The 144,179-nt window shown below is 38.6% G+C and overlaps 1 protein-coding gene and 1 long non-coding RNA gene across 3 annotated transcripts; one reads left to right on the top strand and one right to left on the bottom strand.

Moving 5' to 3' along the window:
* The first annotated feature begins 23,844 nt into the window (after window positions 1–23,844).
* LOC137173418 (uncharacterized) lies at window positions 23,845–140,633 on the top strand. 2 transcript variants are annotated; one of them, XR_010925185.1, is made up of 4 exons: window positions 23,845–24,259; window positions 49,441–49,605; window positions 108,291–108,396; window positions 140,452–140,633. It is a non-coding gene; the product is annotated as an uncharacterized lncRNA (long non-coding RNA). The 2 variants fall into 2 exon arrangements; XR_010925184.1 differs by lacking the exons at window positions 108,291–108,396; window positions 140,452–140,633 and adding an exon at window positions 50,999–51,142.
* Window positions 36,372–121,789, bottom strand: vstm2a (V-set and transmembrane domain containing 2A). Its single transcript, XM_067578232.1, has 5 exons — window positions 119,288–121,789; window positions 117,828–117,994; window positions 57,450–57,500; window positions 54,864–55,197; window positions 36,372–37,739 (listed from the first exon to the last, which is right to left on the bottom strand). The coding sequence occupies exons 1-5, from the start codon at window positions 119,364–119,366 to the stop codon at window positions 37,663–37,665; spliced, it is 708 nt and encodes a 235-aa protein (XP_067434333.1). The 5' UTR covers window positions 119,367–121,789; the 3' UTR covers window positions 36,372–37,662.
* Window positions 140,634–144,179: the final 3,546 nt, after the last annotated feature.

Genomic DNA, 144,179 nt, shown 5'->3' with positions numbered 1-144,179 from the left:
TTTATCCCATTCTGTTGTCACATAAAAAGAAAAGTCGGTGAGAAAGCTAGACATTAAAAGGCAGCAGATTAATTTTTCACTCTGTTCATCTATATCCCATTGTGCTTTTCGTCCTTGTGCATTGACAGATAAACACTGTATGTGTACGTGCAAGCACACAAGCAAATCCATATGCACACACTGAAACACAGGATATAACATTGTCTCCAGGCGCTTTAGGTGTTAGAGAATATCAGAGCATCAGAACAGCACGCTCTCCCTCTTCTCTTTCTGATCTTCTCTTCAGACCTCCTGTCTCTTGATGGTTCACAAGTTCTCTCATGCCTGTCTGCTCTTCTTGTGACCTTTTCAAAGTTATACATACAAAATGAGTTTAAATGAGATTCTTTCCCTTCAGGAATGTACCATTTGAGAGCGATCCCATAACTTAGAAGACACTTTCCAGCACTGCCAGGATTTTCAAATGCCCATTGAGATATACTGTGCATGATTTCTTTCTTTTTTTCCCCCCCCTATTCTTCTGCCTCACTGTTTTTTCATAGTCATTCCAGACTTCAGCTCTCACTCTACATCTAATATTGGGCCAAGATTTCAATTTGTTGTTTGACCTTTTCTCGGCTACATTATTTGGAAAGTGCAAATAGCATTGTGCTCCCAGGACTATAACAGTGGGCACTGAGCTTCGCTGAAGGAAAGGTCCATCTCAATTCTTCAAACTAATATATCCTATCAATAGTGTAATATTTTTTGATGACCTGGGAATATAGCCATTATTTACAGGTATTAGATACTTGCCTACACAACATAAGGTTTGGAGCGATATAATGTATCTCTGCTGCCGCCTCACCCAGACCTGTAATGTTACTCTGACTGTTTTACATGACAAATGGCATTTTCATTGTGCAAATGTTGCTCGGATCATAAATATGCTTGTTAATTTTTGCCCTGCTGTTTGTGATGACAAATCGCCCGCCGTGTAAACATTGTCAACAGATGGCAAAATTACTCAAGCGAGGTGTGCCTGATACTTCTGGGAGGTGTAATGGCGGAGCTGTGTCTGGCAATGGGATGCTAAGTGATGCAGGGCTCCATTCTTCTTAGCTCAGCCTCGGCAAACAGCTTCATACATCATATCAACGCCCCTCTTCAGACAGATGTGTGTGGGGGGAAAGACGGAACACATGGTACTATTACCTCAGACGGATCTCGCTGAAACAAAGCGCAGGATGGATATTCCACAGTCCTCGAGCTTGACAGGCCTCTGCAATAACTGTGCCCACCATGAATACAATGTGTGTGTGTGTAAATGTGAGTGAGAGGGTGTGTATGCCTCCCGTCTTTGCCTTATGCTCTCAGATTTATCAAATTCCATTCATTTACTATGAATAACTATTAGACTTTCCATAAAGTCATCATTTGCAATTATCCACTTTTGTTATGAAATGACAGTCACACAACACAGTTCACAGTCAACAGGGTCATACTTGTTTGCACCAATTTCTTCCCATCCACTCTGCTCTACATTTCCTCCTCCGCCTGTTCGAAGGAAAGAGATAAAAAGAGACGAATTACCTGATACTCAGACCTTGTGAATATGGCTTTCAGCATGAATGAGAGCATTGTGTCTGTTGAGATGCAATTACACTGCCTTCTGCTCTCGCTCATGCCTTACCTTGTTTCCCTGCCAGCTGAACAATGATGTTGTGATAGTTGGGGGGTTAGAGGTTATAAGGGGCAGGCTAGAGTGGTCTCTGTTCTAACTGGAAAAATGTGGTAAAAGTGAATCAGTTACACTGCTGCTTCCCCGACGACGCAAAATAGGAAATTGTGATGTTCAAATGCAGTGTATGGGCTTATGATTTGGGGTGAAACTTCCAGATGTTCAGACAGTTGTTTAGACATATATTTTCATAAAACTCTTTTTTCAGCAGCATTTAAAGGCCTTTATTACAATGTGTTAAAGACCAGGAATTTTTCTGGCATGCTTTGGGTCCACTTGACCCCTTAGAGGGAAGGGTCACTGCAAATCAATACAAAGTTGTTCTGAGTCATCACCTTTATCCTATGATGAAACATTTCTATCCTGATGGGAATGGTCTCTTCCAGGATAACAATACCCCAATTCACAGGGCATGAGGGGTCACTGATGGTTTGATGAGTATGAAAATGATGTGAATCATATGCTATGGCCTTCACAGTCACCAAATCTCAACCCAATTGAACACCTATGGGAGATTTTGGACTGTCATGTTAGATAGCACTCTCCACCACCATCATCAAAACACCAAATGAGAGAATATCTTTTTGAAGAATGGTGTTTATCCCTCCAGTAGAGTTCAGAGACTTGTAGAATCAATGCCAAGGCTGAGGAACACCAAAACATTTGAACTACTTTCTACCAAGCAAACAGTCGGTAGCAGATTATCCTGAGTAACAGGTACATTGTTTTTAGAAACAGTTTCAGCTATGCTAACTCCAGGGACGGCATTGTCAATCTTTTTGTTGGTCCACCACTTTAGTATAGACTGAAATATCTCAACAACTATTGGATGGATTGTTGTAAAATTTTGTACATATACTCATGCTTCCAGTAGGATAAATCCTACTGACTTGGGTAATCCCTGATTCTTCATCTAGCGCCGCCAGCATTTCAAAGTTTTCACTTATCCTTTGAAATATCTCAACAACTACTGTATGGATTGACATAACATGGTACAGATATCCATGGTTCCCAGACTATGTATTCTTCTGAGGTTGACATTTGTGGTTTTGGGCAAATTCCACAATTACTGGATGAATTGACATGGAATTCTGTACAGACATTTATGTTTCCCTCAGGATGAACTGTAATAACTTTGGGGACTAACTGAATTTTCATGTAGCATCACCATTAGTTCAAAATAATATTTAAATTCATCATGTCAGCTGGGATAAGCTCTAGCCCCCGCAATCGTCCAAAGGACAGGCAGCTAAAGATGATCATTTTCTAACTTGACTATACTATTGTTGTGTACTGATATTGCAAAAACACTTAAATCCACTGTCAATTAGATTTGCATGTGATTATGGCGTGCTTTTAATTATTCTGATTGTATACCAAATTGGCCAACGTACAGGTTAAGAGTAATTTTAAGACACTCCTCCTCCACCTGATTAGATAAAGAAGCAAAAAGCTAATGCTAGATGATAAACACTCTAAATAAGCAAATGTAGGCAAATACACTGAATTTCATGTCTGACAAAAGTATTTTCACATTGAAATATAGTTACAGTTAATCAATAAAATTGAAATATCCAACATCAAACATGGCAAGCTGATACTATTACTGAAGGCACCCAGAACTGCCCAATATCAACTTTCTGTTCTGTGATAGCGTTGAGCATACACACTTCAATGCATATCTCCTATGTTGCAAAATTTACACATTAATGACTTGTTTACCATAGGCAGCTACAAGCAGCTATGATAATGTACAGTATGTGGAGGGTAAATCAGACTAATCAATGACACGTATGGCTTAAAAGTGCAGATGGCTTTGAAGTTGCTGGTCCTGCCTCTTCATCTTGATTATCTCATCATTTTCTATCCTTACAATCCCAAAGGATAGTGGAAGTCCACAAGTCTCAAGCAGCAATAGAGCCCTTACTAACATTCATTTTAGGTTAATATCTTGATACATCGTGGATAGATAATGCTGCTTTCAGTTGTGTGCAGAATTTTAACATCTCAGCATAAATGCTAAGCAAACCTTTGATTTGAAACAAAGTGAAGGCAGGAGGTGGAGTACTCAGACACACAGCCAGTGACTGAGCATTATATTAACACTATGCTAATCCTTTCAGTAACACAGCAGGAGTCCAAGTTAGAAGGAGAGCTAAAGCTTAGTTCTCAGGTTCAGGTTATTTTAAGACATAAGAGACCTTGCTTTTCAAAGGAAGTATAAAATAAGAGGGAAAAGGTTGGATCCTGGAATGAAGGATAATTAGCTATTCTCTGCAACAGTAATTAACCTTGTTGTTTTTGACAGCAGTAGTGTCTTGTCTTGTCTTGCTTTGCTTCCATCTACTTGCAGGTGTGCATCTGTTCTCATCTTGCTCATGCAAACATTTTTTTTTCTTTCCTAGTGGAGCTTTGCCATATTTCTTTATTTCATCATTCTGTGAAAAGTGGTAAACACCACAGCATGATTGATGATCAAATATCTGCAGAGGAGCTGCTGCGTCCTCTCAGTCATCTGCACATAACATCAGATTATGAACTATAAGCTTAGACAGAAAACAGTTAAAAACCCTATGGCTTAATAAATATCCTAAGATTTAAGACACCAGATTATACAAGAGATCAATAACAATCAATATCTCCCTATATTTTAGCTAATTTGTCTCTTTATTTTGTCCTCACAGGTAGATGTCATGAACAGATGCCAACAGAAAGCAATTTTGAAACAGGCTCTCTGGAGAACTTAAAAATTCTAGTCTGAGTCTGCCAGAGTCACCTATCAACTAGCATCTGTGAGAATGACTGTGAATTGAAGCCATGAATAGAGTGAGCAGTCTTGGTTTCAGTATGTAACACTAAATATGTATTGTGCTGACTGATTGTAGTATTTCACTACTTTTTGTATCAAAATCTTGCAGACGTTAAGATAGAGGCACTGCCCTTCCACTGAGGGGAAATATGTTTAATTAATCAGTTTTAATCAGTCACACAACCAAGAATTGGAATTCTTCACGATACATTGACCTCTGTCTTCTGCTTCCAAAGACAACTACTTACTGATAAATGAGGACATTTATTAATAGCTAAATGCCTAAAGAATACATGATGAATAAAATAATCATACAAAGGACTAAAAGATATTTAAATGATAAATGAACCTCAACTCAGTGGCTGATAGTGAAGTGGAGTATTTGTCTCAGAATTGTCAAAGAAAATGGCGGGATGCTAGAGAAAATAATCAAGTTCTACATCAACTCTTATTCACAGAAAGCTGTAGCTTTTGTCTACCTGTTGAAACGTTGCAGAGAGGAAACAGTTTCAGCTGACTTCCCAAAGTGGTTTCAGTGTTGAGTCAACAGCAAGGTGAAGAGATGAATCCGTTTCAGCTGGTTCTGAAGTTGGTTTGCAGACTTGTGTGGGGCTACACCGTGCCGGCTATGCTCCCAGGTGACTCCGCAGAATGTGGCTAGTTGCTGAGCGAAGAGGGCCCAACTGCTGGGTCTACCAGCTGGTCCAGCGGTCCCACTATTGGGTCAATGGAGCAGATGTCCAGGTCTATCAGGCTGTCCTGGTTCTTGGAGTCAGTCAGACGTGACTGGTGAGTCCTCGTGATTCTGTGAGTGTCAAATCAAATTAATCTGACTGCACTACTTCTTTAGTTAGGCTTGAGTAATTACATTGGCCAGATGGCAACTTCAAGAAAATACAGTAAAAAATACAGTAAAAAAAAAGAAAACACGAGGCTTAGTGGTCCAAAGTGGTACAAAAATATAAAAAGACAAAATAAGACATTTCTTCAGTTGATACTGAGGTAGTTTGAGGTTTGTTTCAGAAAAAGGTTTAAATTGCAAGTCTTCTCTCGGCCAGGAAACAAGAAGAAAAAGGAAGACATCTAGAGAAAAAGAGAAACTTAAACCACAGTCGGTCAGACTCTTTAATCAACTTAGCCAGAGCAGGCAGAGTTTTGGGCGTGGGGAAGGCGTTTCGTGTCACAACCTTTAATGCATATTAATTCTTTTGTTCCAAAAGGTGCAACGTGGTTTGAAGCAAAGATGGCGGTTTCTTCTCTGTGTCTGAAATGGTGACTCATCTCCTCTGTGCTTAAAATTTTAACATAAGTTTTATGTGCAAAAAGAAAAAGGAAAGTCAAAGCTTTAAACATCACTATTGTCAATTAATCGTGATAAAATTCGTATAGTGATCATATAGAACATTCAGAAACACATAGTTTAGCAGCATTTCTTATTTTAGCATAATTCAATCATTCACATGAAATTCATGAATTTGGTGACTAATTAATTGTTGAGATGATCTCCAATGCTGCTCTCATAGATGCACAGAGTTAGACAACAGTAAATTGATTACACAATAAAAAGAAAAGAAAAGTTGCAGTCTTACACCACATATTTTTAAAATACAATATTGGTAGTTTTCAGACAATATCAACAAATCTAAACTCCATTTCAGAGTTCAGATTCTCTGTTCGCTTCGATGTGGCTGCACTGGCAGGAGGTCCAGGCCATTTGTGTGTGTGTGTGTGTGTGTGTGTGTGTGTTTGTATAAGAGAGAGAGAGGAGAGAAAGAGACGAGGGGGAAGGAGGGAAGAGATGTGTGTTTATTCCGTCTCTTCTCTTGATCTCCAGCTAAAATAATCAAAGGAGTCATTTCATTGTCTTCACATTTTGCTGTCACTTTCTTTATCTTGCCAGCCATCTGTTTTTCAAAAGTTTTGAGAGCACTAGCGTTCAGTCTGTTGAGTGTCGCTCGTCACCCCCACTGGGATGATGAAAGGGCTGATTCTGTGAGACACTCGCCTCCGTGTCTCTGTGGAATTCAAGAAAGGCTTTGTCCAGCGGAACTGAAAAAAAAAGAAAAACAAGGCTGTAGTCCTACAGGATGGACTGGACTATTTGCTGGAGAATACAGATAAAGAAGGAAAACAGTACCAAGTATATATATGTATATATATATATATATATATATATATATATATATATATATATACTTGGGCCCATGTGGACCCAACCCATGTAGCTAGATGCTATAGTGCTATGAGCAGGGTCCTGGATACTTTTAATTGTAAAAATCAAAGATTAGAGAAAAAGTCCAAAATGTGAAAACATTCTTCTTTCTTCTCCTCACATGATATCATATATAATAATATATCAGTCAGAGGGACCAAACCACTTTTTTATTGCAATACTTTAACTACATCAAGCTCATAATACCTCTGTACTTTTACTGTAGGATTTTTCATGCAGGACTTTTACTTGTAATGGAGTATGTTTACATTGCTGTATTGGTACTTTTACTTAAGTAAAGAATCTGAATACTTCTTCAACCACTGCCTATAATGCAACACTCTGTAGGCGCAAGCACTCTGATGTTGTGAATATATAAATGTATGGTCCTTGAATATTATAAATCTGCAATTTTTTTTTTGTTAATTATAATTAATTAATTATTTTAACGCTCCACCCTGCAGCATTACCTGTAACCCCCAACCCTCTATCTTAACAATGACGGCTGATAGGGCTGGAAGTTTGTGACAACCACTTAAAGAATTGTCAAGATAGACAATGTTAAGTTTTCTAGAGTTAGACTGAAAGATAACCACAGACCATTGTTGTGCTTTTGCCACCAATTAGCATTTCTATGAATTTGTCTAAACAACATAAGACATCAATCCTGCAGATTTTTTAAACATTTCTTGTTTTAAAGTCTGTAGAATTGCTGAAATGACTAAAATGAACTTAACATTTTAAAAAACATAAAACAGAAAATGATTTACTTATTCGTATTTATTCAGTTCTTTTTTTTCTGTGTACAGCTGAAACCTTGCACTGGGCTACATGCTGTATGTGTCTGTGTGCAGACATTATCACACACAGTGGGTTGGCAATAGATTGCCATGATGATTCTTTACATGTGCAAATTCAAAAGCCTAAATATGTTTGAAATGGGAACAAACACAATGATTCCAAATGAACAGCAAAGTGCTTCAGCAGCTTTTAGGCAACCATGCCTAGAGGATATCTTGTGGTTTTTGCTGTTTGAATACCTATTACATGTCTGAAGAGAAAAAAAATCCACCCAGTCTCCTTGGCTGTGAGTGCTTTCTTTCTTTCTATTTCATAACTGTAGCAGAGTACAGGACACTTCCCCAGTGGAATGGCTGCCACCGCCCCCTGGGATCCCTGCGCATACGTATCAAGGCCTTACTGAGCCTTTTTAATGTGGTCCTGAGTTTGCTTATGACCCTTTTCTTTATGTCCTTAGAGACCTCATCCTTCTTCTTCTTTTATATAACTAAATGTATTTGGTATAGAGGAAGAAACCCAGCTGAACTATGATGCAGACGTGAAAATAAATAATTGAATACAAATGTAAAAAACATAAAATACAATGCTTGAGTTTTGTCTATTAACAACAGGAAATGAACATTTGAGTGCTGAATTTTTCCAACAACTGCAGAGTATACTAATGAGCAGTTACAACATGTGTTGAATGTGTATCAAATTTTGCACATAATAGTAGTTGCATAGCATCCCTGAAATCACTGCCTCGGGCATTCTGTATGGGGAAATGACACCGGCTTGTTTTCAGCACTTCTCGTCACAGTTTAAGAATGTAGGACAGAATGAATAAGAGGCGTATGAAGAAGAGAAAATAGCACGTTGTCTCACTCTGCCATTGTAAACACATCTTTATTGGGCGGATTACATTCTTTTTGTCGGCACGAGGAGGTGATCCGTTCATTGTGTGTGTCAGAAGAGGCGGCTGGAGTTGGAGGACTTTGTTTAGGAGCTATGTATCATCATCACTTTTCACTGTGGCCTCATATCTGAGTATATGTAATTGACATCTCATGAAAGTGGAAAGAAACAGATAACAAAATCTGTTTTTTTAAACAATTACCCCACCAGAGGGCTGTGGTGATTTTTGGAGGCTTTTTTTAATAGCACAGAATGGAAACTGTGACTTCAAACTGTGCAGTCATTTTCTGCATGTTGCTTTTTGTGTTATTTAAAGCTTCCTTTTAGAACATCATGGGATGGGCATGTAATTAATTTAATTTTTCAAGTGGCAATGAAAATGCTCTCTATTAAAATCTGGAAATCATGGTGAGGAATGCAACTCATAACTGGTGTTTGAAGATTAAAACACAGTCAGTGTACTAATTCCTCTCACTTATTTTAAAGTGAAATTGATTTTTTCACCCAGAAATCTGTATATACTGTATATCCTTGCCTTTTATTTTGAAATTAATTTTACTGCATTGACTGCACTCCCCATATAAGTGGGGTTTTTTTCTTTTTTTGGTACCGGCTGACAATGTTGGTACTATAATTTCATTGATGCAGTATTTGTGTGGGTGCGCATGGAGAATAGCTCATTATCACATCAATTCCAACGACCACACGCACAGTTAACCAGCATGGGACCAACATTGTTACCCATTGGTCCCATCTGGGATTTGAGCACTCCATACTTTACTCTGTATTGAGATTTCAATCACAGGGTACAAATGTTTGTTGCAAGCAAACAGAAACACAGCAGACTGCATTGTATTTGTCTTAAGTTACAGCAAGGTTAAGTTAAAGGTGCAGTGTGTTGAATTTAGTGGCATCAAGTGGAACGGACTTGGCAGAAATAGAATATAATATTCATAAATATGTTTGAAGTAGTGTATAATCACCTGAAAATAATAATCACTATGTTTTTGTTACCTTAGAATGAGCCCTTTATATCTACATAGAGAGAGGGTCCTATTTCATGGAGGCTCTAGATGTTGAATATTGTAAAGGGACGGATATCTTAAATATCACTTATGTTTGATAGCCAACACCACGTTACCTAGTTGTCATTCTCAGCTTGTCAAATATTCTCCAGTCAGTAGCGCACCACAGATGTTGTACGTTGTCAAATTTCAGTCAACTGCTGACATTGGAAATGCCCATCCAGAAACTTGAACCTTAGAAGCCTTTTCTATTTCTTTATACAAGCTTACACTCCTGTATTGTTATTCAGGTCTTTGACTGTACTTTTGCAGTTTGTTCTCTGTTATCTACCACTGCTGTCTCTGCCATGAACCTGCTCTCAGCTGTGCAGTTTGAGCAAGTATGACTGACCGCTCCTTGAACCAAAGCCAAGATCAGGAATTATTCATCTTCCAGCTGCCCTCTCTGCTCCCTCAGACCATCACTGCAGTGCCCGACTGCTGCTGCTGAAAGCCTGGCACTATGGTGAGACACATGAGGGGTCGTCTTTTCAACTCAAGTGTCCCAACTGACCTGAATAAATAGTACTAGTGATGGGCAGCGAAAATGTTTCTAACCATGGCAGTGACATTTCTACCAGATTCTATATCCACAGAATTGACATTTCCACAAGTGGTGATGATGTTTCCACACATGGCAGCGCTCTATTTACACACAGCACTGCTGTATTTACCTACAGATGTCGTTTGTGACCCCAGCAATGTGATACTCATCTTTTATATTGTACTTTTCCTGTGTTTGGACACTGGCAGCTTCTGTTTTTGTTCAGTTCATTTAATATCAGCTCAAGAATGTCACTGAAACCGGTCTGTTATTTAATTTGCTCGATAGTTGTTGTTTTTTTTTTTTCTTGGTTTTTTAATTTCTAAGAATAAATGATGAGCCAATATCTTCAGGGGCTGGAAACAGTCATGTGCAAGTTTCTTGTGCCAGAAGCTGTTTCTTTATTTTGAGGATGTGAGCGAACAGTCATCAGTGCTTTTTCACTGACCAACTGAAGGCAAACTGGTTCACACTGGTAATAATTGGTCTTTTGAAGTTTGCATTTGCTGTTCCACCTTTTGTATTGCTGGAGCGTTAACAAGCACAAACATGCCAACCAATGCTTTCCTCAGTGATTGACACAGCCCAATCTCTTTTAAACAAGTAGTGTCAGTTGCATGTACATTTCTTAACATAATTAAAAACACATTAAACACTGTCATAGAAGTTGAGCACATAGAGCAGATAACAAGGAAAAGATGTAGAAGTACATACAATAAAAATATTTAAAAAAAAAAATACATAAGAACATTAAAAACACATCATACAAAGAAGAATAAAAAGCAAAACACCAATGAGAAAAAAACATTATATGAACTGGGGAAAAAACAGAAAGAAAAAAAGAAAAAAAGGGTCAGCATTTTCTTCGCAGTAAATGTTTTGAAACACAAGTCAGGGACCTCCTAGAGTGTTTAAAGAAAGGGCAAATGTTCTGGCTTTTAGTTTAAAGCTATTTACGGAAATCTCTGCACTAATATCTTTTATGTTGTTTTTTTTAGCACTTTACGTCATCATCCTGCTGTGTATGTTGATGTTAATTTGTGTATCATATAGTAATGGTGCTGCCAGTTTGTCAAAGACTCTCTGCACAAAGAGATTTCAAAGAGTCTTTGCTGGTTATATAAAGGCCAAATACAGAAATAAAAGCATCTTCTACTGAAGATAATAGGCTTGTGACATATTTGCTTTTTATCATTACATAGATCAAACAATGGGCTGCCATGTGATGCATTGTTCATATACTTGACTGCATACTTTCTACAGACCTGGAAGATAACTAATTTCTGAGAACACACACAACCAACACTCTGCAGAATACATGTAGTTGCCAGTTAGTTCAAAGCAAGCCATATCAGCACTACTGTTTTCTTTATCAGCTAGAGGATAAGTCAGAGAATCACTCAAGTCAGTATGGTCCATCCTCTGGGGACCATGAATGTCTGTCCAACACACCATATCAATCCAGCAAGTACTTGTTAAGATATTTCAGTGATAGAAAGTGATGGACTGGCCGACAGACCAACACACAACACATCCCTAGAGCAATGCTGCTAGCATTTCTAAAAACTAACATTTGCAAATACAGTATGGTTGCTTCAACACATACTGTAGGCCTATATGCATTTGTCCAGTTTACTTTTCTGAATTCTCACCCAAATCTGCAACCTTAATCAGTCAATGCTTTTCAGTGGCAACAAACTGAGGTACTAAACAGATATTGTTTATGTTCAGGTTGTTAGTTGTCGTTGGTATTGTGGCCATTCACCTTGAGGGGGCACACAGAATTGTCACAAATTGTGATTGTGTTTACCATAGTGTGATGTATGAATAACAAATCTCAGCTCATGCCGTGAAACAATGTGACTTTTAACATTAGCTTGTTGATCTTTGTTATCATTAGCAGCTAAATTATTGTTTTTCAAATTTGTAGCACTGAAATGTTTCCTACAAAACATGGAATGGACATAGTGAGATTTTTTACAAAGAGTCTAGGGCTAAATAGTGTCAGTTAAAACAGCAACTACATGTTTGTGAGCTTTCTTTACCTCGCGTTAAATAATCAACAGTGCTAGCTAACCAGCTAATGTTAGACCTGAGTTTAAAGCCTTTTTGCTAACATTTTCTGGATCAATATTACTATTAAATGCAAAATGGTGTTAATGAGTGTAATTCAATTATAGTTATTGATGGTTACTGATAGGGTATTGGTTTGATAAGCATATAAGTCAAACAGATAATTACTGTTAACAACTTGACTTGGAGTGAACATTAACAAATACATTGAAACCTAAAAAAAAGACTGACTACATGACGCCCCTGTTCACCATTGTGATATGGACCATGTTGATGGAAAAAAGGCATCTTCTGCTCCAATAGCAGTAAGCAAAAAATAGAAAATAAATAGAGTTTTTGGTTTTAAAGCATTTCGATGTAAATGTGATGAGTTGCTACACTATAAGATAAAATGCAACTCCTGAATTGTGCTAGAAAAGGGCCATTTATGTCGAGTAACCTGTTTTGTTAGTCAGATTTGAAGTACATTGATTCCTCTGGTGTATGGCTTGCATGTTTTTCTTTGTTTGAATTTATTTCCTTATTGAGTCAAAGGGTGTGGCAGTGTCATCAGCCTAAAGGTACAGTCACATTACACTCGCATCCAATCAAACTGCCCCATACACAGCCTTGAAAACACGATGATGTCATGATGTTACGTCTCTGATGTGCAGGTAATACAATTATAAATTGAGCAGACCAATCACAAATTGTTAAGAGTATGAGAGTGACGCTAGCATTTGTAATGGGGTAGCGTGAAACGTGATGATGATACCACATCTGCTCGGTCAGAGTTGAACAAAGGTGAAGTCCAACTGAGCCAGCTTGAATATGCATGCTTTAATATGTCCATTAGCAAAGTGAATGGGAGACAGAGTGAATATTTGTAGGACAGAAGCGTAACGTGACTGTACCTTAACCTGCAATGTGAGGCAGCTGCTGCGCATTGGACTCAGGTGGGCTGAACTGGGTGTTTGTGTAAATGTTTTCTTTTCATTGTGGTCTCTTCGGCCATTAGTGTTAGAGTTTGTTAGGTAATGGTCTGTGAAGTTTCTAGAAGAAATGTAATCAGAGACAGGAGTAATTAAGTTAGGCTGTTCTTGAAATGATCATTTGCACCCCCCTTTTGTTGACTGAATCTTCCATGTAGCTGAGGTTAATGGTATATTTCAAGCAGTATGGTATTTAAGCTCAGGGTTTAGATGAGCACAGAATCAAATGGTTTTGCCTAGCTCTTGTTTTAATGAAACTGGTTGTTTTTACAGGCCTGAAATATCTGTAAATGAGTATTTTGGAATGCATTTGAAACTAAAAAGGGTGTGCTTCCTCTGACACATCGGCACTCCTAGAAAAGCAAAACTGATTCAAATATAAAATTTCATTTTGAAACTTGGAAAGCAGGTCTTACAAATGGGAACTTTATTGTTGTTAAGTAACTTGAAACCCACAAAATGAATCTTTTATATCTTTCACACACAATAACACTGATAGAATCTCTCCATTTCAAGGACACATAATGACCATCAGTACAACCCTTATTTTGACATAAGTCCAAAAAAACATCTTTTTATCCATTCACATACAACCCTTGATGTCTCCTTTTGATGCAGAATTGAATAATTATTATGAGATCTTTCTTTACTGATGCAAGCTTCTATTTATGTGAATGCTGAGATGCTGATGTGTAAAGCATGTTTAGCACTGATAAAGAAGACTAAAGAAGAACTTTCAGTTTGCCATCCTGAGTTTAGTACAGTTGAAGGAGCAATAGCTTCAGGTTGACAGATGTTCTCTAGGACACTCCCGGCAGTATTTTCTAACATCACCCAGTGTTGTGAGCAGGGTTTGGTTTTAATTCTCATGCTTGAGTGTCATCTCCAGAAGGTGAGATGGAGCTGGGAGAAAAAACTTAAGAGATTACATACACTATTGGTCAAAAGTTTTCGAACACCCCCATTTTCCCAGTTTGTATTGAAATTTAAGCAGTTCAAGTCCAGCAAATAACTTTACATGGTACAATTGTTAGTGGTAAACTGCCAGAGGTAAAAAACAAAACAAAAACAAACAAAAAGTAAATTTCATGGTTATAAAAAGCCTTTGTTAGGGATCAAGAGTTAACAACTCACAGCTTTTTTGCAGCATTTGCAAATTACTTACAAACCCTCTGTCTGTATAAAAGCATGGATGAGGAAGCGTGATGGTCTGGGGCTGTTTTGCTGGATCCAGAGTTAGTAACTTGCACAGAGTGACTGGCACCCTGGACCAAAAGGGCGACCACAGCATTTTGCAGAGCCATGCAATACCCTCTCTACACCTAGTTTGTCAGGGTTTCATCCTACAGCATGAACTATTTTAGAAGAAAAGAACAAGACGGTAGGCTTCAAATCATTGAACCAGCACAGTCACCACGTTGATTTGGGATAAACTGGACAGAAGGGGTGAGAGCAAAGCAACCTGCAAGTGCAACACATTTGTGGGGACTTCCACCTCAATGTTGGGAAGAACCATGGCCTGTATATAAAGAAGGACATAAAAAGGTGTGACATCCCCAACTGGTTTGCACTGGAACCAGTTGGAAGCCCAGAGTGGCAGTTTATGGTCGGCACCATCTTTTCCGTTTGGAGCCAGGACCTTCCAAATAAGGAGTTTGGAGTGTTGTCTTTCACACTCTGGGAACACGCCCCACTTCTTCTGACTCAAGCTAACGCTAGCTTACTGTGCTAACGTTAGGTATTTTAGCTAAATTGTGCTTACAGGACAGGTATTGTAATCAAGTAACATTAAACTTAGCGAAATATTGCGATAGTCCGACTCAGTCCCGGAGTCAGGGAGAGCAGCAGGTGAGCCAACTGTCAACCACAGCTTTTAATCAATGCCCACACAGCAGACATCAAAACTACTATAGGTGTTCAAATCCTATTAATGGAGCAATAATTTACAAAATGACCACCAGCACACTTATTACAGGGCCCAAATTTAGAGATTGAGACCATAATGACTTGTTAAAAAATATTGATTTGGTATTTCTAAAGAGAAGTTGAGACTATTTGAATGGGAGTCTATTGGGATCAGGGACTTTTTGGGCCTAGCATCTAGCAGCCATTGGTGACATCGCATTTTAAGGTACTTCTGGACTGGCTTTGGCTTCAAGCTTGCCACTTGGGAAGAACCTTCTGAACAATATTTGATTTCCATTGTAGAAAGAATGTCAAGAGTGTGTTTAGCTGTTTACGGCTACTTCGATGAGTTAAAAATTTTGATTAAATTTTGTTAAACAAAAATATTCCATTGTTTCTTTTTTCATCTCCAATTGTTTATTTGTTCAATGCTTTAATTTCATAGTATATTGATACACGATTATTATTGCCCAACAAAATGGCACTGAAGAGGCTGTAGCAAATACTGTAGGAAAAGTGGGAAAAAAAGAGATAGGGGGGTCGTGAAAAAAGCTACTTAACTGAATTATGCATCATGCCAACCATACAAAATATAATAGATACTCAAAAACATGGTAGACACACAAATATGGTCTGGCTACAAAAGGAATAAAAATAAATAAAATATTGCAAAACCATAACCACAAAAAACCCGAAAAAACCTTCAGCTTGGTTTCACTGACTGACACTGAATTTGAGCTCACCTTGCAACCTGTATGTTTTCATCTCTCTAAATTTAGAGATACAGTAGTCTTATCAATCTGGTTGGCACAGTGGCTCAGCACTGTCATATTACTGCACGACGATCTTGGGTTTGAATCTGGCTGGGTTCTCTCTGTATGGATTTTGCATGTGTCTGAATGTCTCAGTTATATTGGAAACTGCCTGTGTGAATGGTTCTCTGTCTAAATATGTTATCCCAGTGACAGACCGGTGATCTTTGCAGGGTCAGGCACAGGATAAGCAAGTGTAGATGGGTGGATCAATCTGTGATAAATGATTTATTAACCTTTAATAATAAAGTCACTTGTAAACTGATCATCAGTCTGCTTGTAAAGCGTTACCCTGCATTTCAAATGTGCTTTTAACATGACTATGTAAATGTTCATGTACTGATTTTACTGTATCAGGCTGAGCTAATATCTCAAAGCCTCGGTAATCCACAGCATCACTATCTATAAGGATGGATAGAGAGAAAATGAGTTTTATTGTGTTCACGGGTGAACTGTGCCTTTAATGATAATTACAGCAAATGTTAAGGATTTAAGGATTAAGCATCATATATCAAACAGTGGCAGCAAGGCTGTTTGTAAAGCATACACTGACTCCATCTTCTGCACTTTCAGAATAAATAATGTAATCTATGTTTCAGCTACAAAATGTTATCATCAAATTCAGTCCTGAGAACAAAAAAATAACAGTCATAAGCTCCATACAGTCATCTCTTAAGCCTGTCACTCTCCTGGGCTGCTGTCACCTTTCGTCAGTCTCCATGTCAGACTGTTACACAACAGCAAATATTTTCATATAGAACTCTCTTATGTTGCTCATATGGCTGCGCTTGACATGTCTCATATTTACTGCAGGTGGCTTAAATCATCATTTTGTACTGATAACAACTCAAAAACTTGTGTTGACTGTTACTATCTGAAATATTTCTGTTTAAAGCAGCAACACACCAAATTTAATCCATCACGATCTCTTCATTATTCTGGAAGATGACATTTTTGCAGGTAGCACGTCGGAGGGCAGCAGTAGAGAGGCTGACACCGAATGTAATGAGTCTGTCCCAGACATGGCTCTGAGGATGGCCCCGAATTAACAATATTTTGTGTTAATTAAAATGTTAATTAGACTATCCCTGTAGCCAGACCCAGACTCGCAGTGTTCTGTTTTTTCAGGTCACTCCATCTAACCTCCCTTGGACACCACAAATGTCATGCAACAGCAGGGAGGCATCTTTGAAATCTTCATACATCTCAAATTTGAGTAGTTAAACAGAAACATGGGAGTGTATGGCTGAAATAATTTTCACCATCATTTGATGAGTGATATGGGTGGGGCAGAGTGATGTGTCTTCATAAAAATAAATGTACATATTGTCAGTCTCTGTTCTGATTAGGGATATCATCATCGATTGCACACTTTTCATCAAGTTCTTTGCTTGTTTCTTCTCGTCTGTACATTTAAAGAACTATGGTTATAAAGCCTCAGAATAAGCACAGCTTTTTTTGCTCAAGTTGGAACCTTTTCCGTTCAGTTTGTACCGCCTTGGGAAAACTCACAACTGTTCGAGTTTACTGACCTTTTTACATTGACTTTATGTCATTGCTCTGCCACTAAAATTTGCACACTGTCTGATCATACTAGCTTGAAAGTTTTTTTCAGTTCAAGTTCATTACCTAATATTAGAGGTCTGATATCATCTAAGTTTGACATTTGTGGGGCAATTTAGAATTGAACAGGCATGAATACAGCAACAAAATTTTAAAAAATCACAGTGTTTACTTTGTGACAAATGCTGTAAACTAAATTGATGGAAAATGTAAACAATGAGCAAACACTTGAACGCTGGAATTATCCCCACTTATGTTCCCATGGTATCAACCGTCTGTTTTGCTAAATTATCAGTCTGCCTCAAGTCCCTGGTGATATCAACATGTAACATCAACACAGTCAATCATAGTCAGACACAGCGACACACATCTGCTCACACTCACACAGAAATACACATACTTATTAATTTACTAGATGTAAAGAAACTGTTACTTTCATCATTATTACTCATGAGCTTGAACCGGCCCATTCCAGTCATGTGCAGATTGCTAATATCTGTCATGGATGTTGTTATATGCGGTATTTCAAAGCCGCACTCAAAGTTAACTGGGGAGGGCGTCAGGCTAAATAGCCTCATAATATACACTGTAACTCAGCCTCTGCACAGGGACAGAAACATATTACTGTTCTTTTCAGCTAGAGCTATTCAGCCTGTCCTCCATCCTGGTATATGACATCTATTACAATGCTAGTCAATGAGATTCACAGAATGGCAATGAAAGGTTCTCCCAATGTCAGCCCTTCTATCTTTGAAATGAAGTCAATGATTAGAAGGAATAAAGACAGGGAGCAATAGGCTGTACTCAAGGAAATAGACAGGCAGCCAGAAAGTGAGAGGGAGTTCTTCAAGTAGCCATTTGCTGTACAGCCACAAAATGACGGTCCCAATTATGTCTTTACTGTCAGTGTGTGCAGAGGCAGCTGAGCAAAGCAGGAGAAAAATGAACCCGACTCACTCTGTTGTAATTAAGTATTACAAACAAAGTATGAGATCTTTGAATAGCTCTCACATGCATTACTAGATAAATCTGTAAAAGGCTGCTGCTCATCTGTGTTCGCTTTTAAATAATGACACAGCCCTTATTTCCACATGAAAACATTGGCTTTTTGTCTTTTCAAATCCAGTTTATTCACAGTGGAATCTGTAGTTTGTAAAAGCTTTAAAAGGCATGCTTATAGTTTGAGGCCTTAGCGTGTGTCAGATGAAGTAGGTCGTACCATATTCGTCAAACCACGTCTAAAGCAAAAGTGTTTTCACTTGTCCTGAATGGTCAATAGCCTTATCCATCCCACTGCCAAAACAACGCTGGGATAATTTTAAGTTGTCTCGCCTCAAAAGGATTCATTGAGTTGCACAGTTGCAGTGTAAAGTGAGTATTTGTAAAGTTAAAAAAAACAAAAAATTGAACCAGCACCTTGATTCCACCATCAGAAAGGAGTGTCGGACGTTTCAGGCATCATCAGCAATGCAGACAGCTGTTGATGGTGAGAGCAAGGGTCAATGATAAGAGACTGAAAAAGGTGGAGTTTATGATGAGATGTATGTACAAGCTGAATATCAGTGACTGATATTACAGTTTCACATAAATGTTTTTTTTTCAGTTCACCATTGATCTCATCAGCCACCAGACAGATGAATCACATTTATCCATAAAGCTCTGGACTGAAGGAAATCAGTCTTCAAAACTTTGAATACTTCTAATTCAAAGTGGGTTATTAAAGAAGTCTATTTCCTTATGCTTTGATAACAAAGTGTGGGTTTTGTTACAGATTGATTATTTTTCTGTCATAATGGAAGCAGTGTGTTAAATTCAGCAGAACTGAATGTGGAGGGGCTATACCCAGTCTGTGAGATGATTTCATAAGGCCCCCCATTTCGATTTTTCCCCTAGTTTTTTGTTTTGTTTTGTTTTGCTTTAAAATCACCATTTATTTTTCTAGCAAGACTTCATAACTGAAGCATAGAAATTGGCTTTTTAATTTGCTTGTAGCTTTTAGCATGATGAAGGGTTCATTATTGAAGGAGAAAGAAAGAGAAATGTTCTCCAGGAATAAAATCTAAAGCATTGTATCTCAAAGTGAATGTAATTAATATTTACTGATTTTTTTGTCCACCAAGTCTTCAAGTGGCTCCTCTTGGAGCTGGTCAGTTACTCACTAAAATCCCTTTAAACAGTATCCTCTTACTGTCAAGCCATCATGATCCAAACAGAACAAACAGAGGAGCTGGTAAAAATGTTAAGTTCATCTGAGTACCCTTAAGTTATGAACTCGCAGCAATCTGCCCTGTGTTCCCTGGATCTCGCCCCTCAGGCTACATACAGCCTGTCCTAGCTTATTGGTGGAGGTTTTTGGGGTTGAGAGGAAGACCCAAGGTAACACTCAGGACTGAAAAAGAAACTTTAACCCATTTGCATGTTCTTGGGGGTAAAAAAAAGAACCCAAAAACAAAATAGGACAGCAATCTTTGTAGTAAAGATGAGACGCAATATTGCAGTATTGTCTCTATCAATGAAACTAGGGAAGGGAAGTACAATTTACTAAAGTTTTAGGTTTAGTACATTAATGATGCAGTGATTTATACTGTATTTTTTTTGCTTTGGCTTTTTATGTGATTGAAAAGCACAATAACCCCTTTGACTTAAATGTGTCCCCCTGCTCCTGGGACATTCCTGAGAAAAAGAGAAAACAAATTTACATACAGTATTTTATATGACTTCACATTAGAAATTTGGACATGGCGTTCACTGAGCTGAGGATACATAAAAGCATCTCTTTATTGGACACACCCACCACTTTATTGTAAATCTGTTGATTGGATATTGCAGCTGATTTTCAGGCTGCATTGAAACTGCAGCATAACAATGCAGTTAGAGCAAATACCAACCTGGACAGACAACAACACCAACTTAGGTGTAATATCATTTTTAAATGTTATTTGCGCTCTTATTCTTTGTCTAATTAAAATGATTGGATCTGTGCTAAATGCAGGTCTGAGTGACTGTAAAACCACCATGTTTGGTTCCACAGAACCATAAATCCCCCTGTTTCCCACACTCTTAGTATTCCTTCAGGAAAAAAAAAAAGAAACTTCTTTTCTTTCTCTTATCTCTTATTTTCCTTTTTAACATGCATCTTGGCTCACAGTCAGTCAGCTACAGGAGGAAGAGAAGTGATACATTTCTTCTTCCCGCAGGCTGGGGTGTTGGGTTTAATTTTTATTTTGGGCTATTTTTCTTTTGACTGCTTATCGTAGTAAAAAGTTCACCTTTATAACAAACTAATTAGCCTGGGTACGATATTTAGAATATTTTATATGTTCTCTTTGCTCAGTCATGTCAGGTACTTAAGCAATAAACACATTTGATTGATGAATAATACATTTGGTGTATCTGTGCCATACTTCATTCTGGCAGATGTAAAGCAATTAATCACAGTATGTAGGGCTGTAAAAGCTAAAGGACTAATAATTAACACTTGTCAGGAAATTATTTTCGCTACCTTTGTTGTCACTAGAGACATCATTCTCCAATTTATAGCCTATACAGATTTTATAGTCATATAATTTTTCCCATATTTTTTTGTATTTTTTCTCCAATTATCATCTTAACCTGCAGCAAAGAGCTGTACCAGCAAATGTCAGTAACAATTTAATGCATTCAAATGGGCAAATTGTTGATGAATTTCCCTTTAACAATTGTAAGGAAATGATTTGTACTACCTTTGTTGTCACTAGAGACATAATTCTGCACATCATTTTTTTTTCATCTGAGCAAATTTTTTTTTAACTTTTTTATATTTTTCCTCCTATTTATCATGTGAAACTGCATCAATGAGCTGTACCCACAAATGTCACACTTTAATGCATTCAAATAGGCAGATTGTTGATGAATGGCTAGCACCCAGAGTGAAACATCACAGTGATGTGAGCGTGTGAAATGTACTCAGAAATTGAGTTATTATGGTTTAACTGATCTTTCAATGCTATAAAAAGAGGTTTGTTTATGTGTGAATATCTGGGAAAACTGCTCGTCAAACTGTTGATCTTAAGGAACAATATGAGCAAGCTGGTATTTTACCCTTACCATTTGGCCAGTACACTGCATTATCTGTGCAAACTCTACAGCAATAAGCTGCATCAGAGCAGTCAAGGCCCATTGGCAGGTGATCCAGCTGCTTCAGATGACATTTGACAGGGTGCTAAGAAACGAGATTGAGTGACTGATGTGAGGGCAAAAGAGGTATTAATAGTTCAAAAATGTACGCTGAATCAGACTGTTGACTGATTTTTAGGTGATAAATAACGTATGAAAATATGAGTTATCTCAGAAGCTAGTGTAAGAAGGGCCTAAAACAGTGGATGTGGGCTCTCCTATCATGTTTTTAGTGCCGTTGATCAGTTTGGATTAGAGAAATACATTGGTGGTTCTCTTTGGCTTGCAAGATGATTCACTCTCCATCAGCTGCCCCGTCCATAAGTGAGTAAGCTGAGAGCTGCAAAAAGCTCCAGACTTGTCTGTTGATTGTCAGTGGGATTTGCACTACAATAAACCCTTTTACATTACAGAGAAACATTTGAACAATAGTTTCTTTTTGTTGTTGTTGTTTTTTAAATGCTGATATTCAGTCAAAGGAAGTGTAACATTTGGGATAGTTACACAGACAAGGATTATGCATAGTTCTAAACTGAAATGGTCCTTTTTAAATCTGTTTTTTCAGGCACTGTTTTGGATTTGTCCTCAGTTTAACTTAGTCTTCAATTAAAAGGCCTTAAAGCCCATATTTAAAACTCCAAAGAGGAAAGTTCAATGTCATATTCATGTTGTGTGTCAGTGGGGATACATGGATCATTTGGTTGTCAGTGGGGACCAACCAGCAACCAACTCTGTAATAATAATAATAAGAAGAAGAAGATACAGAATATTATTTGGGGGCTATGAAATGAAATTAGTTTCCTCAGTGTATTAAGGATGAAGCAAACACTATCCTGTTCTTGAATAGAATGATGGTATCTTGATATGTCTTTTGTGTTTAACCTTTTATTCACTGATATTTGCATCTTAAACTAGTGTCACATACCTGCTGTCTTTTTTTCAGTTATCTACTTTTAGTGCTTATTTTGTAATATTTCCTCTTGCCAGACAGTTAACATCTGTCTCCATCTTGTTAAATGGTTGATGGACTGTGAAATAAGTCCAGGACTTAATCGTTCTAAACCTAGACCTCAATAATACTGAAATTATGAAAATTTTTTAACTGATTAAAAAAAAAAATGCAGTGATCACTTCAGTTCAGTTCAGAGTTTCAGAATTTCCATTTTCTCTGTGTTTATCCAACTTCTCATTAAAATTATGTTTCTGTGAAACTATTTTGCATAAACAAAGTACGTTTGTGAAAAGACATATTTTTATTTTTATATCACTGAAACATAATAGATGTTTTTATTGAATATATCTTCAAAATGTTGTCAGCGAACAGATTTTTACATTCAAATATACTCTGGAGGATTCTGTCAGATGAAACTAATATAAGTCCCAGCGGTGTGGTGTGAGTTCTCCACTAGGTGGGACTACGGTCCTAGGTAGCACTGTGTATTTTGGCCGTGAGCATGCACCATACAGCACAGCTAGGCTGCTGGTGGCTAGTGTAATGGGTTGGAAATGCTGTTTTATGTAAACAGACATCCCCTAATTTTTTGTTAATTATTTGAACTAATCTTACTCTGTTTATACAGTTTTGACATCAGGTCAATACCCAAAGGTGTCAGTAGACGGTGCTCTAAAGCCACTGTGGATACATGAGGGAGATCACTCGTACCTGCTCTGCTCACGCAGCTCAATATTAAATGACTTTGGCTAGAGCAAGACGCTAACTTTGGCTCTCTCCCTTATTAATCCACAGCAGTGGAGGCTGGGCCATAGAGGCAGAGGAGGTTGCTCCTCTATTTTTTGAGAGGCAAGAGGGAGATCAAAATATAAAAAAGAATATTTGGTTGAAATAAACCATTACCAAATCTCAGTATCATTTATAAAATATTTTTTCATCTCAATTCTCTCCACTGTAAGGCAGAGTAGCAGCAGTAGATAACGAGCATAGACTGTATATAAGGATGGACTCATGACAGCTCCCCAAAAGTGAAGCCAAAATATCTCGATCGCCCCCTGGTGGCTGGCTGCAGTTTAGGTCATAAATCCCTCCCCCTCCATGTTAGTGGATGGGACATGAGCCAAACTAAAAAATCAAAGTACACGTCAAATAAATTTTTTCATTTTTCTTATAAGTTTGTTTTTAATTACTTATTTGACGATATAGAGGGGGGGGGGGGGGGGGGGGGGGGGGTGTCTGACATCATGATTGACCGCTGTGACAGCCACTCACAAACCTCCGTCAGGCCGCGGAACGGCTGAGGGGGCGTGTTCCACGGGCAGTCATCCCGCCGCCCGACCCTACTGCGCAGACTCTGGCTCCAAATGACGCCATACAAGCAAGATGGCAGCTCCCGGAAAGGGGATATTTTGGCGTCACTTTTGCATAGCGGTAGGAAGTGGAGACGCGTCGTTCACATTTATATACAGTCTATGATAACGAGCAGTAGATAGCTGCTTGCGTTAGCCAACAGTTAGCTTCTTGTAGCAGCCCTGAAGTACTCTTTATACATCCATGGAAGGACTGAGGTCTGTTTTTAAGCTAACTGGAGAGAGAAGCAACCGGAGAAACAACCAGGAGAGTTAGCTTGTTTGTCATTGTTGCTAATGATATTGGACTGGTTAAGCAGCAGCCACAAAGTTCTGCTAACTAACAAACAAGAGGACCAACAGCCACAAATGCAGTGAGACGTCATTACATGAATACTTCATCTCCATGAAGGAAAGAAGAAGACGCCGGATAACGTGAGTCAGATACAGCTTCTCTCTCTCTCTCTCTTTGGTCGCTAATTTGATCTCTGATGGTTAAATGTCTCTGTGCTTGTTGTGTGAATTTATCTCCTTAACAAGAATGCAGCAGAGAGATATATATATAATGTGCTGTGGGTAGTTTGCTTGTTGAAGTTACAGTGAGCTGTCTGGACTCACTCATTCATTTGGAATTGATCCCGTTTTTAATTGAGTGGTTGTTCAGTCACCTGTTGATGTTGTGTGATTAGTGAATGAGTGTGCAGGAGGTCTGGCTGCTTGTTGTGACAGTTTCTTCAGTTGGTTTTTAAGCTGAGTCGTATATTGAGTAATAACCTTAAAGTAACAAGAATAACAAATGTTAACATGTCAGCTTTGTAGACTATATTTTTTACATAGATAAGAGTGTGTAAGTCATGTATTTGATACATGCACTAATACTTTTTTAGATCTGTGAATGTTTTTAGTGTTCAGTCTTTCTAGTGTTCAGCACTGATCTGAACCTGTATCAAATTATAAGCTTTGTGGTACTTTATATATTTTTGTATACTAAGAAAATACATTGTTTAGAAACAATATGTACATACTAGCCTAAATTAAGAAGGCGCCTTTTCACCACTCAGGGGTTTTTGTTTTTGAAAGCAAATTTTTTTATTGGCACATAAAATTGCCCCCCACCCCTCTGATTTCATCGGGTGGGGAACAATGATATAGTATGATGCAGTTTGTTGTAAGATTCCATGTTGGTTTTCCTCCTGTCCGCCCCAATTTTTTGAGTCACCAGCCGCCACTGATCCACAGTTAAAACTTGCTTTTCTATGATTAGCTGTTTAATATCTAATGTCAATGCATTGCAAATCGTTCTGTGAAGTTGTGACATGGTTCAGAGATGTATTTGGAGCGTATTTTTGTCGCTGTGTGTCTTTGTGGGCGCCGACATTGAGAATGTTTACGTCCGTGAATTTCATTGCAAGGTACAGGCATTTGCATGTGGTGCATGTGGTTGTTTTAGAGTACAAGCCAGTCATCCATGAGTCAGTTGTTCAGAGAGATGCTATATTCACATCGGTTACACTTCCGGTCGCTCGTTAACAGGGCTAGTCGCGCCATTTTGTTAAAGAGGTTAAGTGCAAGTCTCTGAGTGTTATGCTGATGTTTCTGTGTATGTTATATCAGTGTAGGATGAGTGTAACTGTGGTGTATGTGTTGAAATAGGAGTGATTGTAGTAATGTGAGTAAAGTAAATGTGTGTTTTGAGTAATATAATTGTTGTACTGTTATATTATATTATATTATATTATATTATATTATATTATATTATATTATATATATATATATATATATATATATATATATATGTGTGTGTGTGTGTATATATATATATATATGTATATATTTTAGATTATATTTTACATACATAGTATATTATATTTTAGTTAAGCCTGTTCTTATTTATTTAGGAATGTAAGTCACATTTTATAATTCATGTTGTTATTTTTCTTTAGACAGAATGTTTTTTATTATTTATTGTCAATTTGGTTTCAACATTTATTTTTTTTCTGTAAGATATGTTTTGGTGTGAATGTGAAACATGAACTTTGAAGCAGCAGGTTTCAGAAAACTGACGTATCTGAGAAATATGTACAGTGTTATACTGTTGTGTTAAATATTAAATGAGCATCGGCTAGAGCAAGAGGCTAACTTTGGCTCTCTCCCTTATTAATCCACAGACTATGTTTTTTTGGGCTACACAGTGCACCCTTGCCTGTGTAACCTTTGCTGCTGGTCCACATTTTCCCCCTGGTCTAACAATAGTAACACTAGCGGCTAGGCTAGTAGTTTCTAAAAGTTTAAAAAAAGCATCTTTTGGTAGCCACTTGCAACTGCTTTCACTTTACAATCATCAACACAGACTACAACGATACATGTATGTTTTGCCTGCCTTCAGTCACTACTGTATACCCCCCCCCCCATAACATACCATACATACAATACATCCCCCCATATCAATGACATTGTTGATGCCATGTGTGTGTGTGTAAACAATGTTAATTGATACCAGCAACATGTTAACCTGTTATAGGTGGGAAGATTCAAACACCCCTGTGAGAAATGTGGTTGGAGGGTTTGTTTAAGAGAAGAGCTTTTGGTTTAGAAGGAGAGCAGAAAGGAAAGAGGATGACTGTGTAGCTGTGTGCACGTGTGCAAGTTTGAGTTAAACCAGATTAAGCCATGTTTGTTTTGTTTGTTTTTGAGACACATGTTTAGTCAACAAAGGCTTAGTCTAGAACATATGCAACAATACATCATTCAATACTGCAATAAAACTTTGGCAATAAAAACAAATTGCAGTGCTGTGTTATCACATACAAAACAATATAAACCAATAATAATCAATATTCAACAATTGGATTTTTTTAATGAGAGGTTCATTTTCTTTGATAAATTTTGGCAGGTTTCTTTATATTAAGGATATGGCTCACTTATAGCCGAACTTGCTTCAAGGATGTGAATCTGTCTATGACCTTGGCGTTAAAACTATGTCTTTCTTTTCAATTGACAGCATGGCGAGCGCATCAAGACGTTTGTTGGACATAAGAGTTTCAAAAAGAAATGTTTTTATCCGATCCAAGGTAGAGAAACATCTCTCAGCCTCTGATGTTGTCATGGGGATTGTGATCTGAATGTGAAGGAGCTTGACTGTCTCTGAGAGGGTTAGCTGGAGGTTTGCTTTCCACTATGAGGTTGAGTAGGGCCACAGCGCCACTGCAGGCACTGAACTCCTCTCTCTAATAGATAAGAGACAGCTCAGTGTGCAGTTTCACCTTGTTTATCATGGGGTATGCATCGGCTGTGCGGTTGAGGGCTGCGTGGGGGAAGTGCTGTGCTGAAAAACTCACTCTGCAACAATGTGGCACTTTGAAGATGTCCCATGATCCCAAATTGCTCCTTCACATGGGCTGTAACAATGTAGCACACCTCAGTGGCTATTTAGGGGTAGGTTTCCAGGTCAAGCCATCTGTGTGACGAGGACGCCACTTGAAGAGATGCTGAACGCTTTTGGCACAGGGCAGGAACAGATTCCTCACGCACCCTCTGTATTTTAGCGCATCTTGGGTGTAAACTGTGTCAATGTCTCTTTTCTGCAGCTGGCTGAACAGCACATCAACAGAGTGAAACAAAGCCAAGAAGTTAAACTCTCAGTCTTCTAAGAGTCACAGTTATCCATTTGCCTCCCGCTCAGTAGTCGAATCGAACTCGCTGCTGCCCAGGATTCGTTGAAAGCGCTTGATCAAATCTTGTTTGTGCTCTTGAACAACGTTGACAGCCTGCGACTGGAAGTTCCAGTGAGTTGGAGCTGCTCGTGGAAGTCTGCGGCGCGCCACATCATCCAGCACAGTTGTCTTCTTCGGGGAGTGAGAGAAAAAGGCAGAGAACCCACTCAAGTTGGAGAAGAAAAGGCACACTCTTCAGCGCATGAATAGATTTAGTCGGTGCGTGTAACAACATACATAGTGGGCAAATTCATACATGTCTTGTATCCTCTTACACTCACCACTGGATTCTCTCCACATCACACTTGCGCAATCGTGTGTCTGGGCTATTTTATATTGGCTGCACTATTAAACACAGTGGCCGTTTCCAAATGGTGTTTCAACACACCTGTCCAATACAGCTGCAAATTCCACCAGTCCATTAAAAATCTCATGGTTCGCCATGTAACAACTCTCATCGTGGCCACGTAATGCAAGTTCATATGCACCACAATATGACACAGTTAATAATCTTTGAAAGAACAGCTCTGTTCCTATCAACCTCTTCATTGTGCTTAGCAATACCAACCCTATAGCTGTCGCTAAGCTGGCTAGCAATGTTTGCTCTTCCAAATATGGCGAGTTTCTCTGAGTTATCCATATGAGTTTTGCTTTTTTCATGCTTTTTTCATTCTACTTTTTTTTGGAAGGATGTTTCATATCTGTTACTCCCATCAGATGTGGATGCCTGAAACAGCAGGCATGGGAACAAAAAAGAGCATGACTTTCAGTACATCCAGAAAGCCATTGATACTACTCGCTAGCAAAACTGCAAATGTTGCACTTCCCTTAATAACATCCAGAAGGCTGTTAAATATTTAAATTCTTTGGCCGGACTGGTCCCAGATTTTTTACTGTGAACTTTTCTGATAATGTCCTCTGGTAGAATGGATTTTTAAGCAATGAATTAATACTATTTTCAGCATATTGTTTGTCTATATTAGCCATCGTTGCTAGTAGCTGGTCTGACCAGCTAGAAGCAGGCAGGCGTGTCTGGTTGACCAGCCAGGTCAACTTGAGCAGTGTTGCCAGATCGGTTCAAAAACGTCATTATTAGCCAGAAAGGAATATGAATATTGAAAAAAAAAAAATCAAATCTATTAAAGCGAGAGAAGGAAGCGGAAAATCGTGCATTGGCAACATTTCTTATGCATAAAATTTTCCACACCAGATCCAGTTATTTTCAGCGTGCCGTGTCAACCAATCAGGAGCCACCAGGAAAAACTGAAGGAATTACACACATCCCACCGTCTGGCAGAGAATAGTATGCCCTTTGGCACACAGACGAGATTGCAGGCAGCGTTTTTTCATTCAGTCATCGCACATTTCTTTAATTATGTATGATTTATGTCAGACTAAAAACTGAAATGTATACACACTTACAACACAACAATAACAAAAATGTTTTTTTCATTAAAATATGTATTTTACAATAGGAACTGCAGGAAAGACAGTGCCCCAGCGCCCTTAATGGACTACATTCCCCTGATACAACAGTAAACAACATATATTCCAAAATGAGTAGCCTATACCTTAATTGGGATGTCCTTAGTGACAGAAATGTATGTTAACATTTGTCATAAAATCTGAGACAGTCAATGCAGTCATGTAAATCCAACTGAAACAATACATTTATGTTCACTAAGCAATCACACTGTCTGCAGGTAAATGACCTGTCTTGTATTTTCATATTCATGTCACCGATTTGCTTTGAGATGCTATAAAACAACCTTGAATTGATTAGACTGCAGGCTGTCACTCTCATGTTTTCCTGTGTATGCACTTGACTTCCTTCACTCAGGCCCCTCTGGCCCCCTTTTGAAGGAGAAAGGAGGATGTTGCTGGAAGGGTCTTCCATATTGCATGGCACTTTGTTTCAGAGCTGCAGCACAGCATTGCCTTGGCATGCTAGATACGAGGACTTAATAACGTACTGCAGACCCCAACAAACACACACATATCTTTTAGCAGGTATGATTAACAGTGAGTTGGAACTAATTTGTTTGTTTACATGTAAGAGAAGTGCTCTGGAGAACAATACATTCCTGTCCCTGCTTCTATATTTTAATGAGGAAGGCTTCACATTCCGTCAACACTCAATTCTCCTGGGCTCTCTTTTTTAATCAACACACCCACTCACTTATAGCATGCAGCGTATTTTCTATAACTGCTTTCATACTGTTTCATCTGTCTCTCACGCTGGGTTAACTCAGAGCTTTGTATTTACACACTTTGAGGTGACATGGCCATTGTTGCCATACTCAGTCATTGACAGCCATCCTAAGCCTGCTGCAGTATATTTTTGGCTGATATGCCAATATGATTTTCTTCCAAAGCCTTTGGGGTTCTTAAATCCCAAAGCATTGAGGGATGCTTAGCAATGATGGGTCCGCACAAACACATTTCCATTCCTTTGGGCGTTTTCGTTGAACAAAACAATCAAGCGGGGTTGGAAAGTCACACGGTACATTACAGTGACAGCTTCTTGAAAGCCCAATAAAGACCCTTACATCAATGCCAGTTTCAATTGATTACTTTTAATGACTGCAAATAAATAATGCAGGGCGTTCACACACACACTCACACACACACGCTGACGCACGCACACACTGGCAAGCAAGAGAAACTTTAGTGATGTTGAATGCCCTTCAGTTGCTTTGCCTTTGTTAAAATGTCTTTGAGCAGAATTGCTCGTTAGCACTTTGCCCGCCACCAGATCCCAAAAGCACCGATAAGATGGTGTCAGAGGACCCTTCATCTTGCTAAGTCAGAGATGCTGGTCAGCATTTGTAAAAGCACATGGGATTTGTATTAATTTCTAGGATATCCAGTTTAACCCAAATAGTACAACTTTTCCATGCATTGCCAAGAGCAGATCATGGATTTTATTTTATCCGTTTGCAGAGTAGGTTTGTTCTTGCTTCTCTTTGCGGAAAAGTGCTACAAAACTACAATAGAGACACATTCACACCTGTTTGTTTACTAGTAGAATTAGAATTTTTGCCTCACTACAGATTTGTCATTTGGCTGTAAAATTCATCTCTACCACACTTTGGTCCAGGGCAATTTATCTCAACAGCCACTGGTTAGATTCCCATGGAATCTTTTATGGATATTCATGGTGAAGAGAAGAGGGTTTAGTATTATTTAGTGGTATTATTTAGTACCTACACCTTTTTAAAGTGTTTTTCTTAATGGTTCTTAATGGTTTTGATATTGGCAGGTCCGCTGCTTCACACTCAACAAATCTGGACAGAATCCTCAGTGAGATTTTCCCTTTACATAAACTGCTAAACACCGACTGTTATTATATTCACATTCAATCCTCAACTGAAGAATTTCATATTGTAGATGGACATCTATTACTTTAGCAGATTATCATAAATCCATGTTATTAAGCCTTTAGCTCTGTTATTCTGTGTATACATTATACCTCACTACATAAAGTCATTAATAGGACAACAAAACTGAAAATAAGTATGTCATCAAAGTAAAAATTGTACATAGCCTATTATTATCATAATTATTGTTTTTTATTATTAATAATAATATTTAGTATTATTTTCTTTTACATCTTCATTTCTATATTGCTGTGGATTATGGATCATTTTCCAAGTGAAGCCTGGGGGAATTGTGGGTTTGGACAACCCTCAGCACTTGCAGACTCTGCAGGGACGCACCTGTTAAGTCTGCGAGTCTGCAAGTGCTGTGTAGTCTGGACATTTGGATTCAGCCACTGTATCTTAATAATTAATGGCTGAAATCCATAGCGTTAGTTCAGGAAGAGCGCTGAGGTCATGCTTACATTAGCCCACAATCACTGGCTCATTCAGCCATCAGCTGACTAACGTCTAGTCATGTTCTTGCTCTGCTAATACCTTCACCAACATTGTTTGCTATCGCTGCTCAGATTCTTTGAGAGCTGGATGTGTCTCTGACTGAAAATGTGTTATGGATTCATGTAGTCCCCAGAGGATGAACTCTACTGATCAGAGAATGTCCCTTCCAGGAAAATGACAGCATTGATTGTTTAAAACATCTTCGCTGTCTTACTTTATAAGGACTGTTTGTCGCCATGCAAATAATGACCACTGTCTCTTAGAAGCAAAGACTGAAGTAGAATCATTGCTATAGTACTCTAAGCCCTTGTAGGGAGGAGGTTCACATGACTTATTTTTGGTAAAGATCATTTGTAACAGGTTTGGAATTGCTGGTTTACCAACTGGGCCTCAAAAGCCCTGTGCTAATTGTTTGGTTTGTGGTAATTTGATTCATTGTCATTTTATTTTGGATTGAATATGGGAATGTGTGCTACTAAAGCATAATATAATGTGACATGGTAAAGGTTTTCAGATGGGTGATCTTGAGGCCCTCTTTTGAAAAGAGGCTACTTGTGTCAAAATCTTTTAAGACCTTCATAATTTCAGCCGATACTATGCTTACATGATGCATATCCCTAAATTAATTTGTGTTTAATTATACTACCGTGCAGCAAAGGGTCATGTAATATGCTGACAAAGGAATACAATTCAGAGTGGGAGAAAAGTGGGAGTTAATAGGGTCCAGAGGCTCATTTTTGCCCTGGGTCCCTCAGGCAATTTAATCCGGCAATGGCACTGACAAATGTATTTCATCCTGGTGATGGGGGCACCAGATCTGAAGAAGCTCATAAGGAATTACCAAATGTTCTATTTTGTCATTTAGGTTGGAAGTCTTGTTTATTGATTTTTGGTCATCCAATGGCTCCAGCAGCAAAAATCTACACTTGTTGTTACAAAGTGGGTGAGACCACACCCTGTTACATTTTGCTGTATTTCTTAACATGCTCGTCATTTGTTAATTTAGCCAGTAGAACTTCTATTTGTAGCATTGCTTTCACATACTATCCTTGGCTTTTTTGTGTTTAGCATTGCTTTGTTATAGTTACATCTGGATTTCTGGTTTAATCAAGACAGACAAGTACTGTTAAGTTCAGTTGTTTGTTGATGTTAAGTAGGGAGTTTCCATGCTTCTCTAGAGATAAAAGGGTGAGTCAGTTTTTCTGAGTTAAACCAGATTAAGCCATCTTTGATCTCCTCGTTTTCATTTTTTGAGACACTTGTTTTTGGTCTGAATAAATCACTTTTTTCAGTCATTGAACAAGTCTGAGTCTACCTCCCATCATTTTCCTCTGGCTAAGCTTTCTCACACTTGCACTCAAGATATTTTAAATCGTCGTTAATGAATTAGGGAAATCCATTCACTGTTATAAATGTCATCCTGCAGTCAGCTTTACATTGAAGCAAACCTAATCAAGCCTGCCAGCACGTACAAGGGGCGTAATCAACATCGCAGCGTCGAGGGGCCACTTATGAAGCTTTAGACTTTGAGGCGGATAAAGCTGCTGCTTTTTGCAGAGTCGCTCAGGAAAGGGACATCACTCCTTGTTTCCTGTTTTTTCTCGCCTATACACTTCCAGTCAAATCATCTCCTCTAACCTTTAGGCCACTGCATCCCCACAGAGCTGTTACGGTAGGATCTTCCCCATTTCGTCTGATGTACAATGTCATCCTCGAGGTGTGAGGAAGCAGTTGGGAACACATTGCCGTACACCATGCTGCGTTACCAGTGGGGTGCTTTGCATTAAGGCTAGAATCACAGCGTTCGCTCTTGCTCAGCATGGATCCTGTCTCTACAATGTATGTATGTATATTTCATGAGCGTGTGAGAATATATAGTTCAGTTATCTCGCTGTATTACTTTTTCCTCGACGGAGGCACATGAAACAACAACAGATCTCGGCCATCTGTGAGTCATCGACAGTACCACAATATGCAAGATTTAGTCATACGATAATTTCCACATTCCTTGTTTTTTGTGTGTTTTTTTTTTGTTGTGCGGTACGACCAGTGTCCTGATTAGAGTGCCAGAAGAGGGCCGGTGGTTTGCTCTTCGCCTCCACATAAATAACTGTGTCATCACTTGCTGAATTAACAAACACGGGTTGAGGGTTAATTTTGTATTGTTGCTCATCTAGCTCTCCTGCCTTTGCTACTCTGCCTACTTTGCATTCTGAATTCACTGATTAAGTAAACCTGATTAGCTGAGGCGCTGCTACTGCCAAATTCACTCCTTAATTCCAAAGAGGCTCTCTCTCCCTCTCTTTCTCTATCTCTATTTCCCATTCCTCGATCTTGTCTTTCAAACAGATGAACGGATGATGAGATTTGACAGGCCCATTTTTGCCAACAAAGAGGTAGTTTCCCCGTTTCCAAGGTTTACACTGACGAAGGCTGACTGCCAAAAAGCAAGATACCTGCAGTAAGACCAATTTGCAATATCACCTGCAACTGCTGCTTGTTTTCCCCCTTCTCAACTTAAATATTACAGCAATCATTTGTGAGGAGTCTTAGAAATGTACTGTAGATGTTTAATATTACTGTCATCCCACTCTGTTTTTCCATCTTTCAGTCTCTGGCTGGTTGTGTAAATGAAGGCCATGCTGGTTGGCTTTGAGTAACATTTAGCAGTACTATCAAATAAAAAGTGATTAAGCTCACACAAAAGTAACTTTCCTCCGAGTTGGAAAGTGGGCCAGTTTTAGGCGTCGTCAGCACTTTCTCCCGTTCACTCACTATAAAGCGCAGTATGTTACTAATCAAACAGATGGAATCCCTCAGTGTTTGAATTTCATCTGTGAAAATGGTTTTATTTAAATATTATTTTGATATCGTCATTATAATACAAACTGTTGCAATGTTCCAGTACAGAAGCCTCACACAATACCAAATAAAAGAGAATTATAATTCATCAGAATTTTTGACAGCTCAACAAACAGACAGGACCGCATTGAAATGAAATACATTAGAAGAAACAAATACATCTAGAGTGGGTGAGTGGTGTGGCATATAAAACAGAACAGAAAAAAAATGGGTGGGTGCTGTTTTCTGAAGGAACTGCTGCTCTTGCCGTCATTGTGAACTGTTCTCCTCTTTGGTAATAGAGACCTTGTTGCTTGAAAGCAATTCGACCTCCATCAAAATCTCAAACTCATAACTCAGTTTTTTTTTTTGACTAAGCTTCATTTTTCGTCCCTCCAATCCCAATATCACATTATTCATTGCTTCTGTCTCTCCTTGATCTATTCAATATGTTGCAAGGACCCACAGTCAAGTGAGTCCCTGAAGAAGGGTGAAAGCTTTATAAAGGAGATGTTTCAAATATATATACCTGTAGATATAATTTTTTTTTTTTTTTGTCAAATACATTTTACCCAAGTTCATTTTTGAAGAGATGAAAACCCGAATATGAGTACATGACACCATTATTACAAGTACAGAACATCACTGGCCTCTGCCTTTTTAAATGGATTAAAAAAATGTTAACATGCTGATTATTTCATTTACAAGTTGTACAGATCTGTAACTTTTTTACATGAGGGTTGGACAAACTGTCCGTTCAAACGGTGCACACTTTCTTCAAAGTGCCTGGGCAACACTTTCAATCCAGTCGAGATCCAAATCTCGTTCGCAAGATCTCTCAAAATTGAAGTTTTTTTTTTTTCTGCAAACTAAACATTCAGAATCACATTACATAACATGTAATTTCAAAACACAGCAATTGATTTCCAGTCACAGGAGAGTGGCATATATGTGACAGTGATGTGAAATTAGCTGTCCAAATACACCCTCAAGCTATGTGGAATTTGAGAGATTAGAGAGGGTTGCCCTCTGTTGCCCACACATCTTGTACCCAGGCTGGAAGCTGCTGATCAGTAAACGTCTCTGGTTGGAACCCAAAGCACGACGAGCTCCATCAGCCTATGAACTTCAGCGCTGAATCAACAAGTTTCATATCCATCCACAGTTCTTTGGGAGTGCAGTTCAACTATACAGGGGGGAATTTTTGCTTTGTCTGCAAAGCGGAATAAAAGCTTAGAAGGAGGTGAGTGTTTTGCTTTTGAAAACACACAGCACACATTTGTTCTGTATGTTAGGTATGAATGTTAGATTATACCATACAACACACAAAGAACTACATAATCATGCTTCATGTTACCTTAAGTTGGTGTAAAGTTTGGGCATCAACTGAGCAAAAAAAAAAAACTTTATGTGCTTGAGGGTCAATTCCGAGCAAAACAAAATATTGATCTCATTGCAGGGCAACTGCCGCATTGGGGCAGTATGATACTCATGGTGGATATTGTGTTTTATAGTGTTGAGACATAAATCAACTAGTCTATTATTCATAAATATTTCCATGTGAATTGTAGAATCTGCATTTATGATGGATGGTGCACAAAAGAACTTTTGCAACAAAAGAATCCCATTGATCCTGGAGGTTATACTGCATCACAGTAATGTTCTGAATAGAGGAGCTGTTTCACTAAGAAACCAGAGAACACCTTCGTCTGTGTTTGTGTCAGATTGTCAAAGCGTTTAGTTCATAAATGCTCTGCGTGGATAAAAATCTCTATGATATATCATCTGAAAATAAAGCTAAAAATATATTACTGCGAGATCTAAGATTCCAACTAAACTAACTTGCTTCTCCCAAACATATAATATACATAGTGTTGATGATAAGCAAGTCTGCTCGCTCTGTCACCATCCAGCCACTCAGACATCTATCTGTAAATGCATGAATTACCAAAGTGGGTAAATACTCATTCATCCTTTGTAATAATGAGACATACCAGGGAGGTGTACAGCAACTGAAGCATGCCATTTAAAAATGATGCCGAATGGAACAAGGTGCATGTCAATTAAAATTAATCATCCAATGGTCACATATTACGATTTTGAATGACTCATAAATCGTGACATCCTTTTTATTCCTACTGAAGATGCAATACAAATTAAAATGACAAGGGACAAATTGTTTTTTCACACCAAAGCTAGCACATTGAAATAAAGCTAAATTCAACATACTGTAACACTGAACTCCAAGTGTTGACTCACGTAGTTCAAATAATGTAGTATGTTCCTCTCCTTTAAGCCTTCAGACCAATAAGCATGCACACCTGAATATGTATCACTAACAAGATGTAAAATTATGCACATTAGATCATTTGGATGGCCAATACAGCTTAAAGAAAAATGAAAAATTTAACCTTTTTCACCTGATGGCTAATGTTAACAGTCTAAATTAAAGGACCAGTGTGTAAGATTTAGTGGCATCTAGTGGTGAAGTTGCAGATTGCAACCAACTGAATACCCTTCCCCCTCGACCCCTCCCCTTCCAAGTGTGTGGGAGAACCTACGGTGGCCGCGAAACTTGTGAAAAACGTGAAAGGCCCTCTTTAGAGCCAGTGTTTGGTTTGTCCGTTCTGGGCTACTGTAGAAACATGGCGGCCTCCATGGAAGAGGACCCACTCCCTGTGTAGATATAAAGGGCTCATTCTAAGCTAATGAAAACACAACAATGCCTCTTTTCAGGTGATTATACACTAATTAAAACATACTTATGAATATTATGTTCCATTTCTGTGAAGGTAGTTCCGCTAGATGTCACTAAATCTTACACGCTGGTCCTTTAAGATGTACTTTAATTTCTTTTGTTTCTTATCCTTTGAGAGGGCCTATTCACAATGAAGTTCCATGGCCAATATGGTGAGTGTCAGCTATGTATACAGCACATATAGTAAGTCTATGTGTTTCAAATAAAACAGATATACATATATCTAGAATCATTTATATTACACAAATATAGATTCTCCTTTTTTCTTGTTCACTTTTGATCAATGAACACATGAACTGGAACAGCGAAACCATAAGAAAGTCATTCTTCCATGAGAGTTATCCAACAACAGAGTCCATTTTCACATCAGAGCGTTGCACCTCAGGAGGTGTCGAGTCGGCGTCTGTACAAAAGGTAATCCAACTGGTTTAAAGGTGACTGGTGTTTACAGTGGCTAAGAACAATGTGCTGGGTGCAAGAGCAGTAGTGGCTTGGAAATGAGGGCCAACTGTGCTGTCCGCATGGTGGTAGTGGGTGGGGAAGGGGGGGGATAAAACAGGCAATTTTCTTGTTCACCTTGAGAGCAAACAGAGAGAGAGAGAGAGAGAGAGAGCGAGATCTGGGTGCAAACCATGTCAGTTCCTCAAATTATAACAAGGCATCCCTCACCAAACCACAAGCCAGAAGGAGGACAGCCAGTCCATAGCTGGATGATATTCTTGTACCTGTGGAGAAAAGAAACAAAGGATTAAAAAAAAACATTACATTTTCTGATAACCAACAATATATTTATCTCAGGTGCTCAATAGACAGACCCGTGGAGCTCTAGGAATGTAAGAAATTATACACCTCTCAGCACAGAGATACAAATGTTAGTGCATTTCCCATAGTGAAGTTTGTAATACATACCACTGAATACAGATGGAATGTGGTCTTTGGAAAGGATACTGATATTTCAAAACAAACAAGATGAAATCTGTACTTGCACATTAGTGTCAAGCCAATGACTCTTCATTGTCGCATTTTCTATCTGCTGTTAAGAACTGCAGCAGCCAATTAAAAAAAAAAAAAAAGTCTGAGATATCAAATGTAGGTATTTTTAGTTATACTTTTAGTTAAGGGTTACTGTATTGTTGGGATTAATATTATTTATGTAGAGTAAACTTTTTAAGGAACAGTTAAAACAATTGCAACATTAATATTATTTCTTGGCCACTTGGGGCAGTGCAACAAGCTGAAAATACGACATTGATGTATTATCACCTTAGTTGTTTTTATGGAGAATGTGTTAGCAAACACCCTGTTCACCCACCCAGCAGACACAAAGCAACTTTAGCATTCATTTGAAGTCGTGTTTCTGTCAGTCATGCAAACTGTAGCCTAATAGTCACTCTTTTAGCTCTGGTTTGGTCTCCACCAACACCTGAGGGAAATATCTGGCTCTTTACCTGCTCAAGTCTCCTCTATGTTCACCAGCTAGTCGCTAATTTTCTTTATCTGCTTTTTGGTGCTGGGCAGGTAGTGTACAGTGGGGTTTTAGCTGAAAAAATCTGCCTGCTGCTGCTGAAAACCAGGTTGAGAGTGAAACAAAACAGTGAAGTTGTGGGCTGTAAAACTAAAACTAGGAGCTGAAAGATGCTAAAGGAGAACTGGAGAGTCGAGAGATAATTCTCTGTGGGTTGGTTACTATGAGTAATTCCTTTCATATTACACATCCATTGTTCATAAAACATGATTAGTGCAACATCAAGAGGAAACACTGTGGTAATGGTAAAAAAGAAATTGTTTGTTGATAGACAATGCAGTCTCTGAAAGTCAGACATCTTCACTCCCAACATTCACTTCCTTATTTTCTGCCTCACTACACTAAGGGCACACTACATCCTGCACTGGTACAAGGAATTGGCACTGGACATAAATCTGGCACTGCAGAATCAGAATCATCCTCTATGAATGTAATTACTATTACTAATGTAATTACTCTGCATTCCAAATTTGACACCATATGGTGTCATCAGATTTAGTCCGTAATGCTGCAGTCACCTATAAAGCTGAGGAACACTGCTTGGCTGCAGAGCAGGTTTAAAAGCCTGGATTCAAACACATAAATGGCAACAGTTGTCTTGATTTTTCTTGATTTTTTTTTTTTTGTGTATGTGTGTGAAAGCATCAAATGGTTTTCAATAGTATTTCAAACTGAAAGGGGTCATATTATGCTTTTTGTAATGTTCTGTTTTTATATTATGATGTTGCAAACTTGAGGTTAGCATATGTAGAAATGCTCCCTGCATTGAATGCTTCATTTGCAACATTTTTTTCTTACTTGCCGACAAGCTGACATCAGATTGTTTGCACGTGCCCATCAATGGCCATGCGTTTTGTAGCCTTTGTTGCTAAGGATACAGGAGCTAAAATGGCCTGTTTCAGATAGAGGCTGAACTGAGGGGCTGAGTCATGCAAAGATATTCCAGTAAAGCCAAGGAATATAAAGATAGACCTAGAAATGTGCAGGATATGTCGTCTTTAAGGAGAATTAACCATTCATCACTTAGATTCATTCCTCTTTGTGACTCAGCAAGTTTTGGCAAGTGTGAGAGTGGGCCTTTAATATCATGTTTTACACTGTCTTGAAAACGGGTGAGTTTTTTCTTTTTCTCTTAAGGAAAGAGGTGTACCGATATGCATATGTAGCCTAAAGACTTTTATTTACATATTCATCTCCTCAAACACAGACATGCTGCTGCTGCTCAAAGCAATTGCAGAGCTGGGATTGGTAGAGTGCTGGAGCATTCAAAAAAACTTTAAAGGTCTAAGACTGGCACTGTGCTCATGAAGATGTACATATTCTTACATGAATGCCACTATCTTAACCAAACAACCACAGAAAAGTGCAAGAGTAACCCCAATTGCTTTTGAACTGGATTTACATGGGCAGTTAGCATTGCCTTGGCCTGCCAAGCTGCTATCACACAGTAGGCTGCTCTCACACTTTACTGAGCATCTGACATGACTAACAACTGCGAACTAGAACACACCCTCCTCAGCCCACCGTTTGATTCGTTTGGGAACATCAAACCTGAATGGATGAGAGCAAACTAACAGATGACATGTTAACAATTCTATGCAGCAGAATGCTGTGGACAAAAAAAAAAAAAAAAGTTTACTCTTATTTGGCAGAAACTGCAGAGATGGAGAGAAAGAAATGATCTAAGAAAGAATGAAACAGCAGAAACAGGAGGAATACGAAGTTGTAATCCTATGAAATAAGGCAGGACTTGGGAAATAGAAAATGAAATATTCACTAAATCATATTGACATTTACTAGATTCCTGTGTCAGACCAGGCGATGGTTCTAAGAGGGAAATCGTCCACGGGGACGCTTTGTTCCTTGCAGCCCGGCTCTGGATTGTCTAGGCTGTTGGGGATTGAGGGATGAAGGGAGGAATGGTGTTGGGGAGGGGAGGGGAGGACAGAGATGGAGGGCTTTGACCCTTTATTCCTCCCCACCACATATCATTTGGCTTGAGGTGATCTAGAGAACAGGAGTGCCACAGAGGAGCAGCAATCACTCTGGGCCAAAACATCCTTCACAGAGAATAATTAATCAGCCTCCAGCTAGGAGTCAGAGCAAGACACAGACACAGGGAGAGACAGAACAGGAAAAAAATGTACAGGAGAAACATGCAATAATTCAGTAATATCAAGCTTTTTACAATTATTAAAGATACACAGTTTCACAGAAAAAATGGAAGATAAATGAGGTGCTTCATAATCTCTGCATGAAAGATGTGTCTGTCTCTTTCCTTCTGTTTTTCTGGATAAAACCTCAGAAACACAACACCAAGTAGATCTTGGGGGCCTCCAAGAATGTGTGAGTCCCTAAGCTGTTGCACAGCTCACCTCTGCCATTCTGAACACCCTGTACTGTTTGAAACATAGCCATGAAGTCATAGATCTCATGTAAAACAAGTTGATTAAGACACCGAGGTAATTACTGAATTTTGGTTCTAATCTACCATGTCAAACTGTCATTTTTGGACAATTTGGCATATTATTAGCCAGGTATGTGCTCTACTAAGTGTTGAGTGTCCTGCTTCAGAACCATGTATTCAGGCTTCAATAGTGTATTAATAGCTCAACAAGCTCTGGCCCTTTAACAGTGTGAATACTGACTGTACTGCACACTTTAGCTATGTTAATTCACTGACTCCCTGTTTGTGTGGATTGCATCAGCCCCCATATGAACTCCTTCTGCACTGCAAAGTCTAAGAATTAGGGTTGATTTCGTCAGATATTTATTTTCCTAAACTGCAGACGAGTAAATGTTATATGTTTTTTTGATCCAAAATTGACATTTATTTCCACTAGTTTATTGAACATAATGAATGTGTAAACTGTACAGGCATTCTACCTGATTTAGTAGAATGTTTTTTTTGTTTTTTTCTTTTACTCATCTCGGAATAAACTGATGCAATATACGTTTCACTTCAAACACACGTCTTTACTATGTACTGTATTCTCTCCAGTGTTTTCTGTTTGAAAGGACAGTAGTCATTTCATGTGTTCATGTTTAAAGGATGAGGCTGAAAATATTCTATATTTCTTGTAATTGTGATCAAATCCCATGGACAGACCAAAACCAGTACATGAGGATTGCCTTATCCATAAACTATACTCAGTGATATAGTTAAAATATTAAAATCAAGTAAAACTCTTTTGATTTGAACCTAAAATTCTAATTTTCCCCTTTTATATTAAAATAATTCACTTCAGTTTGTGTTGCTGGTTGATCTCACCATGGCACCTCTATCAAGAAGTCTTGATAAAAGTAATTACAGAGGGCCCCGTATTTGTATTTGTATCTGTATTTGTTGAGGCAGCAAAATTATTTGTATTTGTATTCGATTAAAAGTGGAAAGAGGTTTAAAAATCCTGTTTTTGTGTTTATTACACTTTTAATTTTAGAAAATTAAAGTGTTACAATAAGTGTTCATGAAGTGTTCCCTTGGGAGCACTTCATTTGTGTCAGTAGTTCAGCTTTATCTCTGGGGAACACCCCCAACTCTGGGAGTGATGTCTAAATTAGGAAATGTGCGTCATGTAGCAGGTGGATGTGACTCCCCTCGTTGAGACCTGCTGATAGACATAACAGTGGAGCAGAGGAGAGAGACTGAGATAGTGATGTAACCGACCTGTGCGCTGGTATTTAACATGTTTTTTTTTTCTTCCCAAAAACAAATAATTTTTAAACTATTTGTATGAAACAAATATTCGAAAAAACCCACTATTTGTGCTTTGTTGAATAACATATTTGTATTCAGGCACACCCATGGTAAATAGCTATTTTAAACTAAGAACAGAACAAAACTGATCACAGAACTAAACTGATCATGCCTCAAATCCTAAAAGGTCCAACTGCAGCAGAGCTGTGAATGGTGAATTTGACTTCCTTTCAAACACTGAAAATATATTTTAACAAAAATTAAATGAAACAAAACAAATCTGAGCATGTTTTCTTGTCAGATAAAACCAAACACAGCAGCATAGCAGAGTCAGGCCGCACAGCTGTCCTTTAACCCAGCATTTCTTTAGTATTAACTCTGACAACTTGACAACAAGATGCGCTTTTAAAATTTGCATAACTAAGTCTGAATTGTACTCCTGATACCTGCAGTGTCTCTAAAACCTGGCGATCAAGCTACTCTTTTCTTACAGAGCAGCAGGGTGATTGTTATTCATGCATTTGTTATTTGCTGTTGTGATGGTTTTTATTCTTTCACTTGGTATTTGCAAAGTCATTTCTCAGTTTGGTTGTCTGAGAATAAACAGCAAAAGAAGGTGCATGTTAGTAGCCAAATATCACACATATGACCACCACACCATAAGATTAAAAGCTTAATAGCAATAGGCTCCAAAATCTGCTGGATAATATTCCTGAATATGATGTTGATCTCTAAATGTATTGTTTTGTTTTACTTCAAGGATCAATCCTTGAATGTTTGTACCTTTAAATATTGTCATTCAGTCTGCTGTATGTTATTACTGTTACACACAAACTGAAGAATATTCATCAAACTTCTTTGGCTTAAAAATGCTCTTAAATTTAAGACAGCTCCAAAGGAAGTTGGATCAGAGTCGATCCTAGATGACTGCAGTATTTTCTGTCTGATTATAGAAAATATCATCGGTCACGATGAATAATATATCAGCTGAAGATGTTTAATTAAGAATAGAGTAGTTTTATCCTATTATTTGCATTTGATCATTTGATAGGATGTTACACTACTTGGGGGGCTTTTATCAGGGGTGCAAACAAACAACAGTAATAAATCTGGCATTGATTTTTATTAGCAATCATCTCTCTAAGCATCTTGTCTGCACTTTTCAGTGTGATAAATTCTCCTTAATATGTGATTTCTCAGACATACAATATCAACCAACAGCAGAATGTCTCATAGCAGATTTTTATTTCCATTTCAGCCAAATTATTTCATCCCTATTTATATATTTATGCATTATTAATGTTCAAGATTGTTGTTAATTTCGCATGTTAATTAATCTCAGATAATTATAGATTTCACACAAATAAAATCAACTATGTTGTATTTTATAAATATATTTCAACATTGTAGATGAAACAAAACCAAAGTAATTGCTCAGATCTGGGAAGAACATGGCAGCATTGTTGGAATAGAATCTGAAGAAACACAAGCAGTCTGATGGTCATACAGGTTGGAAACAAGCCAACTGTTTAGTCTGATTATCTAAACCACCGGTTCCAAGCAAGGTGTACAGATAACCCCTCATCACAGGTTTAACCAACAAATGATACTTCCTTTTCATATTGTTTCAGTTTAATGATCTTTAAAGGTCAATGAGGTTAAACTCTCAAACAAAACAAGAACAAGAAAACAAGTTGAGAAAAGTCTGAAATAAGAAATATAATTTTGTATTTGGAAATATTTGATCAAACTGCTTAATCATCTTGCAGATCCCTCAGATATAACTTGAAGAGTCCCGACCCCACGTTGGGAAGCACTGATCTAAACAGACGTGGGGCTAAAACTGAAACTGAGAGCACCTGAAATGTTGGTAATAATTCCTCATTGCACAGAAAAAACACAACTCCCCTTTAATTATACTGCAGCAGTCATTTGGAGTCTTTCCTCCAATATAAATCAAATAGTAATTCAGTATGATTTTATGATATTTGCATAACATGCAAGTATTGCCTCGACCTATTAGCATGCATCTGGTGTCAGACTGTTTCCATTTGTTTTACTGAAAATATATGTAAGACATTCACGAACAAGTGGAAATAAATCACACACTCTTTCTTTCTGTGTGTGTGTGTGCGGTGTGTGTGTGTGTGTGTGTGTGTGGGGGGGGTGTGTATGTGTGTGTGTGTGTGTGTGTGTGTGTGTGTGTGTGTGTGTGTGGTTTTTCACTTCAAAACTAACCTTGCCAGCAAGCATACCAAAGGTAAGAGTACCTTCTGTTTGCCAAAGCTATTTTTAGAAAACAACAAAGGAAAAACATTTGTGAATTATTGCTTTTGTGCACTTTATGCATTTTAATTGCTGAGCAAAGGAAAAATACAGCTGAGTATATATAAATCCCTACTTTTTTATCTACCATTACCATCACGTGGACTGTGTTATTTCATGTATTAATCACTGTGGTTAAAAGCATCTCCAGCCACTTCCTGTCATAGTTTGGTTGACAACGTCTTCATAAGTCATTTCAGATGAATTCTTTCTTCATTCTTTCGTGGTTATTCAGCCAAAGAAAAAGTGAAAGCCAGGTGGAAGAGACGGATATGATTTGGAGATGTCTGACTTTTATAGTGTTTCAGGATTTAGGAGTGTGCATGATGCCACTTTGAGTTTGCATTTTCTCTTTGCACTGTATTTCCATTGCTCTCTCCCTCAGTGAGAGGGACTGCAGATATCTGTAGGTACGATGAGCGAGTGTATCTGTCTGAGCCGGAGACCTTTCCAGGCTTTCTCACTGCACGCTGGGATAGAATAGACCTGTGCTGAATACTCTTCATTTGTCCACTTAACCTAACACAACACTCTCTATTTTGCCAAAATGTTCTGGCTTGGTGAAATGGTGATGTGGAATATCGATTCTAGGCCAGTGAGGCAGGGAGGTGAATCACCACAGCACCTCCACGGGGAGCTCAAACTGGCTTAGTGCCAGTTCGATCTATCCCTGCTGATCCCTGGCTGGCTGGCTGATGGGCTTGCTGACTGTCTCTGTGACTTGCTTGCTTACTTGCACGGTGGCTCCACTGTAAAACTCGCCGTCTGATTTGCTCGTCGCCTGATGCGCTCTGTAACTAACTATCTGGCTGCCTGAGTTACAACTGAATTTTTGGCTGACTGACTGCTTAAACACAACTGGGTGTCATTACCTTGCAGCTTGATTGTTTAACTGAGAGTGAGGGTAAATGTGATAACAGTCAAGCTCCAAAATTACCATCCACCACATTTGAAAGGATCACAGCAGTTTTGAGTGTTTTAGCACACATTACCATAAGAATTTTCTAAACTGTATCACCTGAACTGACATGAGGAACAAGAAAACTAAGCAGCTGATTAGTGTTAGTTATGTTTCCAGAATCATAGTTGCATTCTTCTTACAAACACACTGATTCTATGAAGGTTTCAGCCTGTGTCAACATCCCATTTGTATTTGTTGACACATGAAATTACAGCCAAATTGCTAGTTTACAAAATTTACAGCTAAATGGTTTGCTTTCATCTTTAGCTAGATAGTCAGTTTGCCTTCATTTCACATTTCCTATCAACAGCACGATGGCTATACAGACATTATTTAAAGTTCTTGCTAAGGTTTTAGAGAAGTTACTGTGTCCATGTAGTGCACATTTGCTGTTGTGCAAAATGAAATATTTATGAGAAAATGTTGTTTATAGCTGCATTATTCCATTAAATGGAGATATTTTAGATGTCTTGCCCCTGTCCTTTATACTGATTTTGCAAACATTCAGTCTGACATATTTGATATTTTTTAAAAAAATTTATGATTTCAAATAAAAATTGAAAAGGAGTTTGAACAAAGTTTGGCTGCAAAGTATGTGTTTGTACTGACTGGCCCACCAGCAGGCCACCTCTTGTTTAGTGTTTTTTAACGGAAAATATTCTTTTTTATAAAATGTTATAATAAAACTGTATTGATCCAAGGATTGATTGCATTCACAGCTGGCAAGCATTGTGGAAACAACTTTACAGCAGCATCTCAATTGTATAAAAAGAATGTTGAGAGGACGAGGACAAATGTGATGATTGCTATAACCAAAAAGCAAAAGGAATGAATTCATCATAGGAACCTCAGTACCAAAACACAGCTGCTACCCTGCTGCACTCACTCAAACACAACAACCTGTAACTTCACTTTATACCGTATAGTTTGAGCTACTTGGAGCATGTAGGCGTTGAACAGAAGAGGTCTTAGGATGGAGCCCTGGGGAATTCCACATATTCTAAAGTAAACTGGCCTTGCCTTCATACCATATCAGTAACATGACAACAGCTGAGGGCATGAATAAGCAGAAATAAATAAATTCTAAATGAATTATCTATGACACCCGCCAGTCATAATGTCTTTTGACTTCTTAACTTTCAAAATGTTTTGAGATAAGCTGCAAAACATGGCAATGTACATCTAAAATTCTGTGGCACACTTTGACAACAGCAGTAATATTCAGCAGTAAAAATATACAGTAAGTATGGATTGTATATTTTTTCAAAAGCCAAAATATACAACAACACAAGCATAAACCTACTTTAAATGTAAATGTGCTCCTGTCTCATGTATAGCACTGGAATCTGATTCTGTACACCAACTGAGTTGGACACAAGCTCAACTCTGATGGCAGCTAGAACTTATTCTTGGAAACTCTTTTTTTTCAGTAGGTTATTTTGCAGATATATTGTTTGTAAGAACTGATCATACCAGCTATATACTTCTACTGTTTGACTCCATATTGGTGCTATCCCTGTGTAGCCTCCCTATAATCCACTGCTACTGTTGCAGTCTTATTTGACAAGAGGACATTTAGCCACATCCACCATGAGGCTTCAGCGGTGCTGTTTTTTCTCCCCACTGTGCACTCACAGACATTAACTAAATTTAAATACACACAGACTAGTGTGATTAAGGAAGAACCCATGGAAGCGTTCACATGTACTTGAAATGACACATTGACATTGCGTGCGACTACTTGAGCAATATGAATGCAGCAATGAACAGCGGTCCTGCTGTTCCTAACCACCTACTGGAGTGATGACTCACTGGTGTTCTTTCCTTAGACATATGCAGTTGAGGTGGTTTAAAAAAAACATAGTGGTTCTTAAAAACAAGGTCAGTGATTTTTTGTTCGGATGAATGCCTATGCAATCAAGCTGAGTCCATATTTGTTTTTCTTTCATGCAGGAACCAGGCTGGCCTCAGGGGTGTGTGTGTGTGTGTGTGTGTGTGTGGTGGAGGGGGAGGGGGGGGGGGGGCAAGTCTGGCTTAGGGGACATTTTTCTTCCTTTTTTTTTTTTTTTTTTGCATTCAGCTACGGTCACCTCTGAGCTTTGAGAGAACAACACTGCCAGGAACGATGGAGGCCGAGCTGTGATCTAACAACAGCTGACACACTGGTGGGGAGTAGCTGTGAACAAACCACTCTGCTGCTGCTGCTGCTGCTGCTGCTGCTGCTGCAGCCACTCCACCAACCACAGTTACATTCTCCCCCATCTGGAAAGTGCCTCATTGTTTACAGATGCAGCAATGCGGAAAAGGAAAATATCTGCACTCTTCCAGGTTTAATTTCATCTCAGCCCATTTACCTATTGTTGCTCATCTGCCTCAAACCTGAGCGCAGCAGTAATAGAACTCTGTCGCCCTCAGCCGTAACACCTCTCTGCCGCTCAGAGAAGGTGGCTAAGGCTGCCTGAGCAGCCACGGAGAGGCATTTATCAGTGTCAGACACACTGCACAGAGGACTCACTGCAACACAGTTGTCAGCATAATTTGGCTGCCTCATAATCTCCGACTCTGCAGCCCTGGGGATTATTCAACTTTTTACCTCTATTCAGTGGCAAGTAATATCTCTGTGTTTTGCTTCAGGGTGCAGAGGACTGTCTGAGCCCAGAGCAGGGCTGACTTTGTGTTTGAACTGTCTGACCAGTGGGGAAATGATTGGCATTCACAGATGAGGAGGAGCGGCACAATTATAACACGGTGTGATAGTCAGAGAAATGAAAAAAAAAAAAACGCAAGGAGTTAATGAGAAAGGATTTAAACCGCATGGGTCACCTGAGGGTAAAATGTAGGCCATTAGATAGGAAGCTATACTGCTACAAGTTGAACACAGCAAAAATACAAGACTGATTTCCTTTATCAGTTTGATGGTGCTGAAGTGAAAGAGATAAGAGGAAATGTGAACCTTTCAAAACATATTTCATAGTCATTAATTTAATCATGCAAAAATGAGATTTGATTTAATGAAAATATTAAGACTTATAACTAATTTTGCAAGGTTAAGGTTTTTTTTTTTTGTCACTGGCAAAGGCAGAAGTAGCATGATGTTGTTATACTGCTTCAAAACCTCTTCGGGAGGTGGTTGTGTTGGATGGACGGGTGTGAAAAGCGTCTGACTGTGAAACCATAGAATGCTGTTTGTCACCTACCAACAATCTTTAGTGTGTTTCTTTTAACTGTGACAGAAATCTCTCCCTAACCAAGGTAGTTTTAGGGTGATACTTGTCAAAAATTACCAGATGTGCATGAGTACATCTGCAGCTAAATAAGATCTGATGCATTGTAAGCTTGGGCTGTATCTATTTTTGTCTGGACCGGCCACAGACCAGCCCTGTAACCGGGGTTGTCGGTGAATGAGTGATGGACTTACACCACTGAACTGCCGGCCAAGTGTTGGAGTTTCCCCATTGGCTGTTGCTCTTTCCAAAAGTGGAAGTGGAGGACAGCAGGGCGACACAGAGTGACTGTGTGTGTCAGCTCTGAGCTCTGATGCTCTCCGCTGCGTTGTTAAATGCAGCGAAGTCGGCTAAACTCCCGTTTAAACAGACACGTACCAGCATCTCTACCGTCTCCTCCTCTACCGTCCGGCGTGATCGACTCTCCAGCTGACAGCGCTGTCAGCAGCCGGCAGGAGAGACGCTCCACGGTGCATTTGGATTTTACACCTGAACTAATATCGGGACATTTTTACATCACAAACAATGAACAACAGCATAAAAAATAGGAGTCTTGCAGGTAAAACATGAGACTCATGTAGCTGTTATATCAATGTAGTGCAGGTACGCTTGATTTGACTGTAACTGTGGTAATTGTGCAGAGATGAGCCTCCTGAATTTGCACCTGAAACGCTGTCAAAACTTTCATTTACAGTTTCCACCACAGCATCAATGATCATCGACCGGGGCATGAGGGAGAGCGCACGGTTAAGGCATCCCAAATAACCATCCGACACCAACTCTGACAAAACACTCAATACGGAGTGAAAAACGAGAGACAGCCGCAGAGTGAAACAGAGCAGGGGGAGTTAACAGACAGGTAATTAGAATAGTTATAATTACAATTACAATAAGTTCTCCTTTTTTTTTTTTTTAGTCAAATGTCTTGCTTAACCATGTCATGTGATGCTACTTCAGTACACTTTAACAACAAATATTACCGGAACCACTACAGAAAATTGCAGATTAACATTTAATATCCAGCAATTCACATTATAGACACGTCCACTGACTATCCCTGTATCACACTGGCCACAATTTCACACATTGACTATACACAGTCCAGCTATATACTAGGTTTTGATCTAGTCTTGTTTCATACTGTCATACCTTCCTGACATTTCACTGGGATATATGGTATATGACCGTATCTGTGTCATTATCATTATTATTATTGTTGTAGCATGTATGACATTGTCTAACCTATAATGCTGTGTGTCTGATATGCACTTAGCCTTCTTGCTGAGTTTAAATACTTATGATCCATAGAATAATAAATAGATAGGAAATAAACGCCCTTCTTCCATAGACTCCTGCTGGAGGACCCAATGACTCTAGTTGCCGTGGTGAATACTGACACATCGGTTGGCTGAGTGGAGATGATGTGCGGGTGATGGTGGCAGACTGGCAGTTGAATATAATCATACTGCTTTTGTAGTTGGAGGAAGTCACTTCAGATAAAGTTATATGTGGCAATATTTACATGATTCCACATAAGGCTGCCAGGAAGGAATTTCCCTGCGGTGGCTCAACAGCGCGGTAGGCAATATTAGCGCCCCTTTTTTTTCGTGTAAAAATCAAAGTTTGTTAGTCTGATTATGTGTCGGCCGAATGGAGCAGCAGTACCTGACGAACACGGAAAACGCTTTAAATCATGTTGTGGCAGGAAACAATGTTGTCCCCTGGTCAGCTCACCCCGACCTGGGCTCTGTTATGATGGCTGGACACCAGGTTAGCTTGTTAGCCTGGATGCTAGCTGCGGGAGGCTCACACGAGGCTCTGTGAAGCCCAGACCTGCCAACACTCCCATTTTTCCTGGCTCTCTCCCTTATTTTCATCCTCTCTCCTGCTCATTTTGTTGTTTCTCCTGGGAAACTCCCGTAATTTGCATGGCCTTCAACCTTTATTATGAGTAATCATCATATACAAGTTTTGTATGTTTGTCTGACGCTACCCAAGATGCCAGTTCACACATGACATACAATTTCAACCCATCTGTCACCACAACCCGATTCAAGGGGCGTGTGCACAGCTGCTCTCTGCACAGGCGGTCTTTCCTCCTGTCCTCTGTCCTCCTCCCTCTGCTGCTGATGTGATTCATTGCCTGCAAGTACTGCTGGTAGAGAGAGGGGGCTGGTTTGTCTGAGCCAGCAGCTGGTTTGTCTCAGTCTCTAACCCTAACCTCCCGTATTTTGAAACCTAAATGTTGGTAGGTATGGTGGAGCCCCACAACCGAGAACCCAGAGCGCAAGAACCTGTGTGTGGCGGGCGTGATCCACCGGAGCCGATGGACAGGACCAGAGGAGCCACTGAACATTCAATACACACCCATCGAAGTGTAAAACAAGAAAGGCCTAGGCCTGGAAAAAAGGGAAAAAAAACATAGCAGTTGTGGCGGTTGCTTGATAAAATAGTGCCTTCTTTTCCCAGGTGTTAACTCTCAGACACAGTTTCCTCAGTCTGCTCAGTCTGCAGTGATAAATCAGGTGCAGTGGCAATTTGTATGAATTTCTATTCTATCGTCCAATATTTTGCCCCTCTAAACAGGAACGTCTTAAAATACATATTGTATGATCCCAAACAAGCAACTTTCAACTTTGCTGCTTTCTTTCCATTTTACCACTGCAAAACCTCCGTGCAGCAAATAAGGAAAAACGCAAATCATCAGTTTAGCGCATAAAAGTGGCTGCACATCGTAGTGAATATCCTGCTTAGTTGTCTAAACTCAATAAAACTTTAACCATAGAAGCGACAGAACAGGAAATACTGATATGAATTGTTCCAGTAACCTTTGAAGCATCATTTTAGAAGGCTTTGAAAAACAATGCTGCTGCTGTTCATGGTGCCAGATCAGATAAAACTCATATAGGATGTTTTCAAGGGCGACAATTATAAGACTATTGTAAGACTATTAAATAAACATTGCATATATAGTCTATAGACTTTATTACTTACCAGACAGAAAGACATGATAATGCTGCTCTATCTGTGAAATAATGAAATAAACATGAATAACTTTTTTTTTATGGGCATCTATTGTTTTTACATCACTTATGATTTAGCACGTAGTCCATTTGATATTCTACAAACACCTTGATGGACAAAATTAAGTAAATAGTTACAAATGTGTTGAGATTGGAGCTAATTACTGTTACTACTATTGATATTAAAGACCTCAATGCTCATAATTCCTTACAGGTTAACATCTTTGTCTCAAAAAAATGAATAAATAAATATTTTCCATATTATTTTAGTCATTAAAAAGTGACTTAGTGGCTATTCATCAATCTCATTTGATTTGCACACATTTCTGTTGTTACAGTATGTTATTAAACTGTGGGATTTTTTCCATGTTAAAATCCCCCTGAACTCAAAAATGTGATTCGTTCTTGTTCCTTCACTTGGATGTTCTCTTCACTGTGCACAATTTCCACATTTATCTGCTGAAGAGGGAAAGTTTCTCTGTGCTCACCTTAAAGCTCAGACTAAGACGTAAGCAGGATTTGTGACATCACAACTACATTAGTTTGGAGCCAATCTCCAGTGGTCCAGTTCACTTTACACAAGTGTGATATGGAAACTTGAAACCTCTGTAGAAAAATTAACTTTTCAGAAGGAATATATGTCATTTTATAGATTTTAACAAGGTAACTGAACTTTTTTGTGGCAAAACATAGACAAAGAGTATTTTCTATACATCTTAGAACATGACTGGAGGGGATCTTTAAAGTCAAGCTCACATCATCTAAATTACTTACTAGTCTGATGTGAGATAGTGATAGCTTTAGAGAATGATTGTCTTGTACAGACTGGTACAATACTTAAAGGATGAGATTCCTTGAATAGGTGGAATTTGCTCATGTTTGTCAAAGTAATCCACTGGGAACACGGCTCACCTCATGAGAGGGTCCAATCATCCTCCGCTAGCTTGGACCGCACGTTTTCCATTTCTGGCCGAGGCTGATCATGTTTGCACTCACCAAGACAACTCAATACGCATTACACCGCACATACATCTTTGAAAGGATTTCACCCTCAATGTGCTTGATGAAGGACAAAGGTAACATTGATATTCTTTGCAATCTGCTGAATGTAATTATACACTGAATATTAGAATGGACCGACAGTCAAAGATGCGGAGGAACTCCCATGATAGAGACATACTGCGGTAAATCTCATGAATTACATTTGTTCAAGTTCAATAAAAATAATATTAACTTTAATCCACTGCTTGCAGCATTTTTATGTGATTAACTATTGTAACGGTGTAACTTGTGTGTAGATAAATGAGACAGTCCTGATGAAAACGAGCGCAGTCTACAGTGTATTGCTTTCAGTCCTTCATCCTTGTTGTCCCTGATCTGTAGGTGTAGTTTTGATCCTACTAATGTGGCAAACCAGGATGATAATTGGGAAGTGATGGAATTAAAACTAAATAAATCTGTTATATTATTTAAAAAGCTGCCAGCCAGCTCAGAGAGAGAGAGTGCCAGAGCTGAGGAGTGTGCAGCTTGAAGACCCTCTGTAATAAGGTGAGTTTTAGGAAGCACTAGAGGAAGCCCTGCTTCTCACCAGGGATGAACATTTCTAAAATATAGCTGGGAGCCTGACCATGTAGAGCCTCAAACATTAACGGTAAACTCTTAAAATCAATTTTAATTTTAAGGGTAGCCACTGAAGAGAGGCGAGAATGAGTGGAATGTGTATTTATCTCCTAGAATTATTTAAGAAGCAACATTTTGGGTATGCTGGAAGTAAGCGACTGACTTCTAGCTGAACCCTGAGAATTGCAACACTCAACAGCAAGATGAAGCGAAACCACAGGCTTCCTCGATATCTGTGATGACTGAAAAAAAAAACCTAATCTCGGCTGTGATCCTCAGCTGAAGGAAACCAGAATGCACAACCCTCATGGACTGGTTTTTATTATTATTATGGTGGAGTTCCTTTCAGTTGCTATATTGTAAGTATGAAACAAGTGGAGATGAATTAGGGAGATCTCAGATTTTGATTCATTGACCCTAACCCAAGCCCTGACCCTAACCCAGCTCCCCTGGACTTGTGTGCTGCTCTGACTTTACACCTCACAGCTGCACTTTAAGTTCAATCAGATTCAACTTTGACCTTGTTTGTCATGAACTTTTGATGTGCAACCAATAAGATGAAAGTGACCTGTGCCCGATGAAAGGTTTATGCTGTGTCCCTGATTTATACCAAGTATACCACCACCTTAAAACCTTAAAAGATTTAAGCACAACACAGCTCATCGTGATCATGTATTTAGGGTTAAATCCAATCAGAATATATCAGACAGGTAACTTACATTAATGGATGCGTATAAGGTTCAAGGGTTAAGTGAGGCTGCATTAAAGGAAGGTTTTAACGGTTCCTTTGCACAAAATGATGATAGGATCTTTAATCAATACTAAAGTCTCAACCATTGTCTGGCCTGCTTTATTGAAAAACATATTTTCTTATTTTTCATCTGTTGCATTATGTTTTAATAGTTAAATAAGTCCATATACCCCAAACACAGTTTGTTTAGCTGTTCAGAGCCACGGGATTCTGAAAGTCAGACTTCCATTAGATCTGCAGGGTCAATCTACATAGTATCATTCTGAATAATGCGGAAACATGCAGCCTTTTGCAATGCAGAGTGCAAAGTTCAAACTTGCTCCTTTTAATTAGCTCCCAAGGCATCCTTGATAGGTTTAGGCATGATGTTTCACAAGTCCACAAGAACAGAGGTACAGACAAGAACACAGATTAGGAAAGGCCTTGGGTTGTCTCTTTTTTTTTTGGAGAGGGTGAGGGGGGGTCACAGAGCACTTGACTGCTCTATGACATCATGACAAAGCAAAAGTCTGTGTTTCATTTCTCTCAATGTCAACCAAACAATCCTCTAGTTTGGTTATTCACTGCTGTACTAGTGTGACTAGGTAGGTGACTCACAAACATGTCAAACTCATGAAAATGATTGCGGGCCAGGCTTTATCCTGGCAGTAAAAAGTCTGGCTACATGAGTATTTTGTGTTCCACAGTGCCCTCTTTATGTAACTCCCTCCCCTAGGACCTTACCTGAGCCGGGGTTGTGTTTAGCTGTATTGGATGTGTGAGAGGTGGAGGTGGAGGCCACCCTCTGGTCTGAACTCATGCTGTCCTGGCCCAGGGATGAGCTGGACTTTCTCGGCTTCTTGTCTGTCAGGTGCAGCGGGGAGCTCTTCTTGGGAGGCGGCAGTGGTCGTCGTGGCCTGGCCGTGACATTGACCTTCAGCCAGGCTTGGGCTTTGTACTCCACAATCTCGCCGTAGTTAGCTCGTGTCACCCGGCACTCGTACAAGCCTTCGTCACTTTTGCTGACTCTGGAGATCTGCAGCTTGTGTGAGATGTCGTTGCCCTGGACTTTCACTGTCTGTAAGAGTGATTATAAGAGACCATAGTGTCATAACACTGGAGTAAAAGTCGGACTCATGCATATTAACCTATACAGAGGTGGCATTGATTAATACAGTTGAGAAATATACTGTATTTCTTTGACCAGCGCTCTTTTAACTATATAATTACTCATTATGTCCTCTTCTTTTGCAATGGTTTTATGGCATTGGACTAGAGAATTAGCACCACCAACTTTATATTGATGAACCAACATCTAATATTCTCAAATGGAGACAATTCTTTGCATGCTTTTTGTTATTGCATCTTTTGTAGATTTTCTGGAAATTCTGTTTAAATGTGTGTAGTATTTGGATGGAAACCTGACTAGTGGTTCTCAACTGTGTGCCAGAAGTGTTTGCAGGTTGTTCTTCCATCCTGTGAATGGCCCTCAGTGCTCCAGACTAACTTTTACACTAGTAGTACAGAAGGTCATATATTTTGCTTGCTGGCTTGTGCACAAAATCTAGTTTGGGATGGGTCATATAGACACAATGTTCTATCACAGTGCATGTAAATTTATGTAAGGATTTAAATATATATTGTCATAAAGTAAATTTTCTGCAATCTGCATCTTCTAAATCCATTATTATTATAAAGCAGTCCTGATCATTGATCTGCAACACTGGATGAAATGGTCTAACGCAACCAGCAATATTCAAGTGATAGCTACTTTAATAGAAACAATAAAGAAAAATCTCTGATGGTTGACGCATTTCAGTTGTCTCACTGTGTGTATGATCCTATTGCCCAAACTTAGTGATGTCACATAAAAGGATTGTGGCCTTTTAGAAGGGTTAGTTTATACTACTACAAATGGTCAAAACATTAGAGCAAAACTGTTAAAGTATTCCTCCATATCAGTAAAAATTCATGACTAAATAAGCAACAGTCAAAGTTAAGGTTCATCATTACCTTCATTACCTAAAAACATCATTATTTAGGTACTATTTATTAAATGTTTAACAGTCAAAATCCCACAAACATGCAACCCCTAAAGGTCATCAGATTCAAATATTGCTAAATTCTAATTGGTGCACAAAAACTACTTGACATCACGTTTTCGTGAATGAACTCCACCTGCTTCAAAACAATTGCGAAGACAAAACTGCACAGACAGAAATCTGGCAGGTGAAATATGGTAGGAGAATTGAGAAAAATATATTTTCAGGGACCTTTAAGCAGGTGTCATGTGTCAGCCATGTGTAGTCTTGACATGGGGTAAAATATTTATGGCTCAGCATTAAACTAAATGACTTGTTAAGATTTTGCAGTGATTGCCTCCTGACTGCTGCTGTGACTGTATGAAAAGAGCAGTGCAGGACTGTTCAAATGTGTAATACAGTAAATATCAAAATTGGGCCTGTATACTTATAAGTATTGTGTGTGTATTTACCACAGAAGAAACATGTGCTTCGTTAGCTTGTTATGCTGTTTGCATGTCATGTACAGTAGAATTGTATATCTGCGAACCTCCCAACATAGTTTTCGGTCTTTTACGAATAACAAAACAATTCCCAGAGAAACCTTTATATTGTCTAGCACACCTCAGTGCTTCATATGAGTAGACATGGAGAATGGCTGTTAACTTGCTTGCATGCTACGTATGACGACGTCTGATAGAACCTTTTTAATTCCATATTTATTCAAGATTAGATCCACTTTACTGACTAAACCATTGAGCAAACCAAAGGCGCACTTATGTCTAGTTTAAAAGGGCTTTCTTTATCTGCGTCTCCTGTTGCTTTTAAATGGAAATTCTAATTTCATACTTACAGTACTGTTCACACAGCAATGAGGGATTATTACCAACATTTACCTTACACACTGAAGTTCATTGTAGTGATTTTGCTGTACTTGATCTGAGACCTGTCACTCTGCACTACACATCATGGCTGTTGGACTATATTTAGACTCCAGTCAGGCAATCCTGGAGAGGACTGTGTGGTTCAGTGGGCAGTAGTGTTGAATGCTCCTCTGGGCACTGAGCACACATGCAGAGTGGTAGAGAAAAGGGGTGGAACAGTTGCTGGGGCATGAACGCAGGAAGGGAAGCACTCTGACACTAATAATACGCTGCCACTGATTTCGCTGATTAGCTCCTTTCTCTGGTTGAAGGTGTATTATTCCAGGAATCAGCTGCTGTTGTGTATGCTGGGAATGAAACGCTGCCAAGTTGGGTTTTTGAGAAGCACTGGGCTACAACCAGGGATCACGTATTCTTGGACTTACACTTATTTTCGTCCCCTCATCATCAGGATCAGGCTCTGGTATCATCTCCATCTGGGAACACAGAAAGAAAGAGCTTTAGCAAAGTGATAACAGCATGCTGAGTACAGTGCAGCTCTCAAAGAGCCACTCTGAGAAAATGTTCAAATGTGTATTTTATGCAAGTCAGACTCCCTAAATCCAGCTATGAGATTACTACGTCGATTCCCAAAAAAGGCATCGTCCACTGACAGCTATAAATCTTTCATTCCGACATCAACACACAGTTTACAGACCGAGTGACCGCATCGCCACTGTTCTGCCTTTAAAAATAAATGCACAAAGATTCAACTCTTGCCACTGTTTTTTTGATTTATTTTTAGATTCTTTGAGAGGTTCTGTTGAGAGAAATTAAAGGCAGCTCCCAGACGCTGAAGCGAATTGAGGGGAGAAACTGGTTCAAATCAGGATGCTGTGTGACAAACTAACAGCTTCCTGAGACAAATTATGCCTCAAAACCTCCATCAGTCTCTGCAGTAAAAATAATATTACCCATGAAAGCTTATGACAAATAATAAAATGTCAGGAGGCCTGGAATAGCTTCTTGGTAAAAAAAAAGAAAAATTCAAAGCACAAAAAAAAACACTGAAGAGCTCTGTAGCTCCTGGGCTCAAGAATTTGTCCATGTTTGAGCCCCAGTGGCATAATTCAAGCACGGTGGCAAACACTAAGCCTACAGCCTACATCATGGACTGGGCATTGATTTTAGAGGCTATAATTTATTTACACCACATCTGATGCCAAATGGATGTGTGCCCGGGAAAAAAAAAAAAAAAAAAAAAAGTCTGCTGACTACAAAGCTGAAGAGGAGCAAGAGTGGTGCAGCAGAAAAAGGCTTGGGAGGAGGAGAAGGACATGGTAGCTATTGGCTCCCTGGCCGAGACAAAAAAGGAAGGGCAGGAGAGGGATAAGATGGCTACTTATGAGCATTTGCAGGGGAGAGCGTTCCTTCAAGTGCTGTAATTACCTCGGAGAAACCAGCACTTTTCTCTGGAGGATGCTCGGCAGACAGGTGATTAATGAGCAGAATTAGGAGCCATGGCTTTTTTTTCTGTCTGCATGTATGCATGACTCTTACATCTTGACTTCACAGTTGGACCTGGCATCCTCCATTGTATCGAAGAGACGTCTTTAACGGCGAGGCAGGATTAATTGCCCTCGGTCTTGGCGTCGGACTGTTTCAAGTCATCAATTTCAGCCTCCTTTTTTTTTTTTTTTTTTTTTTACAAACTTCACAGTGGTTATACGAGCTGGCTGTGCAGTCTATATATGTCACCTGAGAAGGATAAAGTTAGAGTGCTTCACTGGAGGACAGCTGCTCTGCTTGTCTCCATGCAGTAGTTTGCTGCTGTATTTTTTGGAAAACATGGTCACAGTGACAAAGATAGAGAAGATGGAGGAAAACAGTTTAATTGCTTCTCACACATTTCATTATAGAAAATTCTCTAGGGCTATTAAAACTCTATTATTTCCAGCTTCGGCTTCCAGTATAGATTAATAATTTTGCAGTACAGAGAGAATAGTTTTGATTTTTTGTTTTAATTGAAATCCTTTACTGACTTATAAAATAATAAAATTGACTACATGTTTTTGCACGCTTATCTGGAGCTCTTATTTAGCTCGCTTAAGTCTGAGAAAATAACCAGATTGATGTCATCAGGGTGATGTCAGCTATTAATACGTGTGAGCAGCCACAGGGAAACCATACTGTCAGCTTATATCGGGGCAATAATGTAGAGCAGAGAATCGGCAAGGCAGAGTTTCAACTGTGAGCTAAACCTGTGTCCGTTCTTTTCTTGGTTTCCTGACAGTCTCCTTTAAGTTTTGACCACTCAGTGGTTTCACACTTTCATATAAAACTGCATCATTTTGCATCACCTTGTGAATCGCTGCCATCTCACATGATTGGCTCTAACAAGCGCACGATTACTTTCAAACTGAGGCCTTTGTAGCCAGTGTAACACATCCAGTCTATTAACAACTTGGCCGTTAAAAAAAGTTTTTAATACAAGGTAGAGTTCCCCTTTGGCACCAAACATCCTTAACAGCCACTGAGCAGTCCGCCTCCACAGCTTTATTATTTGTATTATATGTATATTTTTAACTATTAACTATGTCCAGAATGGACATAGGAAGACATATACACTTGTATGGTCCTACCCCTTCTTCATAACTCAAACAATTAACTCAATATTTATCATATATACAACTCACAACCAACTACCCCAATGTGCAACATAAATATCCAAGCAGTGTCAATCAGATATAACTTAGACAGCAGGGGTGTACCCGAATACAAATATATTATTCGGCAAAGCACAAATAATGAGTTTTATATGAATATTTGTTTCATGCAAATAGTTTAAAAATGTTTCTTTTTGGGAAGAAAAGTAAAGCTTAACTCAGTAGTCATCGATGATCTGGGAGACTCCAGGTTGAGACCCAGTGTGGATGTAAAATTAAAAACGTAATAAAAACAAAAACACGATTTTTAAGCCTCTTTCCACTTTTAATACAAATACAAATAATTTTGCTGCCTCAACAAGTACAGATACAAATACAAATACTGGACTCTCTGCGCATCCCTATGAGACGATTACCTCAACATTCATCCTCATCACTATACCTCTTGAAAAACATTTTTGGACATATTCTTGAATTGATATATATTTGGACTGTGCTTGAGTTCTATGTGTAGCAGAAGTGAAGTAGAAGCATACATTTGCATAAAATGGAAATATTCATGCAAAATACATGTATCTCATAACTCGATACTTGAGTTAATGTACTTATTTACATTATACCACTGGGATTGAGGAGGTTACTGGTTGCTAGGGATGCAATCATTTACTCTGGTTTCTCTGACATGAACTGCTCATAGCAACACTAAGTGGGACAGTGCTTAAGGCTTTTTTTTTAGGATTTGGAACTTTCTCATTCCCACCACAGTTGGTGTATGAAAACAGGAGGTCAAATATTCAAACTATTTTTTTTTTTTTAAAGCTACTTTGCATCTTTAAAAATATCTAGATTGCAGCTTAGTTAACCCCTGTAGCCATTTTTTTGGATTAGGTGCATTCCTCCACCTTAAGTGAGGTTGCCGTGAGTGAGTCAAAGATATCCAGTAAATGAGCAAAACCTGACTAATTACATCAGCCAACATACCTTCAAACTTTGTGCGAGGGCTTAAAAATGACTCACATGAATTTGTCAGTGTAATGAATGAAAAACATATTAAATCCCAAAAAACGGAAGTAATTCTCAGGTTTACACAACTGCATGCAGACACCGAACACCCACAGCAGGATCACGACCCACAGACTAATCATACACACCAGTATTTTAGGGCTGATATCTCTGTGCTCTGACTCCAGGTCCAGCTGACTGTACTTTCCTTATTCACACAGTGAGAATAAATCCATGTCTGAGTTCACCTTTACCTTTCAAGCATTTTTCAAATATTTTATCTAAATTGCCTCTTTGAATTTGCAGGCAATAAGACAAAAAATGAGGCATTATTTTATGAGTGTGAACCCATTAGTCACCCAGCACTGTGCAAATGCAATTAAGGTAATTGTGATATAATGAATGTCCAATATCAATTCAGAATCCTGGCATTTATCATGCAATATTAAATACATTCATCTGCAACTAAGTTGTTCCCATGTGTCCTTAAATATTGTATAGTAGTAGCAGTAATATAGTATTATTATAGTATGGTATAATATTGTATAGTATAGTAGGGATGTGCATAGAGCTCAGTATTTGTATTTGTATCTGTATTTGTTGAGGCAGCAAAGTTATTTGTATTTGTATTTGTATTTGAATAAAAATGGAAAGAGGCTTAAAAATCCTGTTTTTGTTTTTATCACACTTTTAATTTTAGAAAATTTAAGTGTTACAATAAGTGTTCATGAATAAACTACCTTACGAAGGAGGTCCCCACACCAGGTCTCAAACTGGAGTCTCCCAGATCATAGACGACTGCGCTGACTACTGAGCTAGTACTTTACTCATCGACTCATTGCAGACCACTACCTACTAATGCACCCATAACACAGAGACAGCACACCATGTAGAAGAACTTCAAAGGTAATTCTTGCTTTGCACTTTTCATTTATTGCCTATTTTTTACAATCTCACTTTGTGGAAAGGAAAAGGGGAACAACAGGTTATGGAGAGTCCCTTGGGACTTACCCCTGATAGATGTAACAGCGGAGCAGAGGAGAAAGACTGAGATAACGATGTAAATGACCTGCAAACTAGTATTTGACATGTTTTTTTTTTTCCTCCCAAAAACAAATACTTTTTAAAATATTTGTATGAAACAAATATTCGTATAAAAACCACTATTTGTGCTTTGTCGAATAATGTATTTGCATTCGGGCACACCCCTATAGTATGGTATATTATAGTAATAATAGTAGTAATAGTATTTTTTAGTTTAATAGTAAGTAGTAGTAGTTTAATAGGAATTAGTAGAAGTAATAGTAGTAATAGTTATCTACTAATCTGATGGTTGGTGGTTTGATCTCCGGCTCCTCCAGTCCGCATGTCGAAGTGTCCTTGGGCAAGATACTGAACCCCAAATTTCTCCAGATGGATGCGCCAGCAGTGTGTGTGTGTGTGTGTGTGTATGGGTGAGTGAGCATTAGACACATTGTAAAGCGCTGTATCGCTCCTGATGAGCAGGTTGGCACCTTGCATGGCAGCCTCTGCCATCAGTGTGTGAATGTGTGTGTGAACGGGTGAATGTTGGCATGTAGTGTAAAGCCCTCTGAGTGGTCAGTAGACTAGAAAAGTGCTGTATAAATGCAGTCCATTTATCATAAATAGAACAGATAAAAAATGTTAAAGTATTAACGCTTTTTTAGAGAGCAATCACTCGCATTTAACTAATTCAACTATTGCCAAGACCGTCTTTTACTTATCTAAATGTGTACCTGACAAATGTTCCCTGAAGTAAGTTTCGAGCCTGTGACAGCAATGTAAAAGTTTTCAATGACACTGTCAGAGTAAACCTCCATTAATTTTTCATTTATATTTCATTTCTGTCGCATGAATGCCTTCTGAGCCAAAGCTGCGGCCGCTTGCAAGTATCTCAGTTTCAATCGCTTGTCTCTTTATTGCAAAACTCCTCCACCATGACACGCTGCCATTCTTCATGCAAATCTCAAATTGACTTCTTGTAAAATGTGCTCCACAATTATTGCGCGTCAAAAAAAGGCTTCATTGAGTTCCTGAAACTAAATTAACGTCACACGAAGAGAAATGGTCATCATTTAAAATGAAATATAAACTAGACCACCCGGTGTTGGTGTGATTGTATTACGGCTCTTAATGTGACGGGATGAGATCTCATGTGAGAGCCCTGACCCGGATGATAGACATGCATGAGCAATGAAGTGCCCGCTGAAAACACATTAATGAGACCAGATATTGAAATGATACTGCAGTTTATCCAGCAGTCATCAACACAAACACTCAGAGGAGGTTAAACTAAGGCCATGGACTTCATGTGACACATTATACCCCTATAATCTTATACTATGGTCGCAGTGTAAATGTGTCATTATGTGCTGTGGTGAAAAGCTTATCATCACCAGTTTGTATAATATGACACCTGCTAAGCTGAAATATAGGAAAACACATCAAAAAGACCTTTAAATTGTCATTAAAACATGATGATGATAGGAAGCAATAATATTTAAGTGCCAGATGCTTCTGTGATGTGACATTCACCAAAATCAGCCTTAAAACATATTTTTTGTATAGACTGTGAATGGTAGTGAATGCAGAATTAAAAATAAAATGTATAATGAAAATTATATTAGAATTAACCATGTCTATGGCTCATTCATTATGTTGTTGCAATACAAAAAAAGTCCACCTTTAAAGGAAAGGGAAGCTCACAATCATGTAACTAAATAGTCAGTGGTTATGTTGGTGGTCTTGCCATTTATCTCTTAGAAATATCATCAATCACTGTTAACTGGTCTTGTTTTTAAATTTTATCATGTATGTTTTGTGGCTCTGATATTTGATTTCAAAAGAATTTGGAAGTGATAAAGGTCTAAATAGAGAACACTGCTCTACCTGGGTGTCACATTTGTGATTGACAGACACAGTTTAAATTAGTGTTAAGAAAGGGCACCATCCCAGTTTTAGTGAATGGGGTAGCCTACTACAGGACAAAATGTTCTTTTGGCTGATTTATTTGACCCTCAGTGTCAAAGTGACAGTTTTTCCGAATAAATAGTCATTTGTCACCTACATATATTACAGTGACCCACTGGAAACAAACCAATATACCTTTCTCACAGAAGACATTTTAGTAGTCAGTAGAAAAAGCAAAGGTGTAAATAATAGTTAATGATACTTGAATTCCATTTATCTGTATCTGAATTCATTCATTCATCACTCCCTATATAATACTCCACAGTGAGCAGTGTATTGAGATTTTGGACTCTTCTGCTGCATTCACATCATATTCTTCAGACAGTAATTATAAGAAGGGGAAAAAAACCCATCAAAGTCAGTTATCTGGGATTTCTGACAGCTACAATATCTCTCACTTGGCAAAAAGAGCTGTATAAATGTAAATACGTAACTGAACAAAAGTAGCTAATTTAGGCTGTTTATATGGTGTGACTACAAAGCTAGCAGTATCTAGCATCTTGGAATAGAGCTAAACACTCTCAGGTTGAAATATGAATATGAAATTTTCCCATTCTTCCCATTCTTTTGTAATCATCATCATTTTGCATCATCACTATATTTTTGAGGGCTAGTCTAAATTTCACACTTATAATTCAGACACTAAAGTGCCCTATATAGTAGAATAATTGCACCTCCACCATTTTTCACCAATCAAAGTGTCAACGCTTACAAGATAGCTCCCTTGAAAATAAGCAACCTAGGACTTCATACAAGAATTTATGTGACTTTGTGCCAAGCATAACTTATTTTTTTGTTTGTACCTGTAATCTTGGAGGAATCCCAGAAACCACAAACATCTTCTCCACCTGCTAAAGGCTAAACTTCCTGACCCACCGCACCACTTCTTCTTCTGAAGCTACATCATAATATACCACAAAGCTGACAGACAATTTTCTCCCTCATTTGCAAAAAGTAGAATACACTTTCCATCTTTCAGCTGCTGCCTTTCTTCATGCTGCTGGTCAACCCTATGTCACCTGCTATCCCATTATACCGAAATGAATCGCTCTTGTGTCATAGAATGTGAAAAGAGACAAATGGATTTTTTTTTATGACACATAATCCAGTCTCACCGTCAGCATTCAGCACAAACAAATTTCTCATTTTGTTAGGTTGAACTTGGGGAAGCTGCTTTCTTGTGTTTTCTTTAAGTCATGTTTGCTTATTGCCATAGCAACTTAAGACATTGATTTGTTGTGTGTTGCTTTGAAATCATTTGAATTTGATTTTTAGCTTTTGTGTAATGTTATATACTTACACAGTACACCACGTTTATTTTTCTAAAGATATAGAAGAGAACATGACTCTTAATCAAGTTTCTAAAGTACCTACACAGCCATAATAACAGCTATTGTCTGTGTTCCCTGTACACCTGGATCCATTTTGTTATTTCCTGATATGTCTCTCTTGTTGTAAAACTGGCTTAATGTGCACAATGTGACATAATGTCAGGATATTTCCAGTGCAGCTTCAATGAGGTTTGATAACAGAGAATGTTTCAGAGATCTGAAGAACCATGTCTTGGTGTCAGTCTCTCAGAATCAAAGAGCGAGGGTCTCTTTGTAGAGCCGCCATTTGCTCTGATACTCAATAATGATAGAAGGAGAAATCCATCACGGACGAGGCCGAGATAACAGTTTCTCTACCCACGGCAGCAGAAAATAGACCAGCATCCAATGTAGCAATATGATGATATGTTTTGCGTAAGACAAATATAACCCACAACTGCATGTTCCCACTTCAGAGCTAATCATGTGTACGCCCTCTTTGATTGAAAGCAATGAGTTCACGGCCTCTCTCTCTGAGGGATGTTGACGAGGCATGTAGGATATTGTGAGCTGAAGTCATGGTAGACGGGGCAACCTCTGACACATCGAACATCACAAATGGATGATGTTAACAATATAAGAGTATGGGTGGGGAGGTTTTTTTTTTTTTCTTGCTTCAACTGATGTTGATGCTGTGAAAGAAAACATCCGCAAAAATGCAGCACAGAAGCTAAAGTAAGAATATAAAAAAAGGTAGTTTGATTTGATTAATATGATACAAAGACAGCTGCCATAATTGTAGATAAACACAGAATAATCTCCCTCGTTCTATTATGGCTATAAAGAGATGGCAACTGACAGAAGACAACCAGGCTGAATTCCTGAGCTAACTAGATACACTGATACAGAGAGCAATTAAAACCAAGTATAGACAGTTCCTTACATCATCTTTTAGAATATACAGCCTCAAATTTTAAAAACATGACATGTCATCATCTTCATCAAGGAACAGCTTGTATAAAAGCACAACTTGTACACATGTATCCCAAATACACTGTGCAAGACAAGATGATAGCAATAGCAATGTTACAAGCAATGTAATGTGTTTAAATATATATTGCATATTATCACTATTGTCCTTAGTCCACTGAAATACAATATGAAACATAACTGGCAGATCAGATAAATGCTCCACAGCCTTTTTATTTTAAAAAGTTAACTTAATGAATTTGTTAATTAATATTAAAGCATCTTACAGTCTACTGGCTGTATGAGAACAAAGTGAGGGGGAGGTGGAGTGCTCCGCTGTGTTATTAACGTCATGTCTCCAGCAGTGGAGAGCAGCCTCTCTGTTGCTCCGTTAGCTCAGGGAAAGACATCGTTGTCTAAGGCACTGAGCGGGTGCAAGGTTGTTGAAGTGAAACAGACTGAGCACTGACTTATTTTCTTCACCTCAGAGGTAGTTGAAGTTGTTTAATTCTGCAGTGTGATCATTTTTTTGTGAATCGATGCAGAATCATCCACATCCGCGTCAGGATGCATCTCAGAATAGATTTTTTCCCCCACCCCTAGTTTGGGGCAGAGGTTGCACTGTCCCCAGTAATCAGAGTAAAGTGGCTGATGGCCCCAACCATCAATACTATCATTGTTACTGCAAATAACATCTGCTGATGATGATAGTGTGACACAATCAAAAACTCTAGAGCAGCTACATAATGGGCCTCATGCTGAGATTGTTTTGTCAAGTACTGTTTCTCTCCTGATCTAAATCATTACTATGTTTAAATGGATATTCCAGCAATTTTGTTTTTCACTTCTATAAAATTGAGGGACTTGCAAGACAAAGATTTTAAAAAGAATGGTGAAAATCAAAGCAGCAGAAACCAAAATATCCTGACTTTTAGTCCCTGTTCCCAAAACATCGGATCCTTATACTCTCTATTATGCAACCCAATAGCATCTTTTTGTTAGACTCTCCCTGATTTATAAATGCCCAAGTCTTTCAAACTTCACATGCCTAGTTTGTGAGACATGTCAGCCCAAGCTGAGATAACCCTGATGACATCATCATTTTGTCAGACTTAAGAAAGCTCCTCCCAAGCCACAGAGCACATTATACAATTTCACTAATTTCACAGGCTGAGTAAAATTCCATGTCACCAATAAACTGATCTTAATGTGTAAAATCTGTGGGAAGTAGGGGTGTCCCCGAATACAAATACGTTATTCAACAAAGCACAAACAGTACGTTTTATACGAATATTTGTTTCATACAAACATTTTAAAAATTATTTGTTGGGGGTGTTCCCCAGAGATAAAGCTGAGCTACAGACACATGCAAAGTGCTCCAAAGGGACTCTCCATAACCTGTTGTTCCCCTTCTCCTTTCCACAAAGTTAGGTTGTAAAAAATAGTCAATAATTGCCTTTGAAGTTCCTCCCTACATGTTACATGGTGTGCTGTCTCTGTGTTATGGGTGTATAAATAGGTAGAGGTCTGTCTGCAAAGAGGCGATGAGTAAAGTTTTAGCTCAGTAATCAGCTGATTACTGTGACTCCAGTTCAATACCTGGTGTGGGGACCTCCTTCGTAAGGTAGTTTATTCATGAATTATTATTATAACACTTTAATTTTCTAAAATTAAAAGCGTAATAAAAACAAAAACAGGATTTTTAAGCCTCTTTCTACTTTTATTCAAATACAAATACAGATACAAATAGTTTTGCTGCCTCAACAAATACAGATATAAATACAAATACTGGGATATCTGCACATCCCTAGTGGGAAGACCCTCTAAATTTGGCTTTGGTCAATCATTTATATATTCTATATTTATATATATTACAAGTATTTGCAGTATTGCCTTGAATTTACAAACATGATTGATTGGTTGGGTTATGTTTAGTTTTTAATGAAAAGTCATTGGTCACCATGTCAATCCAGGGTAATATTGCAAATACTCATAATAATAGTGTAATTATTTCAACAAATATGCAATGGACTTCATATATTTCAGTTATATATTTTTTAGACTTTGATACATTTATCATACTCAGTTTGTTATTAGAAAACCCTGGGTTCCATGGCAATTTATGTTGGAATTTTTTTGAGCAAGACCTTTACCATGTTTTTAGAACATTATTACAAATTCATCAGACTTTTTGGGTGGTGCAGTTACATCATTCTGTTCAGTAAACCTTTAAAACTAAGCTACTTGACATGCTTACCATTGAAACTTCACTAAAACATGCCTCATGCCAGGGGAGATTTGTCTGCTTCTAACTTGAAGGAAGCCACTTAAAAAGCTCTGTTTTTTTAAAAACCACAGTGATCGCTAGGGGTTTAGGGGTCTAACATACTTAAGCGCTAAGCACATAAGTGCTACAGATGGCTCAATTTCTTCCATTCCAGAGCACCAGCATACCAAAGAGAAACCTTTACATTTCTGCTCCTAGATCTAGAAAGGTTTCGGTCTGCTGCACTTACTCTACCAATGTGAGACTCAACTTCTCTTACCTTCTCTGAACAACTGGGAAATCTTCCATGTAAAATCCTATCAACTGTATAAAGTTGGACTTGATATGCTCTTTGCTCAACTAAAAACCGTGGTAGCTCTCTTAAAATACACATGACTCCTGTGATACAGCCCAAAGCACAACTCTCACCAGTTAGTTTGCTTCAGATCATTCAAATTGTGAAATACACATCAACAAATCCAGACGGCAATAGAGGAGTAAGTTCTGCATGTTTAAGACACCAACAAATTGACAGTGTATTGATACTCAATGACACATCTCCAATTATGATGGATGTGTCTGCTGTTTTGGTGCCATTGAGTTCCAATTACAGCTAGGACGACTTAATCATATCTGATAATGAATATTAATATTATCAAATTATGAATGTTGCCTGCATATCAAATCTGATCTCCAGCTGAGGCCCTTAGTGGCAGTGTGCCCCCTCTTAAGAACAAAGTAAGACCATAGTGGGTGTAAAGTTAGAGTATATAAAGCACAGTAATGCGCCCTGTAAAGTGCTCCCTAATTACAATGCTCACTGACTCCCGCTTGAAGATGTTTTGGGTCTAAGCTTAGTTGTTAACCCTAATTACATCCCACAGCTGACAGGGGTCCCATTCACATGCAAACACTAATCCCCTTCACAGCCCATTGGTTTATGACAAGAGCTATGTTAATTACATGTAAAGCCTGCAATTGTGCGTGTAGAAAACATGAAAGTGCTTGAATTGTGTACAATTACTCCATTACTTTATCCAGTGAAGGGTAAATGATCCTTTGACAAGCCAGTGTTACAGGAATTAAAGACCAAAGGAAGGCTCCCCATTGAGCTGTGGGATGGTCTCAAAGCACAACTAAAAGAGGAGGTACAGTAAAAGATCGCTCTATGGACTGACTAAAAAATGCCATAAAAATCATACGCACTGCATCACTATTATCATTTCAGCTTTATTCATGACATCTAAAACATCTATACACACTTTGGCAGCCACATTAGTGTTGGAATGAGGACATCAGTCCCAGTGCGCAACTCTGAGGTCAGAAATCTGAGGTTTGTCCTCTTTTCAGCTACCGCTCTTGTAAATAGCCATGCGGACGTCCACAGACATGCACTTGACTCTCTTTGTGTCCGAGCATCACAATCCCACAGTGTCAGCTTCAACAAATTACAATTAGTCTCCTGGGCCTAAAGGGATGCTGGAGCACATTCAGCTCTTTATCATCTGTTCAAAGCTCATCAACATTGCTGCACATAATTGTCGCATCTCAAACATGTAAAAATATGTCTTTAACCCTTGTGTGGTGTCCGGGTCTGTGGGACCCATTTTCAGTGTTTACTAAAAGAAAAATGATGCAATGATTTATTTTCATTATCAAGCTGAGACTCATTAGCTTTGGCTCATTTTATATGAAGAACATGTGGATGAACACATTTTCATTGAGTGCACACCCCATAGTACAGCCCGTCCTCACACAAAAAAATTCAGTCCAGTAAAAACCACCTGTAGTTACATTTACGCCATCTAGTGGGTGGGTGACATTTATCAGAAAAATGAAATTCTGGCAATTATTTGATTTATTTCTTTAAATCAGTTACAACTATCAAAGGTTAAAAACTTCCTTACTTAAACAGTGTCATATTTCCTTTAATTGTGATTGGTGTCAAACTTGAACTTTTTAAATTAATTTCTTCTATTTTTAGTTTAAAATTGCCTCTCTGTGCTATAATGCACAAGCTTTGCAACCTTCAGATATATCTACTCACAAGAAAAATGTATAACCTTAAACTTCACACTTTTATTTTTTTCAAATAATGAGAACAAACTTGGAAAAAATGAGAATCCACTCACCAAAACACCATATTTAGTTTTTTTTGTTTGTTTGTTTGTTTATTGTTTTGTTTTTGTTTTTTTTAATAACCAGACCGAAGCCTGAACACTGTATTGTTGGCTGCAGCTGTAATTACTCATTACTGTAATTAAGCAGCTATTTTGGTGTGCTTGTCTTTTGCCTCAGTTGGAAATTGTAATCAATATGCTGTGATGAGAGTTGCATTGCATTCTTTCATCATCCACTTGTCAGATCACTTGTTTAAACGAGTTCACCACTGTTTAAACAAATGATGTGCTTCAGCAAAGCCAGAAACAGCCTCCAAGAATGTGTGTGAGATACCTCAACAATAATCTGTCATGCTTTGAGATAAACAACCTATAAATATGGCTGTTGGACAACACAGCAACCCCAGCCAATTAGAAAAAAAAAAAAAAAAAAAACATCTCCTGCATTGAAAAGGACTGGCTCACCAGCCAAGAAGGGGGCATTCAGAGTGGGAGTGACTATGCAGATACACGCCAATACACACAAAAGTGTTTCACTTTCCTGTTTTATTTCAATGGTTGTGGATTTTGTATCGCAAAATATACATAATCCTGGCTGTAATGGAGGAGAAGGAAGAAGAAGACTATGCTGTTATTATAAAGTGCAGGGATGTCGCATCATTGTGGTCTGGTGGTTTGCCACTTGTAATTGCAATGTTTGGTCCCACATGTCCTGTTTCTCTTTGCTGTCAACTGTCACATAGAGGCAAAAATGTAAAAATAATGAAATAATGCAGGGGAGCAGAATTGTCTGGATCCAGAAGAAAGAAGCCTACTTGACAGCCCATATTAGCAATCAGTCATAAAAGTGTCATGAACAAGCGTCATGAGAGGAAAAGTAATAAGTAAGACAGGAACTCCTGAAGACCTTTTACACGCACAAACACACTAGATCTTAATGACATCAAGTGCTCCAGTCTCAGTGACAAAATATGGTGCTTGTCATTGTCTTACAAAACAACACATGAACAGTTTCTTATCTGACGCCTCCATCTGCGTTTGTCAGTGCTTTTCAAAACCATTAAAAGTGACTTACAAAAATTAATAATTTGACAGTTTTCTGATGGGAATAGGCACAAAAAAACTATGTCGACTGTTGGTAGGAAATATAAAACAGACAAGTCTCCTGCACCAAAGTCACACGCTTGGTTGACTCATCCATCCACCTCTACAATACCTCCGTAAGAGATTTTGTGGCATGGTAGCATCACATTACTTTCATATTTGTTCTGGACAGATGAGTCATAATCACCTGAAATCTTTCTGAGGTGAACATAGCAGCTCAGTTTAGTCATTTGAACAAACATCAAAATACAGATAAATACAGAGGTTTTTGAGGAAAGTCTCTTCAATGATCAATGTCTGTCCAGATCGTAGTGATGATTGATGGTTGGTTGGTTGTTTTCTATTTAAAACTCTTAATCTCTTTATCTCTTCATAGTAAAACACAAAAAATAAGTAAATCCATGTCTGTGTTCTCCTTTTACAATGAGTAGATTGTAAATTAGCTACTTTTTGCTTGGCTTACACCTAATTTTTCCTCAAATAATTTCACTTCTGCATGAATAAAATAATTCCCAAGTTAACTGTGCCTAACTTCAGTAGGGTTCTTTAATGCTCTTTCCATTCCTGCATGCAAATCTTCTCTTCATACATGCTGTGCCTTTCCTTCTTTTAAACTTCTACCTAGGAGGGTTGGCGCATAGCAAAAGAGCAACCAATAATCAAAGGATGGAAAGCGACAAGCTTAGAAAAGGGCGTGATGAACAAGCATGAAAATGAATCTACACCTTTGAGAAGCCCCAATTGATTTGGCAGTTTAATTTTTGTCCTGGTTGGCTAATCCATTTCCAGGGAGACAAAAAAGGTGAAATGGCATGGCTGGAAATGAGGGGACAAAGGCAAAGGCAGTCTCAGAAGAATACCGAATGAAATGAGAGACACTGAGTGAAATGTCAATTCAAGTCGACGGCTACCAGAATGACAAAGTGCTCACTCCTTGCAATCGGAATGCCTAATGAGAGCCGAGAGGTGACATTTGAGGATAACACTGAATTGTGACAGCTTTAGTCCGGTTTTTAAAGCTCAACTGGGCAATTTTGAACATTGGCAGCTCTAACTGACAACTGTTTGAAAAAAAGCTGAACGGAAATCCTCAAAGGTGACATCAGCCATTGCTCTAGTCAGCTTTACCTGGACTGTGCATTGCTCATTGCTGTGTAAAAGACACCTTTGGATAAATTTAGATTTCTGTCTTCTTGTGACAACGAAGAGGACAGCATTCAATCTAGACAAAAGGGTGAAACTGCAGCAGCTTAATTAATGGGAAGCCCCTTTCTCTTCAAGCCCCACTTTGTCACTTTTACATCAATGTTTAGCTGTCTGCAGCTTTGCATCAAGCCATTCAACTTCCAAATGAACTCTGTCCTCTTTGTGTGGGAAATCTCTTCTCTTTTCTTCTTTTATCGAGGTACATTACAATATGTCAGCAATCTTGGTAAAAAAAAAAAACCCAAAAAACAGTAAAACAAAAAAACAAAACACAGCACAATATGGTCCGACCACATTTCAATGTACAGGATAAACTCCTAATGAGTTCACAAAACTTATAAAGATTCAAAGCCTACACCACAAGACTTTGGGAGAAGAAGTAGAGTCTCCTTTCAAAGCGCTACATATGGCTGTGGTATGCTTACAGTAATGGTGTTAGACTGTTAAAAAAGACCCGCAGGGGTGGCCTAATAATGGGAGCAGCACATGAAAAAGGTCTTTGAAATAACTAGATCACAATTACAAATGAAGCCACACAAGCCAGTCATATCAAGTTGAATGACAATTAGCAGTATATGTGTCAGCAGAGAGAGTGCAGAAGATGTTTGGCAGTCACCACTGTTATAGTGAGCAAAATGTGATTTTAAAGCCATATGAATAAATTAATAGTTGCCTAAACCACAAATTATCCGGAAGAGAAATGGTCACAAAAACAACACATTTTCTTAAGCCTATGAACATAGCATACACAGGGCTGGCTGTGTTTGCTATGGATATATGGATGTTTCACCTTGGCACTGGTCACGGGAAAGAGCTGCACTGAAACCATGTTCCTGACAGTACCTCCATTATCATTATGCTAAATGCAGAGTAGCTTCATGAACAACAGGACAAAGTCTAAAATAGCATCCTGAAGTAACATACAGGGATGTGCAGAGGGCCCAGTATTTGTATTTGTATCTGTATTTGTTGAGTTGTATTTGTATTGTATGCGAATAAAAGTGGAAAGAGGCTTAAAAATCCAGTTTTTGTTTTTATTACACTTTTAATTTTAGAAAATTAAAGTGTTACAATAAGTGTTCCTGAATAAACCACCTTACAAAGGAGGTCCCCACACCGGGTTAGGGTTAAGGACTAGGCTGACTACTGAGCTAAAACTTTAATCATCGCCTCATTGCAGACAGACCTCTACCTATTTATACACCCATAACACAGAGACAGCACACCATGTAACATGTAGGGAATAACTTCTGCTTTGCACTTTTCATTTATTTGTGAAAAGTGCAATGTCTGTAGGGAACACCCCCAACTCGGGGAGTCATGTCCAAATAAAGAAATGTGTGTCATGTAGCAGGTGGATGTGACTCCCCTCGTTGAGACCTGCTGATAGACGTAACAGTGAAGCAGAGGAGAGAGACTGAGATGGCGATATAACCGACCTGCAAGCTGGTATTTGACATGGTTCTTTTAATAATTTAATCATTTTTAAAATATTTGTATGAAAAAAATATTCGTAAAAAAACCCACTACTTGTGCTTTGCCGAATGACATATTTGTATCCGGGCACACCCGTAGTGACATATCTAAGCAAGAAACGTCCAACATCCATAACAACCACTTTAGGATACAGCAATGTTTAAAGCTTCACAAGGCAAAGCAATAGGCTTACTTTGACTTTATAGCACAAAGAGCTTATGTTCAAATAGTCAAATTAGAGGTTAGCTGAACTATGGCTCTCCTATAGTACTTTGCTATTGTGCAGGGAAATTTGAGTGTGTTGCATCAGTATACCTGGTTCAGGATATTTGGCAAGTATTAGGCATTGCGCACCTCAATGGAAGGCAGAGAACACTGACAGGATGTGTAGATACATGTTTTATTAACCTTCTAAAACATTATGGTGGGCTACATAAAGCTTATAAGTTATAATATCAAGATGTATTTTACTCTACTTATTGTGATAATTGTGTTGATTCTATTTGATGAAGTATAAATTTTACTGTAAATAAAAAAAACAACTATTAAGCTGTGTGTATGTTGTATAATGACAATAGCAGAAATAAAAAAAAAGACCTGGAGATGATAAAAGTATTTAAATCAAAATGCAAAAACCAATATTAACACTAACAGGGACTAAATGTTGTTTAACTATCAACCAAGCTCTGCATGCAGCAGGAACAGTATCTACAGGCTAACAGGCTAACAAGCACTGAGTCTACTGTCTGACTGTGGTACATGAACAAATGTGGCGAGCCCCGAAGCCTCCAAGCAGTCTCTTTGGTATTCTTAAACATACGGGCACCAGCTCAGCATGTACGGGAAGTGTTGAGGGCAGAAGTATGTATAAGAGCTGGTATCAGTATCAACAGCAGACAAGTCAAGTCAGGTCGAGTCAAGTATACGGGTTTGTAGTACTGAACAATCTCAGTGTAGAGCACATACTGCTACAATAAGCCCCGAGAGGGAAACATGAATCAGTCAGTCACCATCCGCAGTGCTTAAAGCTAAACTTTGAGTTTGTAATACTATTTACGGTTGTAATGCTTCTATTTTGATCTCTGGCAGTTAATGTGATAACATGTAAAAGCAGATTATGCAGAAGATTTTTGTCAGAATGCAAGAATATGACTACTTCCTGGAGGCAGTATGTACCAGTGTAGACCCGATACAAATCAAACACAAAAAAAGTCTTCTGTCATCATTTGCCAGCACTAATTTGCCACTGATACTAGATTAGGTAACAATATACACTTGGTATGGTGTTTTTAGAATGAACATGAAGCAATTTTTATTGGCAGTGCAACACCGTCAATGCAAATATGTGCATGGACGCAAATAGGTGCAAAAACCCTGGGTGGTCCATCCATGTTGAAAATATTTCAACTTGAGCAAAAAATGCATGTGAATCCCGAGGCTTTATCCAATTCATAAAAGTAGGCATAGGAAAGGAAAATAATTGAAAGAACTTGAGTTCCTGGTAAGTTCTGAGATCAGCGATGATCTGAGCTGACACATATGCACTCACAGAGCCACTCTCTACACACAATGTTATACTAGCTAGCTACAGCAAATGTCTGTCTATATATTGGCTGTTTGGGGCAAATAAACACCAAGTGCAAAAACACTCCAGTGGATAAATTTGTGCAATAATGCAAGCAGAAAACTTGCTTTGCATTCACACCTTAACTGTGAACAAGTTCTCAATTTTTGCTGTTCAGGAAACCATGAAATCAGCATCATCCACATGATTAGGTGCAGCGCTTTTCTATCTTGCTAATGTATCCATTAATTTCTTTTATGTAACTGGAAATGGTTATGAACCAGTGATCAGAATTTGTCTTATGCCTTTGGATAAAAATTATCCATTAGAACAATATCAGTCTGATAAAATGATGCTAATTCAGCAAGTAAGGTACTTAATCTTGCACTGGCAAAAGAGAATAGTAGCTAAATAGTTTGGGTCTCACTAAAAGGGGGAAAACTCTATAGCTTAAAAACTGAAGAAATGGTAAATGACTAAAGAAGTGAAGCACAAGTTTGGATCACTGATGTGACATTTCAGCTGTATAAAAACTGCTTTGGCACATCAATATAGTTTTTTAGGTTTAGTTAGGCATTTTTGTTGTCGAAAAAGTATTTTATTTTCTGTATTACTTTTGAACAGTATAACCATACCCTTCTGTTTCAGCAAAGCAATCCCTACAACGCCCCTTCAAAGCCACTAGTCATAAAATAGTGTGCCTCCAGGGTCCTGTAGCGTTACCTATAGCAACATCCCTGATAACACATCTGCTGTCTGACAGTCACTGGAGACGAGGGAGAATGAAACGCCTGGCACATTTTAATATGAACATTTTTTGTGTTTTTCAAAAATCAAACTGAACCTTTCACCACAAACTATCATGTTATATCACTTTACAGCCTGACAACTTAAGCTGCAAAAAGCGTTTTCAACCTGTAAGTCCAAACGGGGTAAATATATCACTATTGATCACTTAAAACTGCAGCATACCACACACAGCTCATGTTTACCAACCAGCCTGACGTGTGGTGCTTCATAGCAAAAAGATACCAGAAGGGAAAAGAAAAGGCAAAACATCTATCATTTCCCACAAAACTGGAAATATCTGCCTCTGAGGTGACGTTACACCTCGTATTTTTCTGCTCTACTCATAAAATGCGTTCTTTCAATACTTCCTGTTCTCTGAGGAGTTCTCTGGCAGTTGTCATTTCCAACAACATGAGTTTTATTGTGTCCCATTTCTCATATGTGGAGTCTCATGCACTGCTGATGGGTATTCAGTATGTACTGGATCTGAGATCAGTGTTTCAACTCATGGATCAGGAGACGTTAAGCTCTATTTCTATTTTCTTACAGGGTATGCAATGATACAACAGAGGATGGATGGTGGATGGATGGTTTGTCCACTGACATATGTACAGCTCTTGAATGCAATTTAATAGGGGTGTCCCTAGGGTGTCCCCTGTATTTAACATTAACATAAAATGAACATTTTAATGTCATGAAGTGCAGAACAACATCAACTCAAAGTAAAATAAAATGTACAATATTTTGGATGAAATAGAATGAGATAAACCTAATAAATAACAACAGCAGCTTTGATATAAATGCTTCTCTCCAGGAGTCACTCTTTGAGCTCCCATTGTCTGTCAATTTCCTCGGTCAGTGTAGTCTTAAGGGCTTTAATGACTGTGCTATCATCATCACACACCACCAAGTGTCATTTCTTAATGTTCATGAGCATTGGAACAGTGGCAGACAGCGATGTGTTCATATCCTGTGACAAAAGCTCTGTCAGGGTGATTACTAGCTTGAGAACATTGACTATGCTGTTCTCCACTAGGATGTAGTGAGCTCTAGATCTTGGTCGAACCATTTGCTGACACTTGAATCTGTCAGAACAGCTCAAACTGGCCCCTTTTGCAACATCTTGTATTAGTTTATGCTCAGCCACATTATGTTCTCACTGTTTTTCTGCAAGCGCTGTGGTGGCCTTTGAGCCTTTTTTGAAGTGAGAAACGAGGCGCCTTGACACAGCAACAATGCAACACATGTTTCCATGTTTCCCCATGATGGGTCGTGGGCCAATTGCCTCACATTTCTTTATTACTTTGTAAATCACTGCCCTTGTCGATGTGTATTTTGCATACACCGCATGCCTGATACCATTTTGCAATGACTCGACTGTGAGATCGGCTGTTGAATCAGGTTCCTTAGGTCAAATCGTAGAAGGTCGACTATTCGGAGTCACCCCTACAATTTAGTATAATTTCTGACAGTTTCAAACAAATGTTCTCATTCAATGTTTGAAACAAAAGCTAATAAAAGATTACTATGTGATTATGATGATGTTATGATGATGGCATTGGCTAACAGGAGCGGGGGCATTACTTCAGGACTTAAAGGTGCAGTTTGTAGAATCTAGTTGCATCCAGCAGAACAGACTTGCCAGAAATGGAATATAATATTCATAAGTATGTTTTAATTACTGTATAACCACCTGAAAATAAGTATTGTTGTGTTTTCGTGACCTTAGAATGAGCCCTTTATATCTATATAGGGAGAGGGAGTGGGTCCTCTTCCGCCATGTTGCACCGTTTCTACCGTAGCCCAGAATAGACAAACCAAACACTGGCTCTAGAGAAGACCTTTCATGTTTTTCATGAGTTTCACGGCCACCGTAGATCTCCTACATGCTTGGAAGGGGAGAAGGAGGGGGTATTCAATTGGTTACAACCTTACAGCTAGATGCCACTAAATCCAACGCAGTGGTCCTTTAACTTATCATCATTATCAGGGACAAGGAAACATCTGTTACATTGCTTGACTTTTTGATCCATCTGCCAACATCTATGACTTGCTATTTAACACAGTGTATTTATATTCAGTCTGCACATTAATGCTGACTCACAGTGGGTGCAGGCACAAGCAGGGAATTCTGACTGCAGTGAACCTCTGTCCGTTAGATTTGTATGGGGGGGACTTTGCATCAAAATACCCCCAACTACAGACAGAGAGGATCAGCCCTTAATTTTAACAGTTCTGTAAAACTCGAAGATGTTTGCATCATCAATCATGTCGGGATCTCGTGCTCATTAAGACACACGGTCACATTCATGTTGAATAATTGCTATAATTATGCGATAGCTATTGCTTATGCAGAGAATAATAACAGTCTAAGATATTATCTTACTTGATGGAAATTAATTGGCACATCAATCAAAAAATCAGGAGTTCCAGTTTGTTGTTTCCATGTCAGCAGCATTAATAAATGCTATATTCAATCACAGTTTTAATTATGATTCCAAACAGAGTGGATTTTATCACAAGATTAACACAAGGTGACAGGGAGAGTCACATATTAATATCTTGACAAGCTTGGAGTTATGGAGAGACGTGTCAAAAGGTGTGTTTTGTGAGACGCACTGGAAATGGACACAATGATACCACAGATGCTTCAGATCAATGTTCCTTAACCATTGCTTTGGGGTTTGGAGTTGAGCCTTTTCACTTTTTCCTCCAGTGAACCATACCCAAGGAAGGTATGTGTGTGCTGCATTATTGAGAGACTGTGCTTCAGTGGTGCTTTGATTCTATAAGCAATAGACCTCTTTAAGCAGATAAAAAGTTTGCAAGTGTGAGAGAGAGAGATTCCCTTCAGAATATTTTGCCATGAATCCATATCAGCTTTGAAGTTCAGATGCTTGACTTCAGAAGGTAATGAAATAGTTATCACTAAATTTCCCAAAGTTAAAAGGAAGAAATGAAAGCACGGAAGGGAAGAAATTGCAGTTAGATGTCACATTCCTTTAAAGAGACTGTGAAACTGTGAAAAACCGAGCTTGATTTCTCATGCAAGAATTAACTCCATGAATATAATATATTAGGCTTGCATTACATCATTAAGACATTATGTGTAAAACATTTTCATAAATCAGAGCATCCACTCCTGTACTGACAGTATTAAAGCTTTCATTCAGTTCAGCTATCGCAGGGGATGAGCCCCGCCAGTCCAAAGCCACAAATCATGTGCCCATCAACCTGACACACAGCCATTCTATCTGTAAAGTTTAATTGCATGTTGCTGGTAGATAATGAATAGTGTTTCAGTTTGAGGCACAACCTTGGACAACTTCTTCAACTCTCACCGGCAGGCATTAGTGTCTTAATCAATTTTATGAGGTAAACGATCACGGTGGAGATGTCGGAGGTGTGGGTGTTGGGGGAAGCAGATGGAGGGAAATAAATTGTGAAAAAATTAACTATATTGCAGATGTTTGCAGTTATGACAGGAAAGGTTTGACTTTAATGATATGATGGTGAGCAGTATTGATTAATTGTAGTATCCCAGTGCAGCAGCCTGAGTACCTCTCTTTGAATTTTTAAAGAAAGGATTTTATCTGATAAGTACCAGCAGTCCCTGTTGGCTTGTTACAACACTTAGGTCCGGAGCAAGATATCTTAACAACTACAGGCCAGATTTCCACACTTTGGTCCATGCAAAGGTAACTCGAAAACAAAATGACTGATTTCCATGAAATTTGCTGTGGATGTTCTTGATCCCCAGAGGTTGAATCCTGATGTTTTTGGTGAGCCTCTAGTCCTACCATAAGGCCAAAATCCTCCCTTGTACACAAGAAAAAAAATCCCATAACATTTACTGATCACACTCATGCTCTCTAGAGGATGAACCTGTTTCATTTTGGACTCCAAGTTTACCTCTAGCACCATCCTAAAGCCAAAGCATCAACTTTGAACTCATGATATACACATTCTCATTGGGATAATCCTTTTTAATTTCAGTGCCCTTAATGCTCTACTAATGCTCCACCCACAGCAAACAATTGCCAATAAATCCCATGTGAAGACCAAAACCCACAATTAACTGTGTGTGTATCCAAAGTTTTATATATCTGCTTCCTCTGTGCCATAGAGCTCCATTGTTTTCCAAAAACTTAAAAAAAAACACATTAGTGAGCCACATTATTGCACTGGGTGCAGCTACCTTCATTATGATGAACACACACGCTGTAGTTTATTTTTAGGTCGGCCCCACAAACCGCATCCTGCTGTAAGAAATACTCACACTGTAGAACAGAATAGAAAGTGGAATATAAATGATAAGCTACTACCCCCTCAGCCAGTCACATTACATGTCTTATACTTCCAAAACACCTGTGCAAGTCATGCTATTCTTAGTACCACTTCTAAAACCCATCTTCCACCAAAATCCAACATCTCGCCTTGTGCTGCCACATTTGATTGAAACTCCTACTTGTTAGAACCTCTCCATCCATGGGGAAGCAAGGTCTGGAAAGTAATGGTCACGGTGCTGCGTACAACGGTTGAGGCAAAGAAAGTAGAGCCCTAAGAAGTCATGTTGGCTGCTAAGTGGGCATTAAGGTTGGAAAAGCTATACTCTTGCTGGTACATGTACTAATATTTTCATATGACCTTCCCTTTTATTTCAAATAGTTTTCCTTACCCTTCACCTTTACTAAATTAACAAAGGATAACAATGGCAACTGAAATGATTTGACAAAGGTGTTACACAAATGCAATTTCGATGTAGCAGACAATGACAAGAAACATCTATTGAAATGCTCTGTGGTTTTTGTTGCTGTTGTTCAGCCTGCCTCACACTGTCCTGGGAAACAGCACAGTGATGCTGTCAGCAGTCATCGGCTTCTCTGCTCTTATCTTAACAAAACTGAACCTTAATCTCTCAACTGCCAATCAACAGCAAACAGTCTTATTAACTAACAATCACTTCAACAGAATAAGAAACAGCAGTTTTGTATCTCCCAACTATGCCTGTTTGTTTGCTTCATCATATGTTCTGGTAACACTGTGATTTTTTTTTTTTCAGAATAAAAGTGTTACCTCTATTACTCAAACACAGACAACCAAAATAAGTTTGTCAAACAATCACATCTCAATCGTACAGCAGAAAATGACATGATTTGCTCCACACAATCCACAGATAAAAAATTACACAAGTAATCTAAGACAGACGCATGATACAGGCTTGTAAGGCTTGCTTCTTTGACAGCAAAATAACATTTTTTCTCTTAATCATGCTCTCATAGTCAACCTTGACATTTTTGATTTGATTCTAAGCTGCTTGGTACACCTCTCTTGTACTGCCCATTCAGTCCGTGCTGTGGCTGCTTCTTCTGAGTTTGAAAGGCATAAATAGAAATCATCAATCTAAAATACTTTTTAGTCAGAATAATACAATAGTCTGCAAATAGCACCTTTGATGGTGACTTTGTTTAAAACAATAGGATGCCTATGTAGTGCTGAAATATTAGCATCTATGTTAATCACTATGTCTATCAATGGCTAAATTTTGTACATTGACATCCTGGGAACAGTCAAATCCAACTTTCCCATTCGTATTTACCGCTTCTTTGGATTATTCAAGTGCATGCACACAGAATTACGCATCTCATTACAAGATTTCAACCAGTATTTGAAGGCAGTGTCTGTTTGATACTGTTGGGACTGCTGATGTGGTGTTGAACAAAAGTGGAAAATGTAGTAAATATTTTGGCACCACAGTGCTGGTGGAATTCTTTAAATGTTATATGCAAATGACCAAATACCATAATAATGATATGTGTTTTTATGTGCTTTTATTCTCTATTTGTTGCTTTAATTGAATACAGCTTTTGGCCAGTTTTTAAAAAAAAAAAAAAAAATTAAATCAACTTTATCAAGGTATATTTACTTTATCACCATGAAGTAAATATGTCAAATAGATAAATGCAAATGAATGGACTGTCCTGTCAACAGACAATACTACAGTAAGCTCCCTTTTTAGTGGCAGCATAGTAGGCTGTAATGTTTTACAAACCAAGTCTTGTCTCAAAATGATGTAACTGAAAACCTAAATGCAATGCAAACAGAGAAACGTTTAATGGTACAGTATGTTTGCCTTCATTTCTGCCTCTTTGATACTGAATGCTAGCCAGATTGGCTGATTTACTCCTGAGCCAGAGCAGAACCTGGCACCGCTTCCTCTACTGCCGTCCAGTGTAATCGTCTCTTTGACTGACAGCTCTGTCAGGAGCCATGCAGGAGAGATGCTCAGCACTGTGTTAGGATTTAATTACTGATCTACTATTAGGATGTACACTTTTAATTTCTATGCGTGCAAACCTGATGCTTTCGGATCATGATGATGATCTTGTTACATAGATGTCAGTAAAGGAATGAAAACATAATTTCTCAATCAGTTTCTTATTATGAGTAATAATGTCTCAGTTTGAACAAAGTGACGTCTTGAACTCCTGTGCACCAATCAGGATTTGATGGCAGTTGGTAGTTCGATCAGACCACACCCACACAGTCCTGATTAGCAGCTTAGAGTTTTTGTATGTTAAACTCTTCATTTTGAGTGAGTTAAATCAAGTACCCTAATACACAGACCTCAGCCGGTCACTACTCCTGCCTGCATTCATTGACATGGAGTGATCTCCAGTTACCAGTCCTCAGTTTGGGCTAATGTCACTGCATTACCAGGATAAACCCCACTGCACTCTGGGTGACTGATACCTCCGTCTTCAAGCAGATATCAGCGATTCTCCTTGATTGACAGTTTGAAATGACTTTCTTTACTCACTCAAAGTGTTTTCTGTCTGCCTCCACCTGAGGATATTGAATCAATCATTCCTGCTGCCCCCCTCCCTTCCTTTTCTCAAACACACACACACACACACCGTGTGATATGAAGAATTTCTTCCTTTCTTCCTGCAAAGTGTATGCTGGCCTTCAGCCTGTCAGTGATAGAACCCTGTCACTTCACCTTATTTTGGAATGCAGAGGTAAACAGTTGGTTGAACTTACGTTTTTGTGCCACACTTCTGTTTGATTGCTTCACTCACCTGAGCTACCTGGCTTAATTAGCTTATTTAACGATGTTGTGGGAGAACTTCCAGAAATCAATAAAAAATGGGAACAGCAGGTTGGTGCCCCACCCTCAAACTATTAACAAGTGGCAGGATGACATGAAGATATGGCCTCATAACATATGAGGACACATTTTTGTGTTGTCTCTTAGAGTGGATGGGTCTACAATGCACAACTGCTAAAGCACAGAGGCTTATCAATTAATGCACAACATCGAGGACCTGGTATTTATGAAGGCTGTTGTCCAACCCAGTCAAAACAAAGCTGATGTTCACTTTGCCTGGGTTCTTACCACACCAACTGGCACTATTGAGACGGCTGGGTGCTCCGGTGTGGTGGGGCAGGGGAAGTCCTGCAGCCATGCTGTGGCAATCCTATGGAAGATAGGTCAATGAATCGTCTATTCAGAGCCATAACATAACAGCTGTTGCCTCCTTGTTATGTATAAGTATACCGGTCTAATTTCAAATGACAATTTGGTTAAGGACATCATCAAAGTAAGTTTAAAAAGAAAATTATCAATATAAATGGAGCTGTCCATCTTTTCTATCTAAGTATTGTAAAGCCAATGATGGTAATACCTTAAAAATGCATATCTGTTCTATTTAAGTTTTGTAAAGATGCAGTTTGCGGTGTCTAAGGGTCTAACTGGATTGTCCTACATGGACAAGCAGCGCTACTGGAACTCACAGACGCAGCGCAATTGAGTCCCAAAAAGGTTGAGCGATATATATTTCAAGCACCACAAAGCAAGTGCTGACATATCTGAGAACATACTGCCCATTTTTCCATCTCTACTGCCAACCCCTGCCTACAGCTCACATGAAGCATTGAAGATGAGCTTAGTAGTGGCCAATGTTCCAGTGGGCAGCCTTCTGCACAAATGCATCTCTGCTGAACCAAACCCAATTCCAGCAGCCCCCACACATCCCCAACAGCCACATAGTGAACATGGCATTGTCATTTTACAATATGTATGTCAAATTAAATGAGAATAAATGTAAAGAATTAATTAATGAAAAAAATAATGAAAAAAAAAATACTTTGATGACATCTCATGTTGTAAATAGTCACATCATATTACAAAATGTGATGCAACAGTATTAGCATTGAGATACATTTCAACAATAAAACATGAACTGCTGAAAAACTGCAAACAAAGTTGGAAAGAAGTTTCATGACGCACAGGATTAAAGAGCTTGGATAATCCCATGTCTCTCGCATATCAGCCAGAATGCTGAGTTCTAACTGACCAGTCTGAAGTGTATAGAGGCTGAAGATTAATTAACATATCTGTCCTGCTGCCTTCAGATGGCTGCAGGGATTTAATGACCTGAAGGAGAAGCTTTTCGTACAGTTTAAAGCAGCTGTGGACAACAGATACTGTCAGAATCAATCATATTAATATATAAATCAATGCAGACTACTTTACTGCTTTAACCACATTAAACTTTATATTTCTTTATGTCGATTCAAACACATCTATTGGCTGGGGAGTGTTTGATCAAATGTCGTTTATTTATATTTTAAGCATTATTCTGAAAGAATTTCGCTCTTGCTGATAAAATCACTGAAGCGCCAGTGGAGTGACATTGCTTCAGAAACAGACGTGGTTCTGAGACATCTGTTCTCAGCACAGCCACCTGTGCACCGTGTGTGCTGCACTTGGCTCCAAAATACACAGACAGGCAAAACAACTTCAGGAAACCATAGCAGCTCTGCTTGCATTGGTGGTTATAATCCGTAACTAGAGGCTTCTGTCTCACTTGATCCACCATTTGGTCTCTCAGCTGTTTCTCTTTCTCACCAAAATAACCTGTTAGCTATTGCATCCAAATAACAATCAGCGAGCCAAGTAATTTACAAAAAAGCTTCAGCGTAATATTTCCATTTAAGGGAGGCTTAGCCTTCCCTAGCCTCTTATTAGCGCTGCCTATAGCTGCGGGTTTACAGGTTGAGAGGAGAAGCACAGTAGTTAATGTCACTGAACCGTGGCTTTCTGCAAGCCCCAGATGGAGTGTTGAACTCCACAGCGTTGCTGGAGATTAAATGTCCTGTTTCAAGCAAGAATTGTACATCTCTGACTGAACTGTTTTCCAGCAAGCTCACACATGTGAAACTGGTGGACATAATTCCACAGCTTCAACCAAATGGATCCCATGGTTACTACCTCCAACTAGGTATGTTTCGCTCCATCTTAGAAAGTCATCATTGATGTACCATTTGATTGGTTCACAATTTCTACCTAAACTCAAGTCTTTCTATTTTACTGAGACGCTGCCAAGGATTGTAGATGAGTTTCTTTCAGGCAGACTCACTCTGTGCCATAAATATGTGCATATGTGTTACTAGACTTAGGTTCTAGTTATAAACCTGCTGTATGGAACTCTCCACCTTTGTACATTTTGTCTCCCTCTTGTTGTTGTAAATCATATGCTACTTGAAAAATATGCTCCCAGGTCACAGGGGAATTTCAGTCTTTCAGTCTTGACATGGAAAAAAAAACAACAACTTAGAGTCATGGGATTGTCAGGCAAGGTAATAGGTGAAGGTAGCCATGCTATTGATTTAAATTATACAATTCCAGTAGAAATTGTGTGATTGATGTAAAATGCACCTCTAGGTCAACCGTGCACCACCGCATATTGTCAGACACCATCTTTCCTGTGTCTATGTAATGGTAACTTGACTAAGTGTCAACTGACCCAATGTATTGCTAGGTCCTTTGTGGGGTTTTTTTTTATGTTTGTTTGTTTTTTGTTGTTTGTTTTTTTTTTTTTCTATTGCTTGTGGTTCAGTTGTATATATGCATTAAGTGGTGTTTGACATTTAATAATTGTAATGAATTTCTACATATAACTTCCATGGTTTAAATAAATGGCATATGAGTTAAATGTTTGAATTTAGTGATGTTTTGCCATTTTAATGGTGAATAATTGTAATCACTTTCTATATAAACAAATTCCTTGATTTTAATAAATTCCATGAGTGAAATATATCTTTTTGCCAGTTTTTAATAAGCTTTCCTTTTCTTTCCTTAAATGTGGTTCAGTTTATGAGCACATCCACTAGCTCAATAACCTGTATGAGTAAATACAACAAATTACATTAGCAATTTAAATTAAAACAGAAAACAGGGTGAGAAATCAAATAATGATAAACAGACATATTTTAGTTGGACGCAAGTTAAATTACAAAATATTGGTATCTGTAAACATTTAAATAGTCTGTAAATCATTCGATATCATTCAGTACTTGAGAAGTCATTACAGAAGTAAAAACATCAAGGTGCCAAACACAAGAACTGTTAAGTATAAAACCAGAGACCATCCACGACACACCCTCTTTCTCGTGCATTATAATTGTAATGGTTTACAGCTTTCTTTAAAATAGACACAATCAGCAGTGCAGCACTGAGATACCTGAAAAATATAATGTTAGAGGCAATTCATAAGTACAAATTATAGTACAATCAAGGCACTGCGGTCTGTCTAATCAGGTCCACTCAGCAGGGAATATAAGTAAATATTTACAAATATTCAGGTTCATTGGAAATCAGCCGCCGTCATCAATCAGCGTCCTCATAGATGATCACACCCTTTATGTTCACAAGTGCTGCACAGATTCGGTCCATGTTGTGTGCCAGGTTGATAGGTATGGTCTGGGAGATTATTTTGAACACCTTGAGCCTAATAATTCTTTCCACATGTATGCACACATCCGCAGTCCTCCTTATGCCGGTAAAATCCTCATCAGATGACTGCCCTCCTTTCTGAGTGAACACTGGCAAGACATAATTAACCCTTCTCTCCAACAGCAGATCTCTGATGGTAAAGCCTCTGTCTGCCATCACTTCATAGCCAGGACCAAGGTATGAATGTAATAAGCCCACATGGGGTAATAGAAACTAAATACTCAAGAGTATTGCTGGATTAATAATGGCTGTATGACTCGCCTCTGGAGTCAAGACTGTGTGTGGTTTCTGCAGGGTGGTCTCAGTGCAGTTAATGATGTAGGTGGTATTGGGGACTTCTCCCTGAAGCACTGAGGCATCGTGCTCTGGATTGTCTGCCATGGCAGCCAAGGAATGTAGATCCTTATGTGCTCCTCCACTGTGTCTATCTAATAGGAGAGGATCAGGCCCACTACCCCCTGGGACATTGCAAAGCATTCTGCAAGATCACCCTGGAGTAGATTCAACCTAAGCTTCATCGTAGTCATCAATATTTGATCCATTATATGCTTCTTAAAGTTTGCTATATAAAACTGCTGCAGATATTTAATGTGATCGAAGAAGACGCTGAGAGAAAGGCCTGTGTACGATACAGAGCTAGTGTCATTCTTCAGGATGGCATGGGTTAAGTGTTCTTCACCACCACATTGTGTTTCTCTGTCGCATACAAGCTTCCTCTTTTCTCCTAATATGTACCTGTGATCCATCAATGCCTGAACCACCCACTGAGTGTCAGAATCTTTATGCTTTAGTGAAACTGACAGTGGAACAGTCTGGTCAACCTCTGCATCACAGTGCCTGTCATCTGCCAAACATAAGACCACATAAGACCACGACCAGTTTAGCATACAACATAAAACATACCCAGGCTACTCACAAGTGTAGCAGTCATTCAAATAATCATACTGCATATATTTGTCCCAAATTCTACAAATGCCCTCTACAAGCAGTGATAAGCAATATACAGTGACGTGGGAGGACCAAAGGACAGTTGATTGGACAAGCGCGACGTGAGAGCATATATTAACTGTTATTAGGGACACCAACTGAGACTACTAACAATAGTTAACATTAGCTAGCTTAGGTAGCCATTCAAATGTCCGTTACCTGCGGCTGCTTATCTCTTGAAAAGATGTTGCCTTGGATTTTTAATTGGGGTTTCATAGTCCAGCCACTTCTCTGGTATCAGGTGGTCTTCTGTTGGTCTTGTGTCAACGAAGTGAAAAGAACAAAGATACAGTCGCTTTGGTGGGTTCTTCAAATTTAAAGCTTTTAACCACAGGTGAAGGGATTCCTCATTCTTTGGAGGGGATGAAGTTTGTAGGGTGCCTCGCATCCACATTCAGCTCTCATGCGTGGTCGTTGATGAAAACACTCCTGTTCCAAGTAAACCTTTCGTTTGTACAAGTTATTATAGCAACCTCTAACTGCACAAACAGTTCTGGTTTTCCTCAAAGTCATGGTTGTCTAAAGAGTTATGTTAGCTGTTAGTTAGACCGGACGTCTTGCACAAACAATCGTAATCTGGCTGCGTCCGTATTTCCATTGAAAATAAGGCAAATAGAATGTCTGCAGTGTGGGAGTATTCAGTGTCTCTAACCCAGCCATGACTCATTCGCCGCAATTGTGTTGTTAAATAAAACAGGTCTGGAGGACAGGATTGTATTGTCCTGTATCATTGTGTTGAAATATTCATTCGATTTTCTGCTTTCTCTGCATAGACACAGAGAGCAATGCCATTTAGTTTGTTTAATTTACAGTCATATTCACTGCCACACTAGCACCTTGACAGCACATGTCAGTGTTGTGGCATCTCCTCGGGGGTTACGCAAGTGGAGACCGCACATAATACTCACATAAAGCATAGCTGGGAGGGTAATTTCAAGCCCTGAATGCAAAACTGTTGCAGAAATCCTCTTCTTTTTGTTTTCTCTCTGTGTTTTTACTAGACAGTCACTCCATTCACCATGGTAATATTACTGTTCCAGACAGAGAGGCGAAAAAAAAAAAGGAAAATAGAAAAGAAAAATCCAACGCTGAAAGTAATTCAAACAAAAACCCACAGGATGAGTCAAGATTTAAGTGGCCATTTAAATTAGGTGTGAGGAATTTGAGTGGAATGAGTGTGAAGTCTCAAGTGATGACACAGGAAGGATGAGGCAGGTTTTAAATGAGCTCATCCCAGCTTGCTGGAATGGAAGACCAAACATAATGACTCGTAATATAAAAAGCAGAGATTTGTGTCAGGCTCTGTGTTTGAGGTGACCTTGGCCCGTTGGGTGAATGTTCATTCAGTTAACATTAAAGCATCATTAAGTGAAATCTTTTGATATTAATGTTAAATCAAATGACTAGGGTTGGGAAGCAAAAAACACTTCCAAATTAGAACTGAATCCAAAATGCCAGGAACCAAGTACCCATTAAAAAATTTGAATTTCAGTTCTGCTTATTGATTCCTAAACACGATAACCCTTTATTATTGCAAACAAATGCTACATATTTGCAAGGAGGTGGCTATCTGCTAGGACCTGTCTATGTCATGCATCAACGCAACAGCTTGTCGATTCGTTTATAAACGAGCATGCATCGCTAACATCACATGAGTAGTGAATGAAAGATGGACCACGGTAAACACTCAAAAGTGCAGCTGCACTTTATCAAAGAAAAGGACAAGGCAAAGTGCAATGCATGTGGGAAGCTAATAAGCTGTAAGTCAGGTTGCACATCAAATTTGACTAAACATTTAAGGGAGCACGGCATCAATCTAACCTCGTTAGCACCTCTGGTAGAGCCAGGGATACCTAACCACCACACACTGTGTATGCATGTACTATTTTCCTGTTGTCATGAAGCTGTAGCTTTTCTTATTTGACTTTTTCTTGTTGTTCAGCAACATACAGCAACTCAGCTGCATTCAGAGTAAAAATAGTTCTGTGTAAAATAATGCAAGGAGCTGTGTCAGTGTGGGCGTGTTGTTTTAAAGTGTCGGTGAGACAATGAAATACGATCCAACAAGTCCGGTTGAAGTAACAGATTATTGCTTTTAAAGGCTGATCAGAAAAACACTGCACAGCGGTTTGTAATACTCACACTGTAACATTGTTTACTAGTGCATACATGTGGAATGTGTCTATGTCAGTGGACGTCCAAAAAAAGTATCAGTGGAATGGCGTGCGCGTCATTGGTTCATGTGCAAATCCACAAAATGCAGAAACCATGAAATAGCTTTTACAGTGACAGCATGCTATGTCATTGAGGGAAAGATGAGATGAAAAGTACTCAAAAAATAGCAGAATGTTCAGTTAAAAAAAATTTGAATTTAACCCTAACCCTAACCCTATTTTAATGAAATAATAAAAGTCAAATTAAATGCCTAAAGAATAAAGATATTTTTGTTATCTAAACATTGGATCATATTGGAACTGAAACTGGGAATCGATAAGCAGAATTGGAATTGGAATCGATAAAATTCAAACGATACCCAACCCTACAAATGACTGTGTAATATGAAAGGGCAGCTAGTACTTCTAACCCACTGGGAAATAACCACCCAACTCTGCAGCTCTATGCAGCTTTTAGCCAATTTAATCTCATTGTTTGTCGGTTTCGGGCCCGTACAGACCGTCTACACAGACATTGTGAGGGGAAATGGCTCAGGTAAGAGCAAATATGGCTAAAAAAAAGTAGAAAGTAAGAAGGTCCTACAATCTGTTTCAAATAACACGCAATCAACCCTCACCAACACACACATATGTATAGTTGTGTGCTTTGGTATACAATAAGTTAATGTAAAGTTAATGTATTTACAGAGAGTGAACCATGGCATTGCTGACATTTTTTAATTCTATCTGTTAAGGTTGTCACTTCTTGAACTGAAATTACAGCTGCCATTCAAACATTCCTAAAATGATCTGTCATTCTGATCTCTCTATCCTGCCCTACAAGCCCCATCATTACACTAGATAAATGTTGTTGTCTTAGATATCACAAAACGAGGAACACTAGCAAGCCATGCTGAACAGATAAACATTACACCATCTGAAAAGTACTAAAAGTAAGCTTTTTAGAAGAACCGTTGACTTTTTAAAATGCAACAGCCTTACATGAATGTTAGCTTGTCACTCAAGTGAGGCAGCAGAGGTGCTGAACAGTTCAGTTCCATAACGTATGGTTAGGTAATGAGCTATGTGTGTTGCTTATGCATTCCTTCAAATGACTTATATGTTAGTTTTAATTCATTCTAACTCAGTCTATTTGAAAAAGTGCCCTACTTTCTATAACTCTTAGTACTTTTGTCCCTATTTTTGGAATGTCCAGTTGTTCCCTTTGTGCTGCCAACCAACCAGCAGGAGTCGAAAGCATGCAGCAACAAGGACAAGAACCTTTGCCAAATGCAAACATGGACAATCGTGCTTGTTGGAAAGCACAGCCATTGAACTCAGGGTGCTCGTAATGGTGGACGTGAACTTCACCTCTGCCTAACCCATGTGCATGAATTCCAAAAGATTTAATCCTCTTTTTTGTGCTGTTCCCTGACATATTTCCTAAACCATCTCAGGCTGGAATTCTAGTTAGTTGAAGATACACATAAATATCTCTATGGATGTATGCAGAGAAAATACAGGAAAACACATGAAATAAATAATTCATGTATGAACATGAACATGTAACTCAATTTTTGACCAACGAGGAGCCCGGAAAAGCTTTCTCCAGCCTTCGCCCTCCTCCACAATTTGGTTTAATTTTTTCTAGCTGTCGCATCTTATCAAATTCTGTTGTGCATTAGAATATAATGTCCATAATTTTAAGTATACTTAATCTCATCAATTTTCCAATGTAAACACTATTCATGCTCAAAACCTTCCTTCACTTGCTTCCCTCAGCTCCTCTCTACCTCCTCACTGAAGAAGCCACTGTCACTGTAAGCAATGTGCAACAACCAATATGAAGCTTCATTTAGAAAGCTACATTAACCTTAGCTGACTACAGTCAACAATTAGCCTATAACAGCATTAAGCGATTATGAGCTCCAGTGCCAATGCAGCATGATGAAAACAGTACTGAACAATTTAGAAAAGGAAGGAACACTTCTACTGACATTATTAAAACTCTAAAATCCCCAGTTCCTACACAAGGGTTCGAGGCAAAGAGTGACAGCACATAGACCACATAACCAAACACTAATGAAAGTGTACACTGCACCTTCATTAATTGATTAATAAGATCCATTTAAAGCTTGTAATGATAATTATTTATTTATGTTAGTCCAGAAGGGCACTTCAACCAAACGCTGCAAAAGACAAGCTGCGTTAATATCATAGGCAGCTATTTCCAGCAAATAAGCTTGAACGTACGCTGCCTTATGTTACCTCAAACTAGAGCAAGGTATTTCCTCTCTGTGGTTGGTGCAGAGCAAACAGTTAAAGAGGGAGTGAATATTGTTAAATACAACATTTAATAACCTGACAGAAGTCCCAGGTAATAAAATCCATCAAACTGTTAAAACACCAGCTGCTATCCCTTGCTGTCATTTAGGGCTGCTAAAGTGAGACATGGCCTGGCACAGCTTTAAAATAAACAGTCTGACATTTTGGGAAACTTGCATTGATTGCCATCTTACCCAGAGTCAGATGAGAAGATCAATATAATTTTTTTTTTCTTTTTTTCTTTTTAACCTAGTTTATCACAATGACTGTAAGCAGAGGGGAAATGTTATCATAGCTGCAGCAAAAGAGAAACATAAAAAAATGCATCTCTTGCAAGTCTAAAGTTGTCCTTTTTGCACCTTTTATTGACATGTAGAAATATAAATGTGAAATCAATACATTGTATTTTTGGCTGCAGTGACTGCATGCAACATTTTAAAAAACCTCATATTGAGTTACCAAGTTTACACATTATTCATATAATTGTTCACTGTATTGTAGGCAGGATTTGAATTTCTCTCTCAACTCCCCCTTTTTTAAAATTCTACACGCAGCTTTTGAGGAGAGACTTTATGAAAATGTGCATGGTTCTTCCTTTTTTTTTTTTTTTTTTAGCAATTACTGCATCTTGCACCTGTTTATAATGGCAGGTGAAACTTACTCAGACTGACCCTAAGAGATGCATCCCAGCTTCTCCATTTAGTCCAGTCAAAATCCCATACACTGAATACTACCATAATCTCACCTAGACAAGCTAATTTAATTAAAGGGTCTAGTTCGCTGAATAGGGGTTCTACTGGAGTTGTATTCACCTTGTCAAAGGGGCTATGGCCTTGGTGCAAAATAGTTGCACTGTACCGGAGCTCTTGCTAAAACAGTTGTTTGTGTGGAAGGATCTCCAAGTGGTAAAGATAGCAATAATAAGAGCTGTGGGAATTTCCTGGTAATGTTAGTGTTTTTTTGGGTGGGAGGGGGGGGTTGTGAGCAGGGTTTCCTTCATCAGATTGTGTAACTTTAGTCCTTGGTCTGATGAGGTGAGATGAATTGAGTTGCAACGTGTGAGTATTGATATTGCCACTTGTTAATGTTGATTAGTTAGCGTTTTGGTTCTTTTCAAGTGCTTGGGAAAATTGGTTAGGAGACCTTTTAGATGGATTTGTGTCTAATACAGTTATTCGAGCTGTGTGGGCTTTAGGAATTGCCTTCATGCATGGAGGTTTGGAACAGGTAGAAACACTTTTTGCCTTTAGACGTGGTCGGACAAAACATTATACAGGAAATGTACAAATGGATCCTTGTAAAACAGTAGTATAGTAAGAGCTGCCTGGGGAAAAAAGTCGAAAAGTCTTTTGATCAAATGGGAACACCTTGGTTTAATGCAGCACTGGTATTTGATCTTGTCCTTTGATTAATTTCTCTGAAAACCATTGAGGACAAAGAAACACATTGAAAAGAGAGGAGGGCAGGGATACAAGAAATCATTAGTTTGGCTCAATAAAATATCCATGCTGGATGGAAACGCAGTCTTGCTCTGTCTAAGTTGTGCCCCTAAACAATCATGGTAATTGTTTGGAAGCGGACCCAATCGATAAAAGGATTATTGGCACTGACAACACATGAGTACATATCAGTGTGTGATCAGTGTCATAACTGTTCCAGTGCAACAATACATTACATTTAATATCCTCGGACTGCTATCCAGCCAGCGGAGGCCTAAAGCAATTAAAGGCAGAATCAATGCCCTGAGTCAAAACACTGTGACAGCTCTATTATCCCTGGATATAGGAGGCCTAGTGGAGTCCCATTTCTCTGCTTCTCTCTCTTCCTGTTGTCTGGTGCTCGCCCACACATATACTCTCTCTCTCTTTCTCTCTCTCTCTCTCTCTCTCTCTCTCTCTCTCTCTCTCTCTCTCTCTCTCTCTCTCTCTCTCTCTCATCCGTCTTTAACTATCTGCAGTGGAGTAGATACACCACCGCACTATCACACACATAATACACCGACCTTTCACATTTTCAGCCATTTTCTGTCTTTTTTTTTTTTTTCACAGGAACATTCTCGCCGTCTTTCATTCTAAAATAATCCCTTCTGGTATTTTCTTACTTTTTCCTTCATTACCTGCCTCTCCCTGTTCTGTCTCACTGTCTGTCAGCATCAGTCTTCTGCTGCTGAAATCCACCCCATCAATGTCAGCCGCACATCAGCACTGACAGCACTTTCATCTAATCTCTTTAATGTGCTCAGACTCTTCTAGTCCTCCGAGGAACCACAGGTGAAAATGATTTTTGCCTGCATTTGTTCATTTTGACATATAATACTTTGCTTCATTGACCACTGTAGCTACAGGCTTAAATTATCTAAGATAAATCTTTCAAAATTACATTTCCCCCATTCTTTTGAAGCTTAACGCTTACCTTGGTGTGCTTAACAAACCAGCCAAAGCCGTAGCTATAACTGAAAACAGCAAGGTCATATCCTTGGTATATTTTGTGGGAATTCTGAGGTTTTACCAACCTGGAAGGAGTTTACAATCTGCTGTTAAAAAGATATATATTTTTAGACTAATTACAGTATTTTCAAATCCAGAAATGTTCCATCAGGATTCAGTATTTCTCCATCAGAATGTTAATCCTGGCAGCATGAGGGCTTTGAAACAGCATTTGGAGTAATTTTCTTGGATGTTTCCTGGATTGACTCATGACCTCAGTATTTCTAAAATCCTGAGTTTAGCTCTGGAATTGAACAAGTGATGACTGATGTCTTTAACCCTGAATTAGCTAAAGACAAAAAAGCTGCAGAAGCTACAGACAAATCTGAAGTAACTCTTCTGTGCTCCAAATGCCACATTCACGTCATATGGAATGGATGGCAGAGATAGAAAGGTTTCCATGATTACAAATAGCATGCAAACAACTCAAGATGGTTATATTATTGCAGAGTTGGTTGTGTGAGGGTTAAAAATACTGTGCATATATACCAGTATATCCATGAATTGGATATTATGAGGTATGCATGTTTGGTTTTCAGGCACTTCCATACAATTAAGTGCCAAGCTAGATATACATGTATCATAACAATCATAATTATAACTTAAGTAATGACTTGAACAGTATTTAAAAAAAGGAAATTGATCACTACAGTAACTCTGCCACTGATATGGCATGAATGCAGCATAATTTAGCAAACACCTACTACTCTAAATCTGTTGGCACTCTTGTCATGTTCTTGGAATATTAATTTAGAATATGTCTGATAAAAAGTTGCAACTGGCACTGTGAATTTGTGCTCAGCTTCACACTGACATTGTGAGCTCATGGGGTGTTGCTTATGGAAGAAGATAAGAAAAAGGTGGTGACAGCAGTGAAAATTTAGGTGGGTAACTAATGAAAGGAAAAGGCTGTCTAACACATCACTCCATAATCTCTCATTGGTATTCAGCTGGGTTGAGATCTGGTGGCTGTGAAGGCCATAGCATATTATTTACATCATTTGCCTACTCATATCAAATGATTATTATGTTTTTCCATTTATTTAAATAGGGTTTGTCTGTTCATGCAACATCTTTTTAACATTTTACATAGATTATGGTATAAAAAAAACTGCCAATAACTGTTGGACAGTGACAGGACATGATGTGCTACAGTCCCATCCAACACCCCAACTTCCACACTCTTTCTACATAAACAGCACTCTATTTCCTCCATTGTTACTGAAGTTGGCATCGGATGTTAATGTGTGCTGCAGAGTCATCCAGTATAAATATCATTCCTAGGGACACTGGGCAGAAATTCTCCAGGCTAAACAGCCAGTCAGACAACTCTCTCTCATGGGCTACTGATTCAACATGTTCAGTTGGCCAGACAACCACTGATAAGGTCTGACTACAGCCAGCAGCCAACATAGAACCCGCTGCAAAAGCTACGCACACTCAGCAATAGCCCAGTCATTTTATGTCGGTTTATGTGTCAGAGTCTGATATTATCTTGTAAAAACGGTCCAATTTGACATGTTGAGTCTTGGTAATTTTTCTGTAGTTACTTTACTGAGTCTTTAATATCTTTTGACATATCTATTTTATAAGGTCTTTTACATGAATGATATAAGAAAATCCCTACAAATCCCTCTGTAAGTTCTCTGCTATTTATTTATGAAAATGAAGGGAAAATCCACTCTGCAGCCACTGAAAAAAATGTACATACATTCATGTTTCTCAATGAAAAACTAGTGATTTCACATATGTCCAATAACAAGATACGAGTAATGTAAAATTTCAGTTTGAAAGAATAAACATCTACCATATATCCCTTCTGTTCACCTGTGCTGCTTTGTCTAAACAGTCCATCAGCCCTCCCAGGCAGCATGGTGGTTAGTAAGTTTAATGCTTGCAGACAGACAGTGCTGACTGATGAGGACACTGCCTGAGGAAGTCACACTTCATGCAGAGTACCTACATGTTTTTTGTCACTTCACTGTCAGTAGGTTGTCTTAATGAACTGTAGCAGATCCTGAAGCCTGCTGGCATCACAGGCTCATGTTAGCATTGTTACTTGACAAGCATCTGTAGTGAATCTGGTGCTTTATTTATCTTGGGAATGTACTGTAAACCAAGCTCAGCTGCTTGACATTCGTAACATTCCGTACATTCACAATGGTAAAATGATGGCCTATGGTATCCTGTCTCCATGCAAGAGCAGATCTAGCACCTCACCTCTAGCAAACCTTTGACAAATACACAGCTGTGTTTTTTTCAAGTGTTCTCTAATGACCAATTTATTTTATTCCTCCCGCTGCAGGAGAAGCTGAGATGCACCAGAGTTTGTTAACTCTTGAAAATTAGCCATCATGTGGATGAGCCATCATGTGCAGAAAGAGTACAGATTTTCCAAAACTAATTACAAACTTTCAAATTTTCAAACTTTTGGACCATTTCTCAAAGGTTTAAACATAATTATGTAACATATAATTATGTATTATTATGTAACATTCTGATTGAGGTGTTTCACAGGGCCTTTTTTACTCTGATGGAGCTTTCATTCAGACTTTTCATGGAATAAAAAGACTCAATAGATTACATTCACTTTTTGCAGACTTTCATATTTTTTTAGCAGCCTTTATCTTACAAGCACTTTTATTCTCTGGACTACTTCTGCCACATGTGTAAACTCTACACACAGAAAATAATTAGCTGAATATTTTGTACTTGTGTTCTGTTGTCAACTCAAAAACTATGATTCACGCTCTTCACATGTTACTTACAGTCCTTCACAGCAATCTGTAAAGTCATTGGGCAGCGTGTTACTTCATCAAAATGAAACTGAAATGTGCCGCACCTATTGGAATTAAAACAACAACACTCTACTGTTGTAAAAGCAGCTGTAACTAATGCAGTAGGTTGAAAAAAAAAACTACTCTGCTGTTAAAGCTGGGTCAGCAACCAAGCAAAGTGCCCCTAGGTACCAAATATCCAGGCTCATTGTATGGCAATTAATTTGTGGAATCTTAATTAGTTGATAATTTGTTTGTCAATATTGTGCGCACCACTAAAGCTCACTAAACTAAAATGATAGGGGCTTCAAAGAATAAGTCTACATTTTTCTTTCTGTTAAAGAATCCAATGAAAAGACTCAAACCAACAATTAATTGATCTAATAATAAGGAGCCTGATATATCTTATTCCTCTGTGCTATAGAGCCCCATTGTTGTCCAAACACATCAGTGAGCCACACTTATGCACTGGGTGACATGATCCTTCATTACCATGAACACACACACACTGTAGTTTATTTTGACTCAATCCCACACACACCTTCCTGCTGCCAGAAATACTCACTAGAGCACCAAATGTGGATTAATCCGCCACTGAAAATAGTCCCCAACAAATGCGCTATTTCTTCCTGTTTGAATAGGACTTGCTGAAAATTACAGTTACCAGTTGTTTAGGAAATTAGAGACCTTTCTTTTTCAGAATGAAAAAAAAAGAAAAAAAAATCAGCTCTTTTTAAAGAGATATGCTTTCTGTCAGAACCAATCAGCTTGGGGGAATGCGAGTGCCACAGTAAGAGTGCAGTCAGAAAGTACTGAGATCCTTATTTTGTAGAGAGACCCTCATTTAACATGCTTCTAATGCCTTTATTATTTCAATATATATTGTTTCATTTCATAATTAATACTGTATTGTCACAGCAAACTAATGATTCATTACTAACTAAGACAAACACAATGCACAAAGAGTAGGAGGAATTGTGTGGGGGTCAACTGGGGCACAAAACTCACATCTGGCCCCCGTAGTGCATTCATTTGGTCCAGTTAGTGTAAAGGACTTGTAATTGGTTTTTGGAGAGCCAACTAGACATATTCCTGGAGAGTACAATAATCATACTTTATGCTACTCACTACAAATGTGAGATATTATTATTGATATGGCAGCCATAGCCATTTTATTTCAGCTATATCATTTTTGTTTAAACATATGGGTGGAGTGGAAATAGTTAAAAGTAATTATTTCTACTGAATAAGAAACAATACAGTACATTTTTAAAATCTGGCAGTGGGCTTATAATTATCTATACCTCAGTGAAGATGAAGGTGAATAAGGGGACTGCAGGCCATTAGAGGAATTAATCATGATAGCCAATAAAAGTCCACTACATTAGATCTAAGCTCCTCAGGGAAAGCATTATGGGCCATGAGTCTTGTAAGCTGAAACAAATCATCCACTGCTCTTCCTCTGGCAATAGCCCACTACCATTATGATTTAGAGTAGAACTAGAAAGCAATACTCTCCTCCTTGTATATGGTACAGCTGTCCTGCCCTCCAACTCACACTCAGAGTTTCATAACCTCAAGAACAAACAATCTTTGTAAGTAATTCATGAAGTTATTCTTTTAATTTCCACATAATTCTCCTATATGATAATTTTCCACACAATTTATGCCGTAGGTTTATCCATTATTCATCTTAAAAAAAATAGAGAGCCAACAGGATCTTGGACAAAAAGGATCATGTGTGGAATATATAGAAGACTTTTCTGTAATACTGGCTACTTTTCATTTCATTTTGTTTGTTCTTATATTGTTGCTTTACTCATTTTTTGTGAAGAAACCATAACTGAGCTCATGTAATCCCACTGATGAATCAACCGAAGCTGCTATGCTGCATGTAGGATCTGGTTGTTACTTATTTCAAGCATAATATTCTGTATAAGCACATTTGGTCACCATCAGAAAATATAAACATTTTTTTTTCTTTCTTTTAAACAGTTATAGCTTTTTACTACATATCATATACACTTTGCCTTTTTGGACCATTTGCATGGTCTACAATAATGTTTGATATATTTTCCCACAGTTCCAAACAGCCATTGCTTTCCATTAATTTACTTATGGAATAAAAATCAATTTGGCTGTCTTTGTTGAAATTTAATGTTGTGTAGGTTTTTATGTGTGTATTCTAAAGTCCAATGGAAGTTAATATGAGGCCGCAGCAGTCTTAGTTAGACAAATCAAGTGGGGATCATAGTTACAGTCTATTTAGTACCAAATTACCACATTGTGTTACTGTCCCTCTGTCAAGGCTCAGCAAGGACAGAAATACAACGACAGAATTTCATCATAAAAAGCTTTGAGGATCTTGATTTATTTAACTCAGACTGGTGATGTCCCACATTGGCTTCAGTTGTACTTTGAAATACATCTTTGCACAGAATGAGAAGAGCGGTCTTTGTTCCCCATCACTTATATTAAATTCACGTTAGAAAGGGATCTGTTTGTGGCCAGTATGAACAGGAGGATCATTTAGAGCAACCAATAACCCTTTCAATGTACATATGGGGACTTGAAAAAAAACATAAACCTATCCTTTAATGAGTTTTCCGAGTTTCAAGTTTCAAGAGCTGTTATTAATGATTCCATGAAGATGGAAAAACATCTAAAAACGGACTTTAAAAGCTCAATATGAATGGAATGCAGACTAATGGATCCTCAGAACAATAGACCAAATACCCTCAACTTTCTAAAGGCCCCTATCCACTGTATGATTGTGGGCAGAGCCAGACAGCTGGATTTTTTAAAACATGAGAGTGATGCAGATGCAGTTGATTATCCATCTCTGCTTGCATTCTGTTGTTTTTTTGGGTTTTTTTTGTCTTTTTTCAATGTAGTGCTACATTTGTACAATCTAACCTCCCTCAAAATTGATATTGTACTGGCTTACACACATTTAGACCTTATTAGTCCTAGTTGATGGAGCCTTTGAAGAATACCAAGTGTGGTGTATGTGAATTTATATTTACCACAGATTATGCAGAAGAGTCAGTGCTGTGTATGATATCTTTGACACAACATGGCATGGAGCTAAGGGGGGTGAAGATTAGCCGATCTATATCTGAAAACTGACACAGCCAAAGATACAGCTATGCAGATACACCCACCTGAATTCTGTGTAAAATTCTATAAAAACTGATAGATATTTCCAAGTTACCCTTTCTCTCTGTGTGCAACCTGCCCCCTTCCGTTCTGGTTAGGAGCCACATTCTCCAATCACATACCGTCTTCGAGCAATATGCTTTCTGAAACTATTTTGACACAGAGAAAAATGTTAGACTCAACATTTTCAGTGCTGCTTGAAATATTTACATAGTTCTTGCAGTCTGAGAAACATGAAGCACTATCATAAAATATGCCAGTGGCACAACAAACGTCTTTATTAATTTATGAAGAAAACATGTGCGCTGCCTGTAAAGTTACCTGCTGGAGCAGTCACCCACAGCAAGTAATGCTGATGTTGGCATCTAATGTAACTTTCAAAGCAAACTTGCCCAGAACTCCACCTTGTTGAAGGCAATAATTGAAGTCATACTGTAAGTTGTTTTAGATGAATGACACTGACCCAAGGCCAAAGTAAAAAAAAAAAAAAAAAAATCAGTGTGCAGCATTTTAGTGAAAATTCCTTGGGTACTGGCTAAAAAAGTTACTTAAAGTATTGCTGTCTATATTTACTGTTATTGGTTGGTATGACTGCAGATGTTACTTTCAGTGATAATTCTGATTTAGCACTTAAAATTTAAATCAGTAAGTACACAAAAAGGGTATTTATTGATTATAAAAGCATTTCATACTTTAAATCATATAATTTTAATTTCTAAATTACATACATATGGTGTGAGAGGAGTAGTTCTGGTTAAAGTGGTTAAGAAGCTATTCAGATAACTGACAACAATATGTACAGTTTGCTGGTAAAACATCTGAGTGTATGAAGATTGAATGTGGAGTCCCACAAGGCTCGGTCTTGGGACCTAAACTTTTTATTTTGTACATCAATGACATGTCAAAGATATTGCGATTTGTTTTTTGTTTGCAGATGACACTCATTTTTTTCATTAATTCAGGAGATGAATTAAAAGCTTTAGCAGAAAGCATTGTACATTAAATGGTCAAACTTAAAAGACGGTTTGATGAAAATAAGTTATCATTGAATTTGAACAAAACTGAGTTTATGGTTTTTGCTAATCAAAAAAAAGGATGAAAAAGTTTCACTGTCTGTAGATGGAGGTGATATTCAAAGAGTATGCATTTAGATTTTTGGGTGTAATAATAGATGAGAAACTGACATGTAAACCTCACATAGCACATGTAAAAACAAAAGTGTCTTATAATATTTTTGTTTTGAATAAAACAAAATATGTGTTAGACTACAAGGCAATATTAATTCTGTACTGTTCACTTATTTTGCCATATTTTAGTTACTGTGTGGAAGTGTGGGGCAACATGTACATGAGCAAAATAAAGTCATTGTTTACATTACAGAAAAGAGCAGTAAAAATTATTCATAAGCGCAGTCAAGAGATCACACCAACAGACTGTTTATTAAGTCAGGATTAATGAAATTCAAAGAGTTCAAGGATGACAATGCGATAATTCACAGGACACGAGGGGTCACTGAATGCTTTGATGAATAAGAAAATGATGTGAATCACATGCTATGGCCTTCACAGTCACCAGATCTCAACCCAATTCAACACCTATGGAAATATGTTCAAAAAGATATTCCCTTATTTGGTGTTTTGATGATGGTGGTGGAGAGCTATGTCTTACACGTCAGTCCAAAAGATTGAACAGCCATAAGTGTTCAGTTTAGTTGAGATCTGGTGATTGCGAAGGCAATAACATATGATTCACATCATTTTCTTATTCATCAAAGCATTCAGTGACCCCTCGTGTCCTGTGAATTATCGCATTGTCATCCTGGAAGAGACCACTCCCATCAGGATAGAAATGTGTCATCATAGGATAAAGGTGATGACTCAGAACAGCTTTGTATTGATTTGCAGTGACCCTTCCCTCTAAGGGGACAAGTGGACCCAAACAATGCCAGCAAAATGCCCCCCACAGCATAACAGAGCCACCAGATCCCCTCACTGTAGGGGTCAAGCATTCAGACCTGGACCAGTTTTTCCTTTAATTTGTCACCTGTCTGTATCTTTCAATTCAAGAAAATGTATAAAGAAAAAATAATTAGACTGTATGAAGTTGTCAGTTAATGGGTTTCCTTAGTTGATGGTGAACTATTGTATATAGCTTTTGATTCTTTTTTTGTCATGTTACTGTAAGTATTGGTTGTTAAATAACTGTAATTGACAAAGCATCCATTTCTATTGTTTATTTATGTTTTAGGTGAAGGGCAGGCAAAATAAAATTTTCTTCTCTCTGCTCCCTTTCAGCCATGGGATGTGTAAATTGAGTTGTGCTTTGAGCATGCTTGCTTTGTATTTCTTTTTTGGATCTGTGCATCACCATGAGCCAAACAAATAAATAATGAATGAATGAATGAAAATAAAATTATGAAATACCGAACTCAAGGATTTCTTTTGAAAACATAAAAATACCAAATCCTATTGAATCTAAGCTGAATCAATATTACTGTAAATCCCATCTGAATGGCAAATTTACTGTTTTGTTTTTGTGCCAGATAGTATCTATTACGCATCCAGATACATAATCAATGGCCTTATTCCAGACTCAATGGACATGTGCAAAAGCATAACCAATAAAAATTGCATAAATTAGTGCTGCAACTAACAGAAATTTTTGATTCAATCTGCCAAAAAAGGAATAGCACCAAATCATCACAAATGACAAGCTGTAACTGATTTAAAAAACGGCTTAAATGATGATCAAAATAGTTGCTTCAATAGTTATTTTTCTCTCCATCAACTAATCGATTATTCAACTATGAATAAACAGAAAAATACATCCCAGTGTTATAAAAGACAGTACAGAATGACAGAGCATGTGAAGGGCTTCAACTTGGCAACATTTACAAGCATGGAGGCATAACTCAAGGGAGCCGACATCAAAGGCATCATCTGTAGGCATTTCAAGAAGCCTCTTATTCAATTTGAAAAGTGCCTCTCTGAGTCTGACAACTGCTGTTGTGACACCAAATGGATTCAGTTTCCTTTTGGTGACAGTGTAACAGAGGGGTCAAGACTAACAGTGACAGCAAAGGATCCGTTGATTGAATTATCTGCTGCCGCTGTTGGAAAAAGGCAGATATGAGATCCGGCCCTCCTTGTCTAGTGGTAGATCGGCTGCTGGGCAGTTACCAGGGCTGACATCAAAAGCAATAAAGCGCTGTGTTTACGACCACGTATCTGTGACAGTGGATTCTCCACCCTTGCGTGCAAGAGGAACAAATATAATGCTGTGCTTTGGCTTCAAAACGAGTCTGTGACCAATTTACAAGAATAGATATGTGTGTGTGTGTGTGTAGCTCAGGATGTTCAGATTTCCCACTAGCAGGAGAGAAAGAGCATTTTTAAATAATTAATTTTTCTATTAATGAATATGATGGAGGTCCATGGTTAGCTTTTGAGCCTGGGTGGAGGCTGAAAGCACCAGTGTAAAAGTGAAGCTCTGATATTCTGAATGAATACAAGCATCAGATCAGGCGGCAGCAGGTCATATTTTCACTGAAATATCAGCAATAAAATATATAAGATAGAGCTTGTGTACTCCGATCAACATGAAATAAAACAGTGCTCATTTCCATGGTGTTAAAGTCACAGCCAACCTTCACACCTCCATCATTACACATGTATTATAATCTGCCTCTGCTATCAAACAACAAGGATAAACCATCTCCCTAATCCATGTTTAATTTCCTGCCCCACTGTGATATATATAAGCCCTTTTTCTGCCATCGCTGGTCATTATCTGCTGCTGATTAAAGCACCAAAAGGAATATGATGGATTACGGGGAAGCTGTTGGTAAATATATTGACTGAGGTTAATGTATAGACATGTGAGAGCAGCAGTGATTGAGGGGTATGAGTTTATGTGTGTTTAAAGTAATCATTTGTAATATTTTCACCCAAATAAATGCCCATATTGGTTCATATTGTCACTGGTTGATGTTACAGCTTTGCCTGTACTCAGAAAAGCTTTTATATTTGATGTTTTAAACTGGTGTTTGGCAGGTTTTCCCTAGTGAAAATACATGACATTATTCATTTTTTTAATTTTGAGTGTGTGAAATAAAAATAAGAGGAACTCATCCATTACATGTTATGATTCATACATACATTCATACATGTTTATTATTGGATATGAAGACGGAGTAAAATACAATTAACATAAAATTGGCATTAACCATAACCATGACTACAATTGTCCCCTAACCTTAACAGTGTTTATTATTGTAACCATAAAGAAAGTTCTCTAAGCTTAACAAAGTAGTAACTTTGTAAGTAACAAACCCAAAAAATGATATTTCCTTAAACCTTGACCATAGTGTTGTGACATCATTTTTTCTGTGATTTGGTAACAGATTTGGAAGACAGATACAATGATGTCACGCTGATAGGGTGTCAAATCAGAAAACCATTTAATTTGGAGGACATGTCACAAAACTAGACGATCTAAAGGCAGTGTTTGGTAACCTGGGAGTCAGAACACCTCCAAGGAGTCACAAGATGATCAGTGTAACAGGAAAGAAGAAAAATATTGTTCAGCTTCTCAAATTTAGAATCTTTTTTTTCTCAGACTTTTCTCTTTGTTTATTTCTAAAAATACTAAAATGTTTTACCTCTTCAGGCCTTTAACACTTATAAAGATGAAACAATCAGAGCAGTTTAGAGATGAAAATCACTCTTTGGTTGGAAGGTTTGTATCTCATAGACATATTGGGGGGTTGTGAGCATAAACTGCTTCATTTGAAAGAGCCACAGGCAAAAATATTTGGTGACTACTGTCTTAGAGGCCTGATGCAGGCCTGGTTAAATGATATATTTTATTGATGGATGTGGTTGCTATAGGTTCAGTCTCAGTAGGTCAGTAGTCATAACCTACTTAAAAATACTAATAGATAAAAGAGGGAGGTTAGTGGTCAAATCAGGATTATTTTACTGATTCTAGCTTGTTTCCAGGAAATATATCACCCAAAAACAAGTTTCATTTAGAGTTCAAATGTAAACTTATCTTCTGCAATGACATTAGTATTTGATTCAACATAAACCAGTTCAAAATTCACCATCGATACCACATAAACCAAAGCTGTGTCCCAATTCTACACTAAATACTGTGTACAGTATGTAATACATACTAGTTGTACTACTGTTACAAGTCTAACTATATTTGTATAGTACCTTTCATAAAGATTAGTGCAATTCAAAAAGTTTTACAAATCCCCAACAAACTGATTATAAGACAATAAATGTAAGCAGTAAAATCATTTGAGACAAATGCACATGAGAAAATATAAACATAATGAATATGTCAGATAAAAAAAAAAAACAGTAAAATAGATAAAAGACAATAACAAATTTAAAAAATAAGAGGGAGTAATTGAAAGTATTTTAAAAGTCAGCAGCCAGGCTAAAGAGGTGGGATTCAAGTTTTTGTTTAAAGATATCAACACTTCAAACTGCTCACAGTTCTTCAGGCAAACTGTTCCAACTGCCTGGAGCATAGACGCTAAAAGCTGCTTCACCAAACGTTTTGTCCTGAATTTTGGAACAACTAAAAGACTTGTGCCAGAGGACCTGAGAGACCATACTGATTCATACATTACAAGCATGTCAGATGAGTAGGCTGGTGCAAGACCATGAAGTGCTTTAAAAACAAGTAAAAGAATTTTAAAATCAATACTGAAACAGACAGGCAACCAGTGTAAGGACTTTCAATAGGAGAGTATTACAGTGTTGCTCAGAGTGAGAAATGGTCGCGCTTAAGCAATATTTTTGAGATGATAAAAAGCAGATATGGTGGCATACCCCACAGGAGCCTTATAGTACAGTTATTCAGTGAGCACTGTTACACACAGGCCTGGCGGCAGAGGTAGAGCTGGTCATCCATTAATTGCTCAAGTGTCCTGGAGCAAGACACTGAATCCCAATTGCTCCAAATGGTCAGCATGGTAACTCACTACCATTGGTTTTTGAGTGTGTGTGTGAATGGGTGAATGAGAGGCAAATTGTAAAGCACTTTGGATAAAAGCACAGTATAAATGCAGTCCATTCACCATTATTACCATGAGGCTAGGAGAATCATTAAGGATCCAAACCACCTGGATAACGGCCTTTTCTCCCTGCTGCGGTCGGGAAGAAGGTAGTGGATACAGGGAGAGGCTCAGCTTCTACCCTCAGGCCACTAGCTTCTAAATGAGGTCACTGCCTTACACCTAAGACTGCCCTATATATACATATATATAAGCTAAACATGCAGGCTGAACATGTCTTACTCTAAATTAAAAAAATCATTTAGCTGAAAAATCTATTTGGCATAGATAGATTAAATCATGGCAGCCAAACAGGCCACATGAGATACTGTATATTACATAGCGAGATGCAATTTTGCACCAGAGGAGGAAAAATATAATAGAAATATGTTGAGCACAAAGTGGACAGTCCTGTCAGTGCTTTGGAGGCTGATCAAATTGAGCTGGATGCTCACAGCAGAAGTGTAAACAGCAGATGATGGTGCATTGCAACATTTGCTGTGTCAGTTAAAGCATATAATCTCTTATTGCAGATTTGAGCAAATGATACTTGTAATCATGTTTTTTTTTTTTTCCAGAAACATAAGGACACTACTATCATACCAACAAAGCAGTAGTCCAGCATTTAAAAATGTCTGTTCATGGCCTAAAAAGCTCAGTGGATTTGAGTTTAGTGTTACGATGAATCATTTTGCCAGAACAGATCTTTGTACACTGAGCCCCCAAAATGGTAGTTTGAAATGAGTCACTAAGCTAACTAGCCACCGTTAGCTCTCTTTCTCTCATCATGGGAAGGAAGCATTGACAGCTTGCTTCAATGAAACATCAAGTCCTTGCTTTGTGAGTCTACTGTGTTCATGTCATACAGTCTGGCCGATATACAGAGCTGTGAAGATTCACATGGGACAGTAAATGAGAATTTGTTTTGCATGCATGTATGAATCTTTTCCAGATATTTCCCCAGAGGCTTCCCGTATCCTTATTGCATCACACCTCCCATATGTTTTTTCCATCTGCCCGTCCCTTCATCCAACCCCCCCCTTTCTATCATCTCATTCCTCCACAGGAGATGAATGGACTCGACATGGCTGAAGGCCTGGCTCCAACAACCAAGCCATTTAAAGTTCCACATCAGGGTTTGCTGGCATGTTGGAAAGGAGGATTCAGAGGAGGTATGGTGTGCAAAATAACTAATAGAAGGCGTACTTATTAACCTCATTCATGATCTCAATGTGTGCATATGTTTTTCTTAAGAAGCTGTATTTATATAACATTTAACAACATTTAAATCTGGCAATGTTGCAGACCAGAAATCCCAGAATTTCAGGGCTGAAAGAGTGCTTCAAAAGGATATCAAATTAAAAATTCAAACACAGTTAACATGCTTTAAAGGGTAAAAATCTTTGTAACCTTCAAAACTCAAAAAGCATTATGTTTGTATTGCATGACAGCCCAATGAGACATCCCGCTGCTTTGACTTTCAAAGACCAGAAAAGCAGTAAGGTCGTATTCAGATCAAATCAGGTGGTGCGGCGAAAACGCCAGCCCTCCCGTTCATTTGAATGGAGGTAGTGTGTTTAGGCTGCAGGGGTTTTGGCCGCAGCGGTGACACACCCGCCTGCGGCGAGAAAGTTGACCCAGAGTCAACTTCTAGAGAAACGCAACTGGACGTCACACTGCGGTGGCCAATTACAGCTGGCAATCAGACTGATCAGAGCTGTAAAACCCTGCCATTCCATTAGAGAGTACAAAGACGTTATTAGGAGGAGGGGAGGACATTTCTCTTTGTTTGGTAAAAAAGAGAGAGAGAGAGCTGAGAGCACCAGTGAGCAAGAGAGAAAGCAGCTGTGGTCGAGCAAGCTAGAGAGTGAATGAAGAGAGGGAGTGGTGGTAGTGAGACAGCTGGTGAATCAGATCAATAAAATGTTATTTTCTGATTGTTGCACCGCGGTAACATTGTAGAGCACAAACACTCCCACACCCCCCTCCACACCTGTGCTCAACCCTGCGGCGGTGCACCACGACGCCTGTTTTGGTCTGAATACGGCCTAAGGCATCTGGATCCAATTTATCAATATGGAGAACTACAGCCGTGGCGTCAATATATCGCAGTCAGCTGACAGCGCTCTGTCTGTCATTGTTTCAGGCATCAGAACAGTCGATCATATTCCATAACGCTCACTCCACTGTCATCATGAGAGGATAAATGCCCTCTAACTAGAAATCCTTGGCATAACCTTTCTCCAGTGATGCCTTTCTCCATTATTCACTGTTCACCATTCATAAAGCAATTCATCATTTATTGACTATGAAAATAAACAAACTAACTGATTACTGACTAACTAACCGTTAAACTAACAAATATTGTCCAAAACCTGGAATATTGCATTCCTCTGTGCCATAGAGCGCCATTGTTGTCCAAATACTATTAAAAACACTTTGCCAAACAATTAGCCACAGTTGCACCGCTGACATGTTCACTCATTACCATGAACACACACAATGAAGTTTATTTTGACTCAATCCCACACACACCGTCCTGCTGCCAGAAATGTTCACTAGAGCACCAAAGGTGGATTATTCTGCCGCTGGAAATAGTCTCCAACAAATGCACTATTTCCTCCTGTTTGAGTAACGTTTGCTAAAAACTACAGTAACCAGCTGTTTTAGTAATTTACTAAACCTTTTTTTTTTTTTTTTTTTTAAATGAAACTTCAAATTTTTGACTTGTCTTTTGAAGCTTAATATTCTCAAGAGGAACTAATTGGCTTGACACTTACAGTGCCAAAGACAGGGGAGGGAAGTCAGAGACTATTGAAAGACAAATACATCTTTCACAGGATTTAATGACATCAAGGAGAAAAATAGAATAATGTCTATGATTTTACATTGAAGATCAGTTCACTGATTAGTAGTATTTGGCATATGAAAACAGTTGTGTAATGTATGCTGTGCCTCTGGAGCAGCTTATAAAACCTGAGGAAAATAACCCCAATGATCTTGGCTTGGGTTTGGAGACATTTCTAACGGAGAGCTGGTGTTACAAACTGGTGGTAGGGAGTTTGAAATACATGGGCTGTGTCCCAAATCATTCCCTATTCAGTATAGTGTACTATATTTACTGAGCGTAGGAGTGTGTAAATTTATCTGCTATATAGTGCCCTCAAAAATTACACAATGGAATGAAAAAAGTAGTGTTCATCGTGTCCCATTTTTTTGTAGATGCAAAAATTAGAGATGTGTGACTCTACAGATGAAGGTAATGGTGCAAAATGATGATAATTAATGATTTCATACTCACTACTGACTAAACTATTGAGTGTCTATTATATAAGGAGCAGTGAATGAGTGAACAAGGGAGTGATTTTGAACAAGCAGGAAGGGTCTTATCATAAGAGAGTTGCATTATGGAAAGTGTAGGATCCAGTGGTTTTGCATCTTGAGCCATACTAAGGACTAAACGTCAGAATATCTTGGCCTCTTGTCCTTCAATTTCGACTGTGCTTTTTATAATACACCTATTGTGAGTCCCCAAACTTCATGGAGGTCCATTATTAAATCACTATATATATATATCATTACACCACCCATATCACCATTATCCATCCTGGAGACACAAGGCCAGTGCATCAGCAGCACAATGCAATAATGCAGCAGCTTTCAGTGATTTCAGAAGGATGCATTCCCTCAATGACTGATGACTGTACTGGAGCCTGACAGTCAGCCCACTAGTCTAAAATGAAAGCAGCAGGCTCTTTGTGTCTGTGCATGCTCAAACAGAACAGCAGCTCTCCTGTGGAGAACTCATGTTCACCGCAAAGCATTTGGAAACCATTACAATCATTACAGACGTGTGTGTGCTTAGTGGGGCAACGGGGCTGATGAGAGCAGTTACCGGGACGACGCCTGGCGCATCATATTGACTCCCAGTGCAGTTATCTCAGTGAGAGTGTCGGTGGGGGCTGCACATGCTGCAGTCAGGCAGTGATGGAGAGGCGGAGAAGCAGACACTAAGGTCACTCTGAGAGCACGGTAGCCAATGGATTTTATGCTTCCTTGCTGTTACACCCACTGGATTTATAAACTCACTTGTTAAGAGAGGTAAAGCTTGCTGTGGTTTGAGTGCATTCTGGTCAAAGTGCGCTGGTTGATGTTTTATGTAATAGTCGTTTGTATTCTGACTGCAGGCCTTAGCTGATCCCTAGTTTGGCTGCTGGGCAGCCTCACATCATGTCCTCTTAGCTTTTTTTTAATTCATCTCACTTTTACAGAAACATCACAGAGCCTTTTAACATATCCCAGGTCAGGTAAATCCAGGTTTGAATCCAGCAGCAGCCTCACCATTCATGCACTCCAGGCGGTATTTGAGGAATAAAATGCAATATGAATTTTTAAACAGCACACATCTGTGCCGAGTCTCTGGCATCATCTCTGATTCATTGTGCCTTTTCTTGATCCAGAAACGAAATTCATACCACCAAGGTGTAGCCTTTCTATACTCCAGATATGCAAATATTGTTTTCCTGCACAAAAAAAACATTAATTTGATTCTAAGCTGTTTTTATTTTTGATGTATTTCTAGTCAAACTAGACCAGAATATAAATACGGGAGTTCACACTCACCAAGCAGTGGCTGAAAGGATCAGGATAGTTACCTTCACAGATATAACTCAGCTTTTCTCCTTTTTTCCCCCCTTATATCCAAACATAATCCCACACCAAATAGAATTACCAGTGGACAGGGTTGTAAAGATTTACTCAATAAATTGATCTTATGGCAAACAACAGAGGCCGGATTAGCTGGATAAAAAAGAGAGATCAAACCCTGAGAAGAATTGAATCCACCTCTTCAGAATAAGAGGGATTTAGGGTTTTATTGGTTTTTAATGTGTTTTAAATTGAAATACATGGAAATGAGGCTCTTTGTCCAGCATGTGTGACGTAGACTACCCAGGAGGCTGTGTTCTTTCTATGCTTTCTGATTCTACGATGGAGATCAAGGCAGCAAAGCAAAAATTTCACAGCCTGAGGATATACTTATTTTGTGTTGGTGTATTTATTACGTCCACCAGTGAAAGTGCATTATGTTTTCACCTCTGACTTTTATGTATGATATCACCAGAGTAGCCAGTAGCCTGAGGATGGACTGAACAGGGTGTGATCTGGATCTACGATCTCCATCATTACATCATTTTTGGTCATTACTATTCAGTTTATCATCGCCGGCTTTCAAGATGACCACAAAACAGCACTGCTCTCATGTGCTATTTGGACAGAAAATCAAACCCGGAAGTCAAATTATAACCAAACACATCATCAGGCTGTCACATGCTGCTACTGCTGCATTTCATAAGCCCCTACTTCACCCCGGCATCCACCTGTAGGCTCTAAATCTGCATTCCATAGGGGAGAAGTTATAACCATCACTCCCCATTCCCAGCTGTGCTGAGCTTGGTATTTCCTTTAGGGGAGTGATGAGGTGGCGAACATCAATGCTATTCATGCAAACATTTAATTTTGAAGTGGAGATTTGTTGAGGTCAACTGTATTGAATAGTTAATAATAATAATAAGTATATAAGAGATGATGGCATTAGAGTATTATGTGTTTTGAAAAAGGGGGATGAATGAGTATAGAATTTGCAGCTTTGTATGGAAAATAGAGATTCCACTTTTTTATGCATTGATGGGTTAAGATGAAATATTGTATTTAGTTTAGTCTGATTTTGACACTGTGTGATATCTATTATGGCCATTTATATGAATTTACCTTTGGAATCTTGTAAATTTATATATCTGCTAATAGTAAATAGCATTTTTTTTAAAGATAATTGTAATGTTTTGTACATTTGGCAGAATGAGAAAACCTCCTGTTCTTCTGACTCGGGAATGTTCATTCATCATTCCCGTACGGTTACCCCCCTGCTGTTAGCCTTGTAGTCACACCATTTAAAATGCTCAAATCTGGCAAGCGGTAAAATGCTGATACTGAATGTATGAGAAACATGTTCACTGACGAGATATTTCAGCTAGTTTTCATACAATATCTGCTTGTAGTAACTAAAGCAGGATTTATCTATTCACGGTTATGTTTTATTTACTTATTTACATAATCAAAATTGAACCGAAACCGCAATCTTTACCTTAACCAAATGCATTTGTTTCCTGAACCTAACCACATGGGATGCATGATGCAAACCCCAGCCTCCAATTTCAAATCCGTGCACCCAACCACCTCCCCACGACTTCCATGCAGTACAGACATGAAGCACTTCCTTCACTCAAAATGATAAAAAAAAAGCATTAGAACATAATCCAGGCAGCATTTAAGTCTCCCCGAAAACATAATTGGCAGAACAAATGAAGTCATCAAGGACAATTGATTTGAATATTGACCAGAATTAAACAAATATGGCTTAGTTGTGACAGTTCAATAACAAGCAGCCAATATGTAGAGTTGAACATGACTTTTTAAATGGCAGATGTTGCCACAGCCTTCCACCAAACTGCTTCCCCTGTTAATCCATCTCAGATCCATAAAATAATTGTGTTAAGGTAAAAGGTACAAAATTATACTCACTCAGTATAATTTTGTACCTTTTACCTTCATAGGTAATAATTCAATATGCCAAAAACAGATCGAGGGCATGCAGCAGGATATTAGACATCAGCATGTATTTATGTGTAATCACAGCCCACACTGGTTCAGCTTGTATTTAAAGCTGCAGCCAACATACCATACAGAGTGATGACCCGGCGCTTCCACTGCAATCTGCTCATGTTCTGTAACAGCAAATGTTTCGCTCACACTCCTGCTCGTGCATCACTCTCCTCTCTTGTGTATCTTTTACTCTTTAACTTGAATCAACAACATCACAAGTGTAGCAAATCCCATCAGCAACATAACTTCTTTTTGTCGTAGAGGTGTGAATATTTTTGTTTCTGCCTGTCTGTTTATGCATAATTATGAACTGGCAGCGTGTCACTTATAATCTGAGAGGAGAATCATTTACCACTTGTTGTGGAAGCCGAAGCCAAACAACAGCATCCTCTATTGACATGTTTGTTTGTTTGTTTCTTTCTCTAAACCATGTCCGGTGTAGTCTCACAGAATTTTATGAGATGAGCACAAACACTGTGGCAATGGTTACATTACATAACACACAGTTTTTTGTTTGTTTCAGTCTATTTTCTATAAATCACATTAATATAATTCCTAATGGCATTCTCTGCCTGGATATGGGGAATGACCCGGGCTCTGTTTTCTAAAAGAATCTATTTTCATCAGCTTTTCCCAAAGCATTGTAATGTTAAGACGCTCTTGGAAATGTTCTAAAATGAAGAAGAACCTCTGACCCGCTGTGGAAGAGGAACTGCAGGAGGAACTGGAAACTTGTATTACTGCAGTTTTTTTATTGTTATTACTCATTTTAAGTTCATACTTCTTTCATGACCTCACTGATTCTCTCTTAAGTGACATTTGATATGAAATGAGTGATGTTTAAATTAGAAATTAAGAACAGATAACATACATAACATCAGAATGACAACCACAACAGATGACGCTCGTATTCATGAAACCGTCACTGCTTCATTTTAGGTTTAAGAGTAACATATGCATCCAGCAGCAGTTAAATCGTTCAAAGCGTGTTTTCTTAAACTTACTTCCACCCAATAACATGAATCATAAAGGGCAGCGATAAAAGATTCTGAACGATTTTAAGTATAAATCATTTCTTTGTGTTGTTTGCGACATTTACACTTTGCAATCCATGTGCTTGTAAAATATAGCACGGTTTAAACATGCTGAGTTACTGGACTTTCAAATGTATTCAGCATTCTGCTCAACACCACAGACAGTCGAAGGGAAACTTCAACATTTTTCAACTTATTTCCATATAAGTGACTAATGGGGACAATGATTTTTGACATCGGTCCAGTATTGAGCGAGAGCGCTTCAGCCGCCAGCCGCGAAACAGGCTGCAATGTAATCCTTTGGAGCAATTGCTTCCCGTCAATATATGTCCACTAAAAGTGCGTGTTTGTTGTTATTATAAGTGTCTGACAAGATTCTGGAAAAGACCTTACAGAGAAATAAAACTTTTTGCTTTATCCTTCGCTTTATCCAGTCTGGTTTTTAATGTGTCTAATCAAGTCTTGCTCAAGGAGAAGTCTAGCTCTAAAATCTTGCGGGAGTTAAGTTGTTGTTGAAATCAGCTAAATATTCAGCCATGACTTTGAAAATCTTTTAGATAACACTAAGCTACGCTTTCTATATTCCAGCATAACAACCTCCTCTCGGCACTCCTCTCTCCAACTCTGTCATGGCTGAATATTTAGCTGATGATTTATTTAGCTGAGCAAGATTTCTCATTGAGCGAGACTATGTTAGACACAATAACAAACAGACCAGATCAAGCAAAGAAAAAAGTTTTATTTCTCCGTATGATCCTTTTCATAATGTTGTCAGACACTTAATAATAACAATCTGAGCCTGTCAGTTGCAAAAACAAGCACTTTTAGTGGACTTACATTGACGGGGCTGTATTGCCCCATTGGATTACATTACAGCCTATTTCACAGCTGCAGGCTGAAGCGCTCTCGTTCAATACTGGACCAATTTCAAAAACTACTGTTCCCATTATTCACTTAGACACAAAATGATGGGAAAATAGGGTCCAGGTTGAAAAATACCAGTTTCCCTTTAAGTAACTCTTAATAGCATGCACATGCACCCGCTTTCATGCGCTGCTTTGGAAAATGTGTGTAAAATATTAAGAGCTTTGGTTGAATCGCTCTTAGAAAAGGTTCTTGGGAGACGTGGCCTGGGTCAAGCAAAGAGAGGCATTTTGTTCCCATTTTTTATTTTATAGTTTATTTTAGTTGTATTATAGTTATTAGAATATCAATATCTGAGGAGAATATGCAAACAATATTGATCGTTTGTGATTTGTTGCTTTGCATGGCGATATATAGTGAACAGTGAATGTTATTATATCAGTGCTTCAGTGCTTTGCTGCCTCCTGTTGCATTGAGTTTTTCCAGTGTTTGTATTCTTTAACTCGTCTCTTGATTGTTTGTTTTTTTTTGTTGCAATATCTTGTCAAAGGACTACAGTATAAAACTTGCCAGTATTGGCTATCACTGGCACAGCAGTGTTGATTAATGTGCACTGTCCTTATGAATAAATAAATGAAATAAGTACATGAGGGGATATGTGAATGTATATGAGCATATGTCTGATCCAAGGACTCTTACTTCCCATGCATGGGTCTTATATTTTCATACACATTTGCATTCGGAGACATTGCTGTCATTCCGTTAAATTTCCTGGAGACCAGCTAGTTCCCAAGCAGCATCTCTCACACAGCCTTGACTCTGTTCCCATTTAAACTGCAACACTGCAGGACAAACACAGAGCGGCTTTCATTTCAAACAGCCATCCATGATAAGAAATGGGTAACAATGTGATGTCTGCATCAATAGGCCACTTCAGCCCAACATCCAAGAGTCACGTGGGATCAAACCCACATCAAAGCCTGGCCGATGCCACTATGAGAGCCGAGCAACAATGGAACAATAATTAAAGCCACATGGATATCCAACCACCCCACTGTCACACACATACTGTATCTCTCTCCCTCTTTGTCACAGAAATAGAAAGAGTGGCGTTTGATGTTTGTCATGACAATACATCAACCCTTCCAAATCTTGACATGCAGCTACCTGCCATACAATATGTAAGCAGTTATTCCCATCCATTTAAATGCAGTAAACATATTTAGACACTCTCATCCACTAAGCAGCGGATCATTATTTGGACGATGGAAGCTGTCATAACCAGCAGTAATGCAACAGCAATACATAACAAAATGCCAAAGCGGTTTAAAATGCACTGTTTAATGAGGCAGTCTACAAGAATATGCTTTTGCTGTAACCATTCATGAATACTCAGACACATTTACTTCATTATCATGTAATTAATATCCAGAAAGAGCTCATTCTTTTCTCTTTTTTTTGCCACAGTACTCCTTGATAAATGTTCTTTTTTGCTTTCTTAATGGGTTTAACCACTGCTCCCTGCTCAGTGTGTGGAGGGATTATTTTAACCGTTTGAGGTAAAGAAAGGACATTTAAGCCCAAAACATCAAATCAAATGTGCAAAAATTTAGGATGTACACAAAATTTAAAAGAGGGTCTGTGGATATTGAATGCCTAAATAGTGATTGTTGTTGTTGTTGTTGTTGGAATGTGTCTGTCTCTGCGTGTAGATGAACATCATATGTGATTATTTTAACGTTCAGATCAGTTTAAGATGAAGGAGAAGAACTTTTTAATCACTTCGAGGCAGCAGCTTAAGTCATTTGAAGGTCATGACACGTCGTTCCTTGTCCAAAAAAAAAAAAAAAAAAAAAAAAAAATAGGTCAGTAACAAAAAAAAAAAAGTTCTACCATGGCTGCTACACCTGAAGCACGCTGATGACATAAGGTGCGTGTGCGTAATAGCGCGGAAACATGTTGGATGCCCTTATTCCTTTTATGAGTGGGTGTGCTTAAAACATAACTCGCACAGCTTAAAAAGAGGGGGAAAAGGTCACTTGTACCTCTTCAGCATCGATGTCCTCCTCGCTGTCAGTGGGTTCCGGCGCTTTCACGAACCACCACTGGATCTCCAAATACACCGACGCGGTTACGCTCTGGAACGCACACGCCATTTCTATGTTTTGTCCCTCTTTAACCGTCATGTTGGAGGGCAGATCCGTGAAGCGACCTGCAGATGAGAGAAGGAGGAGGCGGAGGGGGGGTGATAATGATAGAGAGAGGGAGAGAGGGAGAGAGAGAGAGAGAAAGAAGTGGGGACATTTGTGTGATTTGTGCATGCGAATAAATACCCATGAATCCATCGCGCAGTGTTTGGTCTGCTTTTGGCTGCGGGGATGAATGTGACGCGGTCACAGCAGCTGTGTTATTGGAACCGAGCGAATTGAAAAATGTGCGTTCTTGTTTTAATTGAAGGAGATGCCCCCCCCCCTTGTCACATACTGACGCGTCTTCATCGGGAATTTACATAATGTACAGTCGCACCATGGCTACATTATTCAGACAGTTAATTACACGCAGAGTGAGGGTTTTTTTTTTTCTTTTAAATTTTTACTCCATATTTCGTGTCATTAGGTGTCCGGTGATGTGTTATTTGTAGCCGTGATTAAATACTGCATAAACTTGACTATAGTGGACAATATATAAGAGATCTTATGGGAAATAAACACAAGAAATGATAAAGGAGTTTGGTTTGAGGGAGGCTTACAGAGGAATACAGCCTAAAGGAGAGTGGTGGGGACAATAGAACAAAAAAAAAAGAGTCAGGATATTCGATGTGCATGCAAACTTTCAAACCAAACCTTAATTTAGATTCTTTTTTTTAAGAAACTACCGCTGACTTTAGACTATTCAAAGGCTTTTGCGCGTTTTTTCCGTCGTCAATCAGTAATTTGCAGAAGAAGAGCACAGAGGCTTTTGGAAAGTGGGAATCTCAGTCACATGAAGCAGGGCAGACAGGCTGTGGACCGTCGCTTTTAGGACCATGGACAGCCGCATACAGCAGCTGTCCGTGGTGCTGAAATCACCAGCGGATCGCTGACTTTTCCTACAAAGCGGCTCTTAAAAAGAAGTTTGGTTTCTTTAACCGTCAGCCAATTTCCTGGCATGAACAGAAAATAGAAAACAGCCGCCCTATACCATCCACGCTATGTGAAAGGACTTCATTTCAAACAATCACCAGTTGCATTTTTTTTTTTCGTCATCACGGGCGAAAAAAAAACCCCGCAACCTCCTCATATTTCATCGTGATGTTACTTTTCCTTTTCTGAGGCTTATTCACAATCCATCTCACTTAAAACATTTCCTGTTTTCCTCCAAGAGCCCTTTGCCTTTTCGGAAGGGCTGCGCACTTTTAACACTTTCTCCGACCGTACAGCTTCCACCATGCAGGGCAGCGAGCCCGACACGATGACACACACTGAGATCGACTGTTTGGTGAGAAAATATACAATCCAAGTCTTACCTTCAAAAGAGAATCCGAATTGCACACAAAAACTAGCTAAGAAAACAAATCCAATAGTATCATGAGAGGTCCACATCATTCCAGTATAGAAGGGGAGATTTTTTTACATCAGCCGAAGGGAGGAAAAAGACGAATCTTTCCAAAAAAAAATAGCCTACACACCAGCAAAATCAAACAGTTGCTGGGCGAGTGTGTTTAAACGGAGATTGTAGAAGGTGGAACATGCTGCAAAACTACAGCTTGTCGTTGCTGAAGTTCTTTTTTTTCTTCCTCCTCCTCTGTGTCTCTGCAGAAGAGAATGTCGACTGCTTGGCTGTACTGAAGTCTGTAAAATAACCGGGCTGCGGTCTTCGTCTGCGCTACCGGAGAGACGTCAGTCTAGTGGATCACTGTGGCATCCACACACTCTACACCTCTGCAAATCTAGTCCTCATCCGGCCCCTTACTGTCACCTTGACCGCTTGATTTAAAAACGCGCCGCACACTTCGACATCGAACGCAAATAGCTGCATCTTTATGAGGGATTTTTATTTTACATTTTTTTGTATATTGAGCGCCAAATGATGTAGAGTTTTATGTCTCTTGTGCTGTACTTTTTAAATGACAGATGCTTTATAGGGCCTTCACCGAACCTGTTTATTAACAAATCGGAAACGAGTAGAATAGAAAACTTCCCTCCCTGAAAGCAATACAATAATCGAGCTATTCTATATCATAAAGAAGCGTGTGTGTTTGGTGTGGGTGTGTCCAACCCTGTTGAGTGCTTATGCAGTCACGAGATAGTCTGACAGCCAGTCTAAGAGGCTATAAAGCCATATTGTAACATTAGATAGGAGCAAACAGGGAGGGGGATAGAGGTTGAACCAGTGACCCTGCAAGTACAGGGCAAGCACAGCTGTCCTGAGTCATTAAGATAGAAGAGATCCTGCTGGAATATTATTAGTCTCATGGGCAGACTGAGAACACTCTGCCCTTTGTTGCAATAGGCACAAATTGTACCACTCCTAATATTTGCTCTTAATTGATTCTGAGACCATTCAGAGATCATCCTTTTGGGACAAGCACTTTTCTCTCCCTTCAACAAAAGTGTCTGTTGGCAGAGGTATTAAAGTGACAGGTGTAAAGTCAGCTGGATAATCACTGCTCCCTGTTGTCATGTGGTTCACAGCAGACCCAAAGCTGTACTTTACAGTACACTTGGTAACACTTACTGTAAATAATACAGTGAGTTTATTGGTCAAAATGAACGGCTACATTTAATTTTTATGCTGGAGGTTGAGGTGTTTAGGAAGAAGAAACTGACTTTCAGGACCATGGACAGCTGCTGTCCACAGACATTCCAATAATGGCTCATTGGTCACTTTTCATTGGAGGAGCCTTTTAAAAGATTTTGACATTGCTTCTTTAATAATCAGCCTATTTTCTGAAATATGAAAAAAAAAAAAGATCTTAAAAAATAAGCAACAAATGGCAACTCTGACCTTCAGCTACAAGGAAAATGCATTTATTAATCTAAATCAGACACAGTAATTCATGATGATGTTATAGAAATAAAAAACTAAATGTTAAAAAATTAAAGGAATGAATTACACTAAAGATTTCATCAACATAATTCCACTCATCTCATTTTTTTTAAGTCAAGCCAACCTTTTTACCAGAGTTGGGTCATTTATTTAAACTGTAACAGACCACTTCCTTATTCTAGATGCGATCACATACTGTGTCTCACATTATCTGATCTGAGGCCTTTTTTATGAAAGCAATTTGCAATCACTGCTTACATGCACATTGCAATAGTGCCAGCGTCCAGTTTCACAAATAATTGTCACTCACAATTTGCGGATAAATTTGCAAGTCCAACAGCCAGAGTTTCCTAACTGAAGACTAAAGGGATTTTTCTGCCCCTAACTCTGGTAATGATGGCCTTATACACCTTTAAGGTCACTCTACTAGGTGCACTCACATTGGGGAGTATTCAGTCTAAACAAGTAACTTTATAACTAGAGTGGTACTGTGAGAACAGTGGTTGTAGAACACAAGTACATGCTAAGAGGTTTCCTTTCTACCTTCCTCAAGGTGCTACAATATAAACTCATGAGTAATTTTAGATAGACTCCAATAAGAATTGCAATTTAATCTAATTCAATGCTCTAAAACACCTTCAGTTTCTTGTAGACGTGCATAGGAATAAATGTCTATAGGCAAGAGAAGAAGGAATTCCTGCACACTGTCCTTTTACTTGCAATAAACTTTATTAGAAATACAATGTTTCAGTCCTTAGACCTTCATTAGTTAAAACATCAGTTTTACCTAATACATTTTATTGCAAGTAAAAGGACAGTGTGCTGTATTTCTCTTTTCATATACAAACACAAAATGTACACTGAATGAACAACAGCATTGTTATATTTTTTTCAGTATTTAATGTAATATGTTTTGAATGGTCAGAGGATAATGCAGCATCTCCACAAACTAAACTAGGATTTCAGAACATTATCACCAATTTTAAACTGAAAAATAAAAACAATTGAAAATAAAAAAAACATACAAACAAAAAAATGATATACTGATATACTGATATTTTGACAGATATGGATGCAATACCAACTATCTGTTTGCTCTGCTATGTTTTCTCTTGCCACTGTACTGTATGTAATGTATGTAAGTCTTTAAAGCCCATGCTGGGCACTTTCATATATTTTTCATGGACACATTACTATATTTTTCAGATTTTTATATGAAGGAAGAGAGAGTGGTGATCTCAGTCATATGAAGCAGAGCAAACAGACCATAGCAGCTGTCCATGGTGCTGAAATCTGCCCCCTTCCAAATTGGCTGATGTAAGACTTTTTTTTTTGCAGACTCTATATCATTGTTTCATCAGTGATCAACCTATATTTCTGTACTTTTTACATTTTATAGGTACACCTGAAAATGACTTCAAGTATAATAGGCTCATGCGTGTAAATTAGACATTGTGTTGATGGTGTGTTGATTTTGTAAGAAGCAGGAAAGGAAGACATGATGCATCCAAAGCAAACATAAACTATCATACACTTATATTGATAACAATTAAATCTCATGAGAAATATAATATTCTGAGAATTTATTGTATTTTCAGTATATTTTCTATTTCTGAGCTGTTGGCAAAGTTGTTGAGCCTTGTGTCTAACATTTTTCTCTTTCCTACTTTGAGTTACTCTTCAATTTCGTGTTGTGGGACAGCTGTGTCCAATATTGTTTATGTAGATTTTTAAAATAATTTTTATAATCTACCTATTGTAATCTATTACACAAATTCCTTTGGGAACATACGCAGTGGGAATAAGAAACTGCTGGGTTGGCCATTAATAACTTGTCATGACTACAATAGTGAACTGGGACACATCTCCTGTGACCTGTCTCGTCCACCCTCAGGTAGAAACAACACTTGATTAGCAAGCTGCCATTTACTAACTATAGCTTGAGTTGTTCAGTATGAAAACATTTTGCTCTGATATGAAGCATGTCTCTGGCAGAAACATGTTTCCTCCCATCTGTTCTGACTTGGAGATGTGTGTGCTCCTGTTTGGTGGGGGTCACTGAATGAAGCAGTGACACATAAACATTATGGTTTCCCAAACAGCCATCAGCACCATATTGCCTCTCATTTGTTGCAGTGGTGCACTGTGGAAGAGACAATAGGAGTTGCTATGCAGCTGCGGACAACACAAAAAAAAACATGTTAAGCATAAGAAATCGTATTTTACCAAAAAAGACAATATATAGATATGTTCATAGAACTAGATAATACATTATAAGTGTGTTCAAAAAACATTATCCCATGGACGCACATTGAAAAAACTGTCCCTTAAAATACCCTTAATGTATACCCTACCAGAGATACCTTCATTTGTCCATTTGTTTGAAAAAATAACATATAACGTTAATATTACTATTGATGTTAATACAAGCCTTTTTTAAAATAAATTATGAAGATTTGAACAAGCACTTCATTTTCTGTTTAATATACACATGAGTTTAAAAGATATGAAAAAACATTAACTGTCGATTCAAAGTTAATTGAGGTATATAAAGAGCTCTCAAAAATAATCTCTTTAAACACTCTAATGCCAAAATCCCTACAAATTATGTCAATTTTTCATTAACTTGAAATATAGGACCATATTTTCATGAAGGTATAATAACCAACACAAGCAGCACTGTTTGGTATTTTTTATTATTTGACCTTGAAACTCTCTTTGTGCATCTGTGTGGTATTTTGGTGACCAGAGCAGTGCGCACGGTACACAGGTGGGAGGAGAAGTGCAGACAGGTGGGAGGTTCATTGTCGTCTCAGAACCACATCTGCTTCTGCTGCAACATCAATCTGCTGCTGCTCTGGTTATTTATCATCATGGTCAAACTAAATACTCGCTGCAGATGTGCTGCAACAATGGATTAATGCTTAAAATATTACAATTAACACTCCCCAACCAAAATCGGCACAGAAAATAACATTTAATGTGGATAAAGCATCTGTATTGATTTGTAAATGAATGTGGGTGATTCGTACAGTGTCTGTTGTCCACAGCTGTTTATACTGTACGAAAAGCTTCCTCAGTTCATTAAATCCCTGCAGCATCTGAAGGCAGCAGGACTGATATGTTGATAAACCCACATTCTCTGAGAAGTGCTGCGCCAGAGCGCAGTGCTGTTACGCACAGCTGTTCACTTTGTTTACCTTCATTAAATCACTTGAAAACGACACCAGACTGCTACAGTATAACCACACACGCCTCTACACACATCAGACTGGTCGCTTATAACACCATATTCTGCTTTTTTATGAAGGAGACGTAGGGTTAGCAGAGCTCATCAGCCTCTTTTCCAACTTTCTTTTTAGCAAAAGTAGCGCCTTGTGTTTTGTCCTTGAAACACACTGAGGTGCAAACGCTGTTGTATAACATTAATTACTAAACTATGTGACCATGTACGAGGTGAGAATTATTGCTGAAATAGCGTTGGTCCGATATAATCAAAGCATCCTCACTTGGATCAGCTTGGATCACTCAGCTTAATACTGCTGACAAAGATGCACTTCCTCTGGCTGCATGGCCGCCTCTCTCGCCTCCATATTCCTCTCTTAGCACCTCTTCATAGAAGACATAATTGCTTCAGTAATTACAGGCAATAAGAAGATGCTGATATTGTATGGCTAAGATACTATTACTATGTGCCAAGAAATTACTTTAATATAATTAATATATCATATCATAATACTGAGATTTGGAGGACATCATGCATTTAAGCCACAATTCTAAAAAGCAACACTTTAGATAAGGTGTATAAGACACTGATTTATAAAAGATTTTAACAGTTAACATCAAAAAAATACCGAATAAAGTGATTGAACTTAACTATTTGCCTAAATATATAATGACATTTAGTAAACAGTTGACATTTAACATTCATATAAATGTAGCTGCATTCACTGTCCTTATACACATATTCACCTGTTGAGCAAACATAACACATAAAATACAAAGAAAGGAAATATGTATGCTTACTGTAGTAATCTTACATTAGACGTAACTTTAATGTCTGACATTAAAAACACAAACACGATGACAACATCACTGCTGACTATAGTTCATGCAGATTGATTTGACGCTCGAAACTCAGATTAATTTAGCTGACATTGAATGCACCTCATTGGCTACTTGTTGCAGAAGGGAGTAAACATCCTTAATTTCATCATGTTTCTTATGTGCATCATATCCTCCTTATCTTTTTCACAACTTTATAACTCACTTAAACAACTTGGAGAAACATGTGACAGTATCCATACCTGCTTTAAGTGGGATGTGCGATGAAAATGAGGCGCAATCCCAAACCAGTCCCTACCCAGTACCACTTCACCACCATGTGTCACTCCACATCAAGTTACATTCGCAGCTGTAGAGGGCACTTCTAATGAAGGGGGAGTAATCAATGAATACCCAAATTATGAGATGCCCTTGCCGCTCTACCGGAACAAGGAAGCAGCCGTCACTGTGGCAATGGATAGACACTGTGCTTGCACGGCTGTTATGCTGTTTCACAGTTTAAAAGAATAAGAATGAGATATGAGGTAATTTATTATTATGTAAGCTATGCATGCATACAGGTATTTGCGGGTTTGCTACAAGTAAGGTGACCTTAGGGACAAAGTGATATTCTCCTCATTTTTGTTTTATCTTTTCACACCACACCATTCTGAGATTTTGTTTGAGACTGTAAAGTTAACTTGAGGAAAGCAAAGGTGCATGTGCTTGATCTAAAATACATAACAATGTAGAAAGATGGAACTCTTACATTTGTATGTTGTTTCCTCCATTCTCCTGTTGCACATGCACTTCCTGTCATGATTGTAAGCCTGCACTGATGCAGACTCACTATTTAAGGGTTTCAAGGGCCCTTAATATGGCGAACCTCCACGTGAATGTGCAAATGGAGGGTTGGCTTGGAGGGTTTGTCAAAATAGCAGGTACGTATAGAGATTCCCACATAGTCCATGTGCCGAGAGACCTACTGCCTCAAATTTCTCATTGCTTGCATGGTTAAATAGGGCCCATAGCCTGCTAATTATCAGTTTAAGGTTTTATTAAGCAACTGACCAAATAGCATTAAAGCTACCCTGGAGTTTTCAATTGACTAATTAAGGCCAAATTAAGGTATAAATTAAGGGATGGATTTTTAAACAGTGTAGATAACCCATTAAAATAGCCTAATACATTACAATCCATTAATTTATCCTTTCATTTCCTCCGAAATTATCTTTGTCAAGTTGTGAGCTGCGTGTGTCAGTGAAGTCAGTGCTGTGGTCAGCTGAGCACTGACACCCCCCTCATTAGGAAACAATGACCCAGCTCCCACTGAAGGATGCTGCTGCAAGTCATCCGAGCTGAGAAATCAGGTGTTGACATCTGATAGCCAGTGGTTCCTTGTGTGTGGAAGCCTGGAGCAACAAAGTCTAATGAGGCTACTTTAAAGAGTCACCTTGGAGTCAAGTGATTCCTCAACAGTTGGGCAGGAAATGCACAATAATACTGACATGTTCAAGCTGAGGTCCACAGTGTTTGGTGAAAAAAATACTGTTAACAATATTTCATTTGAATTTTGGCTACTAAAACAAGCTATTTGAGTCTATGTGACTTTTGTATATGATCCCTTGTTTACCTTATAAACAATATGGTTCAGAACAATCAACAGATTATTTGATCACACTGTTAGTGAGAGGATATGTTGAACCAATGAAACTGCATAGCACATGAAATACATCTTTCATTATTTAATTATTATTTATAGTCTGGCCAACAATGCCTGATAATCAACAGTGTGGCTGATTTTGTTTCTCCAAGTCTTTATTTATTTAGAAGACATATTGTAGAAGTATCAGGATTTCTGATTTCTGAAGAGAAATTAAATTACATCAGTACAAACACTTTATTCATTTCATTTCATTAGCTATAAAAGGAAAATTGTTTACTATGATGTAATATGAAAAATATTATGATTTGAGAAACATCTAAGAAATTCTTAATGAATAACAATCTGGGGGCAGTGCAGTGACTGCTGCTCCTCTGAACCAACACATGTATATCTGGTTTTGTAACCCACTACTCTGATATATCATGTTGTACTTGTTTGAATAAAGGATTGGCTCAGTGTTGGGTTATGAGCAAACAAACCATTACACCAGATTAATGCCACTGTGCTCCAGATAAAGAACAGGATTTTGTTACTGTTCCTGATATTGATTGTGCTGTTTAAATCTTGTTTCTCTCTCTTTTTTAAAGGGGACATATTACGCTTTTCCTTATTTTCAGTCCTATACACACACACACACACACACACACACACATATGTATATATATATATGTTATGTTAAAATGTTGGATGTTCATATTATTCATGGTCAAAGTGTCAAATAATGGGATAAACATATATAGAAGTAAGCAGTGTGAGCAAAAAGCACCAGGAGGATGCTGTGATTCTGTCTTGCCTTGGATATAACTATATGTGTGTGTGAGTGAGTTGTTATCAAAATTCCTGAACTATTTTCATCATTCTAGGTTGTAGGCAACAAGAGGAAGCACTGTGAACTATGTGAACCCAAGGACAGAAAAACACAGTATAGTTGTGTCATTTGCTTCAAATATACTTCCAACACACATACTGTCATACTCTGTTCCTTATGCTGTGTGTTAAGCAGCGTATTTTATTTTTTATATTTGATATATTATTTTTGTGTTCAACAGTTTTTTGTTAAAAAAAAAGTATATGTCAATATGCATAGCTTTCCATTTTTTGTCTGTTCAAGACAATGAACTAAACCTGAGTACAAAAGATGCTTTTTTTCCATCATGTCTTGATTTTTAATTTTTTTTTTTTTATTATTTACAAATACTACATTTTACCACAAAAAATGAATGGTGCTTTCATTGATAAATGTGATCTAAAACAGGCAAATAGTGAATATTAACCAGGAATGCTGTCTATATTGCTTGTAACTGAGATAAGGTCAAAATCTGTTCAGCGTTTTACATACATTCTTATTGTTGTATTGTTTTCAAGACCCAATAATGTTGAGGGTCCACCAGACCCACAAACATTGAGTGAGTAAAATAAAAAAAAAAAACACCACACAAGGGTCAAAGGACAGATGCTGTCGTTTGGGAGGACAGTCATTAAAGGGGACCTATTATGCTCACTTCCAGCTCTATATTTTTATTCTGGGACTCCACTAGAGTAGCTTTGTATGATTCACAGTTCGAAAAACTCCTTATTTACCTTACACTGACCCTTTATGCAGCCCCTCATTTCAGCCTCTCTCTCTAACAGGCACTCTAAGCTCCTGTCTCTTTAAGGCCCCCCTCCCGATGAGCCCACTCTGTTCTGATTGGCGAGCTTTCTAGAAGCCTGCCCAGGGGCAGCCATATCAGAGTTGTGTTAAGATACCGCTGATGCAAACCCAACATTTCCTGCTTTACTGCTTCATATTAAAAGCTTTTAAATGACTAGATAATGGGAGACTTTTACTGTGAAGAATTTACAGGAAATGAAACATGTTCCTCACCGAAATAGCAGAGCTTCATTAACTCAAAACCAGTTGAAGCAACAACATATGAAGATATTTGGAGCTCTTTGTTCAACGGATCAGTTAGAAATAATGCAGGGAGGAATAGTACAAGCAGAAACAGCCACAGTGATGATGATGTTTGATGAAGAGCTGCAGACGACCAGCACACCTCCAATAGGTAAACTACTTATTTTACTTTGCCCTGCTATGTAATGGAAAGACACTCACAGTGTGCCAGCTCCACTCCAGTCATGGCTCGGCATGACTACCCCCGAAAATAATTATTAATAATAATAATAATAATTAATATTAAGACCATTATTGTGAAACTAATATGTATTGCACTGTGGACCAACATAGCTGTTACACATTTTGATGTGAGACTGGGCTGCAATGGCAGCAGAGGCTGGGGTCCTTGGAATGTTCTCTCCTCTGGATTTGAGGTCTCACCAAAGAGCCACCTCTTGTGCTGCTTCCCTCTCATCCAATCTGGATTCAGTGCCATCCATAACCAATGCGTTGTACACCAAGATGTTCAAGATGATGTAGAGTATCACAACTGGCCAATTAGGGTTCTTGTTTTTCAGCTTTAGCCTGTCACCAGCTTGTCTGAATCATTCTGCCATGCATCTTGCCATACTCATTAATTGTGTTAAGAAGCAACACACAAGGTTATTTATTTGTTGTGTCCCTTTCTTGTGTGTACCCTGTGAGAAAATGTCTATGTTAACATGCACGATGCATGTTGCAACATGCATTATTCCGAATATGATAATGTTCGGAATTGGATATGGGTCATGTAAACAGCATATTCTGTTTGGATGTTCCAAATTAGGCCTTATTCCGAATGTAGCATTTTCTGATTAAGACGTGGGATACGCTGATACTATTTGAGTTTTAGGTGCATCTCAGTTGGGTTTTTACCGCAGTTTGCGACACACAGCCTCTCGCCTGTTTACGGTCAGCTCTGTGTGTTGTAAACAAACCAAATAGTCAAGAGTTTGCAAGGCTGGGATAGAGATGCATGATGCGCTGGTTGTGTAGCACACCCCTGTGCAGGCAGAATGACATATGCTGGAGCAGGAAGGCAGACAGAGGAGAGGAATGAGAGGAGAGAGGAGAGCTGTTCAGGGCGGGCTGGAGAAACAGAGCGCACCTTCTCCACAACGGGGATGGAGGGGATTGGTTATTATCCTGACATGCAGCCATGGACTGATGGTGACGACTCGGTGTGATGCACAAAAAACACTCAGCAGTGTAGTAACATCATGGGACAACCTAGGTACTGGATGTTTCTGTAACTATAAATTTATAATATCAATCACATCAACATCACTTATAAATATCAGGCAGCAGCTCACTAATGTTTTTCACCTCACTGGTTTACTTCACGTCTTGATCGCCCCCTGGTGGCTGGCTGCAGTTTAGATCATAATTCCCGCCCCCTCCATGTTAGTGGGTGGGACATGAGCCAAACTACAAAATCAAAGTACACATCAAATACGTTTTTCCCAAAGGTCATTTTATGTAGTTCTTATCACGATGATGCTTGTGCTCATTTTTCTGATACGCTTGTTTTTAATTAGTTATTTGACAATATAAAAAGGGGGTGTGACGTCATGATTGACAGCTGTGATGGCCGCTCTCAAACCTCTGTCAGGTGGCAGAATAGTTGAGGGGGCGTGTCCCACGGGCCGTCATCCCGCTGCCCAACTCTACTGTGCAGACTCTGGTTCCAAATGGCATCATACAAGCAAGATGGCAGCTCCTGGAAAGGAGATATTCTGGCTTCACTTTTTCATAGCGGTAGGAAGTGGAGACGCGTCATCCATATTTATATACAGTCAGTGGAGCAGACAGGTTCCTATGCTTGAAATGTAACATTATTGCCGTGTGTGTGTTTGTCGTAGGTTACTTTCAGGAACAAATTTCAGACTAGTTACCAGTTAACTGGGGACAGCTTGTCCAATCGGGGACAAAAGCTGTGTCCCAAATTGATAAAACTTTGATTTTTGGTTGGTTTTGGTCAGTCGATATGGTAAGGGTTAGGGTAGGTCTCCAGGTTACCTGACAGAGTAGACGGGAGGAAACTGTTGAATAATCAATTTACTCATTTTTGTCAAAACAGCATCATTAAGCAAAAATTAAAAGAAATGGTTGATGAATAAACTAGTTGTAATATAACTTATGTTTGCACTTGCCTGTGTTTTTATGCACCATCTTAAATCCTTGTTAATATAGTGTTGCTTTGTAAATTTAGGCATACCTGCACACCCACTATGCCTGGAGGAACACCCATGTGCCAATTTGATTACCACTTTTTTTTTTTTTTCTTTACCCTTGCGGGCTTCCCCTGGTAACCCTGTATTTAACACTGATTTAACATCACAATGCTATGAACTGTGGGTATTTCCCTCAGGTAAATTCTGCAGAGATGCAGACTTACAGAAAGTGTGCATAAAGGGCTCAAAATGTCTGCCGGTTAGCCGTCATGCACTTGACAATTAGAGAGTGGGACAGCCCCAAGCCCTCAAAGTCTGTGAATCTGTAAGTGTGGACGCTCACTCATAATTCCCTTTGCTGTCTTTATCCATGGCTGTCAATTAAGCTATCAGTTGTTCACATCAGCTGATCACATCTATGGCGACACACCTCCTTGTCATGATGATAGCCACAAGCCTATCATCTTGTGGCTGTCTTTTTAAATATGTTGTTCTCCCTCTAGCTTTAGTGCTTTCAGGCTGTTGTTATGCGGACCCCACCACCTCCCCATCACCGCCCATTCACATATTCATCAGTTCATCAACCTCATCAGCCTTATCAGTCTCAGCAGAAGTCATCAGCCACCACCACCACCAGTGTCTGGACTCCAGTGGGGATTTATTGTGCCAAAGACATTTGACTAATTATCAATATCATCTGTACAATAAACAATTATCTTTTCTTCATTCACTTGTCACTCCTGTTTGATTGTAGTTACATTTTAATTGTGACAGGTTTTTTTTCATTCCTAAAGGGATAGCTGAAAGTTTTTATGCTTTTACACTTCCATAACTGCAGCTCTGAATAATATGGGACAAGTGTGTGATAATAATTGAAAATAAAAACTAAACCTTCTGTTGTGTTTTGTTAGAAATAATCCCCCCATTATCTCCCATGAATGCAATATTTTGGTCAGACAGACCTCATCAGTCATTAATTTTCATTTCCTCTCTGCTCAGGCAGCAGAAACAGTCTGACATTACATTTAACTTCTTTTTATGTACATCACATATTCAGAATATTTTGTTAATCAAAAAAGCAAAACATATTCACTCTATAAGACAATATAAGGCATGTATAATAATTCCCAGACTTACTTTAAGCCTTAGCCTTACTTTTAATATTTGAAAACAATTTCTAGCGCTTCTAGAGCTTACAGCTTCTATTATAATTATGAGATTATATTGTTTACATTTCACTTTGTTGAATATCACTTTATGCTGTGACTGAAACCACTGTTTCATCCCATTACATATTAATTACTTCATTCATGGTTCTGATGATATTGCTTCGCCTCTTTTACATGAACACGCTCATAGCTGGAAAACCCAGAGTTAACTAGATACCAGTTATCCAGGATCAACAATGTTAGGCTCAGTGAAGCCAGACTAAGTTGAACTTGCTTAGTGGTACATGCCCCAGGAATCCCTCTTTTGCTTTTTGTTTTTTTGGGTTTATTTTCCATTGGTCCGTTTCAGACTCGGCTCAAAATTTTGGTCTAATGAAGATCTATACTGGATGTACAATAGATCTTTTTTCCTGACTTCTTTCATGTTTGTGTTATGCATAGTCTTAACTACATTGTTCTGATGTACATGTGACAAGTTGTACAGTATTGTTTCCAAAATGTAGTGGCTTATCATTTTTCTTTCCCTCAGAATTTCCCTCTTACTGCACTTAGATGGGCCTTTATACAAATGCACACAACTCAAAAGTAGTTTTCAGGTGATGTTGCATTGTGTATCTTTCTGATGCAATATTATAGATTAAACTAACCAACAGCATGTGTTCCTCTTCCCCCAGCTACAACATTAAAGTGCTACACACACATGTAAGCAAGTGTAACACTGTGTAGTCAGTGAGCTAAGATCTTTTATGATATGTGGCCCTTTCTCCTCTAGGTTTCCACTCAGGAGTGACTTACACAGCTAATAAGGGGTTAAAGAAAACAACTTGATTTATTACAAAACATGAAAATACACATTTAAACCCAATTGTCTTCTACAGCAAAGATGCTGTTTTCTTAGTTTTCTTTTCTTTGTTTGTCAGTCCGTAGAAACAGCTCAGTCCTCCACGGTTCACAGTTCTTATCAGTTCTCCTCAGTTCAGGTGTGTTAATATTATTGTTGCTACCCAGGAAGAGTGTTTGTTGAGATCTCATATGCTTATCTGTCTAGAAGTAAGGTTGTTGTCACTCCAAGTATGTTGACAAAGTAGGCCGGGTACTCCTGTGCCCGTTGTGGATCCTGGCTCACCAAAACTTGTCTCAGAAGCACTTAAAGACTTAAAAAAAAAAAAAAAAGAAAGAAAAAAAACCTGCACACAGCAGGGAAAATATCTGTCATTACTACTGTACAATAATTTTGTCACCATTAGAAGCCATATTTCTCTTACTCTATGTCTGTAAAATTGATTTAATTCAAATAATTAGTACATTGAATCAACTGTGTTTAAACACATGCATAATCATGTATGAATTTAAATGCATTCACATCTTAAATTCAGACTGTTCACCTTTGGTGAACACTAGCCACAGTAAAACTTGTTTCTCACTAAAATGTCAGAAATCTGCACAAGGGAGAAAACAAATTGGAGTTTGCAGTGTTACAAAGACTGCTCATGTTTACATCCTTCTGTATAGTGAAGCAGAAATTAAAACTCAGAAAACCATTTCTACTCTGTCATGTAGATATCTCCAATTGGTTTATGGTATGCATAAGGTAAAGAAACGTAACACAAAATAATGCGGTGGTCTAAAAAGGTAGCACAATATTGACATTTACACTTGGTTAATCGCTAGCTTACCATACTAACTTAGTATGTCAGCTCACCGGAGATTCACAGACTAATCCCAAAAGTAGGTATATCAACATCAAAATACTCCGGTCTCAAAAACAATAAAAAGGTAAAAAAGAAAAGTTAACTCAAAGTGTCTTAACATAAAGACTTCTGGAAGTCATATCCAGAAGAATGGCTTCTTGGTTATAGGCATCTCTGTCCAGGATCACCAGTGTCCCTCCTTTACCTGCACTTTGAAAGACAATGGAGTTGTCACTTTTGAGGGTTTCCAGTTCAGATTGTTGAGGCTTTGTCAAGTTATGTGTTATTTTGTCTCTTATTGCCAAGTAAATTAGAAATGTCTCTTTCCACCAATCTGCAATATGTGTCAATGGATGAATTTCTGTGTTTGGGGGTAATGAAGGTGGATTTATCTCTATAAGGAGTTAAAGGTCTCATAGAGGTGTCCAGGGGAGTGTCTTGGTGTATGTCGGTCCCTGTGTTCCTGGAGGCAGTCCTCTGGGTCTCCTGAGCAATAGCTCTGTTGGAGATATTGTGAGATCAGAGGTTATCTTTAAAGAACTGCTTGAGGCGTAAGTTGCAAAAAAAAAGCTTTTGTAAATCAACATACACGTTGAAATCTTTGCAGTGAGTGGTAGGACAAAATGACAGTCCTTTATTGAGAGCAGAGATGCAAGTACTGGAGATAGGTTTACTTTACAGATTCCCTCCACAGTTTGCGGGTGTTGTAGGGCTCTCTTGTTGTGTTTTCCTGCATTTTATCCTCCTCGGTGGGCTTGGATGGGGAGAGAGTACTCTGATTTGTGGTGGGTTTTCTCTAAAAAAGATGCCCATTGAGAGGTGCTAGATCTCGAATCCATGTGAAAAAGTTTATGCAGACTGCCTGAAGTGTCTGTAGCATTGTGTCCTCCTCTGTTGTCTTTGTTCTGTGTCTGTTTGTGTGGGTTCTTAACTTTCCACTTATAGACCATTCCTTGTTCATAGTCTCTTGTGACTTTTTTCTTTTTCAACAATGTTATTTCGTGTTGTAGCTTTTTTTTGTTTGCACTCATTAAGCTGCATGGTCATCTCGTCTGTATTCGGAGAGTCCATGAGGAGTTGTTTGAGTTTGTTCACTTCGTCTTTTGTCCTTTCCAGTTGGGAGGATATCTCCTCTATCGTCAATGCCAAATGGTCAAATGAGCATTTATTCAGTATCTCACACCAGCGGTTGACTAAAGTTTCATTGTCTCTGTCAATAATTTGACTTTTAACAAGTCGTAGTCCACGGGGGATTTTTTGACTCTCAAGTATTCACCGAGTGTTACCAAATGTAGATATTAACGTAGCTCTTTTTCTTGTACTTTATAAAGAGTGTTGATGGTCGTGTTGTTGGTAGACCTTGTTGTGATATCTTGGAACAAAGAGTCTTTAAGCATACAAGAAAAGTCTTCCTCTGTGAATTCAAACGTTTTAGATAAGTCCTCTGTTGCCTCTGCTGCCATGTTGTATCTGTTGTTGTGTCTGATGTGGCTGGAGTCCTAAGAGTGCTGTGTTAATACCCTTCTTCTACAATGTGAACTATTTTGGATTTAGACTCTTGACACTATGCCACCCAAGGGCCTCAATGAGGAAACGGACATTTGCCCCTTCTTGTGAATCCTGAAACTTTTCATTGTGTTATATCATATCCTCTGTAGTGTGATTTATCTCAGTTCTGTCTCATTATGTTTTGTCTTTATCGGTTCTCCTTTTCTTTTTTAATCTTGACGCTGTTGCTCCCTGGTTAACCATATTGCACCGATCATAGGACAAATAGAGGCACCTCTCTAGTAGTTTCCTTACTTGATGACGGCTTGCAAGCCCGATGTTGGACTAGGATATCCTACTTTAGGTTTTCCTGTGTACACATATTTTTGTATATATTTGCACATAGTGTTTTCTGGCAGTGGTCTATTTATTGTTACCCTACACCAGAGGATTCTTATATTTATATCTGTGTATATATTATTGTATAAGACAAGTTTTTTCCTTGAGATGAATTGAGTGTTGTCAAACACCATTGATTTCTGTACTTTTTGTATACAGTACTATTTACTGTGTGTTATCACACATCGTTGAATCCTGAACTTTGTGTATACAGTACTATGTACACTACCAGTATTATGTGTATCATCATATACATATAGACTATTTATTTTTCTGTATATTCTTGTGTGTATTTTTGTATGTATATATTGTTACCACTTGGATGTATTTGGGTCACATTGGGGTTAAGGGTCACATGACCACATCATGTGACTTGTATTCATGTATATGTAAGATGGCGTTTTGCTACTGTCACTTGAGTCTGATGAAGAACAGGCGTACTCGAAATGTCACTTTGGTACAATAAATTGTAGTGGACATTGGAGCCCTGCAGTGTGCAAGCTATTTTTTTGTTTTTAGACTTGTTGCTGTTCGGCTCAGCACCTGCCCACTTTGATTTGGATGTGCGAAAAAAAACCCAAAAAAACAAAAAACAACTGACTTACTTACTAGTGTTCCTTGAACCTCCCAAAGACCAGTCTGTACTGCTCATTTTGCTGGACTAATTCTTTTACGAGAGCAGTCATGTCCACTTGTGGACAGGACGTCCCCACGTATATGGCTGCACATCAAGTCATTAACTCTTCCCTGTGTCATAGTTGAATGTAGGTATGTTTTAACAGTGTTGAGGAAGATCTTACAGCTGATGCTGTAGCGACTGGGATCGTGAAAAATAGTTTCTAGAATTTGTGCACCTCTGACTGCAGTTCTGTGGCCACAGGGACAGTATTGCATCGTTGCTTCACTTATGAGCCTTACTGATGTTTTTTTCAGGCTTGGCTTGAATTGCTGATGTCTTAATGGTGTCTGGCAACATGCTCAACTGTGCACGCAGATTGTCAAAGTCAAAATCCTCTGAGTATAGGGACATTATAGAAGACAGGGGGGTCACCTCTTTCCTGGAGGCAGCTGTGACCAGCAGCTTTTCCGTGTCCACCACTACCCCAAAGTCATTCTGATCAAAACAATGACTCAGTTCACTACTCAGCAAGTCCAACACCTCAAAGTATTGTTTCCTGCCATACTCTGATTGGTTCTGAAATGCATGCTCAGTATCTCCGCTTCTTAGCATTTGGGTAACCCTAACCCTCTCTGTCAAATCCTTTGAGGCCTCAATTACTGAATTGAAAAAGTTGTCAAATGCATCATCTGACCTCTGCTGCTGAATAAAAGTTTGCATTACAGCGTTGGCACTCTGGGCGTCTTGTAGCATTGTGTCAGTGGTTTGTAATGTTTTGGACAACTGTTCAGTTGGAGAGAAAATCACATAGGCAAGGTGCAGATCAAAATAGGTGTTGAATTTTTCAAGCATGGCTAGAATGCCCCCAGCTTTCTTGACAGCGTTCATCAAGGGATTCTTCCAAAAATTCTTCTATCACAGTGGCAAGCATAGAGGAGTTGTCAGTGACTGACTTTAAAGCGTCGGTTCTCACTGTCCATCGTGTTGGACAGAAGGTTCGCAGGTTTTGTGTTTCAAATTTAGTTTCATTTTTTAGTGACTGGAATGCATGGTTTTGTTTGGGGGATTGCTTGATCAGGTGTGTTACCTCTTGCACAATATCCAGTGCATCTTGAATCACTTTGCATTTTTTCCCAGCGTCTTGAAGGCATAAATGTACCAAACAATGCACAAATATAGCTGCATGATTGTGCACTTTAAAGCTTGCAGCAACTCGCTTCAAGTGGCCTGACATGTTGGCAGCACATTCAGATGCCTACCCTCTGCACAACCAAGCACTGTGTCAAAATGTCATTTAGCACAGTGAAAATTGTGTGAGCATCTTTTTTAGGCAAATCAAAAAGACCAATAAAATCTCCATGAATAGCGTATGTGTCATCCACCCAGTGAAGCACAGTAACAAGCTGTTCTTTGTTCTTTCCACAAGTATTGCATAATATCCATCTTGAATAGGTGACAGAACCTTTCGTAAAACGTCAAGTGAAATCAGGTGAATCATCTCATTAACTATGTCATGAGACATGTAATTCTTCTTGTTGAGCCACCGTTTGATATCGGGACAGTCCTCAGGGGACAGTCCATTATATGCATCAGCATATAAAGGTTACTGCACTGGGAGTCGTTACCATCTATTGCAACACCTTGGCCCATCAGAAAACTAAGAGAGGATAGCTGTCTTATTAGCATCTACTAACCCTCTGGTTCACTTGTAACTGCGCGTCCACCTGGGTAGCCAAACTAGGTTGCTGTGACACAAACATCTGAAACTGAGCCACACACTCTCTGTGATGTTTGCTACTTGTATGCTCCTTTAATGTCAGTAAAGCAGGTTTTTCCAGTTTTGAAAACTGTGAAAGCAAGTTCCAGTTTTTTACTAATCCCCAGGCCTTTGTTTGTGCAGCAGAGATATTGCGTGCAGTAAAGTTTCCCCTTGTTTCACACAATGTTAGTCAGTTAAAACCTTTAAACCACTGATATTGCACTGATATTGCTCATTGTGAAGACCCAGTCCACTGTATCTTTTTGGTTTCCTTCAGCACAGCAGGGTTTTTTGGTTGATGAGGCTTTGTTAGATCCCTGCAGCACTCACTTGAACATTGGCTCTCAGACTCAGTAATGTGACTTGAAGGGGGAGGAGAACAGCTAGCCACAGCTTGGCACATGACTGGTGGTGGACTAGCAACACTTTGAGATCGAAGCTCTTCAGGCTTCGAGTTCAAGGCCAAGGGCACAGTGTAGGTACACGCAGATTCTGGAGTTTTTAAAAAAACTCAGATATAGGTTTCTGATTCCACCTCTGCATTTTTATGATGTGTAATTATGCATGTGTGTTAGTTTCTCTAATGCTGCTGTTTACCTGAATCACTCCAAAAGTTGCCCACACCATGGCCCCCGTGCTTCATGAGTTACAAGCAAGTAACTGATAACATTTTTGTTTCAGCTCAACATGAGCAATTTGAATATGTATGCTGCAGTGATATCATGTAAGACCAAGAATTTGATAAAATGGAATATGAATTTTTCAACACTTTATCCATTTTCCACAACAAACTATGTGCAAGTGATTACTGTCTTCACATTTGTAGCCTGAGGCCTCAGGTGAAAAGCAAACAAACAAAAAAAAGTCTCTATTAAACAGAACTATTTTACATTTTTATCACAACTGTCCACATTCATTTCTGGGTTTTTTGTTTGTTTGTTTTGTTTTTGTTTTTTACAACAAACAGCTGTGTGCTAATGTGCTAATGTTTACTCCACATTTGTAGCCCAAGGCCTCAGATGAAAAGTCCTAAAGTCTCTATTACACAGAAAAACAGAACTATTTACATTTTTATCAAAACTGTCCATAGTTGTTTCTTTCCCTTTGGTTTTAATGTTTTATGTTTGCATACCATATATGGAAACCGGCATTTTTACCACGTCACTTCCACCTAAACATTGAAAACGGGTCCCACAGACCCAAACACCACACAAGAGTTAAATGAATGCCTAAAAATTACCAGGTGACTCCAAACAGCCGTATGCTTTATGACTTTTGTCTGTTGGTGTTGGAATAATAAATTAGTAGGCTCTGAGGGCAAAAAAAGGAAATGTGCGCCCTTAACACCCCCCTCTGTTTGTATTATGAGGGTATTTCCCTTAGAGATTGTTTAGCAGAGGTAATAAGCCTCTGTGATTTGTAACGGTTTGGAAGGCACAGACAAATGATGTTGTCCTGCTGATTACTGCAGATGGTACATCAGATAAGAAAATGCCTGTATGTCATTCTGGAGTGAAAGGACATATTTTGTCATTTTGTGTGGACTTGATGATTTCTAACAGTGTCCATAAGAAAGGGAAGACCGGTCTCTCTCAGGGTCAAATAATCACAGACAAAATAGAGCATATACCGTAGTAAATATGAACACATGCATACATATAGATTTCCTTGAAGCAGTACATAAGTAAATTAACCCCCACCAAGAAAATAAAAGAGACAAACATGATTTTTAATAATGTAATCACAACATTAAAGACTTTTTAACTTTTGTACTTTAACAAAAGGAGTGTGCCTTGATTTTTTGGGGTGGAGGGATTCATTCCTTTCCTTCATTCATTCCTGGACTGCTTTATACCTTCTCATGCATCAGGAACTTTTTGTTTAATTGCTGTCAGATCCCAGTAGCGCTTCCTTTCTTGTTTTTTACTGTGTGATTTTATGTCAACTGTGTCGTTAATGGTTGTTATGAAGGATATTGTCCTGCTGACAGGGGCATCAGATCACAAAACACTACTACGGATTATTTGGAAAGGCAATGATAAATGACATACTTTATCATTTAGTTTAGAAGACTCTGAGAAGGAGCATTCATATTCTATAACATATATGTCCTAAAGTCTTAACATACAGCTGCTGCAGACATTGATCATTAAAAAGAAAAAAAAAAAAAAAAGAAAAAGCAAAGCTGTGTCACCTCTGCTGCGGCAGACCTCAGTGCATCTCCACTGTCAAGAAATACCATCTGCCCTGCCAGTACAATAGCCATTAGGCAGTGAAACCACAGTTTAGCTGGTTCCCTGCCAGCATCCATTTTGTCAGCCTGAGCACACTCCATGAGGCTCGCTGAGTGCAACAGAGTGCATCAAAAAATAATTAAACACTTTTTCCAGGGTGATGATGCAAGCAGTAATTAATTGCCTATGCATTCAGTAATGTTCATTAATGTGACTGCCACAATAATAATGCTTTCTACCAAAGTGTCTCATCTCTCGTTATCTTGCATCCCAAGGTTTCATGGATATAATATCTGGTAGCAGAGAACAACTAGCATATCAATAAGACCCGAAAGCCCCCAGTATCCAGTGTAGTAGTGTAGTGTAAGCAATATCTGGTCTAGTGTTTATACTGACAAGGATGGTAGTTAATTTTTTTTTTTTTTTAATTTATCTGAACCGCTTAATTTGTGCATCACTCTCAAATCTGAATCTTTATAGTTTGGGTTCCCCTCATGATCAACAACCTCCCAGCAAAGGGTGACATCCTACCTGAAGCAGCTTGATGACAGAATGATGCAGATTTGGAGTTTCAGCAGTGTGAGGGGTCAGTGAGATGAGCCTATAGCTTCATTTATGAAGTTCAAGTTTAACAAAGCTTCTGTGTGTAATACATGATAAAAGCCAATGAACCTTTACTGGAATGCTGTAATTTATTGGTCCCTGTGGGAAATTATCCTTTTTTTTTGCCCTACTCTACAAGCAGGTCAGAAGTCAGGGTCAGCTACAATCTCAAGGGATTGTGACTTGTTACTTTGCAGAAGGAGGAAACCTGGGTTGAGATGTGTTGGAAGCATCAATTGACAACCACAATGGCTGATAGTAAGAGGTTCACACTTGTCTATCAGTTGACACAGCACGAAGCATACTTTACCACTACTGAGCTGCCCTTGAGCAAGGCCCTTAACCCCAACTGCTCCAGTGGAGCTGCTCAGTGGCCAGCAGATCAGACTGTGGTTGTACTGGGCAGCTTCCAGGTGTGAATGTGTGTAGCTGTGAATGTGATTAGGTCATTCCTGCAAAAGTGAAACTTCCCTGAATAAATTTAAAAAAGGAGTATTTAGCATCACACTCCTCTAACATTGGGAACCAGACAAGTCTGTGAGTTCATGTTTTATTTGCTCTGACAGATCAGACAGATTTCCAGCCGACCTGGCCCGGGTCAGACCAGTCACAACCATTTATCTAATATGGAGTAGGTTTGATACAATGACCGTACAGAGGAGTGCCATTGAGGCTTTTTTGTAAACAACCAAGACGGCTACAGCTGATGTGGGACAGTCTGTTGAATTTGTTATCGCAATAGTATTAAACAAACTGGACAGTACATTTTTTATAAAAGAACAAACAACTGCACTCAAAGTTTGTTTGCTGGACTTCCGACAGGATTTGGAAATTGGTGTGGTGATGCAATGCTAATAACATTGCACCTAACCTACTATAACACGCATTCCTCTTCCTTTAAAAAAAAAATGGTGCCTACATTACCCACAATACAACTCGACTTGATTCACTCAACTGTACAGATTGTGGTGTGTTATGTTAGTAGAGGCTAATGTAGCCTGGAGCTGCTAGCCTCAAACAGAGATGAGGAGTGTGCTACAGAGGTCTGGTAACTCCACACTCACTTGAGGCAATTTATCAGATTTCATATGGCTCCCTCTGGAGACACTAAAGGCGTTATACAACTTTTTTCACATATACAGTATGTAGTATTATGCAGGCTTTTAATGGAAATCAATGGGTAGGGTTGTAGATGCATATACTGAACACTAAAAGCTAAACGTTATTCTGTGGTTCTCATCAGAAAGGGTAAATTTGATACTGAAAAGATTTTCAGTGGAGTATTCCTTTGACAAGAGTTTAAAATCACTGTCAGACAGTGGTTACCTCAAACTGTGTTGCACCAGTGATAAAAAATCTTAACTTATTAGTCAATACCATCTCTTGTACCCACTAGAACTGGTAGGGTTCACTTTGAGTCAGCACTTGTAGACAACATAGGAATTCTTTAGTTTGAATCTACTCACTGCACCAGCTTGCTGCCCTCAGTAGGTATTGTCACATAAGGTGAGAGAACGGCAAGTTAATAGAAACCAAAGAGAACTACTGAAAATCAGTGTTGCAAGCATATGTCTCTACCCTCACTTGTGTGTGTTTGTTCAGTTACACATGCTGGTTAATGCCTGTACATCTACATTTTAAAATTGAAAACAGGCACGGATGCCAAAGCATGCCACCTGCTGCCAAAGTATGTGCACCCTGCACCAACTGAAGCCACTACAATATTAAACTGTGCAGGTACAAAGTTACATAGTTAGTAAGCTCCATTTGGGTGTTCCAACGGCGTGGTTGCACAGAGTCACTGTATTAAACAAAAGCATCTTAAACAACATGGTTGAGATGATACAATATTGTTCGGTATAAGTAAAGGTGAAGTGAATATGTTTAATTGAGGCTGTAAACAACGTCTGTATGTCGTGTTGTGTTTACCCCTGTTTATTCACCTGTTGTAATGTTGTAACTATTATTGATAGTAATGGGTTCACTTTGTAGCAGTCACCCGTTTGTGGGTCTTGCTATTATTTCCCTGTCTCCTCGTTCCAAATTCGGATAGTTGTCCAGGTTGATTGGAGGGTTATGCAGATCACCTGTGTGCAGAGTGTGGGGACTGGCTCCCAGGTGGTGATTGAGAGCAGCCGGGTGCATTCCCCTCTTGGCCAATCGGGGTGTGATGTCGCCCTTTTTCTGGGGTTTAAGAGAGGAGAGAAACTGCACACCGTGGTCACTGCGCTTTCCTCCACTGGTTGCAGACCTCATTTGAAATGATTGTCAGACAGAAACGCTGACCTGTTCAGGCCCTTTTGTGTTTTCTTTCTGGTCTTTTTCTTTCTGACGTGAGAGTACCTTTTGAGGGAATAACATAACATAATCTAAGCGTCCTGCATTGGTTTCTTTGTGCCCATCGTGCAAGAAGTTTTGCTTGCCCCACAATAGCCTAAACACCTGCAGGCTTTATTTTTTATAAACATTAAAGAGGCATTTATTTATCCTTATTAAAGAGACATTTTTTTTGTTAGTATTATTGAAGAGGCATTATTTAATTAAGGGGACGTTTCCCATTGTGCAACACCTTGTGAGGTTTCTCCAAGTGAATATTATTTATATTATTTATGTGGTTGGGAGCTAGTTTTCCAACATCTTACAGAACATCTGTGTTCAAGGGGAATCGGTACCGCCACAACTTTGTCACAGAAGAAAATGTGTGATTTCCTTAGGCTGAACAGACTTATTTTCTGCATTCAAAGAAAACCTTGTTGATGTAAAAGCAGTTTTGGCCATATGTCAATACTACAAACTGCTCTGTTTTTGATTTGAACTCTACCATCTCATCACTTTTACTAAACCCATGGGTAGAATGCAGGATTAGCTAACCTAAATTTAACTGAGCCACTACCTGTCATTTCATACTTATTTATAACGAGGACACTGAGTCACTGATTCAGTGTCTCACACTCGACATGTTGAAGCAGTTTTTATACAGAGACGGATTAAACCATGCATGCCAATGGAAAACATTTGTGCCTGAATTATATTTAAAAATACCTTTCAGTCAAGTGCACCCCTTGTCAGCATGTGTTGCCATGGCCTATATAACTGTTCTGATCACTTAAGCAATCAGTATGGTAACATCGGAGCAAGTGAGATGACCTTACCAACGAGAGATTTTTATTGCACATGGAATGCATCCTCAGATCTATGGCTCAGCTGTAAAGCAGTCACTGATAAATGATCATGCGGGTCATCATCATTATCAAGGGAACAAGGCATCTGTGCTCTGAGCAATGTTTTTTGGTATAAAAGGGCCCCCGAACGTTGCATGAAAAATTCATTGGCTTCTTTTAGACGTGTTTTGTAATCCTAAAATATCATATCCCACTCTGCTCAATATTTTGGTTTTCAGTAATGATCTCTCACAGTATTGCTTAAATCTGACTGCAGTGCTCTGGTAACATTTCAAGGAAATTAAATGAGGATGAGGTTTAAGTAATTAAATTATGATTCTGCTTTATTACAATATGGCTCTTATTGTTTTGGCCATCATTCCCATCACTATACTTTTTCTTTACACCTGATGAGCTTGATAGACTGCCTGTGTTGAACAACTG

This window comes from Thunnus thynnus, chromosome 21 (assembly GCF_963924715.1).
Source record: "Thunnus thynnus chromosome 21, fThuThy2.1, whole genome shotgun sequence".
In the NCBI taxonomy this organism is placed as follows: Eukaryota; Metazoa; Chordata; class Actinopteri; order Scombriformes; family Scombridae; genus Thunnus; species Thunnus thynnus.
Note: the sequence above shows the minus strand (reverse complement) of the source record. Positions and strands in the feature narration are given on the sequence as shown.

Bases quoted from the DNA above. Each gene is read 5' to 3' on its own strand.
- vstm2a (XM_067578232.1), bottom strand. From the start codon at position 119,366: ATGATGTGGACCTCTCATGATACTATTGGATTTGTTTTCTTAGCTAGT. The intron at 117,995-119,287 runs GTAAGACTTGGA...TCTCATCTGCAG, and splicing joins ATTCGGATTCTCTTTTGAAG to GTCGCTTCACGGATCTGCCC. The intron at 37,740-54,863 runs GTAAGGTCCTAG...TTTTCTCCACAG, and splicing joins TAAACACAACCCCGGCTCAG to GTACAAGAATATCATCCAGC.